A 144,179-nucleotide genomic window follows, 5' to 3' on the forward strand; every position below is an offset into this window, starting at 1 on the left:
AAACTTCAAGTGAAATTGATACATTACCTTGTGCATCTTCATCGGTTAAAGATACCACCCCTATATGGAGGAAAAATACTTCCAGAAAAGATGTAACAGCTACGTATGAGACAGATAAGGCAAGTGAAAATGATACCACACTTCGGTACTTAGAAGTTTCGTGATTACTCAATGGCTTGGATCTTGCAAGTCCCCAACCAAGGAGCTTCCCTCGCTCGGGAACTTAGAGGAGCACTGTTTGTACCATACTTGACCAATCCCGAAACTACTGAGCACCGGTCAACGTTATACCGTCAAGGACCCAGAAGAGTTTCCCTCCAACCAGGAGGCCAATCACAGCGCGACACATGTCGATATCAGAAGCCAATCATAGCGCGACACGTGTCAACATCAGAAGCCAATTACAACACGACATGTGTCAACGTCAGAATGAAACTAGAAACTCTCTTCTATAAATAGAGATCATTCTCTCACAATATTTCTTAATGTCATTTGTACTAAATCATTCACTAGTACTCACTAAATGAGAGCTTGAACCTATGTACTTGTGTAAATCCTTCACAATTAATGAGAACTCCTATACTCCGTAGACGTAGCCAATCTGGGTGAACCACGTACATCTTGTGTTTGCTTCCCTATCCCTATCCATTTACTTATCCACACTAGTGACCGGAACAATCTAGCTAAGGTCACAAACTTAACACTTTCTGTTATACCAAAGTCCTTGCTGATTTTGTGCATCAACACACATATATATATATATTTACCAAGACTTCCAAAATAAATGAAAACTCATAATTGGCAATAAGCCACAAAATTCTTTAAAATTCTACCACCTAGTACCAATTAGACTCCAAACATCACCGCCTCCGCTCAATTTCCTCTACTTCTTGGCGTCCTTGTCCAACCCTAAATCTTAATCTTTAGTTGAAATTGGTCCACTGTTGTAAAAAACTCAATCACCTTTCTCGCGCGCAGCATCTCCACTAGCTTCGCCGCCACTGTCGTCTTCATCAAGTTGGCATTTGTTATGTTCCTTGTAATCATGATTGCTTTAATCACAAGTGTTAGGATGAAATTGTAAAAGAATGGTTAATTGTAAGGGATTTTTGGGGTTTTATTATAATAGTAGCAAGTATAAGGAGTCATTTGAATAGGTTTTGTCCTTTAGTGCTGAGTTGGAGCTCACACACTCAATGTGCTAGCAAGAAGGTTGTTAAATTCCCCACGTTTGTGGTGGCAACGGTCATATTGAATTTAATCAGAAAAATATTATTCTATTGGATTCCTTATTCTCTTTCCTCCATTCTTGCCATTCTTCTTTTAGCACAAGTCAAGGTTGACCCAGATTACTGAGATACTAACATTGGTGTCACCCACTGATCCTGGACTCCCTTCCTCATGTATGCCTCGTCACCGCACCACTTCCATGGATGATCGAGTTTCCGCTCTAGAAACCACCATCGCGAACCTTCCCACCATGATTACCGAGGCAGTTACCTCATCCGTTCACTCTACAATTGCTGAGGCTTTCATAGCTCAACTTTCATCAGCTCTCGAAACTCGCTTTCTGGTGTATTTTGAGAAATTTCATCGTGAACTGGTTGTGACAACTAATCGAAACTACTCTTTAGCCCTGGGTTTTACCAATCGTCCTCCGGGTTCTGATTTAAACTAGATCTCACCACCGCATCACCTCATTGACCCTGGTGCTGGTAAACAATATCGCCCGCCTTGGACGCCACGGGTTGATTTTCCTCATTTCTCTAACGACGACGACCCCCTTGCCTGGATTTATAAGGCCGATCAGTTTTTTGCGTTTTACAACACTCCTAATGCACATAAGGTACTCACTGCCTCATTCCACATTGATGGTGAGCCCTTGCAGTGGTTTAAATGGATGGATTGCACTCATTCTTTCTCTAGCTGGGAGGATTTCACCAGATCCTTTTGTCTTGAATTTGGGCCATCAGAGTTTAATGATAGTGCTGAATCTCTATTCAAACTCCGCCAAACAAGTACCCTTCGTGAGTATATCTCTGAATTCTGGTGTTTGGCCAATCGCACTTCTAATTTGGGTCCTATTTTACAGTTGCTTCTTGGGTGGTCTCAAACATGAATTGAAATATGATGTGAAACTCCATAAACCTACCAATTTCCATGAGGCGATCGTCATTGTTGTTCAAGTAGATACTAAACTTGCTGAGTTAAAATTGCATGTTCCTCGAGCCATTCCTACTGCTAAACCTATCTCCCCAGCTTCTACTTTCTAAATTGTAGCTTGCTCTGTTAACTTATCGGTTAAGAAACTTACCCTAGCTGAATTTCAACAGATGAGAGAAAGTGGGGAGTGTTGGTTTTTCACTGACAAATGGGTTAACGGACACAAATGCGGCCTTTAGCAATTGCTCATGCTGGATTTGGGGGATACATATCCTTTTACAGATGTGAGGGAAACCATCAACCCTGCATTGCTTACCATGGAGATGAGTGAATGCGTTTTTTATAGCACTAATGATAAAACACACTTTTACTACTATGAAAGTTGAGGGCACTATTAATGGTTGATGCGAAAATTAACTTAACACACAAATTTAACCCTCTTTTGACAACTGTAGTATAAGTATAAGTAGGGATCGTTCTGGACCGGAGATTAGGAGGGCTTGCTAATAACCTCTAAACTGACTCAAAAACATAAAACTAAACTTAAAAATACTTAACAAGGCACACAAGACTCAAAGCAAACTTAAAATACTCAAAACGGCTTAAAACAACTACATAAACTTAAACTAGACACTAGGAATGACTTTGGACGAAAATTGACTTTTACTTGAATCAAAACATTTAAAAACACAAATTAAAACAAATTCTAACTAATTAGACACTCTAAAGTAAAGGGGGATTGGGTTTTGGACGAAGTTGAAACAAACAAGCAAGTATGAAAACTAGACAGATTGTAAAACAAATTTGAGAAATAAGATGATGGATGGGATAGCTAAAGGCTTTTTCTCCACACATGACATCTATGCAAATAACTTGATTTCCAGTTACTACATCATTGAATTATGAACGACAATGCTCCAAATTAACCATGATATCACTAGTTAACTCTCAGATTTTCCTTGTTTTATTGGATTAGATGACATCATTCGACAACCCAAAACATTATTCTAAAGTTCCCTACATGACATCATAAGAGAGATACAATCAAAGATCATTACGTTTAATGAAAATCATAAGCATTGACAAAGCACTTGCAACTATGACATCATGTCACTAATGCTAGGAATTGAACTTAACGCGATTGTTTACAAGCGACCTTCACTACATGTGAATATAAGTTTGTAACGATTATGTGCAACTTCCTTATATTCTGGAAACGGATTTATGCATGCCAATTAAGTGTCGACCCTTAATTAACAAATACAAATAAGTTATCAATCAAATAGTTAAGCCAATTGCATTCACGATTCAAGAGTTCATAACTGGAATTTATCAAATTATATTGCACACATAATCATGGCTTTGAAATCATCCCTAGCCAAGAGGGATTTAGCCACTCATATTTACAACAAAACGAAAGGAAATGAATTTAAACATTAGAAACAAAAGAAACAAAACACCTAAATGCTTCAACAATCCAAGTTGGACAGCAAGTATGTCCAAGCACTTTCCTTCCCTTCCTTTGCTACGGCACAAGGTGTTGGTGAGTGTTTGAAGGTTTGTTTGTATGGAAGAATGGATGTGAAGATGAATGGATGTGTTTGGATGAAGGTTGTGTTGAAATGGGAGTGAATGATCTAACCAAGTATGAACTCAATTTATGTTACATACACTTCCTTTTATAGAGGAAGTGTATGGTAATGGAGGGGAACATGGAATGGTGTAGCAATTGAGTGCAACGATGTATGAAATCTGAAATGATGGAGGGAACAAGGAATGGTGTAGCAATTGAGTGCAATGATTCAATGTAATGATGCATGAAATCTGAAATAATGAAGGGGACGAGGGTGATGATGCATGGCATGGGTGGAAAGGTGAGTAAGTGGTGAATCAATGAGTGCAATGAGGTGAAAAGATATTGTGCACATGGTAGACAAAGGAAAAGAAGTGGAATGATGCAACAAATGAGTCAATGGAGGGAACATAGATGATGATGCATGGCATACGAATTCAAAGAAAGTGCAATGGTGGTGCACGGCAATGATGGAAAGGTGAATGGTGGAGTGACACCCCTTTGTGGCTGAGCTCTTTATCCTTTTTACACTTATTCTTCTTTCTATTTAACACATTCCTAGCCTCTTTAGTCTTCAATTTCATCCATCCACCTTGCTCCATGCATGTGTTATCCATTCCAAGCCCAAAACTGCTCCAAAATGCACCAAAATGGATCTTATTGCTTGTTGGAAATGTGCCCTAAAACCAATCATGTGATGATACTTTACGGACATTTCACATGTTAAACTAATCTAGTTTAATATAAAGGGCAAAGATTATTGTTTGAGCCGTCTCATATAAATGTTATATGCTTAAACGATAAAGTCCAAGGAATATGTGATTGGAAGAATGTAATCTAATGAAGTTAGATTCATGAAACCATTCTTTCGTAGACACATCCTAAATGTTCCTGATCATAGGATTGCCAATTGGGCATTGACAGTCCGTCAAGATCGGTATGTGCTATGTCTTCTCTCAGGGAGAGTGACTAGTCTCGAGTCATTGGTGTGTGTGACATCAAGATAAGTACGTAGGTGCTCAGTAGAGAATGAGTTCACTGAACGTGATCAACGAAGAGTTCTCATACTCATGTCACATGAGAACTCATGTTTGGGATAATGCAAATTAGTCCTTTGACCTGAGGCATCACAGTTGTCTTGTGGTTAAGTCCTTGATCTTTGATTATGTCAAAGTCACCCCATCGGGGTGTCCACGGCATCGTTGGGGTTAAGCCACTTAGTCATGGAGGCAAGTGAATGCGCAACAAGGGATCTCTAACCTTCAAACCGTTTGAGGGAGAATACTCTATGATATGATTTAGAATCTCTGGCCAGAGTATGAATGAGATTTAGAAAAGTCGTTCTAAATCACATTCAATGAAATCATATAAGCACACGAATCACATTGGATAGTAGACATGAATAAATAAACTATCAAACCAAACAATGTGGTCAGGAGTATTAGATTAGAGAAAGACCGTATTGCATTTGTAATCCCAAACTGAATAGGTTTTCTCTACCTCTTCTGATTAGCTTGGGTAACCATGATATGCTGCAAGGTGTCACTCATGGTTTGTGGAAGCCCTAAACGTGTGTAATCACTAAAGGGAGAATTGAAAGTAAGTTTCAATTCACAATCGATTTGAAATGGTTTTAATCGCCCACTGCCTCGCTAAAAGGAACCTAATGGATCGCACACCATAAGAGGTGGAGATTGGAGATTAAACGGAGATGAGTAAGAATGATTAAATGGTTTAATCATTTATTTATGGCAAGGATTAATTAATATGTTAATTAATCAAACGAATAAGTTCGTTAAAGACCTCGGGATAGGTTTTGGACCTTAAGGCCCAATGGGCTTCGAACGTCAAGCCCATTGACTTAAGTTGTATGACAACTTAATGAATAATGATTCACTAAGACCCAAAAGCCCAAACAACACCCCATGGCCGGCCATTTAGAGGAAGGGTAGTGAACTTGCTTTAATTACAAGTTTGCCACTCAAATGAATAAAGGTATAAATATGACTTTATAGCCTTTTATTCATTAGGGTTTCTTTTAGAGAAAATTGGTGAGAACTTGTCTCTCCATTTTCTCTCTAGGAGGCCGGCCCCTTGGGGGGTGCATCTTGCAATCCCACTACTCCAAGGTCACTCATTTCTTCTCCAATCTCTCCTTGGTGAAGAGACTTAGAGGTTCCCTACTTTGGGAACTTGGAGAAACCTATTCTTCCATCCAAAAATATAGATTTAAGATGCAAGGAATGAAGGCCCTCTCTTTGGGTGATTAGCCTTTGCTTATGCAAAGAGGAATCTACAAAGGTATAAATCTCAACTCACTTTGTTTTGAGTTGATTAATGGTTCACCAATCTACTAGGCTTTGAATTTCTTGGTTAATGTTTTGTTTTTAAGTGCATGCTAGCATGATTCTGCCTTTAATTGTTAATTGCATGCTTATTGATGTTGCTTAAATGAACTTGTTTTCACAAAATTTTCCTTCATTGCTTTATAAGGCCTATGGACCTACAAACACACGAAAATAGCTTAAAATACATAATTAACTAAGAAATAACAACATAAATGCATGAGAACAAGCTAACTCAGTCGCATAAATATGCTTCTATCAAATTCCCCCAGACTTAGCTTTTCCTAGTCCTCGAGCAAAACAAAAGAAACAAAACGAAACAAAACAAATAAAACAAACAAAACACAACCTAGACCTACCAACATTTGTGTCAGGGATTTTTAATGAAACATGACATGTTAAAAATCATCATTCCCACAGATTTTGGTCATCTTTACACTTGACCACATACTTAATCACAGTCATCACTTACTAGTTCACAATTAACCAATTAAAACGATGTTTTGAATGTAGTAACATGCCTTAGAGAATTTGCTCAATTTCTTACAAGATACTCTCTATCTTCACATACATTTTTTTACTACACACTCTACACTAGTATATGTGAGAAGATTAATGTAAACACGAAGGACTAGGACTCACATATGTTATAACAAAGAAAGCAATTTTCTGGAGTTATTAAGCATGTTTAGATATGATCTCAGGAATGGAATGCTACTACTTAGATGCGAGAACTAGTGACACCATATGCTCATATCAATTTCGAACTCCACAAATTGAAACACACAACACTCAAGATTGAAGTCAAGGGTTGCAACAGGGCTTGGGGGTAATGGCTAATAAAGAAAGGATAGGAATAACAAACGTTCTTAAAGCGATAGCAAGCAAAGCAATGAAATGGACACTTGGAATTCACTTTAGAATGCAAAATCAACTTTTAAATACAAAGGGAAGATTCATGCAACACTTAGGGCTGAATTCAATGTTTTGGACCTTTTTTTAACGAACTTTTTCCTTTTCACTCTTTTTTTTTTTCTTTTCTACCCGTGCCTTATTAAGGACTTTAGCACCCACAAACACACAAGAATCACTTCCCCCACACTTGCTTTCTGCAATACATTGATAAAAAAGGAGTTCATTTTAAGTCATGCTTTACTATGCTTCAAGAACAAGGGTATGGATGGTCCTAAAACTAGGCTAGGTAAGGATAGTGTGGATTAACAAAGAACATAGGCTTAACAAGGCTCAACGGGGTTAAACTTAAACACATAATGAAATAGGGGCACGGCAATTTGGCTTTGGTGGTCACTACACAACTTCATCTTGAATATGTGTTATGCAAATCAATAGCATACTTTGAATGAAATAGGCATGAGTTCTAGCATTTGGAACTAAATGATGAAACGCCTTTTAAGTAGCAACCAAGCAAAGAATAATGAGATCATGTAACGACTTTAGAAAACAATGATGCACAGATTATTAACTCTCCAAATAAACGTTTAGGCTCAAGTCTCACAAGGTTGTAGCGTTCATTTGAGTTCCTTCCTTCAAGCATCTTACAAAAACCTATTTTTCCTTTATGATTGCATGTGAATTCATAAATTATAACCACAACCAAGCATACACCAAAGAGTAAATCAAATTTTCATCCATGTTTATAACTCTCTTTAACAGTCATGTAATTAAAAACCAAATCCTCATCATTGTGTTGGAAGGTACCCTAAGACACAAATAAACACACAAAAACAACTCTTTTTGGGTTTTCCAAAACAATTTTTCAAATTTTTATGAGATTTTCGGATTTTTATGTCAAAACACACTAAAACACTCCAAAACAGCTTAAAAACACTTAAAAACAGCAAGAAACAACACTAGAAGTAATGGGTGATAAACTCCTACGAATTTCATGCAAAACAACTTGGTTACCCTCCACACTTAAATCAAACATTGTCCTTAATGTTTCAAGCACAAACTCACACAAAAACAAGCAAACAAACAAACAACGAATAAACATGACAAGTATGGCAAAGTAAAAACCAGACAGAGTAGTGTCTAAGAACACAAATCTGGTTTTGGAGATAGATGATCTTGTTGACTTTCCACAGCTTTGATCTCGAACTAGTTTGGAATTCTGAGCGAGGAATATCAGAGTTCCTTGGTTTCAAATCAAACTTCTTCTGCTGGGTTGATTTGATTGTGCAGTCTGCATTTTTCTCTGCTTGTTTCTTCTGCACGGCAGGCAGGCACAAGGTAGAGGTGATGGTCTGTTTCTTTCTTCAATCTTTCAAAGTGCCCACCATTTGCTTTCTTTCTCCTTGTCCCTAGCTGAGGATGAATTAGCACATTGTCTCCACATGCTTCGAGGTATCATTTTCACATCCCTTATCTGTTCCCCAAGCAAATGTGGTAGACGAAGAGGAAGCATAAGATGTTGAAGATGAGTACTCAAGAGCAAGGCTAGGTAAGCAATCAGGAATAGGTTTCAGGCAGTCAGTTCCAGATCGAAAGATTGATACCAAGTGCTGGCTGATTGCTCTCTTTCTCCTTGTCCAATGGATGAAAACAACGACAAGGAGAAGGACAGGGAGAAAGCATGATATGAGATACTCTTGCTTTCAACCTTCATAATATGAAATATTTTTGCTTTGGATGAGTTGTTTGCAGAGTGTTGGAAATGTGCCCTAAAGCCAATCATGTGATGATACTTTACGGACATTTCACATGTTAAACTAATCTAGTTTTACATATAAAGGGCATACATTATTGTTTGAGCCGTCTCATATAAATGTTATATGCTTAAACGATAAAGTCCAAGGAATATGTGATTAGGAGAATGTAATCTAATGAAGTTAGATTCATGAGACCATTCTTTCGTAGACACATCCTAAACGTTCCTGATCATAGGATTGCCAATTGGGCGTTGACAGTCCGTTAAGATCAGTACGTACTATGTCTTCTCTCAGGGAGAGTGATTAGTCTCGAGTCATTGGTGTGTGTGACATCAAGACAAGTACGTAGGTGCTCAATAGAGAATGAGTTCACTGAACGTGATCAACGAAGAGTTCTTATATTCCATGTCACATGAGAACTCATGGTTGGGATAATGCAAAGTAGTCCTTTGACTTGAGGCATCACAGTTGTCTTGTGGTTAAGTCCTTGATCTTTGATTATGTCAAAGTCACCCCCTCGGGGTGTCCACGGCATCGTTGGGGTTAAGCCACTTAGCTATGGAGACAAGTGAATGCGCAACAAGGGATCTCTAACCTTCAAACAGTTGAGGGAGAATACTCTATGATATGATTTGGAATCTCTGGCCAGAGTATGAATGAGATTAGGGAATGCGTTCCAAATCACATTCAAGGAAATCATATAAGCACACGAATCACATTGGATAGTAGACATGAATAAATAAACTATCATACCAAACAATGTGGTCAAGAGTATTAGATTAGAGAAGGACCGTATTGCATTTGTAATCCCAAACTGAATAGGTTCTCTATCCTCTTCTGATTAGCTTGGGTAACCATGATATGCTGCTAGGTGTCACTCATGGTTTGTGGAAGCCTTAAACGTGTGTAATCACTAAAGGGAGAATTGAAAATAGTTTCAATTCACAATCGATGTAAAATGGTTTTAATCGCCCACTACCTCGCTAAAAGGAACCTAATGGATCGCACACCATAAAAGGTGGAGATTGAAGATTAAACGGAAATGAGTAAGAATGATTAAATGGTTTAATCATTTATTTATGGCAAGGATTAATTAATATGTTAATTAATCAAACGAATAAGTTCGTTAAAGACTTCGGGATAGTTTTGGACCTTAAGGCCCAATGGGCTTCGAACGTCAAACCCATTAACTTAAGTTGTATGACAATTTAATGAATGAAGATTCATTAAAGCCCAAAAGCCCAAAATCCCCTAAATGACCGGCCATGATGAAATGAATTAGGGTTTTGGTTGTTTAGGTCACTTAAAGAAGTGACTATATAAATGATTTTATAGCCAAATATTCATTAAGTGAAAAAGGGTTTATTTTGGGGGAAAATTGGTGAGAATTGTCTCTCCATTTTCTCTCTAAAGAGGCCAACACCTTGGAGGGTACATCTAGCAATCCTACTACTCCAAGGTCACTCATTTCTTCTACAATCAAACCTTGGTGAAGAGACTTAGAGGTTCCCTATTTTGGGAACTTGGAGAAACCTATTCTTCCATCCAAATCCATGGATCTAAGAAGCAAGGAATGAAGGCCCTATCTCTTTGGGTGATTAGCCTTTGCTTATGCAAAGAGGAATCTACAAAGGTATTAATTTCAACTCACTTTGTTTTGAGTTGATTAATTGGTTCACCAATCTACTAGGCTTTGAATTTCATGGTCATGTTTTGTTTTTGAGTGCATACAAGCATGATTCCGCCTTTAATTGTTAATTGCATGCTATATGATGTTGCTCAAATGAACATGTTTTACAAAATAATTCCTTCACAGAGGTACCCCAAGGAATAAGGAACACTGAGTGACTCGAAAGGCTTCGTTGGGAAGACATTCTCGGAGATGAAGAAAGGTTATGTATGTCTGCCTTGCAATAGAGGGTGAACGTTAACATTTTTAGGAATTAATAACCGGTACCATTATTTCACTCTTGTCGGCAACCATTGGATGATTTAACAGTAAACTTCATGTGCCTTCTACTTCACAAGAAATCTTCGACATATTGCCTGTAATTTTCGCAAGGCTGAGTGTGCATGTGACAGGCGCTGACATGCTTGGAAAAGCAGATGCCTCTTCAATATCTAGAATTAGCGCTTCGACAAACTGCCTGTGATTTCCGCAAAGCTGAGTGTGCATGTGACAGGTGCTGCACGTCTGGAAAAGCAAGTGCCTTTTCGATATCTGGAATTAGCGTTTCGACAAACTGCCCGTGATTTTCGCAAAGCTGAGTGTGCATGTGACAGATGCTGACACGTCTGGAAAAACAGATGCCTCTCTGATTTTTTAGCTTGCCTCTTCGAGTTCTGAGCTCACCTCTTCGAGTTCTGAGCTCCGTCAAGTGCTGAGGTTGCATGTGACAAGTGCGGATAAATCTGGAAAAGAAGATTGGCCCGTGGTTTCTGAGCAAGTCCAGCTTTTGAGAAAGCTAGCGCCTCTTCGATTTTTGAATTGGCCTCTTCGATTTCTGAGCTCGCCTCTTCGATCTCTGAAATCCCGTCGAGTGCTGGTTTTTATAGAGGCGCGCAGTACGTTTCAAAGCACACTTGAATTTCTGCCTGTAGAAACTCCCTTCTTGCACTTCTACGATCTTGATTTGTCCGACCTCTTCTTTCATCAACACCTTTGACAATTTCTGGCCCCTCCGACTGTCATTTTGACTTGAACCTTGGTGAAGAGGCAGCCATGCCTTCTCCAGACAACATATGGCGCCCATCCTTCGTATCCCCTACTGGTCCTCTTACCATTGGGGATTCGATGATGAAGAATGATATAACCGCTGCGGTGGTAGCCCGAAACCTTGTCACTCCCAAAGATAACAGACTGCTTTCCAAACGGTCTGATGAGTTAGCTGTTAAGGATTCTCTGGCTCTTAGTGTGCAGTGTGCAGGTTTTATGTCTAATATGGCCTAACGTCTATTTGCTCGAACCCGTCAAGTTGAATCATTGGCGGCTAAAGTGATGAGTCACAAACAGGAGATTAGAGGGCTCAAGCATGAGAATAAACAGTTGCACAGGCTTGCACACAACTATGCTACAAACATGAAGATGAAGATTGACCAAATGCAGGAATCTGATGGTCAGATTTTACTTGATCATCAGAGATTTGTAGGTTTGTTCCAACAGCATTTGCCTTCGTCTTCTAGGGCTGTACCGCATAGTGAAGCTCCAAATGATCAACCTCTGATACCTCCTCTTTCTGTGGCTCCACCAACTGCTGAGGCTCCGCCGACTACTGAAACTTCTCCTAAGCAGCCTTTGTGAAGACTTCCTCTTGTATTTTCTACTTAATGTTCCTTTTTTTCATGAAAATAAATGTAAAAATACTTTGCATAACTATCAATGTCTCAAAAATAAACCCACACCCAAAAATAATTAAATAAGCAACAAATAAAAATGACAATCATGGCGAAATAAAATGCAGAAAAAGGAAGGTTTTTAGAAACACAAAACTGATTGTGGAGCGATTCAAAAATCTTCCTCATTTGAATACATGGGTTGCCTCCCAAGAAGCGCTTGCTTTAACGTCTTGCAGCCGGACGAAACTTCCTTCTAAGCTTGGATAGGGCCCATAACATGGAATTGATCCTTGAATGGAAGGTGATACTTGACGTCATCAAGCAATGGTTTAAATTCTAGTGTAGGTGCCTGAATCATCAAAATCAACAAGTTAGTATAAAATAAAATCAAAGTTGGAAAAGATGGCTTACTTGCTTGCTCCGACACAAACTTAATTACGAACACCATATCTTTGAAGGTTGCAGGGATATGGGACTTGGCCAGATTTGGTGTTTTGAGAGTTATGACTTGTCCTGTGTCATAAAATCCAACTTCTTTGGGAATTTTCGTCTCAAGTGTATCTTCTTTGATGAATTCTAGACATTCCCCATCCACTTCTTGCTCTTGATTCTTTGGAAAGGTTTCGAATATGCCTCTCTCACCCTCTTCTTCCTTGGATTGCATGATCCTGCAAGGAATAAGGACATTTGGTGAAACTGGGTCAAGACGAATTGAATTTAGGCTTACCTTGGTTGTAGTGGACGGCATAAAGGGCATATGGGGTTGCGGCAAGGGTGGTTCTTCCCTTGTCGTGGCCTTGTTATTCTCCTCTTCTTTGAGCAACAGATGTTCATCCATGTTTTGGCTTGGTTTGGACGTTTTGAGTTCACCTCCAACCTCCATAGCACTTCCTAAAGTGATAGCATCATGGATTTCAAAATCTTCCTTCAAATTTTCAATAGTTGAGTTGGATAGTTCACTTTGCTCTTGAATTTGTGCCGTGAACTCCATAATCTCTCCAAGTTAATTTTTCAATTCACTCATCTCCTTAGCTTGATTAAGCATTGTTTCATTTTGATTTTGCTGCCCCTGCACCAAAAAGGTTAGTAATTGAAAATTTTGATCATTATCCGATGGCATACTTGAATTTGATTGGAATTGTTGTAGGGGGAGCTGTGGTGGCTGCATAGGTGTTAAATAAAACTCCTGCTAATATCCATCTTGATGAGCCTCCTTGGCTTGATTTTGTGAGCCATGCACCAAAGAATTTATTTCATCAAAAATTCGATCATAATCTATTGACAAACCTGAGTTTGATTGAGCATATTGTATATGAGGTTGTGATGGTTGCATAGGTCTTGAATAGAACTCCTTTTCTTGCTGCCAATATCCATCTTGTTGGAATTGTTGAGGTTCTATGTAATCTGAGTAATCTCTCCAATCCGAATTATAAGCGTTGGAAAATATGTTGTCCCATGATTGGTTATGGCCTTGATAACCCCAAGCATCTTCATTCGCAGCGAATTGAGAATATTGCTAAGTTGGATATCCTTGCCTATAGGACACACCACATGTAGGGACACTTTGCATTGTGGTCCTTTCGGCATATTGTGACAATTGAGAAGTAAGTTCCACCAATTAAGCTTGAATGGTAGCAAAATCCATGTCTTACTTCTCTAGTACCTGAAATCAAGGAAACAAAACTAAATCAAATATCAAAAGTAAAACAAAAAAAAACACAAACAGAAACAAAGTCAGTAACTAAAAACAAAAGACACGAAAATAAACAAAAAGAAATAACAAGGGATTAGCAATTGCTAATCCCCGGCAACAGCGCCAAAAACTTGATGCGAAAATTAACTCAACACACAAATTTAACCTTCTTTTGACAACAGTAGTATAAGTATAAGTATGGATCGTTCTGGACCAGGGATTAGGAGGGCTTGCTAATAACCTCTAAACTGACTCAAAAACATAAAACTAAACTCACTTAACAAGACTCACAAGACTCAAAGCAAACTTAAAATACTCAAAACAGCTTAAAACAACTAAATAAACTTAAACTAGACACTAGGAATGACTTTGGACGAAAATTGACTTTTACTTGAATCAAAACATTTAAAAACACAAATTAAAACAGATTCTAACTAATTAGACACTCTAAAGTAAAGGGGGATTGAGTTTTGGACGAAGTTGAAACAAACAAACAAGTATGAAAACTAGACAGATTGTAAAACAAATTTGAGAAATAAGATGATGGATGGGATAGCTAGAGGCTTTTTCTCCACACATGACATCTATGCAAATAACTTGATTTCCAATTACTACTTCATTGAATTATGACAATGCTCCAAATTAACTGTGACATCACTAGTTAACTCTCAGATTTTCCTTGTTTTATTGGATTGGATGACATCATTCGACAACCCAAAACATTCTTCTAAAGTTCCCTACATGATATCATAATAGAGATACAATCAAAGATCATTACGTTTAATGAAAATCATAAGCATTGACAAAGCACTTGCAACTATAACATCATGTCACTTATGCTAGGAATTGTTCTTAACGCGATCGTTTATAAGCGACCTTCACTACATGTGAATATAAGTTTGTAACGATTATGTGAAACTTCCTTATATTCTAGCAACGGATTTATGCATGCCAATTAAGTGTCGACCCTTAATTAACAAATACAAATAAGTTATCAATCAAATAGTTAAGCCAATTGCATTCACGATTCAAGAGTTCATAACTGGAATTTATCAAATTATATTGCACACATAATCATGGCTTTGAAATCATCCCTAGCCAAGAAGGGTTTAGCCACTCATATTTATAAGAAAACGAAAGGAAATGAATTTAAACATTAGAAACAAAAGAAAACACTTAAATGCTCCAACGATCCAAGTTGGACAGCAAGCACGTCGAAGCACTTTCCTTCCCTTCCTTTGCTACGGCACAAGGTGTTGGTGAGTGTTTGAAGGTTTGTTTGTATGGAGGAATGGATGTGAAGATGAATGGATGTGTTTGGATAAAGGTTGTGTTGAAATGGGAGTGAATGATCTAACCAAGTATGAACTCAATTTATGTTACACACACTTCCTTTTATAGAGGAAGTGCATGGAAATGGAGGGGAACATGGAGTGGTGTAGCAATTGAGTGCAATGATGCATGAAATCTGAAATGATGGAGGGAACAAGGAATGGTGTAGCAATTAAGTGCAATGATTCAATGTAATGATGCATGAAATCTGAAATGATGGAAGGAACAAGGAATGGTGTAGCAATTGAGTGCAATGATTCAATGTAATGATGCATGAAATCTGAAATAATGAAGGGGACAAGGGTGATGATGCATGGCATGGGTGGAAAGGTGAGTAAGTAGTGAATCAATGAGTGCAATGAGGTGAAAAGATATTTTGCACATGGTAGACAAAGGAAAAGAAGTGGAATGATGCAACAAATGAGTCAATGGAGGGAACATGGATGATGATGCATGGCATACGAATTCAAAGGAAGTGCAATGGTGGTGCACGGCAATGATGGAAAGGTGAATGGTAGAGTGACACCTCTTTGTGGCTGAGCTCTTTATCCTTTTTACACTAATTCTTCTTTCTCTTTAACACATTCCTAGCCTCTTTAGTCTTCAATTTCGTCCATCCACCTTGCTCCATGCATGTGATATCCATTCCAAGCCCAAAATTGTTCCAAAATGCACCAAAATGCATCTTATTGCTTTATAATGCCTATGGACATACAAACACACGAAAATACTTAAAATACATAATTAACTAAGAAATAACAACATAAATGCATGAGAACAAGCTAACTCAGTCGCATAAATATGCTCCTATCAATGGCCACTCTATCAAAATCTTACTTGACTCGGGAAGCACACATAATTTCATTGACTCCAAATTGCTTAAACATTGGGGACATCTAGTACAGTCCACCAAGTTTTTTTGGGTCATGATTGCTGATGGTGCCAAGGTTAAAAGCTCAGGTTGCTGCAAAGCTTCTACTCTCTCATTTGGGGGTTATAATTGCGTGGTAGATTTGTATTGTCTCCCTCTTGGTGGCTGTGATGTGGTCTTAGGGGTTCGTTGGCTATCTACGGTTAGTCCGGTCTTGTGGGATTTCCATCTCCTCACCATGGAGATCACTCGCAACAATCATACATAAAAGCTATTACACATGCCTCTCACTGCCCCCCTTAATTTGAAAGGCTTCCCTTCAACAATTAGAGAATGAACTTCACAACTCAAATTTGGGATTGTTCCTGTATTCCATAGAGGGCAAGAAGAATAAGGCCTCTAACCTTTCCACATTTCAACAACAAGATCTTTAACATCTCCTCGAAGCTTTTGCAGGCATCTTTGAGGTCCCTTCAAAGCTGCCTCATTCCTGAGTTTATGATCATCCCATTCCCTTAGTACCTGGAGCACAACCCCCTAACATTTGACCTTATCATTATGGTCCACTCCAGAAAACAGAAATTGAAAAGGCTGTGGAGGAATTATTTGCTGCAAGGTTCATTCGACCTAGTTGCAGCTCTTCTCTTTCCCTATCCTCTTGGTGAAGAAGAAGGAATGCACTTGGAAGATGTGTATTGACTACCAGGAACTTAATGCTCTTACTATTAAGGATAAGTACCATATTCCCTTAATCGATGATCTCCTAGATGAGCTTTTTGGTGATGTCTACTTCTTTAAGTTAGACCTCCAATCTGGATATCATCAGATTCTAATGCACCCTGGAGACTTTGAAAATAATGTTTTTAAAACTCATGAAGGACATTATGAGTTCTTGGTGATGCCATTCGGGCTTACTAATGCCCCGGTCACCTTTCAAAACTTAATGAATGACCTGTTCAAACCACACCTTAGGAAATTTGTATTGGTTTTCTTTGATGACCTCTTAATTCATAGCAAAAATTGGTCTGAGCACTTGGCACATTTGAAGATTATTTTTGAGGTACTACAACAGCACCAGTTGTATCTTAAAATGTCTAAATTGAAGGATTATTTTGTGAAAACAGGTTCATTTAAGCAACAACTATAAGCATGCAATTAACAATTAAAGGCGGAATCATGCTTGCATGCACTTAAAAACAAAACATTACCCATGAAATTCAAAGCCTAGTAGATTGGTGAACCAAAACTCAACTCAAAACAAAGTGAGTTGAAATTGTACCTTTGTAGATTCCTCTTTGCATAAGCAAAGGCTAATCACCCAAAGAGAGAGCCTTCATTCCTTGCATATTAAATCTATGGATTTGGATGGAAAAATAGGTTTCTCCAAGTTCCCAAAATTGAGAACCTCTAAGTCTCTTCACCAAGGTTAGATTGGAGAAGAAATGAGTGACCTTGGAGTAGTGGGATTGCTAGATGCACCCTCCAAGGGGCCGGCCTCTTTAGAGAGAAATGGAAAGACATGTTCTCTCCAATTTTCTCCAAAACAAACCCTAATGAACAAAAGGCTATAAAGTCATATTTATACCTTTGTTCATTTGAGTGGCAAACTTGTAATTAAAGAAAGTTCACTACCCTTCCTCTAAATGGCCGGCCATGGGGTGTTGTTTGGGCTTTTGGGTCTTAGTGAATTAAGTTGTCATACAACTTAAGTCAATGGACTTGACGTTCGAAGCCCATTGGGCCTTAAGGTCCAAAACTATCCCGAGGTCTTTAACGAACTTATTCGTTTGATTAATTAACATATTAATTAATCCTTGCCATAAATAAATAATTAAACCATTTAATCATTCTTACTCATCTCCATTGTTTCTTCAATCTCCACCTTACACGGTGTGCGATCCATTAGGTTCATTTTAGCGAGGCAGTGGGCGATTAAAACCATTTTACATCGATTGTGAATTGAAACTTACTTTCAATTCTCCCTTTAGTGATTACACACGTTTAGGGCTTCCACAAACCATGAGTGACACCTAGCAGCATATCATGGTTACCCAAGCTAATCAGAAGAGGTGGAGAACCTATTCAGTTTAGGATTACAAATGCAATACGGTCTTTCTCTAATACAATACTCTTGACCACATTGTTTGGTTTGATAGTTTATTTATTCATGTCTACTATCCAATGTGATTCGTGTGCTTATATGATTACCTTGAATGTGATTTGGAACGCATTCCTAAATCTCATTCATACTCTGGCCAGAGATTCTAAATCATATCATAGAGTATTCTCCCTCAAACAGTTTGAAGGTTAGAGATCCCTTGTTGCGCATTCACTTGCCTCCATGGCTAAGTGGCTTAACCCCAACGATGTCGTGGACACTCCAATGGAATGACGTTTGACATAATCAAAGATCAAGGACTTAACCACAAGACAACGACGATGCCTCAGGTCAAAGGACTACTTTGCATTATCCCAACCATGAGTTCTCATGTGACATGAATATGAGAACTCTTCGTTGATCGTGTTCAGTGAACTCATTCTCTATTGAGCACCTACGTACTTGTCTTGATGTCACACACACCAATGACTCGAGACTAGTCACTCTCTCTGAGAAAAGACACAGTACGTACTGATCTTAACGGACTGTCAATGCCCAATTGGCAATCCTATGATCAGGAACATTTAGGATGTGTCTACGAAAGAATGGTCTCATGAATCTAACTTCATTAGATCGCATTCTCCCAATCACATATTCCTTGGACTTTATCGCTTAAGCATATAACATTTATATGAGACGGCTCAAACAATAATCTTTGCCTTTTATAGTTAAACTAGATTAGTTTAACATGTGAAATGTCCGTAAAGTATCATCATATGATTGGCTTTAGGGCACATTTCCAACATAAATGTTCCCTAGATCAGCAGAGGGTGGAATATTTGGGGCATATTGTATCCAAAGATGGGGTTGAGGCTAACCCATCCAAGTTGCAGACAATCCGAGACTAGCCTACCCCAACCACTGTTAAACAGTTGAGAGTCTTTCTTGGTTTAACAAGTTGTTATAGGAAATTCATTCCAAGTTATGGGGGAATCTGTCAACCCTTGTATGAATTAACCAAAAAAGATGCCTTCCAGTGGTCTGAGGGTGTTGCACTTGCATTTGCTAAGTTGAAGGAAGTAATGTTATCCCCACAGGTCCTTGCCCTTCCTGATTTTTCTATGCCTTTTGAAATTGAGTGTGATGCTTCAGGGTTGAGAATTGGTGCAATTCTACAACAAGGTCGAAGACCAATTGCCTTTGCTAGCCAATCACTTGAGCTAAGGAACCAATCTCTGTCCACCTATGAGAAGGAACTCATTGCTATAGTTTATGCAGTAAGGAAATGGAAAAACTACCTTCAAGGGAGGCATTTTATTATCAAGATCGACCACATAGTTTGAAGTACTTTTTTAATCAAAGGGCTAATACGGCCTTCCAACATAAATGGGTCTCTAAACTATTGGTGTTTGATTACGAGATCCAGTATAAAGTAGGGCAAGCCTATGTGGTTGCATATGCATTATCAAGGGTTCAAGGTGTTTCCACACCCCCAAGACCTTAATGCCACCGAGTCTACTAAATGTGCTCACATTTCCTATTCTTATAGTGGCTGGTTGGATGACTAAAGGAAGTTTAATGGGGGTGATGAATGGATCTTGCAAAAGGTAAAGAAAGTTAGGGATAGTGCCCATACTGGTGTAGATAGTTCTGCCTATGGTAAATTTTTCGTTGAGAATGGTTTCTTGTGCTATAAGAAACAGATTGTGCTAAGCTCTGATTCAAAATGGATATGCAAACTCATTAAGGAGTATCATTCTACCCCAGCTGTTGGACACCAAGGAGTGGTTAAAACCTATCACAAATTGAAAAAAAAATAGTTTTATTAGCAAGGTATGAAGAAACACATTAGGCAGTTCATTGTTGCCTGTCACACTTGTCAACAAAACAAATATAAGATGATTTCTCCTCCAGGATTGCTGCAACCCTTGCCTATACCAACTAAGGTATAGACCAATATCAGTATAGATTTCATAGTTGGCCTTCCACTATGCAAGGGAAAATTTGTGATAATGGTGGTGGTAGATAGGCTATCTAAATATTCCCACTTCATAGTCTTATCTCACCCCTACACTGCCTCCACTGTTGCCCAAATGTTCATTGATCATGTCTTTAAATTGCATGGGATGCCTAACTCCATCGTTAGTGATTGAGACCCCATCTTTATCAGTGCATTTTAGAAGGAATTTTTTAAGTTCCAGATGTTTAAACTCTGTATGAGTTCGGGTTATTATCCTCAAAGTGATGGACAAACTGAGGTTATGAATCGATGCCTCGAAACTTATCTCATATGCTTTGTGGGGGAACAACCTTGGAATTGGGTCAAATGGCTTGCTTAGGCCGAATGGTGGTTTAATACATCTTACCACACCTCTTCTCGGTTTAATCCCTTTGAACTTGTGTATGGTTATCCACCACCACATATCACTGTCAATGAACCAGGTACAACCAATGTGGATGCAATTGAACAAGGCATTTTAGAGAGAGATAAGGTGTTATCTATGCTTCATTCCAACTTGGTAAAGGCTTAAAACAGAATGAGGGTGCAAGCATATAAGAAGATGAGTGAGAGGCAATTTTTTGTGGGAGATTCAGTATATTTGAAACTGATACCATATCAGCTACAATCACTGGCACCACATAGTTATCACAAGTTACAGCCGAGATATTATGGGCCATATGAGGTGATAGAGAAGATTGGCTTAGTTGCATACCGATTAAGACTCCCTGTGGAAAGCAAAATACATCCAGTATTTCATGTGAGCAATCTTAAGAGGTAGATAGGTTCCAATACTGTTGTACAATCCACACTCTCTTAGGTTTGAGAGGATGGACTATCTCAACCATCTCCAAAGAAGATTCTAGCTCGAATGATGTATAAGAAGGCCAACTCAGTGGGTGTTTGATTGATGGTTCACTGGATTGATCAAGAAGAAGCTGATGCTACTTGGGAAGATTTTGATGATTTCCAAGCCAAGTTTCCAGAATTTTCTTTGTAAACCTTATGGACAAAGTTCTTGAAGGGAGAAGTATTGTTATGTTCCTTGTAATTCTGATGGCTTTTATCACAAGTGTCAGGATGAAATTGTAAGGGATCTCTGGGGTTTTATTATAATAGTAGTTAGTATAAGGGGTCATTTGAATAGGTTTTGTCTTTTAGTGATGAGTTGGAGCTCACACACTCAGTGAGCTAGCATGAAGGTTATTAAATTCCCCACATTTGTGGTGGCAACGGTCATATTGAATTTAATCAGAAAAATACTATTCTATTGGATTCATCTTTCTCCTTCTTCCATTCTCACCATTCTTCCTTTAGCACAGGTCAAGGTTGACCCAAATTACTAGGATACTAACAGCATTCTCAAGCATGGACTCCAATGCTAACTAGAAACTCGATCGCCACGCCATCCTCCACGATCTCCTCGTTCTTGACCCTCTCGTATTGCTGCTCCCTAATTACCAACCAATATTAGGCTTCAACCTCCACCTCATGATCGCGAAGCTAAACCTAGACCACCTGAACAAGGTTTTCAGGACTGTCGGGTTTTCGAAGCGGGACTCGGACAAGATCTGAACGGCGTTGGAGCACACAGACTCACTGCTGTGGTTGGAGTACAAGATGACAAAAAGGTAGGTGTCATTTGCGAAGGCGACGAGACGACATGTTCAACGCGATTGTATGGGTGTCAAAAGAAAATTGTATTTATAAAAAAGTAAAACAAAGTATTCTTGGAAGTTTAATAAATTATCTTGGGTGTCAGAAAAAAATGTGCCAAGTAAATTAGGTGTTCAGAGAATCAAGGACATCTAGAGACACAATTTGGGGGTACAAAAAACATATATTTTTTCACTTAGTACTGCGATTTAGTAATATTGTTTTTCATTTGAAGTGAGAGGCTTTTTAAGTTCAGATCTTGTGAACAACATTTTTAGTACCAATTTATTTCTCCACTCTCAAATGTAAATATATCGGTTTTTTTTAGTACATCAATATATTTTTACATTAAGGGGAGAAGAACGGCTAAGCCATACAATGGGCAACCAAATATAAATATATCGTTTGTATCGCTAAAAAAGAAAAAAGAAAAAAACACCCATAATATATTATAATTTCAACAGGATCCTCTCCGAATCCTATTTGTGAGGATCCTGGAGATCCGTGAATTGTGTTCGTTCATTGTACATCGTGTGGTCAGTTTTTGTCAGATACTATTTGTGTTTAATTTTAAATAAAAATTTAAAATAATTTCTGACTGCATGATGTACGATGAACATATACGATTGACGGATTCTCGAATCGTCACAAAGAGGACCCAACAAGTATCTGGACTCATTATAATTCATTCCAAAACTCATCAAAGCCGCAAGTTTCACGTCATAAAAACCAAAGGTTGAGATTTACTAAAGTTGACCCATATCATATGTAGAGGAGAATAAACTTGCACTATGTTTGGATAAAGGAAATAAACTTGGAATTAACAAAAATCAGAATTTATAAATTAACATGTATCAATTCTCTTGTTTAGATTTATAAACATAGAAATTTAGAATTTTCGCATGAAAATAAAAAAGCCTAGAATTGGAGACTTTCGATTGTCAAGTTTAAATTCCATGTAAATAAATGTGTGTCAATTCCAAATTTTTATAAGCGAGAGTTTAAAAATAACAAATTTTGTATTCAAATTTCATTTTTCATTTAAGTCAACCAAACAAAAAAATTCGTAAATTTTAAAAAATAAACTTTCATCATTTTGATTTTCATCATTTTAAAAAGAGAACTTTAACGAAAAACTCCATGTACTGTTCATTTTAACGAAAAATCATATTTTCACACAAAAAAGTCAATCATGGTACTATTCACTTTACCCTCTATTTTATTCTTATCGTTAAAATTCAAAGTTTTCAAGTTATTTTGATTAATTTTCTTTTTTTATAAACTCTTTTAATACTTTAATACTTTCTCGAAAAAAAAAAAAAACTCTTTTAATAATCTTAAATTTCGTCCGACTTTCCTTCCATAAAATTTGTTGTTTGTTTACTTCATTCGATCGCAGTTTATATCTTGTGTTGTCCAGATTAACAAAGCAGGCGCTGACTCCGAAACTGGAAGAGTCTCATCATTTGGCCTCTGAACCCTAATTAGAAAAGAATTGGGAATTTCAATTAATTATCTGGTACTGCACTTCATCCTCCAGATAAAACGACGAGTGCAGCGCAATGGCAGGCAGAGAAGTTCGAGAGTACACCAATCTCACCGACCCAAAAGGTATTTCTTCTTTTTCCCGCAATTAATTGCTTCTTTCTTTTTGTCTTTCGTTGTTGTTCGGTTTTGATGAATCTTGAATTGATGAATTGATGATTGTTTGTGGCCATCATTGGCAGATAAGAAGTGGGGGAAAGGGAAGGATAAGATCGACGACGAAGACATCACATTCCAACGCATGGTCGCCAAGGTTAGGGCTTTCTTTTACCTCCATTTCTTTTTCTTCCTTTTTTTTTTCTTTTACTATTTTCACTTGGGTCCATCGTCGGTTGGATGGATTTAAAGACACTGAAACTTTCCAGTATTTCGATAATCTACATGATTACTGCAAACTCTGTTTCGTCTCTAATTTTATTTTCAAGTATCATATTTGTATTTTCAGATTCTACTCTGCACAACTGTTAACATCAAATTTCTATTACCAGTCTCCAAAAGACTATTTGTGATAAATTTATAATGTTGATGTTTCTCAGTTATAACCATGTCAATTTGAAACGATCAGAAATAAAAGGGCATACAAGTACAGCTTAGTTATACAATTAAAATGTAAAACATTATCAGTTTTGAATTTGTTTCTCTCTGGTTTGTATGGGATAAAGGATTGCAGTGGTTAGATCTCATATATGAGAGCTATTAGCATGTTTGTGTTCTCTCATGCCTTTTATTGGTAAAGTTAACTAGAATTAGTTCATTATTGATGATTGATTTTTATTCTGGAATTATGGGTGATTTAGGAGTATTCTACGTAAATTTATGGTACGCTGTAGTTTCTACCTCACTTGCATCTATGAATATGCACTTTCTTCAAACTTTGAGAAGAGTTTTCTGATAACATGCCCTGGCAGGGATCTTGGCTTTTTCTATTGGGTGGTTAATGCAAGCAGATGCAAGAGGTTGCAGGAGAACGCGGAGGATACCTTCATGGCCGAGGCGGTACTCTCTCTCCCCCCCCTCTCTCCCCCTCTCATGTGCATTCAGGGCACACACAACAACTACATTAAGCATCTCTGTTTCTATGTCTCTACATGTGTGCTTGAAGCCTTGAACCCACAAGTGGATTCAGGCACACGACAGCCCATTTTGAATCTCTGTATATGTTTAGCTCTTTACTTTATTGCAATCTGTTGTAAGTTTGCATATACAGCCTTGGACAGTGATGACCTGCTATATCTCAAGGAGCAGATGGAAGCTGAGGAGGATGCAGAACGCCTCCTTCGTCGAACCGAGAAACGAGCATTTGCTGCATTTAAGATATCCTTTTATTAAATTGCTTCTAGTGTCTTCACATGCACAATTTGCACATAAGTGTTCTGGGTACAAGCATTTTACTGCACGTAGCAATGTGAATTTTATCGTTTTTGTTATACTCTATTTTCTTGCCCATGTGAGTAGTTGGTGGGCCAGACTATAATGCTATATGTTTGAGTTTTCTTCTGTCCCTAGAAAATGTTATCGTTTGGTTTCTGGCAACCCGATTCTGTTATTATTACAGATTGTGATGGTTGACTCCTAGAGGAATAGATGATTTGTTGCCTATGTAACTCCCTATTCTGTCCACATTTTCATTCCAAACTCCAAAAAATATTTTTTCTATATTATTACACTCATTTTTATCTTGTTTTTCGATTTACTGTTTACTTATCTTTATTTGTATTCTGTAGTATTTGTAAACCCCTGTTTATGTTTATGTGTTAAATTCCTAAATTTCTTACCACATTGATGCATGTTCTTCAGAAGTCGTTTCATGTTGGAGCACTTGGGTCTTGTTTGGTAGTGCTTCCACAGAATAACATATATTCATAAGTGCTTTTGTAAGACTTCAAAGCACTTGGAAGTGTTTCCTAAGTGAGTGCTTCCCTAGAATGCACTATAAAAGTTCCCTACAAAAATAGTTGTCCGAAGGACTTCTAGCCCTTCTAAAAGAACTTCCAAAGAAGGCCTTAGTTGTATGTTTATAATCACTTCAGACATAATTTATTCAAACATTTACGAGACTCTAAAATATTCTCATATCCTTGGTGCTGTCCTCCCCCTGTTTCTCTCATGTTTTACTTGACCAATGTACACAAAGCTGCAAGTCTTGCAGACTCCTCCCCGGCATCGGTTCCCTTGTCGCTCCGTGTCGAGCCCAAACAAAGAAGTGGGATCAGGTAGACATATTTCTTGAAACCAAAACATAAATTTAGCATCCTACCATTTCGTTCTCAATCACATATATGTATTTTATTTATGGAAATGTAGACAACAGGATTTACTGAAGAAGGTGGTTGAGATCAAACCCAAGCGGCAGAAAGTTTCAAGTTCATCTAACTGTAATCAGTCGCACGCAAATTTGAGTGGTAGTTCTTCAATAATTCTTAAGCCTGAAAATGAGTCGGGGAAGGACAAAGTGGATGCCCTGTCATCATCAAACATAACAGAAGGCGAGCCTAGGGTGGAAACTAGAGCCAAAAGCTTGCTAGGCTTAGCTTATGAGAGTTCTGACAATGAAGAAGATTGAAGAAGAAAATGGCTTGCTCTGGACAGCAAATTTTTGGTTAACTTTCTTAATTACTTTTTAGTAATATCGTATGCATGTTTTCTATTACAAGCACATTTTTGCAACGCCACTCTTTTAGGAATGCAATGTTTGTGGAAGTAAAAATAGTAGGTACTTTTGTTACAGAGTGTGGAAAGAGAGTGTAATATGTATCTTGAGTACTTTGAGTATGAGGTGGTTGCTGCCATGGATCATCTTCATAATCCTTAAAACTTAGCATCTGGATGTTTTTGTGCATTTTAGTGCACCCGATGACCTTGTCAATGACCGGACGGCTTTGGCATGAGCCACCAGGAAACTTTGTATCCTTTTATATTGTGGCATTACTCCAGCCACAGGCAGGCTTGTTTGGAGGAAAGAAGCCTCATTTTCAAAAATATCTCCTACAGAACGAAATTTCCACGAGCTTTTGCTTCCAATGCTGTTACTGACCTTCCTCCAAGTGACCTGTGGTGTGGGAACAAATAGTGCACAGAATTAGCATTTATTTATTTTGCGTCATTTTTTATAGGATTAGGATATCACTACATACCTCCTTGTTTCCTCGTTTTGGAGCAATGAAGAGGTTGGCTTCACTCTTAACGCTAGGATTCATGCTTCCTCCGATTGCATACTGTGACCATTTTCTGTACAAATTGTTCACCACATGTGCATATCCGTATCGAATCCTGTGACCGTATCACGTTTATTAGAAATTTTTGACTTCCCTGGAGTGTGGCTGTCATAGGCTCATAGTAAATAAAGGTTGGGTTGTTAGTTTATTACCTTGGCATTCTTTGGTTGCAGTTGGGTCCAAAATGATTGTACACGAGTGTGACTCTCATGTTCTTGTCCCGAACGTACCCATCATCGTGGCCAAGGAGCATAACCTTGTCCTGGTCTCTGAACCAATTGTTGGAGATGGTGATATCGGTCGATCCACGAGTAACGTCAAGAAGACCGTCCTCGCACTCATAAAAAGTATTGTGGTCTATCCAAACCTTGGATGCAGTAATTAACCTGACTGCATCTCCATCAACTTGGCCTACTGGAAATGGCTTTCCAGCAGGACCCATAACCGAGCTTGGTGGTTGGGATCGACAGTGGTGGATTCGAAGGCCGTGGATGATTATGTTGCTTGCCTTAAAGACCGTCAAGCATGCATTCCCGGCAATGTGAATATTAGCGCCTCTTCCATCAATGGCAGTGAAGCTACTAATGAGCAGTGGTTTGTCAAGTTTAATTCGCATGTCCCTCTGGAAAGTGATCCATTTTTTCCCCTTGATCATGGTAGCTCCATATCTCAAAGTTCCTGGATTTGGGTGTAATGCATTGTCACTCGGATCGGTGACTTGATAGAATGTGACATGGCTTCCTACGTTGTTGGTCATTTTCCCAGCAAATCCGACAGAGCACAACGCAAGTTCCTGCCGGTTACTTGCCCAATTTGAGTTCCATCTCCAGCAACTGTCGATCATGTTGGCGGCGGATTTTGAGGATTTCTCTGCAAAACTTGGGTGTGGAGTAGTACTCAAGAGGGTGACAATAGCTAACGAAACAAAGCACCAGGAATTGGCATAATTAGGGTAGCGTTTGGAGTCATGATAAAGAAAAACCATTGTAAGTTTGTGGCCAAGTTTGATCAATGATGGATCATGCACAGAAACAAGAGAGGAAATTTTGAACTAGCTAGAATTAATGAATGGAGGCCGAGAGAGAGATGTTTATAGGCGGCCTGAGTGACTGATCGATCGTTGTTGATGGAAAAGTTAGTTGGTTTGGTTTTAATGTACGGTACCTGTGGTGTGCTCGGTTGGGCGCCAAGGAAAGGAAAGCCTTGAGCCTATCAACGGAAAAGAGAAGCTTCTGCAGCGTTAGATTAGACTCTCCAACTCAAGTTTTGCAGTTATTTTTGTGTGTTTGGGGGTGTACTACCTAGCTTCTGAAAACAAGGATAACTAGTTGTGCACGTTCATTGGTGAGTGATGGAAGTCCTGTATCATATGAAAATGTACCTACAAAACAATCAAATACCTTTGATCAAAAACCAAAAACCTCACGCACCAGCGATGAATTCCCCATTCATCGTTGGTGCGCGTAGTTTCTCTGAAAAGAGTGAGTATTTAAGGTTTTATGTGTATAGAAAAGCTTACCCATTTCTTGTGGAGAAATGGGGTATTTATAAGGAGAGTGGCTGGCCTTTAGGGTAGAATTTGGTGAGAGTATTTCCACGATATTGCGTAAATGATATCTTGGAATAATTGTGAAGAATTCTAGAATAAATATGATTGGGATTACTTACTTGAAAGAGTTTGTCTTTAATTGGAAATGTATTAAAGATAGGATTTGGTATTTAATCTCTATCTTTAATACCCTTGAATTTTCCATGCCACGAGCAGGAAAGCTTTGAGCAGTAATTGTCAACTACTTGAACTTCCAAGGATGTTGAGCTGTGTGTATGGACGCTTGAGAGTCTTGCCCATTTAATGAAGGTAATCTTGTCTTTCTTGACTAAAAGTTCATGTGTCACTTCCAGGATTTTTGAAATTATTTTTTATTCCACAACATTTATCTCCCTAATTTATAGCCTTATTGTTGGAAAGTTGCTTATGATAGTATTTTTTTTTTTTTAATTTTGAACGACTTATTTCTAGTTAATCAACAAGATTATTCACATTACAAGAAAAATGGGCTTTGGGTACAAAATTAAGGACTCATATGAGAATTTTTATTTTTTTTTAACAAACGATAGTTTCTATAGTAATGGATGGGAGAGTGGGCTAAACCTTACAATGGGTCTGCCATAATAATGTGGTTTGACTTCGCCTTTGGCGAGAATAGAACCTAAGACCTCTCACTTACAAATGAAGAGAATTATCACTAAATCATAGTACAAAATGGCCACAAATGAGGATTTTGTGTCTCTTAAGTGTGAAACAGTGTGCATTCCACACAGGGCACCACATATTTTGCCCAATGTAAAAAAAAGGGTAAAAGACTGTTTACTACCCTCATGTTTCGTGGTTTTCAACATTTAGTACATCAAGTTTTTTTCGTCTCAGTGTCATACCTAAAGTGTTAATTTTGGGACAGTCTCATACATCCGTTAGTCAAACTGTTAAGTCTGCTGTTAACTAATGACGTGGCGCCCATGTGGACAATGACTGGGCGCCACGTGTCATTAAAAATTTAAAAAATTAATTAAATAAAAGTACTTAAAAAAAACAAAACAAAATTAAAAAAAAAACAAAACAAAACCCATTTTTCACTTCCCCCCTTCGTCTTCCTCACTGGAAAAAGGGCTGGATTCCTTCCCCCTTCGTCTTCCCCACTGGTGCGACAGCAAGCCCCTTGTCTCCCTCGCCCGCGCTAGCTTCCATCTCCACCGCTCGCTCCCCTCTCTCCTCTCTTTTCTCTCCTCTCCTCTTTCCTTTTTCCTCTCTCTCTCTCTCTCTCTCAGGTTTCTCTCTCCTCTCTCTCTCGCCAGAAGAGCAAAACCCTAAAGAACCGTTTACACCCACCTGAGTAAGTTTTCTCTCTCCTTTCTCCTATCTTCTCTCTTCTCTCTCACAATCTCTCTTTCTCTATCTAAAATTTGAATATATGGGTTCTTGTACTATTAACCTGCCATTTACATTCTTGTGCATATTTGTATATTTAAAAGCTTCAAACTTTATTATGAATTTGTTATTTTTCTCCTTGTTATACCCAAATCTCAGATCCTAATTTCTCATATTACGAAACCCTAATTTGTTGTATTTGATTTTGGATGGAAATTCAGATCTTGGTGTTGTTTGTTTACTTGGTTGGGAGATAGGGACTGGGAACTTGTAGAGCTTGACAGAGTGGTTAACGGAGCCGGAGGTGAGGCAGGTGGAGTTGGGGCTTGAACGATTTATTTTGAAAAACATGTTCATTTGAGCAACATCATATGGCATGCAATTAACAATTAAAGGCAGAATCATGCTTGCATGTACTCAAAAACAAAACATTACCATGAAATTCAAAGCCTAGTAGATTGGTGAACCATTAATCAACTCAAAACAAAGTGAGTTGAAATTATTACCTTTGTAGATTCCTCTTTGCATAAGCAAAGGCTAATCACCCAAAGAGATAGGGCCTTCATTCCTTGCTTCTTAGATCCATGGATTTGGATGGAAAATTAGGTTTCTCCAAGTTCCCAAAATAGGGAACCTCTAAGTCTCTTCACCAAGGTTTGATTGTAGAAGAAATGAGTGACCTTGGAGTAGTAGGATTGCTAGATGTACCCTCCAAGGTGTTGGCCTCTTTAGAGAGAAAATGGAGAGACAATTCTCACCAATTTTTCCCCCAAAATAAACCCTTAATCACTTAATGAATATTTGGCTATAAAATCATTTATATAGTCACTTCTTTAAGTGACCTAAACAACCAAAACCCTAATTCATTTCATCATGGCCGGCCATTTAGGGGATTTTGGGCTTTTGGGCTTTAATGAATCTTCATTCATTAAATTGTCATACAACTTAAGTTAATGGGCTTGACGTTCGAAGCCCATTGGGCCTTAAGGTCCAAAACTATCCCGAAGTCTTTAACGAACTTATTCGTTTGATTAATTAACATATTAATTAATCCTTGCCATAAATAAATGATTAAACCATTTAATCATTCTTACTCATTTCCGTTTAATCTCCAATCTCTACCTTTTACGGTGTGCGATCCATTAGGTTCCTTTTAGCGAGGTAGTGGGCGATTAAAACCATTTTACATCGATTGTGAATTGAAACTATTTTCAATTCTCCCTTTAGTGATTGCACACGTTTAGGGCTTCCACAAACCATGAGTGACACCTAGCAGCATATCATGGTTACCCAAGCTAATCAGAAGAGGTGGAGAACCTATTCAGTTCGGGATTACAAATGCAATATGGTCCTTCTCTAATCTAATACTCTTGACCACATTGTTTGGTATGATAGTTTATTTATTCATGTCTACTATCCAATGTGATTCATGTGCTTATATGATTTCCTTGAATGTGATTTGGAACGCATTCCCTAATCTCATTCATACTCTGGCCAGAGATTCCAAATCATATCATAGAGTATTCTCCCTCAACTGTTTGAAGGTTAGAGATCCCTTGTTGCGCATTCACTTGTCTCCATAGCTAAGTGGCTTAACCCCAACGATGCCGTGGACACCCCGAGGGGGTGACTTTGACATAATCAAAGATCAAGGACTTAACCACAAGACAATTGTGATGCCTCAGGTCAAAGGACTACTTTGCATTATCCCAACCATGAGTTCTCATGTGACATGGAATATAAGAACTCTTCGTTGATCACGTTCAGTGAACTCATTCTCTATTGAGCACCTACGTACTTGTCTTGATGTCACACACACCAATGACTCGAGACTAATCACTCTCCCTGAGAGAAGACATAGTACGTACTGATCTTAACGGACTGTCAACGCCCAATTGACAATCCTATGATCAGGAACGTTTAGGATGTGTCTACGAAAGAATGGTCTCATGAATCTAACTTCATTAGATTACATTCTCCCAATCACATATTCCTTGGACTTTATCGTTTAAGCATATAACATTTATATGAGACGGCTCAAACAATAATGTATGCCCTTTATATGTAAAACTAGATTAGTTTAACATGTGAAATGTCCGTAAAGTATCATCACATGATTGGCTTTAGGGCACATTTCCAACAATCTCCCACTTGCACTAGAGCCAATCAGCTAGGTCATCTTGATGATACCTCTTCTGTAGTCATTTCATAAATGGCTGAATAGTAGGCCTAGACAGTGGATATCTATATGTGTTATCCACAGAAGCAACCTTGAGAATAACGACGTCACCATTATACATGATTCTCAATCATGTGGTTCAGTCTCTCATTTGTGTTCGGATCTTGATGAGACCTTGATTCCCAGGCTTGAGCTATCGCCCCATTAGTGTCATACACTTTCTGGTTGGAATCGAATAGAGAGTTCATAAATGAACTTTCCCATCCAAACAACATTGTTGTAAACTTCTATATGGCAATATATCTTGCATTCATAATGGAACACACTAAAGTCATTACTTTAATGTTTCCATCCAAATATCTCTTTAGTCATAATAAAGAGATATTTGTTTATCTCTTCATTCATAATGAAGAAACATCCAATGATGGATCAGATTCATAATCTAATACATTTACGCTTCCATTACGTTACTCTAATTCTTCCTCATTCTTTGAGGAATCTATCCTTAAGTATTTCTTAAATACTTAAGGACTCACTTGACAGTTGCCACGGTTCTGATCCTGGGCTTGCACTGATATCGTCTTGTACCGTTCTAGGTACAACTCATATCAATGTTTTTCATACAATATGAAATACATAAATCACCTTTCTGCTTATGCATAAAGGATTCAATTTACGCATTATTTCTATGGGAGTCAAAGGGTACGTTCCCTTTGAGAAGGGCAACTTGCTAGTCTCACTAGAATCGTCCTTCTTATTGAAGTTTATCATCATATGAGAAACTTCCTAGCATCCATTGTCTATTATTAGGGATTGATATAATCCAATTATATCATGAAATATATCATTATAGATTTCCATCCCATGTATATAGACTATATCTCCCATATACATTCTATCTTCATATAATGTATTAAAGTCATAACTTTAACGAAGAAGTATTCTTTTCATTTCCAAAATTAATATATCATATATACTTAAATTTTAGGAACATGATTAACTCCCACTAATCTTTTGTAAAACTCGTAAACAAAAGATTCATTTACATCTTGATGAGAAATCAAACGATTTGATCCTTTTTCCTCATAAAATGCAAATAGCTCCCACTAACTTGCTAAGATCCATGATGGATGGATCTCTACAACTTACATGTCTTGTGATTTATAGTTTTGGACATATATTATCAAGACTATCTTAATAATGGTTTCGGAAACCCATATTATGTCAAAACATTGAATCACCATTTTAGTTGTAGCTAGCAATCTTCGAATTAATTGAAACCAAGCCTACCTCAAAGATGGTTTCTTCAAAGTCAACCATTCTCTTTGATTGTAGTTACCTTAAGCTACCAATTAGCTATGAAGGTTTCATTATTTCGAGTCAAATGGTACTTTACCATTTCCTTGAGTATATATCGTATATGCACTCAATGTAGTCATAAGGATTTTCATTCTTATCGACTACCTTGGAGCTTGTGGTATAGGAACTAGGTTGTTATATTTGTTGATTACTATCTTGTCTCTCAAAGAACCCATTCTTTGAGTTCTATCTCTCGTTTATTTGCTTTTAGGCAAATCACATTGTAAAATTACAATGAACTACCCAACAAAACAACATTTGTTAGTTGGTTTATAGAAGCGATATCCAAAAGTTATTTTAAGGATATCCTACAAGATTGTTATCAAACAAATATTGCTTATTAGCACACAACCCCAAATCTTTAACATGCTTAAGATTTGTCTTTCTTTTCCAACTACATCTTATGGAGTCATGAAAATATTGGAAGATCTTCTCATCGACAATCATATTGTTTTAGAAGTATATATCCTATATATGGGTAACAGATAACATTTAACGAACTAAATCTTATTCAAGTTCGTTCTTCTCCTAATGGAGAAATACATTATCTTATGATGCTATTTTCCTTGATATCTTTCAAGGAAACTCATCTAAAGTGTTACCTTTCCTTGGATCAAATCTAAGGAGGTAAATACTTTAGATATCTTACTCATCTATTTACATTTCTTGAATTCTTTGAAACCTTTTGCAAAGTATTCGGACTTGTGTTTATTCAAAATAAACTATAGTCCAACCGAGAGTGATCTTCGGTGAATGTCATATAACATGAGTAGTATTATGTTGTGGACAAGTGCCACTAACATCTAAGTGAATTAACCTCAACAACTTTGTGATTCTTTCTTCTTTCCAAAAGAATAAAGATTCGAACATTTCGCCTCTATACAATTTTAACAAGAAGGTATTGGATCCGGATCTATCGATCCAAAACATCCTTGTTTCACCAACTCGTAACTTATGTTTTAGAGGTATCACAATTTAGTTGGGATTAGTCACTACCTTGCAACCTTTTGGGTTTTAAGCATCATTATATTCTAAACAGTTAACACTACCATATCATCTCTACTATAGAGACAATCAATTAGATTACTATAATCCAATTTCTTTGGTAGTTCATATGAGGAAGTAAGTACTATCTGCTTTCGCAGAGATCTATATCTTATTCACGTTCCGTATGTGAAGCACCTTTTCTTCTCTCATATATCTTCTACTTCTTATTAGTCACACTTTTACAACGATTTGTAAAATATAGTTACTAATACGGAATCATACATTCAAGTAGAAGAACCAACTGTTTTGAACTTTTCAAGAACATTTTACAACACCTTCGAAAGGTGTGTTCTTGACACTTGCAAGACATTTCTTGCAAATACCCCTTCCAATGTCCATCCTTTCATAAAGAAAGTTTGTTCCCTTGGAGTTATTTATCTTCTTTATTTGACTTTCACCTTTGACTACATTAGTCATGGTCCCTAAACTCCCACTATCTCTCTTGAAACCTTTTTCAATTGTGTTATACACATCAAACAATTTGGAGAGTATGTGGTTATTGTTCACTACATAGTTTACCATAAACTTAGTGAACCATTAGGATAGGGGAAACAAAGGTGAAGTCCTTGCCTAGTTTCCGTCTCGTTAAGTGGTTTAACACTTCAACACTCAATGATTCAAAATCATCATAAGTCCATGTTAATGGACTATTTTTGTCAACCAACCATTATGTTCTAAACATAATTACAAACTTTCAAGAGTTGTACAAGGCAACTCTCATTTCTTCATACAACAATTTGTAAGTGAAGAATCATGGCACATAAAGTGTCCATGCCCTTGTGCTTACTTCTCAAGTTCTTTGTTCAATTAACAAAGAAATAAGCACTAAGTGTTTGTATTGACTAAGGGTTGTTCAAAGCAACTCCTATTTCTTCATACAACAATTTGTAATTGAAGAATTATGACATTAAAAGTGTTGTCCTCTCTATGATAGACCTTTTCTAACATATTCTTCTAATGATACATTATCAATAGGAAGATTGTGAAGATGAGACTACTTAGGTACATTTACAAGCCATTAAAGACAATCTATGGTTTTGTAGTACCAAGTCCGTAAACTAAACGTTCGGCTTTTATTTGTCAAGTGTTGGATAGCGTTTGCAAATATATTGGTAAACAAATACATAACGTATATAAATTGATTGATTTTAAGCCATTTGATTCGGGTCTTTAAATCAAATAGCATCACCTACTATTTTTGGCAAATTCCATATCCCTCATTGGAATTCGAGAGTTTTGGATGAAACTCTTAGTAGGTTATGGGAGGCTCACTATTACCAAGCCCACCTCAGAAGAACTCCATATTGGCTAGCAACAATAATAATGAGAGAGTACACTTACTCATTTGCAACTAATGCAAGTACCCATCTTGTTTGGCCTCTAGAGAATGATGCCTCAGAAGAACTCCATATTGGCACCATTGCACTTAGTTAAGTCATTCCCACCATGCTAGTTCAAGTAGGGGTTCAAGAATGGCCTCAGAAGAACTCCATATTGGCCACACTTGTTGCCTACCTTTCACTTCATCATATGTTTATGGGCTTCTCCTGAATGTAAGCACATACTTTGCAACCCCAGAACTGGACAAATACATTGTACGAGTCACAAACTATTGAAGCCCACCACAGTGGAAGGCCACGAAAGAGCGTTCTAAGCACTCTCACGCTTATCAACTTAATAATGGTTTGGTTGAGGGTTTTAGGTCTCATCTCATATCAATATACATTTTAATCTCTATTAAAACAATTTTGGTCCTATTACAACTATTGGTCCATATGATTGTTTTAGTTGTACATAATACTCCCACTATGCTTTTAAAACGGTTTTTAAAGCAAGAGTATATGTTACTACTAACATAAGGTTTGCATTCATTTGATGGACTATATAGTTGCCTTAGGGCCTTAGGATGACTATGAACCTTTGTTTAGATTCAACACGAGCCTTGTGTTGAATCTCGGTCTAGGGATGGAGATTGATTTTAGTTACGCATTTAATCACATTAAGGCGTGTTGTCATAGGGGCGTTGGACCCAATTACTTCATTTTCATGCATATCATATAAAGCAAGAAAGAAATACTTCAAAGTAAAGGATGAGCTTATGCTCATTACAACATTTGCATAAAACAAATTACCTTAAAGTAAAGAAGGACTTATGCCCTTTTACAACATTTGATCAAATCAAATTACAACCAAAATCTAATCTACACATTCTCATGGTTCAAACAAATTTGAAACGCCTTTCACATAGCTCAATTATATTAGGCTTAGGTTCATAATCTTCCTTTAATTAATTAACGCTTTAACTAATTAATTGAATGCAACATTTTCATTTGGTTTTTGTATCCATAAAATTGATTTAAGTGGAGCTAAACAAAATGAAAATCCAATTCTCATTTAAAGAGACAAAACAATTTTGTTCTCATCCTATTTGGGCCATCATGCAATAACCACAACTTTTTGGGCCATATTGCGAAAACATAAACTTTTGGGGTCACTTTGTAAAAACACAAAAGTCACTACTTCATGTAAATACAACTAGAACCCAAAATTTAAATAAATTCAAAACTTCATTAAAGGAGCAAAACAATTTGTCCTTTAGCGTTTTTAGGCCTTAACGTCAAAACGTAAACTTTCGGGTCAAAGTACAAATACACAAAAGTATCAAAACTTTATGTAATTGCATAAAAGCCCCAAAAATACCCTATTTTATTAGGGTGGCCGGTTTTTAGGGATAAAAAGGAGTGGTGGGTGTTTTGATTTATTAGTTTTGTCAAAAAACAATCAAGTAGTGCTTTCACCTTTCATAAAAATAATATATGTTTTGATGATTGATATTTCTTTCATCATTTATACAAATATTTAACACTTTAAATACTTTCATAAAAAATAATATATGTTTTGATGATTGATGTTTCCATCATCATTTATACAAATATTTAACACTTTAAATACATGATAAATCATTTGAAAAACATATATCATAAACTTTATGAAATAAATCAAAACTTTGAATCAAAACACAAACCTTTGTGTTCTTGGCAAGAACATCAAGAACATATGAAGAACATCCATGAAAACCCATAAGAGCTCCATGAATGTTTTCATGCAATAAAACTCAAATTTTTATCATTCAAAATGAGGCTAACATCCTAGGGTACTTAGGGGTTCCAAAAGTCACCTTAAAACATTTTTAACAAGACAAACATGAACCCAAAAAATCACCCTTTGGATTTGGCCGAAAATCCCTAAAATCATGGCACCAAATTTTAGCTCCAATATTCATCCTCATATGAACTACATCTACAACATTTGAGATGGCAAATTTTCAAACAAAATTTACATTCAAAGAAGCAAGAATAAAGCTTGTAACAATTACAACTTTTAAATCATAAACTTATGAACTACAAAACCCAAAAGGATTCACCAACTACTAGACCTAGGCTCTGATACCACTTGAAGGATTTATTTTGAAAAACATGTTCATTTGAGCAACATCATATGGCATGCAATTAACAATTAAAGGCGGAATCATGCTTGCATGTACTCAAAAACAAAACATTACCATGAAATTCAAAGCCTAGTAGATTGGTGAACCATTAATCAACTCAAAACAAAGTGAGTTGAAATTATTACCTTTGTAGATTCCTCTTTGCATAAGCAAAGGCTAATCACCCAAAGAGATAGGGCCTTCATTCCTTGCTTCTTAGATCCATGGATTTGGATGGAAAATTAGGTTTCTCCAAGTTCCCAAAATAGGGAACCTCTAAGTCTCTTCACCAAGGTTTGATTGTAGAAGAAATGAGTGACCTTGGAGTAGTAGGATTGCTAGATGTACCCTCCAAGGTGTTGGCCTCTTTAGAGAGAAAATGGAGAGACAATTCTCACCAATTTTTCCCCCAAAATAAACCCTTAATCACTTAATGAATATTTGGCTATAAAATCATTTATATAGTCACTTCTTTAAGTGACCTAAACAACCAAAACCCTAATTCATTTCATCATGGCCGGCCATTTAGGGGATTTTGGGCTTTTGGGCTTTAATGAATCTTCATTCATTAAATTGTCATACAACTTAAGTTAATGGGCTTGACGTTCGAAGCCCATTGGGCCTTAAGGTCCAAAACTATCCCGAAGTCTTTAACGAACTTATTCGTTTGATTAATTAACATATTAATTAATCCTTGCCATAAATAAATGATTAAACCATTTAATCATTCTTACTCATTTCCGTTTAATCTCCAATCTCTACCTTTTACGGTGTGCGATCCATTAGGTTCCTTTTAGCGAGGTAGTGGGCGATTAAAACCATTTTACATCGATTGTGAATTGAAACTATTTTCAATTCTCCCTTTAGTGATTGCACACGTTTAGGGCTTCCACAAACCATGAGTGACACCTAGCAGCATATCATGGTTACCCAAGCTAATCAGAAGAGGTGGAGAACCTATTCAGTTCGGGATTACAAATGCAATATGGTCTTTCTCTAATCTAATACTCTTGACCACATTGTTTGGTATGATAGTTTATTTATTCATGTCTACTATCCAATGTGATTCATGTGCTTATATGATTTCCTTGAATGTGATTTGGAACGCATTCCCTAATCTCATTCATACTCTGGCCAGAGATTCCAAATCATATCATAGAGTATTCTCCCTCAACTGTTTGAAGGTTAGAGATCCCTTGTTGCGCATTCACTTGTCTCCATAGCTAAGTGGCTTAACCTCAACGATGCCGTGGACACCCCGAGGGGGTGACTTTGACATAATCAAAGATCAAGGACTTAACCATAAGACAACTGTGATGCCTCAGGTCAAAGGACTACTTTGCATTATCCCAACCATGAGTTCTCATGTGACATGGAATATAAGAACTCTTCGTTGATCACGTTCAGTGAACTCATTCTCTATTGAGCACCTACGTACTTGTCTTGATGTCACACACACCAATGACTCGAGACTAATCACTCTCCCTGAGAGAAGACATAGTACGTACTGATCTTAACGGACTGTCAACGCCCAATTGACAATCCTATGATCAGGAACGTTTAGGATGTGTCTACGAAAGAATGGTCTCATGAATCTAACTTCATTAGATTACATTCTCCCAATCACATATTCCTTGGACTTTATCGTTTAAGCATATAACATTTATATGAGACGGCTCAAACAATAATGTATGCCCTTTATATGTAAAACTAGATTAGTTTAACATGTGAAATGTCCGTAAAGTATCATCACATGATTGGCTTTAGGGCACATTTCCAACAGGGCTGAGAGCGAGAGCAGTGACGCTGTCGCGGTGGTGGCGGACGAGCTTGGGAGGGCTGGACAAGATAAGAGAGTCGTGGATGGCGATTGTGGGGTCGGAGGAGGAGGCCGTCACTACGTGGTAGGCCTGCTGGTTCTACGGCACCGAGCAGTACGACGGCCCCCCGCTGCTGCTCGTGGGCTTGTGGGCCTCTCGGAGCTTCAAAGTTCTGATCTTCATGGCTCTGCGTGCGAATCGACGAAAACTTGGATTTGGATTTTTATTGTATTTTCCAGATTTCTTTGTTGTTTGATTTTTTTTCTCATGGTTTATAGGGTATTTGGGGCTGAGATTTGATTTGGGTTTTGAAAGTTTTAGCTCGATTTTTGTAGGGTTGTTGATTTTTCTGGATTTTGGAGATGAAGATTGAGATGGGTTCAGGATGAAGGGTTTGGGATGATGAAGATAAAGTCATGGTTGCTGTAGTTTTAGGAACCACTTTTTTTTTTTTTTGAACCCCTTCACAAAAAAAAAAAAAAAATATTCCACGTGGACCTTTTAACGACATGTGGTGCCTAGTCATTGTCCACATGGGCGCCATGTCATCAGTTAACGGTAGATTTAACAGTTTGACTAACAGATGTATGAGACTGTCCCAAAATTAACACTTTAGGTATGACTCTGGGACGAAAAAAACTTGATGTACTAAATGTTGAAAACCACAAAACTTCAGGGTAGTAAACAGAGTTTAACCCTAAAAAAAAAGAACACAAAACACTAATGGACACAAGAACCGTGAGAAGTGGGATTGACTAGACAACTTTTTGACTAAACATAGACACGAAAAACTTTTTCTGTCTATAAAGTGGATTTATAAGCACAACTATATGTGTCTTTTTCGTTTTTCTTTACATCTAGCACACAAAAAAATTAAATTACAAATTAAATCTACAAAGTTGTGGTAAATAATGGTAAGAAACTGTTTATTTACAGTTCACTATTTTAGATTTACGATGGATCATTTCCATCTTCCATGAAAGTTTTTTAGATAGATTCTTAGCCTTTTTCAATTGCTTTTAGATTCTTATCCTCCTGCAGGCTGGTTTTTTATACTTGGTTATATATGATTTTTTTTTCTTTATTGTAAGAGTGTATTTTTTTTTTCTACTGTATTAAAAGTCCTTCACGCAGTGATACGTAACAAAAACATTTGTCCATAAGATCCTTTGTCTAATCAACTGTACAAAGGTGTGGTGTGACTTAAGATAGGCAAATAACATAATTTGGAAAGAAGTCCCCATTAAATACTAACTCTTTATAAAGGGTAAATTACACTTTACCACCTCAGGTTTGAGGTCTATTGCAACCTCATACAACATCTTCAAAAAAAGTCACTTTCATACCTCACATACTATTTTATTTCAATATAATACATCTATTACATTTTCCATCCATTAGTCTGTTAAAAGCTGACGTGGTTGCCAAACTTGTGCCATGTGGCAAAAAAATAATTTTTTTATGCATTAAAAATATTATAATAATTTACACTATTAAAAAAATAAAAAAATAAAAAGACCCGAAACCTGGAAACCCATTCTCCCCCAACCCACCTCCCTCTCCTCCACAGTCTTTACCTCCCCTCCCATCCATCAACCCACCCCATCCTACCACACCCCCACCTCCCTAGAGACCTAACCCTAGACTGCTTGCTCCCCGAATCCCTCGAATTCGACCACGTCGGCGACCTCACGTCCCTCGACCCCTTCCCTCTTCCTCTCTACTCGAACTCCTTCCCGAACCTCTGCCACGACAACATTCCGCTCCCACTGCCTTCGCGCTTGGACCTATCCCGCTATGATCAAAACCTTTTCGAAAACTCTGTCGGTGACCTCCTCGACGCGGATAAGCTCTCGGACCGGTGCATCAAATTACGATCGTACCCTCTGCCATCTTTGTTGTATCGATCGGTCCCCTTCCTCCTATCGAAACCATCGAACTTGTGCTTTATCCTCTTCCGGATAGTTCCGGACCCGCCGCCGGAGCCGATTGGTTCCCAAATGTCGTAGAAACGAGCCGGCCCTTTAGAAGAAGCCGAGGTAAGGGTGGGGTGGGGGGGTTGCGGGGGAGGTGCGGGTGGGGTGCGATGGGGTGGGTTTTTTGGATGGGATGGGAGGTGAAGAGATTGGAGGAGAGGGAAAAGGTGGGTCAGTTGGGAAGATGGGTCTAAGTTTTTTTTTTTCAAATAGGGTAAATTATGATAATATTTTTAATGCATAAATTTTTTTTTGCCACGTGGCACAAATTTGGCAGTCACGTGGCACAAATGTGGTAGCCACGTCAACTCTTAACGGACCAATGGATGGAAAATGTAACTGATGTATTATATTGAAATAAAATAGTACGTGAGGTATGAAAATGAATTTTCTTTAAAGATGTTGTATGAGGTTGCAACAAACTTCAAACCAGAGGTGGTAAAATGTAATTTACCCATTATAAATTTCATTTTTTGGCACTAATATTAAAATAATAAATTATTCCACTTCCCAAGACAGCAAAATAATATGTAGGCACAATTACATATTTGTGCCTTTATTTTATTATAAAACGTCAACACTCTTTAACTAATTTTTCTATAGAAGATTTCAAACAAGGTTGCTCCATACACTTGAGTTTCTTTTTAATTTGATCAAGTTCTACATAATTGAGAACAAGGGCTAGTGACGTCGTGAGTGGGCTGAAGAGGTAATAATAGAGGTTCGCAACAGAATTTACACAAAAGTGTCCAGAAAAGGGAAACCAAGTGCTTGGGGTTGCTTTGCGGATGAACCAGGAATTATTACTGAGCAGCGAAGCATTCTTCGAAAAGTAAAGCTCTCCAGGAAGCTTATGAAGCTTAAAAACAAGTTATTACTACTACAGAATAAAAAATGACTTGTATGATGCATGAGGCAAATGAGAAAGCAGAAAAGTTGAAAAAAAAAATAGCAAGGAGAAAGCATAGAATGACACACCCCGACCTAGAATGTCCACCTAGACACCCGAATCGCGATATGTTGGCCGACACTTGGAAAGTGACGAAGCCATAAGGTGTAGTGTTGTGAAAAATGTGAATAAATTTAAACCTAAAAGTGACTAAATATAAAAGTGTGCTATGAGTGGGAATGAACCCATTTCACATGTGATATCAGAGCATAGATAAATTGCAGTAAATAGGAGTGAGAACATTTATACCGAAAGGAGAAGTCTCCTTCATAATAGCTTTTGCCACTATCCTCGTCGCCACGAACACTCTGCCATTAAAATCCTAGAGGGGCAATAAAAAACAAGGGTGAGTGGGCCAAAAAATAAAGTTTTATAAGAAACGTTTTTGAAAACATTATAACCTCTCGCCGTAAAACAAGTATAGTTTCCAAAATATACTTACTACGTATAGTATAAAAATACTTACCATAGCCTGCAAAATCTCAAGAATTCATTACGGCACAATATCTCGTAACTAAGGGCAGGACATCCAAAATCACAAAATCTTAACAATAATATAAGTAAAATCAGGTGCTCATCAATATTTACTAGCACACGAGTTAGAGTCGCCTAATGCGACATGTACAACAAGACTGGGTGTAATCATAATATACGCTCTAGTACTACAATCATGTGAAGACTAGCACTATTCGTAATCACCTACGAGTCGGAGTTGCCTAATGAAACATGTACGACAGGACCGGCACCTACTTGGATCCAAGGCTAGCATGTGGTGTAGAGGTGAACATATACATGAAAGACTGGCCTTGGGCCTGGGCGAGTGATGAGTAGATTTTATATTATATATTTTACCCTAATCTTAGTATATTTTGGTCAATATTTTGGAAGAATTTTGATACTTTGAATTGCATTTCTAATATAGGACTTTCGACTTCTTCTGGAGCAAAACATGACCAAATGGACAAATTTTGGAGTAATTCCAATTGGAGGACGTTCGTGAGTCACTTAGCTTGATCGTATCAAAATCTGGGATTTTTCTACCAGCGAGCACTAACACCGGTGTGCAGCAATGATGAGCAAACTACATAAATATAAGCATGCCACAGTGATTCGATAGTTCTAATCAACATACTAACATTCATAGTCGTAGGTGTAATCATAGCATCAAAGATTAGAAGCATACATGTGCATCCCGTAGGATGTAGCATATTTCATAAATTTCGTCATTTCGCTAATTCTTATAAACCTTAGTCTAATCCAGGCGTACGTAAGAAATTATTTTTTTAATGCATAAATGGAAACTATCAATCACACACACACACACACACACACACACACACACACTATAAAAAGGAAAAGACCCACTCACCTGAAGTTTGCACTATAACTCCCTAGTACGAATATCGAGGCATCATGAACGATCGTCGCCTAAAACAAATATCAAATCACATCTTATAATTTTTATCAATAGAACACATAACTTACATAAAACACATCTCCAAGGACGTTCTAGAATGATTTGAAACCCATTGACCAAAAGTCAATCGTCGGTCGAAGGTCGACGGTAAGGTCCACAACCCTATGTAACTCGATCCAGAAGATCCGCACCTCGGATTTCCAATCCGTGACTTTCCAAGAGTTTCAATGAGCTTCTAGAACAACATCTTAAAATTTCGGAACGATCCAACAGTCGGATCTCAGCCAATCGCTAAAATTAAGTAGAGGTCGACGTTTAGATTTACAAACTTAGAAAACCCATCCGGGAAGATCCATCAGTTAGATTCCCAATCCATTAGTTCATTATATCCTTAAATATTATGTACTATTACGTATTAAAGTTTGGTGACGATCCAATAATCAGATCGTCGATTGTTATAATTTCAAGTAGCGGACCTTAATGAAATTATACCCAAACAATGGAATTCCATCAATCTGATGTCTAATATGAAATTGGGGCACCCATTTTAGTCTAGGGAGGTCAAATGGTGTCTTTGCCCACGCGCCGCCGTAGGTGGCGGTTGGCCGGCCTGACTTGTCAGAAAATTTAACTATTTCCAAAAATTACCAAATTTCACAAAAATGAAGATCTCAATGTGGGGAGCAATTTTCATACCTATGGCCAAGTCCAATTTGATCGAGAAAAGCTCCAATTCCACTCAAACCCGTCGGAAACCCTAAGGTGGGTGTTTTTCGATTCAACTTCCTCGGTGTTCCAATGCCCTTACAACTAGTTAGGTCTTGTTCTTGGGTCCAAGGGGAGTTGATTAGGGGTGGTAGTGGGTTGTGAAACTTGCCAAAACAGTGGAATCGCCATCAAGAACCATCGAGTTCTTCTGTGAGGTTCTACACGATTTTGGACCTAAAACCCTTCGAATTTGGGTGGAGATGGTAGATGGGAAGTTGTGGAAGATGTTGTAGGTGTTGGATGGTAGTGAATCGATGGAAAAATGGCAGAATCCGTCAAAATTTGGTTGGGTTGGTGTGTGGGTGTACGGTCGAAGGGAAGGCTGAGAGCTTCCTCTCTCCTCCCCTAATTGGCTGCTCCTTTTATTTTTGATTAGGCAACCCCCAATCCCTCATTTCTCTCATCTTCTTTCCACCTCAGCCACACACATGGCACAAGATGATGCTCCAATAAAAATCAACTTATTTGCCTTAAGGGCATATTCGTAATTTCACTTATTTAAAAAAAATTAATAGAATCATAAAATTAGGGACGGGTTGTCACATAGAAAGACTTAAGGCCAAACAATAGGAGAATTTGAGGTTGGCAAAGGTGCAAATGACTGAGCAATTTAAGGCCATGTCGGCACGTGTGGGCATCAACATTGATGCATTTGGTTGGGTGCTTCTCAATGTACTTCAACTCAGCAACAAGGGTGTGGAAGCTCACATGCTCAGAAGCGTTTGGATTAAGGATGTCAATGGGGCGGATCGGTTTCAGATGTGCCATCCCAAAACCCGAACTCGTTTATTTTCTCCAAACACAAAACCGAAGAATCCCCAAACAGATTTTTCCTATAACCGAACCCATCAGATAACAAATTTATCATTGGGTAACGGTTTTCCCTATTATCTGAAGTATGTATAATCATCCATCACCTACTAAATTTACTTACCCTTCTAGTTGTGGACAACACATTAACCCTAGCGAGTGAGGGGCTTTGTGTTTCAAATAAATGCCACTCCATTTAGTTGTGAATATTGAATGCTAATGCACTTTCCATGATGCATGCATATTATTAAGGAATTGGATCCCATCCAGATCCATTTTGTGGGGATCCTAGGGATCCTCACATCTTAGCTATTCATCGTGTATCGTGCGGTTAGAAATTATTTGACTTTTTTATTTAAAATTAAACACAAATAGTATCTGACAAAAACTGACTGCACAATATACGATGAACGGCTAGAATGTGGGGATCCCTAAGATCCACACAAAGTGAATCCGGAGAGGATCCTCTTCCATTACTTAATTCTAGATATTAACTATAAACTATTGAATGCTAATGCACTTTCCATGGATTCAGATCCTCTCTGGATCCCTTCACTAGGGATCCTGGGGATCAATGCATAGTAACCGTTAATCAAAGATTGTGCGACCACAATTTTTATTTTTTTTTCAATTTTTTTCACCTAAAACGAGACTGCTTACTTTTAAAAATATAAAAAGCATTCAATTATGACTACACGATTTTTTATGAATGATTACTATGCATTGATCTCTAGGGGATCCAAAGAGGATCTAAATCCACTTTCCATGATGCATGCATGCTGCTGTGTACTTAATTCTAGATATTAACTATTAACTATTTATACTCTTAATCATATAATGCCTATAATTACTAGCACATATTTTCATGTATAATAATGTTTAATTATTGGTAACATATTTAATAATGCATGATTAATGATAAGTTTGGTAAATTGTTTCTCTATATAATAAATATTTGTATTTTTTGTTACAAAATTAAATCGGTTCAGTTCTGGGTATAGGTTTGGGGTGGATACACCAATAATCATAACCGAATCTAAAATTGAAAGATATACCCTACGGTTACCCATAATTGTAAAATACCCAAAAATTAATCCCAAAACCGAACCATTCAGATCGGTTACCTATGGTGATCCGGTTTGACAGGTGAAATTGCCATCTCTAGTTTGGATGGGGCAAATGACAGATATGTGCAATATGGACCTCCAAGTGCTATGACATATGAGGACTGTCAAAGTAAGAATACTGGTTAGTTGTCATCAAACAACCCTTCCACATGTGTCTTTTGTCTAATATATTGTTGGTTTAACCATTAGTAGTTTGAACTGGAGATGCAAACTTGAATGTGTTATATGTTGTTGTATATTAAGAGAATCTCATGGTAAGTCCAGCATGGGATAACATGTATTTTTTTGTTCAACATTTAGAGGGGTTGTAACCGTTGTATCGTTAGGTTGCATGCATCGTACTTAGCCAAGAACATGGATTATGTAATACATTAACTACACTATCTTAGTGCTAATGTTAATGAAGCTAATGTTGATTTAATAGATTATTTGAAAATTAATTTTCAGGAATTAGATCGAAATTAGTTGTATTATAGTATGTGAGCTTGTGAGCCAGCTGTGATCGAAAATGACTTCTATATTTAAAAATAAAGGTGGCCGCATTTTTGCAATTGAGTTTAAGCTTGATTCAATTTATTTATACTAAAATATAATTGACAGCGCCACAATTTTTAAAGTTGTGTTGACCTTGCTTTTACACCCATAAAGCAATTTGTAAGGAATCAGCCATCAAAATGTCAATTGTGCTCATCTTTCACTGTATACATGCCAACAGTCAACCGTCTTTGTCGGAAGTGATACACAAAAAAGGGTTGTATTTGTACTTACCTTTTTAAGCACAAAACACCCTATTATGCGCTATCAGCAAAAAAAAACATGTCCATAGAGAGCACACATGGAATTATGGTTGCTGCACTGTTTAGGGTTTAGGGTTTAGGGTGTAGGGTTATATGAGCACATATGTTGGTGCTCTTTGGTCTCATAGGGCACAAATAATTTATGGTGCACAGTGACCATATTTATTGTAGTGCCAATTTTAATTCTTTAAAAAAAAAATGAGAGTATCCTCATCTTTAAACGCTACTCAAATATGCTCTGGGGTTTAGGTCAATCAAATCTGCACAAAACTAAAGATGTAAGTAACTTCTTACAAGATATTAGGTAAAGTAGCTGCTTGGTATTGGACTAGCTAATAAGTAACTCAGCTGATAAACATGATTCCCAAACAGGTAACAAGGTACCAGATATTCGCTCAGCCAGGGGCGATGTGGAAAACAGCTACGACATTAACAAACCGGAAGTATGACAAATACGACTTCATTTGCAGACTTGAATGGAAGAAATCCAAATCTTGGCATCTCATATTCCATTAATTTAAGGGAAACCACAACTTCCCGTGCTGTAGGATAGTCACGATGCTCACAGTCCACAACCATATTCCCTGAAGCAGCATTAACACAAGGAAAAATTTTACAATATTCCATAAGCTATAACACACCAAAAGTTCAAAAACTTTGGTTTATTAGAGAGCCAAACAAGGATGCAACGGAAACAGAATTTTTGGTTTATTAATTGCCTCACTCCCGTTCTCCTTCAAGTTAAAAGCTAGCGTTGATGAAATCTTAAGAAAATGCCTATGCATGATCTTATCTTGTCTACGAGTACGCTCCCTCTGGTTCTCTCGCCGACTGTAATCATCATATAATATGTCCTTGTCATGGAAGCAGAGGGTTCAGATTGCCCACAATGTGGCGGATGCTGTCAACTATCTCCACAACTTCTCCCAGCCTCCCTGCATCCACAACAACTTGAAGACCAGCAACATCCTCTTGGATGCCAACTTGAGGGCCAAGGTTTCCAATTTTACCTCGGCAAGAGCTGTCGACTTGGACAACCACCGCATTGATCAAGACTCGCAGCAAGAACAAGGACTCCAGCTCACCGGACATGTGGTGGGCACTCATGGCTATATGGCCCCAGAGTCCATCCAGAACGGAGTCAATACTCCCAAACTAGATGCCTTTGCTGTCGGGGTTGTCTTGTTGGACCTATTATCTGGAAGAAGCCGCGGCCGCTGCTGCTGCCGATGACATTGAGAAGAACAATGAAGAGGTATTGCTATCTGTATCCATAAATGAGGTGTTGGAAGGAGACCATGTGAGAGAGAGACTTCAAGGCTTCATGCATCCTTCCCTCTAGAGTGAGTACCCCTTGGACCTCGCATTTTCCATGGCCCAGTTGGCTCAATGCTGCGTTGCTCCTCATATCAACTCTCCCCCAACCATGGCTGAAGCCACCTCACTCTCTCCAAGATTCTTTTGTCTATGCTCGACTGGGATCCATCTGATTATGATCAACTCCAACTCCACCAGCATCTAAGTTTCGTGGCAACAAAAAAAAAAAACACTAAAATTCCGAGCACCTACTGATTTTTGTTATTGTATTGCACTCCGCATAGTAGTGTTCATGCAAACGGCATTGCTCTATTATCTATGTCATTGTCAACACAACAGAGGGGTCCCAACTCTCATGAGCTGCTTAACCTTGAGGTATTGACCCGCTTATATTTTTAGAACAAATATAGAATCTATTAGCCAGAACCAAAAGTAGGATTTCAACATGTTTGCTTATTAGATTGGAACACGAAGAAATCAATAAGCGAGCAATTGCAACGCCAATCAAAGTTTTCAGAAATTGCATATCGTACAAGGAAAATAAACTATAAAGATGCAGAAACAACAAACACAAACGGAATTCCATAAAATTAAAAGAGCCAGATTATGATCTAAGGTCCGTACAATTCTATATCTAATTAGATGTTATGAAACAGTATTATATTCCTGTATGACTGAATCAATCTAAATTTGTAGCGACAAGCTACCAAAAATTTCCATAATTTACATATAAGCATGGTGGCATAATCTACCTAGTTAGAAAACCAGAGAGCTCTCAGGATGCAGGTGGCTCTCGATATGGTACGCAACCGAGAATAGAGTAGCTGACTAAAATTTTATATCAATGTTACACTGCATTAGGAGGCGTACTATATATGGTCCGGGATACGAAAAGCATATCTTGTCTCGGCCCTTTGCAACTCATTCCACAAACTTCTGCAAAACCTTCCAATATCTCATACAAGAAGGGTTTGTATGAATTGCTCGAAGAACCCATCTTTGCGGACTCTGACAAAACTCCACACTGGAAGATTGTGGACTAGCTTTTGACTGTTTTGCAAGCAAATGCATCTGGAAGAACAGCTCAGCAGGCCTCATTTCTGTACAAGATTTAAAAACATCGACACATCATGGAGTATACATCAAATAATACATATCACAAACAAAGGCAGGCAGCCAATCAGAGGGAAACAGGTACGCCATTAAGAAAATCTTAGGCCATCTCCAATGGAGAGGGATAAAGGTCCAAAAGCCAGAAAATGACATGATTAGCCCAAAAACTCATCTCCAACCCATGCCTAGGCTATAATTTTATGGAGCCCACCAAACAATTATTTGGCCAAAAGGCATCAGGCTGGCCAAATGTAGCCCCCTCTTAGCCCTCCAGCTCTTCAGTTGCAATAATTAATTCAAATTCAACGACTATATTTGAAAACATTCAACAGTAGTTTAACTAAATTAACCAATAAATTTAAAGTATAAACTTAAAACTAATAAATTATTGAGGGGGCTACATTTAGCCCCTTCGGTTGGAGATGGTATATGAATACAGCCTCACACTACAACAACAACAACAACAAAGCCTTTTCCCACTAAGTGGGGTCGGCTATATGAATCCTAGAACGCCATTGCGCTCGGTTTTGTGTCATGTCCTCCGTTAGATCCAAGTACTCTAAGTCTTTTCTTAGAGTCTCTTCCAAAGTTTTCCTAGGTATTCCTCTACCCCTTCTGCCCTGAACCTCTGTCCCGTAGTCACATCTTCGAACCGGAGCGTCAGTCGGCCTTCTTTGCACATGTCCAAATCACCGGAGCCGATTTTCTCTCATCTTTCCTACAATTTCGGCTATTCCTACTTTACCTCGGATATCCTCATTCCCAATCTTATCCTTTCTCGTGTGCCCACACATCCCACGAAGCATCCTCATCTCCGCTACACCCATTTTGTGTACGTGTTGATGCTTCACCGCCCAACATTCTGTGCCATACAACATTGCTGGCCTTATTGCCGTCCTATAAAATTTTCCCTTGAGCTTCAGTAGCCTACGACGGTCACACAACACGCCGGATGCACTCTTACACTTCATCCATCCAGCTCGTATTCCATGGTTGAGATCTCCATCTAATTCTCCGTTCTCTTGCAAGATAGATCCTAGGTAGCGAAAACGGTCGCTTTTTGTGATCTTCGCTAGATTGCTCCGATCATTAGTGTGGATAAGTATATAAATGGATAGAGATAGGAAAGCAAACACAAGATGTACGTGGTTCACCCAGATTGGCTACGTCCACGGAATAGAAGAGTTCTCATTAATTGTGAAGGGTTTACACAAGTACATAGGTTCAAGCTCTCCTTTAGTGAGTACAAGTGAATGATTTAGTACAAATGACATTAGGAAATATTATGGGAGAATGATCTCGTAATCACGAAACTTCTAAGTATCGGAGTGTGGTGTCGTCTTGACTTGCCTTATCTGTCTCATAGGTAGATGTGGCATCTTCTCTGGAAGTACTCTTCCTCCATCCAGGGGTGGTATCTTCAACTGGTGGAGATGCACAAGGTAATGTATCAATTTCACTTGAAGCTTACTTGTAGTTTCAGGCTTGGTCAAGCGCGATACAAACCATGTAGTAGGAGTCCCCCAAGTCGCCGAGCTAGGGGGTCTGCTGAAAGAGGTGACAGACAAGGTAAGCAATCAGAGCTCCGACTGATTGTTCACCTTCTCCCCATCTTGCAGCAGCATGAAGGATAAAGAGAAGAAAAATGAGAAGAGATGATATGGGATACTTTTGCTTTTGAAGAAGTAACTTTCCACAGGCTTATTCTTGAACTGAGCTGGAGGGTTTTCTGGTTTCCTCCAGAGTATAAGGCCGACTGAAGAATTTGAGGGTCAAAACAAGTCCATCAAATCTAGAGTACGTTCCACCCTGCTGATATGGGATACTTTTGCTTTTGACAGAGTAATGGATGTATCGGCACGTGTGCTGTTACGCTTGTCTCCACATGCTTCCTTGTATCTTTCGCACTTGCCCTATCTGTTCCTCAAGCAGATGCGGAATCTTCCCTGGAAACATAAGATGTTGAAGATGAGTACTCGAGAGCAATGCCAGGTAAGTAATCAGGTAAGGGGTTCCAGGCAGTCAGTTCCTGGCTGGAAGCTTGATTCCAAGTGCTGACTGATTGCTCTCTTTCTCCTTGTCTTGCAGGTAAAAACAAGGCCAAAGGAAAAGACAGGGAAAAAGCATGATATGGGATACTCTTGCTTTTAACCCTGATGATATGAGATATTCTTGCTCTAGTATAGCTTGTTTGCAGAGGTATTATCGGGGGGAAAGAAAGCTGAATATTTCGAAAGGCTTCGTTGGGAGTGCCCTCTCAGATATGATGAAGGGTTGAGCATTTTTGCAAGTCTGCCTGTCCGTTGGGGATGGAGGTCGACATATATAGGAGTCTCCCTAACAACAAGTAGTAATGCTATTCCTTTACCCTGCTTGGTCATAGCACGGTAGTGGGAGCTGCCAGTTTCACATGTTTTAACTCTGTCAGAGCACTTTGAAAAAGTGGTCTGTGGTATCTGGCTCTCGAGATTCGAAGAACGATGCCTCTTCGATTTTTGAGAAAGCAATCATGCTGGGGGTCTGGCTCTCGAGATTCGGAGAGCAGTGTCTCTTCGATTTTTGAGGAAGTAATCATGTTGGGAGTCTGGCTCTCGAGATTCGGAGGGCGGTGCCTCTTCGATTTTGGAGCAAGCAATCCTGTTGGGAGTGTTGTCTCGAATGTGAGTAAAGGTTAGGCATGTTTGCTAGTCTACCTTGCCACGAAGCACAAAGGTTGACACACAGGGACTTTCCAATTATCCAGCAATGGTACTGTTCCTTTACCCTCTCTTCGCTTTTGAGAAAGTAGTCATGTTGGGAGTCTGGCTCTCGAGATTCGGAGGACGGTGCCTCTTCGATTTTGGAGCAAGCAATCTTGTTGGGAGTGTTTTCTCGAATGTGAGTAAAGGTTGGGCATGTTTGCTAGTCTACCTTGCCACGAAGCACAGAGGTTGACACACAGGAACTTTCCAATTATCCAGCAGTGGTACTGTTCCTTTACCCTTGTGGGTAATAATATGGTAGCTAGACCTTCAAAATTTATGTGTCTAAACTTTGTTAGTGCTGTTTCTTTGCTATTCTTTTACCTTTCTTGGTCAGAGCGATGTAGTGGGAGCTGCAAGCTTCACGTGCTCAACTTTGGCAGAGAACTTTGGCAAAGTTATCTGTGGTACCCATGAGCTATTGTTGCGTGTGGGAAGTGGGTGATTGAACAGTAAGATTCATGTGCTTTCTACTTCACCAGAAGTCTTCGACAGAATGCCCATAATTTCTGCAAAGCTGAGTGTGCGTGTGACAGGTGCTGACAAGGCTAGAAAAGTAGGTGGCTCTTCGATTTCTGAGATCGGCCCTCGTGGTCTCTGAGCAGCCCAGCTTTTGAGAAAGCGAGCGCCTCTTCGATTGATTCGGAGAACGATGCCTCATCGATTTTTGAGAAAGCAATCATGCTGGGGGTCTGGCTCTCGAAGATTCGGGGAGTAGTGTCTCTTCGATTTTTGAGAAAGTAATCATGTTGGGAGTCTGGCTCTCGAGATTCGGAGGGCGGTGCCTCTTCGATTTTGGAGCAAGCAATCTTGTTGGGAGTGTTTTCTCGAATGTGAGTAAAGGTTGGGCATGTTTGCTAGTCTACCTTGCCACGAAGCACAGAGGTTGACACACAGGGACTTTCCAATTATCCAGCAATGGTACTGTTCCTTTACCCTCTCTTCGATTTTTAAGAAAGTAGTCATGTTGGAAGTCTGGCTCTCGAGATTCGGAGGACGGTGCCTCTTCGATTTTGGAGCAAGCAATCTTATTGGGAGTGTTTTCTCGAATGTGAGTAAAGGTTGGGCATGTTTGCTAGTCTACCTTGCCACGAAGCACAGAGGTTGACACACAGGGACTTTCCAATTATCCAGCAGTGGTACTGTTCCTTTACCCTTGTGGGTAATAATATGGTAGCTAGACCTTCAAAATTTATGGGTCTAAACTTTGTTAGTGCTGTTTCTTTGCTATTCTTTTACCCTTCTTGGTCAGAGCGATGTAGTGGGAGCTGCAAGCTTCACGTGCTCAACTTTGGCAGAGAACTTTGGCAAAATTATCTGTGGTACCCATGAGCTATTGTTGCGTGTGGGAAATGGGTGATTGAACAGTAAGATTCATGTGTTTTCTACTTCCCCAGAAGTCTTCGACAGAATGCCCATAATTTCCGCAAAGCTGAGTGTGCGTGTGACAGGTGCTGACAAGGCTGGAAAAGTAGGTGCCTCTTCGATTTCTGAGATCGGCCCTCGTGGTCTCTGGGGAGCCCAGCTTTTGAGAAAGCGAGCGTCTCTTTGATTTCTGAGATCGGCCTTCGTGGTCTTTGAGCAGCCCAACTTTTGAGAAAGCAAACGCCTCTTCGATTTCTGAGATCAACCCTCGTGATCTCTAAGCAGCCCAGCTTTTGAGAAAGCAAACGCCTCTTCGATTTCTGAGCAGGCGCCTCTTCGATTTCTGAAGCTCCGTCGAGTGCAGATTTTTATAGGGGCTGGCATTAAGTTCCAAAGCACACTTGAATCTCCACCAGTAGAAGCTTCATTCTTGCACTTCTAAGATCTTGATTTGTCCGACCTCTTCTCTCTTCAACACCTTTGAAAATGTCTGGCCCCTCCGACCGTCGTTTTGACTTGAACCTTGTTGAAGAGGCAGCCCCGCCTTCTCCAGACAACATATGGCGCCCATCCTTCGTCTCCCCTACTGGTCCTCTTACCGTTGGGGATTCCGTGATGAAGAATGATATGACCGCTGCGGTGGTGGCCAGGAACCTTCTCACTCCCAAAGATAACAGACTACTTTCCAAACGGTCTGATGAGTTAGCTGTTAAGGATTCGCTGGCTCTCAGTGTTCAGTGTGCAGGTTCTGTGTCTAATATGGCCCAACGCCTATTTGCTCGAACCCGCCAAGTTGAATCATTGGCGGCTGAAGTGATGAGTCTCAAACAGGAGATTAGAGGGCTCAAGCATGAGAATAAACAGTTGCACCGGCTCGCACATGACTATGCTACAAACATGAAGAGGAAGCTGGACCAAATGAAGGAAACTGATGGTCAGGTTTTACTTGATCATCAGAGATTTGTGGGTTTGTTCCAAAGGCATTTATTGCCTTCGTCTTCTGGGGCTGTACCGCGTAATGAAGCTCTGAATGATCAACCTCCGATGCCTCCTCCTTCTAGGGTTTTGTCCAGTACTGAGGCTCCAAATGATCCCCCTCCGGTGCCTTCTCTTTCTGGGGCTCTACCGACTGCTGAGACTTCTCCTAAGCAACCTTTGTGAAGGCTCCCTCTTGTGTGTTTATTTTGACTCATGTATATGTACATATTTGTAGCTTATCGGGGATATCAATAAATAAGCTTTCCTTCATTTCAACGTATTGTGTTAAATACACCAAAGCCTTCTTCGCTAAGTTCTTTGAATTTTCTTTTGTTGAAGCTTGTATGTTGAAGCTTTCTGAGTGGAGCATGTAGGTTGGGGTAGTGTTCCCTTAATTTCCCGAGTGAGGAAAACTTCTCGGTTGGAGACTTGGAAAATCCAAGTCACTGAGTGGGATCGGCTATATGAATCTTAGAACGCCATTGTGCTCGATCCTGTGTCATGTCCTTCGTTAGATCCAAGTACTCTAAGTCTTTTCTTAGAGTCTCTTCCAAAGTTTTCCTAGGTCTTCCTCTACCCCTTCGGCCCTGAACCTCTGTCCCATAGTCGCATCTTCTAATCGGAGCGTCAGTAGGCCTTCTTTGCACATGTCCAAACCACCGTAACCGATTTTCTCTCATCTTTCCTTCAATTTCGGCTACTCCTACTTTACCCCGGATATCCTCATTCCTAATCTTATCCTTTCTCGTGTGCCCACACATCCAACGAAGCATCCTCATCTCCGCTACACCCATTTTGTGTACGTGTTGATGTTTCACCGCCCAACATTCTGTGCCATACAGCATCGCCGGCCTTATTGCCGTCCTATAAAATTTTCCCTTGAGCTTCAGTGGCATACGGCGGTCACACAACACGCCGGATGCACTCTTCCACTTCATCCATCCAGCTTGTATTCTATGGTTGAGATCTCCATCTAATTCTCCGTTCTTTTGCAAGATAGATCCTAGGTAACGAAAACGGTCGCTCTTTGGTATTTCTTGATCTCCGATCCTCACCCCTAACTCGTTTTGGCCTCCATTTGCACTGAACTTGCACTCCATATATTCTGTCTTTGATCGGCTTAGGCGAAGACCTTTAGATTCCAACACTTCTCTCCAAAGGTTAAGCTTTGCATTTATCCCTTCCTGAGTTTCATCTATCAACACTATATCGTCTGCGAAAAGCATACACCAAGGAATATCATCTTGAATATGTCCTGTTAACTCATCCATTACCAACGCAAAAAGGTAAGGACTTAAGGATGAGCCTTGATGTAATCCTACAGTTATGGGAAAGCTTTCGGTTTGTCCTTCATGAGTTCTTACGGCAGTCTTTGCTCCTTCATACATATCCTTTATAGCTTGGATATATGCTACTCGTACTCCTTTCTTCTCTAAAATCCTCCAAAGAATGTCTCTTGGGACCCTATCATACGCTTTTTCCAAATCTATAAAGACCATGTGTAAATCCTTTTTCCCATCTCTATATCTTTCCATCAATCTTCGTAAGAGATAGATTGCCTCCATGGTTGAGCGCCCTGGCATGAACCCGAATTGGTTGTCCGAAACCCGTGTCTCTTGCCTCAATCTATGCTCAATGACTCTCTCCCAGAGCTTCATTGTATGACTCATTAGCTTAATACCCCTATAGTTCATGCAATTTTGTACGTCGCCCTTATTCTTGTAGATAGGCACCAAAGTGCTCGTTCGCCACTCATTTGGCATCTTCTTCGTTTTCAAAATCCTATTGAAAAGGTCAGTGAGCCATGTTATACCTGTCTCTCCCAAAAGTTTCCACACTTCGATTGGTATATTGTCTGGGCCTATTGCTTTTTTATGCTTCATCTTCTTCAAAGCTACAACCACTTCTTCCTTCCGGATTCGACGATAAAAAGAGTAGTTTCTACACTCTTCTGAGCTACTCAACTCCCCTAAAGAAGCACTCATTTCATGTCCTTCATTGAAAAGATTATGAAAATAACCTCTCCATCTGTCTTTAACCGCGTTCTCTGTAGCAAGAACCTTTCCATCCTCATCCTTGATGCACCTCACTTGGTTTAGGTCCCTTGTCTTCTTTTCCCTTGCTCTAGATAGTTTATAGATATCCAACTCTCCTTCTTTGGTATCTAGTCGTTTATACATATCGTCGTAAGCCGCTAACTTAGCTTCTCTGACAGCTTTCTTCGCCTCTTGCTTCGCTTTTCTATACCTTTCACCATTTTCATCGGTCCTCTCCTTGTATAAGGCTTTACAACATTCCTTCTTAGCCTTCACCTTTGTTTGTACCTCCTCATTCCACCACCAAGATTCCTTTTGGTGTGGGGCAAAGCCCTTGGACTCTCCTAATACCTCTTTTGCTACTTTTCGGATACAACTAGCCATGGAATCCCACATTTGGCTAGCTTCCCCCTCTCTATCCCACACACATTGGGTGATTACCTTCTCTTTGAAAATGACTTGTTTTTCTTCTTTTAGATTCCACCATCTAGTCCTTGGGCACTTCCAAGTCTTGTTCTTTTGTCTTACTCTTTTGATATGTACATCCATCACCAACAAGCGATGTTGATTAGCCACGCTCTCTCCTGGTATAACTTTGCAATCCTTACAAGTTATACGATCCCCTTTCCTCATTAGAAGAAAATCTATTTGTGTTTTTGATGACCCACTCTTGTAGGTGATCACATGTTCTTCTCTCTTCTTAAAGAAGGTGTTGGCTAAGAAGAGATCATATGCCATTGCAAAATCCAAGATAGCTTCCCCATCCTCGTTTCTCTCCCCAAAACCATGGCCACCATGAAAACCTCCATAGTTGCCTGTCTCCCTGCCCACGTGTCCATTTAAATCTCCTCCTATAAATAACTTCTCCGTCTGAGCAATTCCTTGCACCAAGTCTCCAAGATCTTCCCAAAATTTCTCCTTCGAACTCGTATCCAACCCTACTTGAGGTGCGTACGCACTAATCACATTGATAAGTTCTTGTCCTATTACAATCTTGATTGCCATGATTCTATCTCCTACCCTCTTGACATCTACAACATCTTGTACCAAGGTCTTGTCCACGATGATGCCAACACCGTTTCTCGTTCTATTTGTGCCCGAATACCAAAGTTTAAACCCTGAGTTTTCTAGATCCTTTGCCTTACTACCAACCCACTTAGTTTCTTGTAGGCACATAATATTTATCCTTCTCCTCACCATAACTTCCACTACTTCCATAGATTTTCCCGTTAAGGTTCCTATATTCCACGTTCCTAAACGCATTTTGCTCTCTTGAACTCTACCCTTCTGTCCTAGCTTTTTCACCCTCCCCCGTCTAATAGGATCAAAGTACTTCTTTTGTGTGTCCCGGGTAAAGTTGATAGGAGCATATGCTCCCAAACAACTTTGAGTGGAGTCGTTCGAAAAGAAGTTTCTATGGCCCCCTTGCTCATTTAACACTGCATCCGGGTGCCGATGGAGATACAGCGACCCTTGCTCACTTATCACTGTGCTTGGGCCACACAGCGCGCCACTTACGGGTGACGCCCTAGTTTTAGCGCGATTTTGTTCTGGATTCATTTTCATAAGGATTCGACGTGATCATGGAGTGCCGGCTGTCGACTACCTGACGCCCTCCCCCTCCTCCTTTATCCGGGCTTGGGACCGGCCATGTAAGACATAGGCGGAGTTGAATACAGCCTCACACTATTCATTTAAAAATAATTTTTTGCAACGCTATAATTCTGGACAGAGTTATGTTTAGCCCCTTCGGTTAGAGATGGCCTTAGTGGTTTCTCATAATCGTACCACCTAGACATTTAAAGAAAAATAAAAACAAAGCCGAATTACACTCAACATGACAACTGATTTGCAAGTGTGGAAGTTGCTAAATTGGTCGTCTATTTCTAGATGGATTGAAAAAAACAAAACAATAATTCCTCAGGACACATGAACATCGATATGTCACACATAATTTCATACCTGGCGGCCAAGTGGGCCATTCAAGACGGAGGTTCTTCTCCCACTTCTCTTTTGAGCCAAGACTCGCTACTGCTTGCGCTAATAATGCTGAGACAATTGGTAGGGGAATGAGAGAAGCTTCTTGAGCTTTAACAAGACTCCTTATCGCAAGTGATAAGAACTGTGAAGCACACCCCCGGTGGGAAAGCTCCATACAGGTGGCACCTGGACCCATCGAAGATTTAATTGTTGAATGAAAATACACACACACAAAACATTTATCAATCTTGCTATTGAAAAAAATCAGGCATACATAGAGAATGATCAGGAATCAAGTCCGCATAGCACCTGCTTAGAGAATATGTGTGATATGAAGTACAAACCCTCACAAATTTATTAGTTAATGGAAAACAAGTCTATTCAATTTTACGTCATCTAATTCAGTGGGAGCATGTCATGTCAAGTTTAAACTAAAGCTTGAAATCTTACATTTAATGATCAGTAGGACCTACAAGAGGAAAAAGAAAAGAAAGAACTCCAAAAATCCCATCTACTAATGGACACATACCATGACAAAGCAGGAGGCTGCACTCAGCACCCGCCAATGAACAAGCTTGTGCAAGAAACTCTTCTGCAGAAAAAATGTCCTGGTTCCATATACAAATCAAGCCTTTCACCAGACTGAATATAGCCCCCCACAGATTCCGTGAATTCATTAACTCTGTTGGGCATTCTCTGAAGCTCAGTTCTAACATATCCAAGTCAGTTTGCACTTCAGAACGAGACTCCATGAGTTTTAGACATATCCAACCAATATGAAGATCTGTCTTGAGCTGCAAGCATCTTATATACTCTTTTTGAAGGTTTACTATATTACCTTCTGAGGCATAGGCACGGAGTAGTAGCAAGTGTGCAAAGAAAAGATAGCCATCAGGGAGCATGATCGATGAAGCATTTTTGGCATGGTTGATACAGCCAGTCAGATTACCACCTTGCAAACAGATCTCAGAAGCACAAAGTAGAAACTGGAATTTCTTATATTCATAAGATGAGTCATCATTATGATAAAGTTCATCAGAAAGAGCTACAGTTATTAGCCGCTCAAGTATAATACAAAGATGGCAAGGAAATCTCTCTTCACGTGCCTTCTGCAGTAAATTGAGAACAAGCAAATACCTTATGTTCTGGTTCCATGGTTCTCGGCGTAAACATCTGCAGATTTAAAACATGTATAAGCTGTAAGCCCTATGTATAGAGTTCAGAACAAGCAATTCCATATTTTCCATCAAAAAATGAAACAAAACTCTTTTGAAGGAAAACCAAATTGTCTAGTTTATCATCTTCTTATGCAGCCAATAGTAACAAGCACAAAGGAAACTATGAAAGGATAAACCAACAAAAACACTTAAATGGGATAAAGAATAATTATAATTCTTTTCTCTTTTTAGTTGGAGGAGAAACTGATCTTTAAAATCCAAAAAGCACATGGGTTTTACTTGGAAGTTAAATAAACCATGACAGTTTTAGGTTGGGCTAATGAGTTCAAATTCAGAGAGAGGCATCAGTTACAATACTTCTGTAGTTGCTGGATGGTTCCAGGTTCATTCAGGCACTGGTATGTGCATGTTGGGTAAGAGAACTTCGGATTGCAAGTGCCAACAGCATAGCAAGCGACTGCTCCAGCACCAAGAATTTCATATGCTGATTTTAAACCAGCTTCAATTGGATTGGTAGTATCGACGTTGCAACACCTAGTTGCAATGTGGGTATCATTCCATTCTTCAGTGGACAACAAAAGATAACCAAGAAAATTCCTGTTCCAAAAAAGTGCATCAGAAGAATGTTTTAAGGCTAAAAATCACTAGCACCAATGCACTACGAAGCATAAGTTAAAACCAAAACATTCTAGAAACTAAATGGCAGGTCTGTGATAACCATAACAAGAGATTTCATGGGTCAAAATACAGAAGGTTTTATTTTGACCAATGAAATCTCTTCGTCAGTCCATCAAGTTGCAGTTTCACTGTCATTCTAATTCTATTGGTTAATCCCTTTCAGCTGTTCCTACTGGCACCATCAGAAGTTATCCACAAATCAGGTTTTGTCCATGAGGCCTTGATCATTGGAGTTACCTTAATAAGCTACTGTTAGGATACATATGAAGAGCTTTCCTAAGGTGATTAACTCCGCTTTGATATCCAAGACGGCATTCTGACCCATGTTTTACCTGCATACCCAAACCACAACAATATCATTTTTCATGAACCCCATAAATAAACAAACCCCAATCAAACATGAAAGGTTACTGGACTAGTAAACTTACTAGTTTACCAAGTGCTATCAAAAAGTGCATTCCAGTTATCTCTTCATGAGACTTAAGATAGTCACGGGTGCTTGACACAATAGACTGAAGACGATTATTTTGATCTAGAGCATGAATAGCAGATAATATGAAACTGATCTTTGAACTCCGAAATAGTTGCTTTGGCATCTTCAGAATGCTATTGATGGCTGAATCCAGTCCAGAAATATAATAAAGGAGTCTACAGATAAAAACAACAGTGGCAGCTGCAGATTTTTGTTCCATTGTACAAACGCTCACAGCCAGACTTCTTACCACAGAAAGAGCCAGGTTAGTCTCACCAAGTTGCCACAAGGAGAAAGCATATATTTGCAAACCTTCCGCATCGAGCAACCCTTAAATATGAAAGATGTCAAGGAAAAAATCAGCAAAGTGAAGAATATATCAAAGGTTCCAGTATATAATCGCAAACACCCCCCCCCCCCTCTCTTCTTTTAAGGCAGCTTGTACAAATTCTAAATTGTTGAGCGGTTAATTATAGATATCTTTGGAGAAAAGGAACAAGTAATGGAAAGAAAATGTTAAGCATCTCCTATTGTAAGAAAATGTTTGTTTGATATAAAAGCAAGCTACTAATACATTATATTCACACAAACCTTCGTTCTTCAAATCTTCACATTCGTGCAAAGCATCTAGAGCATTCCCTGCCTGCATCACAGACGAGCATTTTTTAGATAAGATATATATATACACACACGTACACACACACATATGTATTCAAAAAGAAAAAAGTCATCCTGCATGCCTCCAATGCAATTTTGTCCCTATGTTTTAAACTTTTTATAAAGGGGTGCACATTACTTTTTAGTAGTGCCAATAACAGCTCCCTACATGTATATTGTATAGTGTATACACATTAAATGTAAGATTATACCCTTACAGATCAGAAACAGGTCTTAAAAAGACATCATATATGTTACCTTACTTAGGGATCGGGCCAAATTGACAGATATATCCGTCATATGAGACTTTCTGTCACTGCCTGACAAATTGGTGATTGCACATCGTGCTAGTCTATAAGAAACGGCAGCAGACTGATAATTGCATTGTGCCTCAGAAACTAGCCCGTTCAAATTATGGCATTCAGGATAGTGAGGTGCACGCTGCATGGCCTGCCTGATGGCTCCAAAGACCTGTGGCAGTGATAAGCAGCACTACCATGAGAAAACTTAAATGACACTTCAATGTCTCTTCCTTGCCCTTTTACAGAAGAGACGAAAGAAAACATGTAATACTAATCTCTGATTGCTCAACCATCACATAGGCATGACCAAACCTGTGAAGATGAGAGATTCCCTGAAGCAAGAGCAAGCTTTGCAAGACCAAGTTGGAATTCGGCAAGCTGCATAGAAAGTTAGATACATTAAATTAAAAATAGAGAATAATAGATAAAGTCTTTATGAAATTAAGAGCACAGGCTCCAAAGTTAAAAACAAGAAAGCAAAGATCAATACAACAACAACAACAACAAAACCTTTTCCCACTAAGTGGGGTCGGCTATATGAATCCTAGAACGCCATTGCGCTCGGTTTTGTGTCATGTCCTCCGTTAGATCCAAGTACTCTAAGTCTTTTCTTAGAGTCTCTTCCAAAGTTTTCCTAGGTCTTCCTCTACCCCTTCGGCCCTGAACCTCTGTCCCGTAGTCACATCTTCGAACCGGAGCGTCAGTCGGCCTTCTTTGCACATGTCCAAATCACCGGAGCTGATTTTCTCTCATCTTTCCTACAATTTCGGCTACTCCTACTTTACCTCGGATATCCTCATTCCCAATCTTATCCTTTCTCGTGTGCCCACACATCCCACGAAGCATCCTCATCTCCGCTACACCCATTTTGTGTACGTGTTGATGCTTCACCACCCAACATTCTGTGCCATACAACATCGCTGGCCTTATTGCCGTCCTATAAAATTTTCCCTTGAGCTTCAGTGGCCTACGACGGTCACACAACACGCCGGATGCACTCTTACACTTCATCCATCCAGCTCGTATTCTATGGTTGAGATCTCCATCTAATTCTCCGTTCTCTTGCAAGATAGATCCTAGGTAGCGAAAACGGTCGCTTTTTGTGATCTTCGCTAGATTGCTCCGGTCATTAGTGTGGATAAGTATATAAATGGATAGAGATAGGAAAGCAAACACAAGATGTACGTGGTTCACCCAGATTGGCTACGTCCACGGAATAGAAGAGTTCTCATTAATTGTAAAGGGTTTACACAAGTACATAGGTTCAAGCTCTCCTTTAGTGAGTACAAGTGAATGATTTAGTACAAATGACATTAGGAAATATTGTGGGAGAATGATCTCGTAATCACGAAACTTCTAAATATCGGAGTGTGGTGTCGTCTTGACTTGCCTTATCTGTCTCATAGGTAGATGTGGCATCTTCTCTGGAAGTACTCTTCCTCCATCCAGGGGTGGTATCTTTAACTGGTGGAGATGCACAAGGTAATGTATCAATTTCACTTGAAGCTTACTTGTAGTTTCAGGCTTGGTCAAGCGCGATACAAACCATGTAGTAGGAGTCCCCCAAGTCGCCGAGCTAGGGGGTCTGCTGAAATAGGTGACAGACAAGGTAAGCAATCAGAGCTCCGACTGATTGTTCACCTTCTCCCCATCTTGCAGCAGCATGAAGGATAAAGAGAAGAAAAATGAGAAGAAATGATATGAGATACTTTTGCTTTTGAAGAAGTAACTTTCCACAGGCTTATTCTTGAACTGAGCTGGAGGGTTTTCTGGTTTCCTCCAGAGTATAAGGCCGACTAAAGAATTTGAGGGTCAAAACAAGTCCATCAAATCTAGAGTACGTTCCACCCTGCTGATATGGGATACTTTTGCTTTTGACAGAGTAATGGATGTATCGGCACGTGTGCTGTTACGCTTGTGTCCACATGCTTCCTTGTATCCTTCGCACTTGCCCTATCTGTTCCTCAAGCAGATGCGGAATCTTCCCTGGAAACATAAGATGTTGAAGATGAGTACTCGAGAACAATGCCAGGTAAGTAATCAGGTAAGGGGTTCCAGGCAGTCAGTTCCTGGCTGGAAGCTTGATTCCAAGTGCTGACTGATTGCTCTCTTTCTCCTTGTCTTGCAGGTAAAAACAAGACCAAAGGAAAAGACAGGGAAAAAGCATGATATGGGATACTCTTGCTTTTAACCCTGATGATATGAGATATTCTTGCTCTAGTATAGCTTGTTTGCAGAGGTATTATCGGGGGGAAAGAAAGCTGAATATTTCGAAAGGCTTCGTTGGGAGTGCCCTCTCAGATATGATGAAGGGTTGAGCATTTTTGCAGGTCTGCCTGTCCGTTGGGGATGGAGGTCGACATATATAGGAGTCTCCCTAACAAGTAGTAATGCTATTCCTTTACCCTGCTTGGTCATAGCACGGTAGTGGGAGCTGCCAGTTTCACATGTTTTAACTCTATCAGAGCACTTTGAAAAAGTGGTCTGTGGTATCTGGCTCTCGAGATTCGGAGAACGATGCCTCTTCGATTTTTGAGAAAGCAATCATGCTGGGGGTCTGGCTCTCGAGATTCGGAGAGCAGTGTCTCTTCGATTTTTGAGGAAGTAATCATGTTGGGAGTCTGGCTCTCGAGATTCGGAGGGCGGTGCCTCTTCGTTTTTGGAGCAAGCAATCCTGTTGGGAGTGTTGTCTAGAATGTGAGTAAAGGTTGGGCATGTTTGCTAGTCTACCTTGCCACGAAGCACAAAGGTTGACACATAGGGCCTTTCCAATTATCCAGCAATGGTACTGTTCCTTTACCCTCTCTTCGCTTTTGAGAAAGTAGTCATGTTGGGAGTCTGGCTCTCGAGATTCGGAGGACGGTGCCTCTTCGATTTTGGAGCAAGCAATCTTGTTGGGAGTGTTTTCTCGAATGTGAGTAAAGGTTGGGCATGTTTGCTAGTCTACCTTGCCACGAAGCACAGAGGTTGACACACAGGGACTTTCCAATTATCCAGCAGTGGTACTGTTCCTTTACCCTTGTGGGTAATAATATGGTACCTAGACCTTCCAAATTTATGTGTCTAAACTTTGCTAGTGCTGTTTCTTTGCTATTCTTTTACCTTTCTTGGTCAGAGCGATGTAGTGGGAGCTGCAAGCTTCACGTGCTCAACTTTGGCAGAGAACTTTGGCAAAGTTATCTGTGGTACCCATGAGCTATTGTTGCGTGTGGGAAGTGGGTGATTGAACAGTAAGATTCATGTGCTTTCGACTTCACCAGAAGTCTTCGACAGAATGCCCATAATTTCTGCAAAGCTGAGTGTGCGTGTGACAGGTGCTGACAAGGCTAGAAAAGTAGGTGCCTCTTCGATTTCTGAGATCGGCCCTCGTGGTCTCTGAGCAGCCCAGCTTTTGAGAAAGCGAGCGCCTCTTCGATTGATTCGGAGAACGATGCCTCATCGATTTTTGAGAAAGCAATCATGCTGGGGGTCTGGCTCTCGAAGATTCGGGGAGCAGTGTCTCTTCGATTTTTGAGAAAGTAATCATGTTGGGAGTCTGGCTCTCGAGATTCGGAGGGCGGTGCCTCTTCGATTTTGGAGCAAGCAATCTTGTTGGGAGTGTTTTCTCGAATGTGAGTAAAGGTTGGGCATGTTTGCTAGTCTACCTTGCCACGAAGCACAGAGGTTGACACACAGGGACTTTCCAATTATCCAGCAATGGTACTGTTCCTTTACCCTCTCTTCGATTTTTAAGAAAGTAGTCATGTTGGGAGTCTGGCTCTCGAGATTCGGAGGACGGTGCCTCTTCGATTTTGGAGCAAGCAATCTTATTGGGAGTGTTTTCTCGAATGTGAGTAAAGGTTGGGCATGTTTGCTAGTCTACCTTGCCACGAAGCACAGAGGTTGACACACAGGGACTTTCCAATTATCCAGCAGTGGTACTGTTCCTTTACCCTTGTGGGTAATAATATGGTAGCTAGACCTTCAAAATTTATGGGTCTAAACTTTGTTAGTGCTGTTTCTTTGCTATTCTTTTACCCTTCTTGGTCAGAGCGATGTAGTGGGAGCTGCAAGCTTCACATGCTCAACTTTGGCAGAGAACTTTGGCAAAGTTATCTGTGGTACCCATGAGCTATTGTTGCGTGTGGGAAGTGGGTGATTGAACAGTAAGATTCATGTGTTTTCTACTTCCCCAGAAGTCTTCGACAGAATGCCCATAATTTTCGCAAAGCTGAGTGTGCGTGTGACAGGTGCTGACAAGGCTGGAAAAGTAGGTGCCTCTTCGATTTCTGAGATCGGCCCTCGTGGTCTCTGGGGAGCCCAGCTTTTGAGAAAGCGAGCGCCTCTTCGATTTCTGAGATCGGCCTTCGTGGTCTTTGAGCAGCCCAACTTTTGAGAAAGCAAACGCCTCTTCGATTTCTGAGATCAACCCTCGTGATCTCTAAGCAGCCCAGCTTTTGAGAAAGCAAACGCCTCTTCGATTTCTGAGCAGGCGCCTCTTCAATTTCTGAAGCTCCGTCGAGTGCAGATTTTTATAGGGGCTGGCATTAAGTTCCAAAGCACACTTGAATCTCCACCAGTAGAAGCTTCATTCTTGCACTTCTAAAATCTTGATTTGTCCGACCTCTTCTCTCTTCAACAACAACAACAACAACAACAAAGCCTTTTCCCACTAAGTGGGGTCGGCTATATGAATCCTAGAACGCCATTGCGCTCGGTTTTGTGTCATGTCCTCCGTTAGATCCAAGTACTCTAAGTCTTTTCTTAGAGTCTCTTCCAAAGTTTTCCTAGGTCTTCCTCTACCCCTTCGGCCCTGAACCTCTGTCCCGTAGTCACATCTTCAAACCGGAGCGTCATTCGGCCTTCTTTGCACATGTCCAAATCACCGGAGCCGATTTTCTCTCATCTTTCCTACAATTTCGGCTACTCCTACTTTACCTCGGATATCATCATTCCCAATCTTATCATTTCTCGTGTGCCCACACATCCCACGAAGCATCCTCATCTCCGTTACACCCATTTTGTGTACGTGTTGATGCTTCACCGCCCAACATTCTGTGCCATACAACATCGCTGGCCTTATTGCCGTCCTATAAAAATTTCCCTTGAGCTTCAGTGGCCTACGACGGTCACACAACACGCCGGATGCATTCTTACACTTCATCCATCCAGCTCGTATTCTATGGTTGAGATCTCCATCTAATTCTCCGTTCTCTTGCAAGATAGATCCTAGGTAGCGAAAACGGTCGCTTTTTGTGATCTTCGCTAGATTGCTCCGGTCATTAGTGTGGATAAGTATATAAATGGATAGAGATAGGAAAACAAACACAAGATGTACGTGGTTCACCCATATTGGCTACGTCCACGGAATAGAAGAGTTCTCATTAATTGTGAAGGGTTTACACAAGTACATAGGTTCAAGCTCTCCTTTAGTGAGTACAAGTGAATGATTTAGTACAAATGACATTAGGAAATATTGTGAGAGAATAATCTCGTAATCACGAAACTTCTAAGTATCGGAGTGTGGAGTCGTCTTGACTTGCCTTATCTGTCTCATAGGTAGATGTGGCATCTTCTCTGGAAGTACTCTTCCTCCATCCAGGGGTGGTATCTTTAACTAGTGGAGATGCACAAGGTAATGTATCAATTTCACTTGAAGCTTACTTGTAGTTTCAGGCTTGGTCAAGCGCGATACAAACCATGTAGTAGGAGTCCCCCAAGTCGCCGAGCTAGGGGGTCTGCTGAAAGAGGTGACAGACAAGGTAAGCAATCAGAGTTCCGACTGATTGTTCACCTTCTCCCCATCTTGCAGCAGCATGAAGGATAAAGAGAAGAAAAATGAGAAGAGATGATATGAGATACTTTTGCTTTTGAAGAAGTAACTTTCCACAGGCTTATTCTTGAACTGAGCTGGAGGGTTTTCTGGTTTCCTCCAGAGTATAAGGCCGACTGAAGAATTTGAGGGTCAAAACAAGTCCATCAAATCTAGAGTACGTTCCACTCTTCTCTCTTCAACACCTTTGAAAATGTCTGGCCCCTCCGACCGTCGTTTTGACTTGAACCTTGTTGAAGAGGCAGCCCCGCCTTCTCCAGACAACATATGGCGCCCATCCTTCGTCTCCCCTACTGGTCCTCTTACCGTTGGGGATTCCGTGATGAAGAATGATATGACCGCTGCGTTGGTGGCCAGGAACCTTCTCACTCCCAAAGATAACAGACTACTTTCCAAACGGTCTGATGAGTTAGCTGTTAAGGATTCGCTGGCTCTCAGTGTTCAGTGTGCAGGTTCTGTGTCTAATATGGCCCAACGCCTATTTGCTCGAACCCGCCAGGTTGAATCATTGGCGGCTGAAGTGATGAGTCTCAAACAGGAGATTAGAGGGCTCAAGCATGAGAATAAACAGTTGTACCGGCTCGCACATGACTATGCTACAAACATGAAGAGGAAGCTTGACCAGATGAAGGAAACTGATGGTCAGGTTTTACTTGATCATCAGAGATTTGTGGGTTTGTTCCAAAGGCATTTATTACCTTCGTCTTCTGGGGCTGTACCGCGTAATGAAGCTCCGAATGATCAACCTCTGATGCCTCCTCCTTCTAGGGTTCTGTCCAGTACTGAGGCTCCAAATGATCCCCCTCCGGTGCCTTCTCTTTCTGGGGCTCTACCGACTGCTGAGACTTCTCCTAAGCAACCTTTGTGAAGGCTCCCTCTTGTGTGTTTATTTTGACTCATGTATATGTACATATTTGTAGCTTATCGGGGATATCAATAAATAAGCTTTCCTTCATTTCAACGTATTGTGTTAAATACACCAAAGCCTTCTTCGCTAAGTTCTTTGAATTTTCTTTTGTTGAAGCTTGTATGTTGAAGCTTTCTGAGTGGAGCATGTAGGTTGGGGTAGTGTTCCCTTAATTTCCCGAGTGAGGAAAACTTCTCGGTTTGAGACTTGGAAAATCCAAGTCACTGAGTGGGATCGGCTATATGAATCTTAGAACGCCATTGTGCTCGATCCTGTGTCATGTCCTTCGCTAGATCCAAGTACTCTAAGTCTTTTCTTAGAGTCTCTTCCAAAGTTTTCCTAGGTCTTCCTCTACCCCTTCGGCCCTGAACCTCTGTCCCATAGTCGCATCTTCTAATCGGAGCGTCAGTAGGCCTTCTTTGCACATGTCCAAACCACCGTAACCGATTTTCTCTCATCTTTCCTTCAATTTCGGCTACTCCTACTTTACCCCGGATATCCTCATTCCTAATCTTATCCTTTCTCGTGTGCCCACACATCCAACGAAGCATCCTCATCTCCGCTACACCCATTTTGTGTACGTGTTGATGTTTCACCGCCCAACATTCTGTGCCATACAGCATCGCCGGCCTTATTGCCGTCCTATAAAATTTTCCCTTGAGCTTCAGTGGCATACGACGGTCACACAACACGCCGGATGCACTCTTCCACTTCATCCATCCAGCTTGTATTCTATGGTTGAGATCTCCATCTAATTCTCCGTTCTTTTGCAAGATAGATCCTAGGTAACGAAAACGGTCGCTCTTTGGTATTTCTTGATCTCCGATCCTCACCCCTAACTCGTTTTGGCCTCCATTTGCACTGAACTTGCACTCCATATATTCTGTCTTTGATCGGCTTAGGCGAAGACCTTTAGATTTCAACACTTCTCTCCAAAGGTTAAGCTTTGCATTTACCCCTTCCTGAGTTTCATCTATCAACACTATATCGTCTGCGAAAAGCATACACCAAGGAATATCATCTTGAATATGTCCTGTTAACTCATCCATTACCAACGCAAAAAGGTAAGGACTTAAGGATGAGCCTTGATGTAATCCTACAGTTATGGGAAAGCTTTCGGTTTGTCCTTCATGAGTTCTTACGGCAGTCTTTGCTCCTTCATACATATCCTTTATAGCTTGGATATATGCTACTCGTACTCCTTTCTTCTCTAAAATCCTCCAAAGAATGTCTCTTGGGACCCTATCATACGCTTTTTCCAAATCTATAAAGACCATGTGTAAATCCTTTTTCCCATCTCTATATCTTTCCATCAATCTTCGTAAGAGATAGATTGCCTCCATGGTTGAGCGCCCTGGCATGAACCCGAATTGGTTGTCCGAGACCCGTGTCTCTTGCCTAAATCTATGCTCAATGACTCTCTCCCAGAGCTTCATTGTATGAGATCTTGTTCTAAAGGAGGTCATAAAATCTAACAATATTAAATTAGAACAGACCATAAGTTGGAATGGAAAGTAAAAATAAATGCATTAAACATTTTTTCCCATATAAACCACAATGAAATAATATAAGGGGAAAGAGATAGAAAATTACAGGCAATATCTGCGCAGCTCGTAAGCAGCTCTCGTAAGCTTCTCCAACTGCAGACTCTCTGTAAAAGTACAACTCACTGTTAATAATGCTGACAGATGACTTCACGTACATCCCATATTTTATGGGCAAGGTCCAAAGTTACAAATCCCAAAAAAAAAATTTACCCAGCATGAAAATCAGCTGACATGCCTGCCCATGGTAAAGCAAGTGAAGGATCTATACTTCTGGCACAATCAAATGATTGTCTAGCAAATTGTTTCTCACCTTGTTTTCTATAAAGCTGCAAAAAGAACAAAAACTCAGACACCACAGGCAAATTCTGCAAGCTATAATTTTCCAACAAGCATCGTTATTACCTCCTGGATGTTTCAAATTATATAATGGATCAAGCCAGTGGCATGATAATGAACTTCATAAATACAACGTCGATAGGTAAGGATTAGTCTAATTCAAGTAACTCAGACAGCAAAGATACCAAATGCAACCACATTAAAGATCCAGAATTCCCCATGAGTGAGCATGGAAAACTCTCAGTATTCTTATGTTTTCTAATTTCCCCTTAAGAAATTAATATTAAAAGAGAAACCATACAAAAAGTCCAAGAAAATACAAATAGGACAAGGAAAAAAAATTGAGTAATACAAATGGACAGTACCTTCCCTAGGTATGCCCAAGCAATAGCTAAAGATACATTCAATTGCAATCCCCTGATTAGAGCATGTTGTTTCAGTGCTTTATGATCAGATAAACATCCCAAGGCTACCCAAAACTCAGAATTGTCACCCTCAAGTAACAAGGCTCCCAAAGCCATCTTCTCTGATTGCTGCCTGGTAAAAAAAGAAGGTAAACTAAGAGAGCCATAAACAGCTAAATAAGATGATTAAAAGATTATACTACATCATACCAAGCACTTAAGTCATGTCCAGAACTGTTGTCTAAAGAGTCTATGAGATCTGAAGTTACTGCAATGTCAGTATACATATTAGCTTGCCATGGGGCCAAGTGCAAAGCTCGTTGATAAGAGCACCTGGCAGTTTTCGCAGCCAAACAGCAGGTACGTTTCCATGAAAGGATGGAATTATCAAAAGATTCCATATCAAATTCTAAACCGTTTCCCTCCTCCATCCATGGATAACACTTTGCATAAGTAAGCTAGAAAAGATGAAAAGCATATCTCAAATTAGTTTTGGTTTGGGTCAAATTATGGTGTTTTAAACAGAAAGGTGGACATGCAATGAATTAGAAACAAGATTTCCAAGCACTAGAAACTTAAGTAGAAGTTGAGGTAACATGAAAGATTGACAATAAGTCAATCTGCTATGAGACTTTTTTCAGGGACCGTGATCATACCTGTATGTCACCATGCAGTTTCCAAATAGATGACATATTTCCAGCTAATTGAGTGCTCATCCAGGCAACTTTAGATGCCTCCTGAAATCAAATCATACAGTTCATCTTTTAACGTTTCAATAAATAGTAATATTTATAAACTTCAAGACAGTTTACCTCTAGCACTGTAGCTCCCCATCTATATGCTCCCAAATTATTACATTCCTTGGCCAAACCAAGCATCCCAGCAGCAAGCCCATAGTGTGCAGAGACACTTTTGGGGGAGATCTCTAAAGCTTGCTGAAATGTCTCAACTCCCTTTGAAGAGAAACACCACCAAATGGAAATTATTTTCATCTCCGTAGAAATAGCACTTTGAACGTAAAGGGTGGAACCCAGTATAATATTATTTGATGCAAATAATATGTTGGAATTGCATAACTACACTTGCAAGTCTAACTAATTTCTCCTGGACAACTCTACTAAAAACTTAATCCATTATATATAAAACTACCGAGAGGAGAAGTCGACCCAAAAAAAGTAACAGCTCTTGATAGAAAGAAAAAAAATAGGATGTAAGAGCTCAAAAACAACTATACCTGTATTAAATAACTAACTTAAATGCAAAGATGTAGGTTACACCATTGTCATTGATGAAATTATAAACGAATGAGGAAAAATTGGTTGGAGAATCAACGCAGTGACATAGACATAACAGAACCTGACCTTTTTATAGGAACCAAGCATCAAAAAGGTGTTTCCACTTTCAAGCAATGCAAATATTCTTGTACCCTCCAATTCGATGGCTCTTCCATAGGACTGTTAGATGGTCATGATATCAATCATAAATATTATATTCAAAAGAGAAGTATTGCTTGAAAAGTTTCAATTTGAAATTTAGAAGACAGCATCATATAATGTTTTGCCCAAGAAGAATGTCAAAAGGTTCTTTGTTCTTGTGAATATAGATATAATGAAAGAAGAGCTGCAAATGTAGATGTCTATTCAAACATCAGTTAACACAACAAGAATAAGTCCTAACTCATAAGAAGAGAACATCACCAGAAAGACATCCGTGATCCCAAGTCCTAAGAAGTCAAAGAAAAGGGAAAGATAGAGGGAAAAGCACCTTTAGAGCAGCAGTGAACCTGCCTAGTCGCTGGTAGGCAAGGCCAAGTGCCTACAAATAAAATTCGGGAAGGGTGAGATAACTGAGTATTGAGTATATTAGAAGCAGAAGCAAAAGAAATATAAACAATGACAACAAAATGTGCATGAATAAGTACCTCCCAGAGATGCGCGGAGGTAGGATAGCCACGAATGGCATGTTGAAGACTGTGGACAGCTTCAGAGCATTTGTTTTGATGGAGCTGCAAGTAACCCAGTCTCTGAAAAGCCCAAAAGGCCCTGGGTGAGTTTTGGGAAGCCTCCCGGCACACAGCCACCTCCAAGCTCTCCTTTCCTTGTTGGTCCAACAAATCACACAAGGCTTCCCCAGAAAGGGAGTCATCAGGATTGAGAGAGATAGCTTTTTGAAAACACTTGAGAGCTCTCTGGGTGTGGGACTCGGAGTCAAGACCCGCGTAATAAAGCCCTAGATATGTGAATGCCCCTCCCTTTTCAATCTCAGGCTTCAATTTCGCGGCGACTAGGAACTGCTCTGCCGCTTTTTCCTTGTCATCCCACTCTTTCCACAACAACACTCCCTAACATGTTTCCATTATTCATTATTCAAGTATCAATCGAAAACGCCAAATTCATATCTAGTGATTTACATTTTAGAATTAAATAATAAATAGAAGAGGAGAGAAATCTCATCAGCCAATTTTCGAAAATAAAGAGGAAATTAATTAGTGAATTGGAGGGATGATTACGAACCAGTTGGAAGCGAAGGGAGGGGTCATCTGGATGGGCCTCTACGCTCTCCTGCAACCGTCGGAGCTTCCCTTCCTTTTCTGGGTCCTGGACAACAACCAATTTCCCTCAATTTTCCTTTTCCTTTTTCAGTAAATAAATTTAAATTTGCAAACAAAGAGAGAGAGAGAGACCGTGTGTTGCATTGCATTTAGATTTAGGAAAATCTTGGAAGGAATTTCGTCCGTCGATGATCTTTTAACCCTACACAGTCAGTCACTCGCGTCGGCTCCGGCGACGGGACTAAAAGTGAAACTGGAACTGGACAGAATCAGTCCGAACGAACTAGTCACGACTCACTACTGTGGATTCTTTTACTTGAGACTTCGCTTCCTTCTACTACTGTGCTGATTTTCGGTTCAAGTACTTTGTTTTTCTCTCTCAATTGCACCTACAGAGTCGTACCCACCCGGTCGCTGGTGTCTTCTCAAACCCTTTCTTTTGGATTCTTTAACTAAGGGCATGTTAATACTTGAGATTTATTTTTATTTTTGTTGTATTTACTGAATATGATGAGTAAGCTTTTAATTTTCTCACGTGTTAATTACATATAAACAAATTGGAGAATTGCAAAATTTTATTAAAACGCATATAAAATTAAGGAATCAGACTCTTTTATTTTTTATACAATAGAAATAAATTTGTTACAAATTTATTATTCTCGAAGTTCAAACATAAATGAAAAAGAATGTATTAAATAACATCTTATTCTTTTCTTTAATGTGAATTAAACATGTTCTAAGAGCTTTTTCACTCCATCCAATTGAAAGGGAAATTTTGGTGATTCTGTCCACCAAAACCAACAAAATGAGCTCTAGCCTGAATGCTCCGGATCCTCTTTGTGAGAATTCCAGGAATACTCCAATCACATCCGTTCATCGTATATTGTGCGGTTAGTTTTCATCAAATATTATTTACATTTAATTTTAAATAAAAAAATTTGCAATAATTTATGACCGTGCGATATATGATGAACGAATATGATTGGAGGATTTCAGGAATTCTTACAGAGGATTCGAAGAGGATCCTCATTCCTCTAGCCATACATATTAGTCGAGCTATCATGTGGTGGGGCCAACAACCACGGACTGAGCGCTCTCGCCCGCCTCAGTGCCTTGGTGAATTTGACATCAGACTAACGTAACACGTTAAATATTTTTTTCACACCGAATTTCTCCTTTTCCAACAACCTTCCTTCCAACTGAAGACGACCAAAGTTCTGGAAACTCAAATACGACAACAGATTCATCCCCTTCCAACGACCCATCAGATGAGTCGCTATTCTTTCCAACTGAAGACGACGATGTAACATCCCACATCGCCCAGATGAGTGGATCTTGTAAGCCTTATATGTATATTCCCATCTTTACCTAGCACAAGGCCTTTTGGGAGCTCACTGGCTTCGGGTTCCATCAGAACTCCGAAGTTAAGCGAGTTCGCGCAAGAGTAATCCCATGATGGGTGACCCATTAGGAAGTTCTTGTGTGAGTTCCCAGAAACAAAACCGTGAGGGCGTGGTCAGGGCCCAAAGCGAACAATATCGTGCTACGGCGAAGTCAAGCCCGAGATGTGGTAGAGGCTAAGGCCGGGATGTGACAATTTGGTATCAGAGCCAATCCCTGGCCGGATGTGTGCCGACGAGGACGTCGGGCCCCTAAGAGGGGTGGATTGTAACATCCCACATTGCCTAGGGGAGTGGATCATGTAAGCCTTATATGTATATTCTCATCTCTACCTGGCACGAGGCCTTTTGAGAGCTCAATGGCTTCAGGTTCTATCGAAACTCCGTAGTTAAGCGAGTTTGGCCGAAAGCATTCACAAGATGGGTGACCCACTAGGAAGTTCTCGTGTGAGTTCCTAGAAACAAAATCGTGAGGACGTGGTCGGGGCCCAAACCAGACAATATCGTGCTACAGTGGAGTCTAGCCAGAGATGTGATGCTAGACCGGAACGGGATGTGACGATTTGGTATCAAAGCCAATCCCTGGTCAAATGTGTGCCGACGAGGACGTCAGGCCCCTAAGGGGGGTGGATTGTGACATCCACGCCGACGAGGACGTCAGGCCCCTAAGGGGGGTGGATTGTGACATCCCACATCGCCTAGGTGAGTGGATCATGTAAACCTTATATGTATATTCTCATCTCTACCTAGCACGAGGCCTTTTGGGAGCTCACTGGCTTTGGGTTCCATTAGAACTCCGAAGTTAAACGACTGAGAGCAATCCCAGGATGGGTGACCCACTAGGAAGTTCTCATGTGAGTTCCCAGAAACAAAACCGTGAGGGCGTGGTTAGGAGGTGACCCACTGCGAAGTTCTCGTGTGAGTTCCCAAAAACAAAACTGTGAGGCGTGGTTAAGGCCTAAAGTGGACAATATCGTGCTATGGTGGAGTCAAGCTTAAGATGTGACAATTTGATATCAAAGCCAATCCATGGCTGGAAGTGTGCCGATGAGGATGTTGAGCCCCTAAGGGGGTGGATTGTAACATCCTACATCGCCCAAGGGAGTGGATCATGTAAGTTTTATATGTATTCCCATCTCTACTTAGCACGAGGCCTTTTGGGAACTCATTGGCTTCGGGTTTCATCGGAACTCCGAATTAAGCGAGTTTACGCAAAAGCAATCCCAGGATGGGTGACCCACTGGGAAGTTCTTGTGTGAGTTCCCATAAACAAAATTGTAAGGGCGTGGTCGAGGCCCAAAGTGGACAATATCGTGCTACGGCGGAGTCGAGCATGGGATGTGGTAGAGGCCCGGGGCGGGATGTGACAATTAGAGATTGGCTCTGATACCAAATTGTCATATCTCAGCCCGTATAGTAAGATATTGTCCGCTTTAGGCCATGCCCTCATGGATTTGTTCTTGGGCTCACACTCAAAATGCGTCTTACAATAGGCAGAAGGGCATGTACATATAAGGCTCATCACCTCCTCTCCCCCGAGCGATGTGGGATCTTACAGACAAGCTGTTACACGATTCCTCGTGCTCAAAAATATGATCTTGAGCAAACTCTTTATTCTTCGACAAGTCGTAGATGGGGATGCAAGACGTCCCGTGGATGAATTGGGTGATTAAAATTTTTGTGGTTGGTTTGGTGTGGGAAAACAGAGGTGGGGGAGAAAATGATGGGCGAAGATGATGATGAGATAGAAATGGGAAGAGAGTGGGAAATGAGAGGTTTCTAGAAAGGGGATTACTTTAAAAAAAAAAGATTATATAATAATATTATAATTATTGTAGTCCTGTTGGATTAGGAATGTGATTGTGTAAATCCTTGTGTATCTAGGAGTACCTTGTATATTCACTTTAGTAGTTTAATTTAGAGTTGTAATCCTAATAAGGTAAGGATTTAACCTTCCCTAATACTATAAATAAAGGCACAATGAGGTGATACAACACACATCTCAGAATTACATCTCTTTCTTCTCCCTTTGTTGCTGCCGGCCATTCTCCCTCTTTGTCCTTTATACAGTTCAATCAAAAAGGCCTACAACATGTTATCAACACACTCTTGCTAAAAGCTAAGGAACTGAAGAATCATGGATGAGGCTTTCTTCTACAAAATCAAAGGCCTTCAATTATTTTCTACCAATCAGGTTCTTCTAAAATAAATTAAGATATTTGAAAAAACCTTAAAGCATGAAAACATTCCCTATGATGCAAGAACCCCCTATATTTATATTTTTCTTTCAAATATTATATATATATATATATATATATATATTCATATATTTTGTCAATATATATACTTGTTCATGCAATACGCAATTATGCTATGTGGAAGTTGTGAGTCAAAGCATCGAAATTAATTTAGAAGCAATTAGGGTTTTTAACCCATCGATGAAGCTCAGAAAGCTACTGTTATGATCTTCATCCGCAAACACATCCATGATGCACTGCAAACCAAGTATCTCACAGAGGAAGATCCACGTACCCTCTGGTTCACTCTGGTCGATCACTTCGATCACCAGAAAGACATTTACTTGCCTGAAGCAAGACACAACTGGCAACATTTACCCTTCCAAGACTTTAAATCTGTGAATGAATACAACTCTGAAGTTTGTAGAATCCGATCACTACTTGAGTTCTGTAATGAGGACTTAACCGAACAGGATCTCCTAGAGAACACCTATTTGACCTTCAATGCCACCAATATTTTCTTGCAATAACAATATAGGGCACAAAAGTTCACCAAATTTTTGGATTTGATATCTATTTTACTCGTCGCTGAAAAGTAGAACCAGCTTTTGATGAGAAATCATCAAGCTCAACCCACTGGCTCGAACACCGCACCTGAAGCAAAAGTGACCAATTCTAGCAGTTAAAACCAACAGAAACCCCATCATGGTCATGGCAAAGGGCGGCAAGCCCCACCACGGGCCCAAGGTCAACAAAACAGAGACCCACCTAAGGGAGGAAATTTGACCCATAAATGCCAACCCCTTGCCCCTAAGGACCCAATCTTCAAGAACAAGGGAAAATCTATAGTTCAATCGGCTTCCACTGAACTAGACATGTGCTATCGTTGTGGATCAAATGATCATTGGTCATGCATATGCCAAGCTACCCTCGAGGCTATTACCAAGTATCATTCCCATCGTGAGTCTAACTTTGAGCTTGTAGAACTTCCCGAAGTTACTACTACAACTCTGGAGGTTTTAGATTTTCAGGAGGCATCCGCTCCCAAGGAAGAATAAAGTTTTATTTTTCTAAAGACATGTTAGGGTGTTTTTACACCCCTAGTGGCCGAACCCTTCCCTAAATTTTTGGGTTTATGGTTTAATTTTTGTACAATTTTTCTAAGACTTTGGAATTAATTGTTTGATTTTGGTTTGTTTTGAATTATGGATAATTATTTTATGGATATTATTTCTCGAATTAATTAATTGAATGAATGGAATTATATTTATGCATGTGACCGATTCAATTAATTTATTTTTAGGTATGAGTAGTGGGGAAGTTAGTTTTCTGGCTAATAGTGCCACCCCGCACATCATATTGCGTGAGAAACACTATTTTACTAACTTCGTACCTAAAAATGCACTTCTGATAGCCATTTCAGGCTCATCCAACCTAATAGAAGGATATAGAAAGGCCCTATTATGTTGTCCAATGGAACTGAATTAACCATTAAAAAGACATTCTATTCTCCACGTTCCAGAAGAACGTTATTGATTTTTAGAGATATTCGAGATAATCAATATCATGTTGAAACCACTGAAGAGAATGGTTTTGAATTTCTTTGTATCACTTCAGACGAATATGGCTAGAAGCATATTCACAAGAAGCTAGAACGTCTCCCAAGTGGATTGTACATAACAACCATTCGATCCGTGGATACCCATCACATGGCCAGCCCTATGGCCGAGTTCCAAACCACTTTGCTATTTTGGCATGATTGAATAGGACACCTCGTACGAGATATGATGCGCCGTATCCTCAAAGCATCACATGGGCATCACTTAAAATCTTATCCCGACCATTTGCTTTGCAAAGCATGCCCCCTAGGGAAGTTGAACATTCAACCCTCACTTACAAAAATTATTCAAGAACCCCATAAGTTTCTTTAAAAGATTCAAAGGGATATTTGTGGACCTATCCAACCAATATACGGACCATTTAGATATTTCATGTCATTGGTTGATGCATCGATGCGATGGTCACATGTCTGCTTATTGTCCACACGCAATGCTGCATTTGCGAAACTCCTAGCATAAATTATTAAGCTTAGGGCTCACCACCCTGATTATCCAATCAAGTCGATTTGACTAGATAATGCTAGAGAGTTTACTTCACAGACTTTTGACGATTATTGCATGTCTATTAGGATTGAAGTTGAACATCATGTACCCTATGTTCACACCCAAAACGGCTTGGCATAAACTTTCATAAAGCGTCTTTAAACGATAGCTCAGACTTTGGTTATGTGAACCAATTTGCTAGTATCTGCCTGGGGCCATGCAATATTGCACGCAGCTATGTTGGTCTGCCTAAGGCCCACCGCTACCCAACCTCATTCATCATTATAGTTGGTTATTGGATACGAGCCTGACGTCTCACATTTACATGTGTTTAGGTGCGCATTCTATGTATCAATAACGCCACCATTGCGTACCAAAATGGGTCCTCAGAGAAAAATGAGAATCTATGTCGATTATGATTCGCCATCAATTATTCACTATTTAGATCCCTTGACAGGAGATTTCTTTACCACACATTTTGCGGATTGTCACTTTTATGAGACAATCTTTCCATCATTATGGGAAGATAAGATCATTAATGTTCATGTAGAACGCCACGAATTATTGTGGATTACTCCCACTATGTCTCATTTAGATCCCCGCACCCCTCAATCTGAAACTGAAGTGCGACGTATTCTAGATCTTCAGAGCATTGCTCAAAGCATGTCGAATGTTTTTCTTGATCAAGCAAAGGTGACAAGATCACATATACCCGCTGCAAACGCACCTGCAAGGATGAACGTACTTAACGTATGCCGTAACACCGCCTTGGAAGGTTGGACCATCCCTAAGGGTGAGGCGGTAGCACCTCTCACATAGCAGGTACACTGGCGGCTAGCCAATCACCTACTCCTATCCTGAAGCGTGGCAGACCCCTTGGTTCAAAGGTTTCACAACCCGATAGAGGAAAACGACACAAACTAGTGAGCCATATCTTAGCTATAGAAATAAATTCTACAACCAAGCTATGGTGGAAAAATTAAAATAAAATTACTCAAATTTATTGAATATGCAGTGGAATAACTATAGTGCACAAATTAATTCACAATAAAAAGTACCAACAAAATAATAATTAAATTGTAACAATTCTTTCGAATGCATGAAATATATGCAAATGAGATGGATGAATGTACTCACTCCCTTCTAATCTTGCTAACACATACCTAAGGCACCCAAGCCTGCACATCCCATACCATGCTTATAACACATGGCACCGAATACCTTAGAATGAGTTAACTCCCGTTCATCACTTAAACCCAATTTTTTGTAATTAAATTCTCAGTTTCCACTTTATTTTGCATGCATTTCTCCTGACACCCAATTGTATATTCAAGCCCTTCCCACGACACCTAATATTTACAAGATTTCATTATTTTATAACCAACCAACTGTATACTCAAGCCCTTCCCCCGACGCCTGATGTATACAAGGTTCATTATTTTATATTCAATGCAAACTTCAGCCCTTGATTATCCTCACAACTCAAACACGACTGAACTCTTTTTCTTACTTTGCAATGCAATGCATATGTATGTGTCATGTTCACATAGATATCAATAATCACATTTTCTTTAACAAGCTTGTAAGTTTCAACATAAATCAAATTAGTTATTAACAATAGTAATATAATCATAATATTAACAACAAAGTAATAATCTTTAAATCAACATAAATGATAAACAATACATTACCATTTCCTCATCTTTTTATTGTTTCAATTTCATTTCCTCCCTCTTGTTCTCTTTCTTCCTTCGCCACTTCTCATTTCTTTTTTTTAATATAGTTGAAATTCTACATATGTAATAGGAGTCGGATTGCTGAAAAACTTCCATGAAGGTGAGCGAAAGAAACTAGAGAAGTTGACCATGCAAAGTGGTTGGCAAAGAAGGCTAGCTCAACCGAACATCAGCTGTTTGAATTGGGGTACAAGTCAGCACATGGATGGGATTATCATGATATGTTATATAGGAGATGATAAAGAACAACTTTTTTGAAGGAAGTGTTTCAATTTGAGCTATGAAATATGGGGTTTTGGTACTCATAACATAGTTGTCTAGTTTTCTGCAGGATTAGAGACTGAGTTGCTATTTCAAATATATTGGACGATCGCACCGTTGGATTTTCTTGAAATTTGGACATATCATGGTAGAGAGATAGACGAACAACTCTCATGAAGAAAGTACTATGATATAATCTATGGATTTCGGTGTTTTGGTCTGTTAAATAGGTGGGACGAATTTCTAGTTTTTGGATATCTTTCTTTTGATAGATAAAAATGACGGTGAGTTTGGGGGAGAGATTTGTTAGGTAAGGTCTCATGTATTTTTCTGAGATTTGTCTCACACTTTTTGTACATCATTCTCAAGGGAAATAAATGGAGATTTTCGATGGTTTGGTGGAAGTGCTTCTCATGGCAATGATCTCCAAATGTAAATGCATAAACAACACAAGATTTAAATGGTTCGCCAAATTGACTACATCCACTGGGGTTTACTTTCATTGTATTTCACTATATATGAGGGACTTACAAATACAACGAAAGATAGCCTAAAGCCCTAAGAACATGAAAAAGAAATGTAAGAAGGTAATATGAAAGGGAGAATGGCTTTCTTTTTGGAGTGGTTCTTTCTTCTTCTTTTTTTCATCTTCTTCCTCTCTCTTTTTTCCATGTCTTCCGTTGGTTCTTGCTCCTTCCTTTATAAAGATTGCATGACATCTTCATTCCCATCTAGTTTGAGGAGAAAGCTTCCAAGTGTACCAATAGAAAGAAACCAAGTATTGTGCTAATCATTACCATGAAATGTGTTCCAATAACAAGGCAACAGTGTTGTCCTAATCATTAAGAATGATGTATTCCAATGGAAAAACAAGTGTTAGATTAATCATGAACTAATGAATATCATGCAAGATATTCCTTGCATCAAAGGCCACGTCCAAAGTCTAAGGGATATGGAATCCCACCTCTCCAAATTTGGGGGATGAATCATCACCAATTATTAACCATGATATGTGTTCCAATTGAAACACACCAAATGTGAAGTTAATCATTGACAATAGGATGTGTTCATATGACAAGGCAACATGTTTTAAGTTAGTCATAAACAAAAATTATCATGCAAAGTGGACAAATACCCAAAGGCCACATCCATACTCTATAAGATATAGAATCCACCTCAACCTATCTAGAGTAGTGACTAACCCCTCCTCTTTATTTTCTAATGGTTGGCAAACGCTACTTAGCCTTTGTGAGAAAAATAAAGCCAAACTCATCATAATCCCTTTCTCCAATTCAAACTAAAAATATCTCTAATTACATATGAACATGAAATAATACTAGTTAGTTATTGAAGTAATCTTGTAGCAAAAAGGATTTTATGTTGAGACAACTTTCCATATTGAAAGTAGGTTCTTGCATAAAAGAAATCTAATAAAATCATTACGTAAAAATAATTACCCACATACATGCATATATATAACCTTTTTTTTTAAATACGGGGTATTACACATGCTGACTCTAGATTTTGAAAATTTTCATCCAATTACCATCCATTTTGAAAATGCGGACAACGCATGACAAATGTATGGGGGCAAAAAGAATGGAAAATTAGATGGATGAAAATTGGATGACAAATTTAAAAATCTAACGTTAGGGGGAAATTGGCTATTTATAAAATTTTAGGGTGTAATAGGCTAAATTTAAAGTTCAGAGGGAAATTGGCTAATTATAAAAGTTTATGAGGATAATTGGCTAAAATTAAAGTTCAAGAGGGAAATTGGCAGCTCTATACAAGTTTGGGGGGGGGGGGCAAACTAACAAATACTTCTTCCTAGATATATATTTTCCATCACTTACACATCCCCTACGCTCAAGGTTCTAAAAAACGCTAGGCGCTAGTCGGGCGGCGGACTGGTGCCTAGCGCCTAGGCGGCTAGACGGGGTCTAGGCGGGCACCTAGGCGGTCTAGGCGGATTGAGGTAAATTTTTTATATATCTTGTAAATAAGTGTATATTGACAAATTCTAACAAGATTAAGTGCTGTTTTCTGCAGCCCAAAAAGAGAAGTATGTAATGACAAAGCTTGTCAGGAAGAAAATGCATTCAAGCTCAAGAAAGTGAACCAGTCACAGAACGTGTAATTTGTGCTTCAACTTCTCTTTTTGCATTCAAGCTCAAGATAGTAAAAGAATAATAAAATGTGTATCTAACAAGTTCAAAAATTCAATAGCACTTAGATGCTATGAATTGATAGGCTGACAAGCTATGCTTTTTTAAATGAGAAAAAAATTATTAATAGCACTTGATGATGGATGAACTGACAGCCATTTTACTTTAAGAAAAGTAGGATGCTAGCTGTCCAAACTTGAATGGATAGAAAAAAAAAATTAAATAGTTAAAAAGTAATCACGTGGGTGTGGAAAGAAGAGAGAGAAACTAATTTTCTCTCATCTTCTTCCTCTTTTCGCAAGAACACAGACAAGAAGTTGAAGTCCAGAAACTGATAAACCAGAACACAGACCAGAAGCATTCATCCTTTCTCAAGTTCGAACACAGAAAAAATTGAAATTCCCAGACCGCCTAGGTCACACAGTCGCCCGCCTAGGCCGCCCAAGGGCCGCTCAGGCCGCCTCAGCGCCCGCCTAATCCCTGTCCCGATTTTGCTCCCGATTTTCCATTAATCCCGGCGGTTGGCCACCGCCCAGCGCCTAGGCGTCGCCTAGCCGGCCGCCTAGGCCGATTTTTAGAACACTGCCTACGCTTCACACATCGCACGAATCTTTGGTTTTTATTTGAATTCAGACACTTCAATACAGTGTCTGTTTCTTGGTTCTGCTCTTTACTTATGGATTTAGACTCTGTGTTGTAATGCCCATTTTCTGGTTCATTTTTCCATCCCTCACACGCCTCATACGCTTCACACCTCGCACGACTTTTTTTTTTTTTTTTTAACATTTGGATTCAGACACTGCAACGCAGTGCCCTTTTCCTTATTTAGTTTTTACATTTGGACCCATATACTACAATGAAATTTTCATTTCTTGGTTCTGTTTTTACATTTGGATTCAGACATTGCGTTGCATTGTTCGTTCCATGGTTTTTTCCATCATTCACACACCTCCTACGCTTCACACCTTGCATGACTCTTGTTTTTATCATTTGGATTTAGACACAGTGTTCGTTTCTTAATTCTCTGGAAGCTTATGTACACTTACAACCACACCTTCCTAAACCCCATCTCTACCATCCGCTTTATAATCTCGTGGAGTTCATTGATGGTTCTGGAAGGAATCGTGTCAACCATGATGTCATAGTTGTTGTTCAGCTAAGCCGTTGGCGAGGTATGAGCCACCTAGGACCTTTTGTTGTCTCTATATATGTATATTGAATTAGCTGATTAACTGGGAAGGAGCTAGGCTAAGAGAACAAAATTTTGAATATGTCCGACCATAACTGAACCTTGCTAACTGAAAAAAAAGACGTGCAATGAGGAATGCAAAATTACAGATATCAAAAATATGTTTGCTTGGATATTGTATCTGCTAAACCGTTTAAATCTACATACATAAAGGTTCATTAAGTTTGAAGCAATGGCATTGGAATCCTAGAAGCAACAATTCCCACGACTTCAAGATTTGCAGATGAAACAGAGAAAATAACAACTACTAGTGATGTTGCTAATTGCCTAATTAAATCTATGAAGATTTAGTTTGCATGAAGAGAGTGAATAATATGTTGGAGGTAGAATTAGAGAGAAATATGGAAAGAAGAGAAAGGAGAAGGACGGGAGAGAGTGGAGAGAGAGAGTGGAGGAAAAGCCAAGTTAGAATAGGGGGTGTGAAATTCACACACCTTTTTTTTACTTCTCACACACCTTTTTTATTTTCGACCATCGGATCAAATAAATTGAAGAAGATTAAGGGACATAAATCAACAAGAAATGTGTGAAAAGTAAAAGGGGATGTATGGATAGCACACCCCTTGAATGGACTAGATAAGGATGAGAAAGGTGATGAGTTAAAGAAAGGAATAAAGTAAAAAGAGAATAGTATAATAATTATTTTGTAACTACCTTAAACCTATGAAACGTGCTTCACTGACCTATTCATAATTATTTTAAATATTTCATTGATTATTGTCGATGCAAATTTCCACCATCTTCAGCCTTGACGAAAATACACCTGTAAAATAATCAACACCTTTGATAAAAAACCTAAGCCTCACGCGCCCATAAGGTGGGGGGGGGTTAGGCCAATGGATCTCTAATGCCTAAGTTAGTTTCTCTGAGAGAGTAAAGTGTTTAGGACTTTTTAGGGGTAGCAAAAGCTCTGAGAATTTGGTAGAATATGGGGTATTTATAGGGATAAGGTCAGCCAAAATGTTAAGGCTTTACCCTACACGTGGCGGCATCATATTGGACAAGGTGTTTATGGAGAAATATTCTCAAAATATTCTCAAGATATTAAATAGGAAATAATATCTTGAGATAATGATGTAATTATCCCTAATTTATTTAAATTGGGATTACTTACTTGATTAGAGTCAATCTTCAATTGGGAATGTATTAAAGATAGGATTTGGGTAATTAATCCTTATCTTTAATGCTTTGACTTTTCCTTTCAAAAGGTAGGTGAGCTGTGGGCAGTCGTACTCAGCTGCTTGGACCTTCAAGGATGTGAGCTGTGCGTGGGAATATCTGAGAAGCCTAACCATTTATTGAGGGCAATCTTGTATTTCTTGAATAAAAATCCACATGTCGCCTCTAGAATTTTTGGGATTATTTTAGGCTCCACAAATGCCCCCACACCTATTGAGCTGCACGCAAGAAATGATAGTAGGTGTAGAAATCTCAAGTTGTCTGGGCTTCTAGAGTTATTTCCCAATTTGAATTTGATCTCCTTTCTTGTTTTGAAGGTAGACTTCTTCTAGGAAAAGAAAACCAATTGCCCCCAATACCTATTTAATTTTGCCTTAAGCAGGGGATTAAATAAATTTGAAGAGCAATCATTATTACAACAAAGAAGATAAGCCAGAGGAAATTTTTCTTCCTCCTCCCCTAGCTTTCTTTTTCTCTTGCCCTTGCAATGAGTCGTTTCTCTTTGTTGTTCTTCTTCTCTGTGCCGCACAAAGGTAAGAAAATTTTGAATTTTCCCCTTCTTGAATTTTTTGGGAGTCTTAGGACTTGAAAAATTGGCTTGGCGAGGCCGAGGAAGTGAAAAACACGTGGCAAGGATGCCACGATGCTGTCGATAGTATGGCACGGACCAGGCAGACGACCCTACTTAGGCCGAGGTGACTGGGTGCTAGGGCTCAAAGAGGTTGGCTTGGGTTGGACCTTCAAGGTTGCTGAGCAGAGGCCCGTGCAGGTGAATAGCGAATGAGAGAGAAATTTGGCTAGTGGGATATACCAAAAACCTTCGAGCCTTCTGTGATGCGCACTGGGCCAAAGGAAAAGGGGAGAGGAAGCGTGGGCCTAGCTGCTTGCAAGAGAGAAAGAAAGTCGGGTCCTGGGTCGTGGGGCCTGGCTTGCCATTGGGCCCTAACGGCAGGGGCCTGGGTCAAGAAAAGAAGTGAGGACCGTGGGGCCTAGCGTTGGGGAGCTGGGCTCGTGGTCCTTATACATATATATTTTTCACGAGCTGCCTTCTAAACATTTTTTCTCGCATTTTTTGCAAAGATTTTGAGATGTTTTCATTCGATCGCAAAAGTGACGAATATACTCTACCCTTATACCGTTAAGGTGGTTCTTCCGACAAGGTGTGCTATTTCAAGGTTCCGCATGTCAAGATCAATTCCGAAGAGCTATTTCGAGATTTTCTTAAGGCATACAAGCAAGCAATTCCGTCAGGGGTTCGCGTGAAGTAAGTGAAAGAAGACCACGACCATGAACCATGCGGCAAGGGCGCCACTGCTAGGAATAGGGCCATTAAATTCCACCTGTATTACTTTGTGTTGGGATTTACTTTTCCCATGTCGTGTCTTTTCAAGGAGGTGATCTGCTCTATGAAATATGCGTCTGCTCAATGCTCCCCAAATGCAGTTTGTGCAATGGTGGGATTCTTGAACTTGAGCATGTTCTTTAATCTTGGCTTGATCATAAATGAGTTCTCATACTTTTTCGAGACTCGCCATAAGGAAGGTGTGGGGCAGCTGAGATCTCACCATAGGCTGCTTGATACTTCTTACAAAAGTGATCATGAATGTGCAAGAGACACTTTGGAGGTGAGTGGGGAGTGGGAGTCTGAATCTTCTCTTAAGCTACGTGTCCCGAGTACCTTTATTAGTGGTAAGTAAATTGTTTTATTCTTGTCCTACTTGAATTTTTGTTGAGCTACTCCAAGACTTCAATTTATTGATTGTTCTTTTCACTTTGTGTAGATTCGGAGAATGGCTCAACTCTAAGGACTTCGGCAGATATGAAGAAAGTGCACATTACCTTGGTCATTCATGCTAAGTACCACAAGTCACACTGGTTGCTTAGTCCTCTTCATCATGAGAAAGGCGGGCTGCCTACGAATGAAGAGATAAAGCAGATAAAGGATTAGGCACTTGTTCGTTTAATTGTTGTTGTAGGGCCTGCTACCAATGAGGGTGGCAAGAAGAGATCTTCCTCACCTGCTTACGAGCATTTCTGTTGAGAAGAAGTCAATGACTTCTTCTACTGCTCGTAAGGGCTCGTCTGCTGTTGAGAAGCTCGTTATTGACTTAACTTCTCCAAAATGGATGAAAAAGTTCATCAAGCTTGAGCCTGTAAAACCTACTACTCCGAAAGTGACCATATCCATTGCTGAAAGACTTACCCAGAGGAAGGGTTCTATGGCGCCTCTAGTGTTCAGTTTGTATCGAAACGTTTATCGAGAGATAATTTTGGTTCGGCTTCTGAAAAGCTAAGGTGGATTATGCTGCTAAGGTGGCGTATGGGCCTATTCCTCCTTCTGCCGAGCCTGACTCGTTTTCTGAGAAAGGGAAATCTACTCGCAAGGGCAGTTGTGAGAGATCCACCGAGTCTGAGGCTGGAGAGTTTCCCGAAGTTTATGCACTGTTGAAAGCTGACCTGCTTAAGGACGTCAATGCATATGCCAAGTTTATTGACAATGTTGGGAAAGTTATCATCCGCTCAGACTCCTTTACAAAGCGTCATTCCTATTCGATGAGGTCTTCCCTAATTGCCACTATTCATAAAACTTTGATCCTAGCAGCTGAGTCTATGCACATTGATCATAATGTTGTCAAGTGTGTTAAAGAGGCTAAAATGGTGTTAGTGGCTCCGCTTCGTTCAGCTGCTGAAAAGAATGAGAAGCTCGAATCTGAACTTGTCGTTTTGAAGGGGTCTGATATCTCTGCTCACACTTCTTTGCAGCAAGAGATCGATCATCAGGAGGTCGCCCATTTGAATGCTAGGCTTAATGCGACTCAGGCGATGTTGGAAACTGCAGAGAAGGAAGTCAATCATGTTTCTCCGGTGGTCGAGAACCTTGAGTGTGTCAATTCAGAGCTATGATCTACTTGTTTTGTCAAGGACAATGAGCTTATCTTTATGCATGTTGAAGTGTCATGCTCCAGAAGGTTACCAATAAGCTTGAGTCTAAGGAAGTGGATCTGCAAGGTGCGCTGTCTGCTAGCGATAACTTGAAAAATGAACTGGATGAGCTACAGGGTGCTCATACTGGGCTTGTTGAAGAAAATTGGCAGCTGAAGAATGAGAAAGCTAGTCACGAAGTGGCGCTTGCTTCTTGTCAGGTCGATTTCTAGACCATATTCAAGGCATGTCATCGGATTATGAGTTTCCCGAGAATGACTTCAAGACTTTCTCTATTTCCCCAGTTTATCTGCTTGATTTCTCATTTAAGGTTGTCTTTGGTAGAGCAGCTAAGGGTCCGGCAATCCAGGTAGGGGCAGCAGAGGGTGAGCTAATGGAAGTTTTGGCTGCTAAGAGTGGTACAATTGATGAAGGTCTTTTTACTTAGACTTAGGAATTTTCTTCTTTTCCTTTCTGTTCTGCTTTATTTGAACTTTGTTAACCTTCAAGCCGATTTACCACTTTGCTAGAAATTTAATAAACATTTATCCTTGTTTTGCTTCATCCTTCTGTTTCGCCATGTTTTTTGCAAAACTCTATCCTAGGACGGTTTGCTAGGTGAACTGCCTCAATGAAGTAGCTGATCCCACGTCGTCACTTAGGTTTTAGCTTTATCTTCAAGGCTTCTAAAGCTTTACATGTAAGAGGAAAAGTGCGAGATTTCTAACTTATAGAGCCGGCGGCCGAACTCGTTACCTCCGAAAGAAGCAGGCGAGTTCACATAGCTACTATAGTTATGAATCTCGGCTTTGGATGGCTTCATAAGCCTTAGCCCTTCCAGGGCGTATTGTGAAATTTTTAACCTATAAGGCCAACAGCCGAACACATTCTTCTCGTAGAAAGCTAATGAGTTTGTGTAGCCACTATGGTTGTATTTCGGCTTTAAGTGGCTTCTTGAGATACGGTGGCTTTTTGAGCTATGGTGGCTTCTTGAGCTATAGCCATCCCGGGGCGTGTTGCGAGGTTTTTAACTTATAAAGTGATCGGCCGGACTCATGCTTCTTATAGAAAACAGAAGAGGTCGGCATAGCTGCTATAGTCGTACCTCATCTTTGTCCCAACAAAACTTAAACCACAGGCCATCGACTGAAAATGCTGTTTTTAAGTAAGTAGACGAGTCTGCGTAGTCATATCAGGTGTAAGTTTCAGCTTACGGTTTACCTTGGGCTACCAACCGTCAGGTGGTCAGTCGAGCCTCTTGTTTATAGAAGCAGACGACCCGTATGACCACTTCAAGTGTCGTCCCTAGCTCTCGGATGCGTGTTTGGCGTAAGGTGTAGGCAGAATAACACCTCAGAAGCCTCATCCTTCTGAGTTGTAACTTGATTCCACAGGCCACTTAACTACTATTGCAACACTTTAAAACCAAGCTATGTTCATAAAGACTTACACATGAAGGATGGACCATCTTGTCACGCGAACTCTTTCATGGACAGGTGTCCTACACATAGCGTTTCTTCTAGTTAAAGACCCGGGATCTTGTGAAATTGAATCCTTAAGTCAACTATGTCTATTCCAGGAGAAGGATTATCTTGGCCAATTCTATGAGTCGTTTAGCTCAGGTAGTCACTGCATTCGAGGGGACCTGAGTAGTTGTGCAACCCATCCACGTCTGGATATTCCAGATTAGTTTACCCTTTCCTTATTAGGGAGCACACGCCATGTTTATAGGGCAGATGGCATATTCTGCTTGTCATAGGGATAGTCAGTTAGTTTATGCATTCGGCCCAGGCTTATGAATAACTCATTCAATCTTCATTGAGAATCGAGAGATTTATTAACTTTCCTCGTAGGTAGTAATGGCATAACAACTGATAATCTTCGGCATGCGAGGTCTTGTTCGTCGAGCTGCTTGATTCTTCAAACTTTTTTATCTTGAACGGGGTCCAAGGGATGGTAGGAGATCACACGTAGTACTTTCTCAGGTTGTAGGCATTCCACTACTTGTTGATTTCTTTGTCGCTCATAGTGGTGAGGGTGTAGTTGCCCATTTCGCCTACTCGGCTGATTTTGTATGAACCTTCCGAGACGAGAGCATTTTTTTTTAGCCTTCCTGTTGAGCGGTGATGAAGGCCTTTCTAAGGACTAAATCTCCTAGCTGGAATTGCCATATTTTCGCCCATTTGTTGTAGCTAGAGATAAGCTGTTATTGATAGGCTGCAATGCGAATAATAACCTTATCGTGCTCTTCCTCTGCCAGGTCTAAGTTTGTGGCCATCTTTTTTTTGTCCTGCTCGAAATTCGGCATTATAATGCTGATGTTTGGCACCACGATGTTAGGAGGAATGATTGCCTTAGAACCATACACCAGAGAGAATGGAGTTTCATCAGTTGCTCGACTTTTGGTGGTGTTGTATGCCCATAAAACATCGAGAAGCTTATCTAGCCACTTGCCCTTCTTGTCTGAGAAGGTCTTCTCCAAGCAATCGATGATGGTCTTGTTGGACGCCTCGGCCTGCCTATTGCCCTGCGGATACCAGGGAGTGGACATGTGCTGCTTGATGCCATATTTTTCAAAACTTCACTAAATTTTTGCCCACGAACTGTGTGTTAAAAGTATGCCCACAAAGCCATTCATTTGATGTAATAGCTTTTGGAATACTTATTGTGTTAAACTATTATATGTTTAATGAAGGGCAAAGTTTATTATTAATCATTATTTATTGTATTATGTGTTTAAGCAATAAGGGAATCCAAGAAATGAAGGAAATTTTGTGAAAAGCATGCAATTAACATTTAAAGGCGGAATCATGCTTGTATGCACTCAAAACAAAACATTACCCATGAAATTCAAAGCCTAGTAGAAAGGTGAACCAAGACTCAACTCAAAACAAAGTAAGTTGAGAAACTTTATACCTTTGAAGATTCCTCTTTGCATAAGCAAAGGCTAATCACCCAAGGAGAGGGCCTTCATTCCTTGCTTCTTAGTTCCATCGATTTCTTGGAGATGGATGGTAGATAGGAATCTCCAAGTTCTCAAAATAGAGAACCTCTAATTTTCCACACCAAGGAGGGACTTAAAGAAGAGATGAGTGACCTTGGAGGATGAGAGATTGCTAGCTAATCTCCTCCAAGGGGGCCGGCCTCTTAGAGAGAAAATGAGAGCATTGTGTTCTCATCCTTTCCTAAAAGAAAACCCTAAAGATGAAATGACTATAAAGTTGCCTTTATACCACCTCACAATAGAGTGGCAAACTTGCAATTAAAGCAAGTTCACTACCCTCCTCTATTTGGCCAGCCTTAAGGGTTTATTGGGCTTTCAAGCCCTTTGTTTATTCAAGTTGTCATACAACTTGAGTTAATGGGCTTGACATTCAAATCCCATTGGGCCTTGCAGCCCAAAACTAACCCGAGGTCTTTAACGAACTTTATTCGTTTGATTAATTAACATATTAATTAATCCTTGCCATAAATAATTAAACCATTTAATTATCCTTACTCATCTCCGTTATTTCTTCAATCTCTACCTTACACGGTGTACGATCCATTAGGTTCCTTTTAGCGAGGCAGTGGGCGATTAGAACTCTTTCAAATCGATTGTGAATTGAAACTTACTTTCAATTCTCCCTTTAATGATTATACACGTTTAGGGCTTCCACAAACCATGAGTGACACCTAACAGTATGTCATGGTTACCCAAGCTAATTAGAAGAGGTGGAGAACCTATTCAGTTTAGGATTACAATGCAATACGGTCTTTCTCTAATACAATACTCTTGACCACATTGTTTGGTTTGATAGTTTATTCATGTCTTCTATCCAATGTGATTCTCTTACTTATATGATTACCTTGAATGTGATTTGGAACGACTTCCTAAATCTCATTCATACTCTGGCCAGAGATTCTTAATCATATCATAGAGTATTCTCCCTCAAACGGTTTGAAGGTTAGAGATCCCTTGTTGCGCATTTACTTGCCTCTATGACTAAGTGGCTTAACCCCAACTATGCCGTGGACACCCTCTGATGGAGTGGCTTTGACATAGTCAAAGATCAAGGACCTAACCACAAGACAATTATGATGCCTCAGGTCAAAGGACTACTTTGCATTATCTCAACCATGAGTTCTCATGTGACATGAGTATGAGAACTCATCGTTGATCGTGTTCAGTGGACTCATTCTCTATTGAGCACCTATATGCTTGTCTTGGTGTCAATCACACCAATGACTCGAGACTAGTCACTCTCCTTAAGAGAAGACATAGCACGTACTGATCTTAACGGACTGTCAATGCCCAATTGACAATCCTATGATCAGGAACGTTTAGGATATGTATACGAAAGAGAATGGTCTCATGAATTTAACTTCTTTAAATTACATTCTCCTAATTACATATTCCTTGGACTTATCGTTTAAGCATATAACATTTATATGAGACGGCTTAAAACAATAATATTTGCCCTTGATATTAAACTAGATTAGTTTAACATGTGAAATGTCCGTAAAGTATCATCATATGATTGGTTTTAGGGCACATTTCCAACAAGAAATGTATTTAATATAAGAGATAAGTGATATAAGTAAGTTAGATTAACGAGACCTCTCTTATGCTCATTCCTAAAACATTCCTAGCCATATGATTGCCAATTGGGTATTGATAATCCGCTAAGGTTGGTATGTGTTATGTTAAATCAAGCATGAGTATGACTAGTCTCAAGTCATTTAGTGTTGGACACTGAGACAAACACATAGGTACTTAAAAGGTAATCAAGAACACTGAACTACGATCAAAAGAGAGTTTAAACATACATGTCATATAAGAACTCGTAAGTTGTAATATGCAAAGTAGTCATTTGACTTAAGGCATCATAGATGTCTAATAGTTAGGTTCTTGATCTTTGATCATGTCAAAGGAATTCCATTAAGAGTGTCCACAACATTGTTGCTCGTCTGTACCGCAGTTGCAATGCACGTGGTTCATTCTATGCTGATCGTCGTCGCTCTTAGCGGGGGCTGCCAGTGGAACTTGAGTTGGACTGCTCTCGTGTTTTCCTTTATCCGTCATGCGGCTGCCTACTCCGGTGCCTTACAGAAGGATCTCCTTGTGGGCCTAGCCTCGTGTGGAACTTTTCCTGGAATGTCCTGAGTGCTCATCAGAGTGTGGACCTAGCCTCGAATGCACACTAACTTGTGAGTTGAGTCGGGAATGAACGCTTCTTTGTGTATCTAGGGGAGAGAAAACGTTTTCCCGATGGCCCAAACAAGAATGCATACTACCTAAATGCACGGTTTGTAGCAAGCTGAATGGCTCTTCGTTGGGAAGTCGCTAGAATGAGTCACATTCTTTCACCCTTGTTTAGCTTCGGGACACCTCGTTTGGGGCACGTTGTATCTCGATGTGCTCGAGGAGTTGGTTCACCAAGATGGTCTGCTGTGCGAAGGTGCTCGTCAAATTAGCCACCTACTGGGCAGGTGATGCTCGCCATTTAGATTGGAAAAGTCTGGGAAATTGGCATCTCCATGTGTGATGCAAGTGTAATGGACTCTAGGTACAAAACTTGAGCCTGGAGCAGGCATTCTTGCAGAAAAGTGAGGTGAAAATAACCCTAAATCGATCACGGTACCAGTGGTCAGAATCTGGATCGCCAAAGGTGGCATTAGATTGGATTAGGCTGCGGCCTAGATTGCCGGAGTGGGTCGCAGGGCACGTTGGGCCGATGCCTATTTTCCTTGGGCTCGTATGGTCGTTAGGCTGCCACATCGTGGTCTACTGGCTGGGTAGCTTAGGCTCGTTGAGCTGTCTAGCTAGTAGCAGCTGCTGCGTTCTAGGCTAGGGTCTGGGCTTGCTGTTGCAGTGGGCTAGGCCTCTTGCCTCGAGCCTACTCTGGCAGTTGCCAGGTTTTGGGCCTCCTGCCCATGGGCTTGGAAGTGGACGTGGGCTTCCTGCCTAGGGTTTGGTTAGGTGTGGCGCTGCATGAGTAGCAGTGGTAGAATTGGTATTGTGGCCTGGCTGCCTTGACAAGGCTGCTGGGTCGCAGCAGTGATGGTGCAGCTTCTCTTACCGCCACGTTGAGCCTTGAAGATCGCCGTCGTGGGGCTACATCCTCATCTCCACTCTCCGATCCAAATCATTGCATGTACGAGGTTCCGTTCGTTGTAGGTTTTAAATTTCCTACCGATGTATCCTTTCTCCAGGGATTGATCAAGAAACTTTTCTAAGAAAAATTAATTGATACGACATGTGAGAAATTCAACGTAACATAAAATTCAAGAAACAAATGCAAGATGCTTCTTTGAGTTTTTGAATCAGCTCTCAATGAAAGCACCAATTTGTAGATGCAAATTTCTGACGTCTTCAGTCTTGACGAAAATGCACCTGCAAAACAATCAACATCTTTGATAAAAAAAAAAACCTAAGCATCACACGCCCATGAGGTAGGGAGGTTTGGCCAATGGATCTCCGATGCCTAAGTCAGTTTCCCTAAGAGAGTAAAGTGTTTAGGGCTTTTTAGGGGTAGCAAAAGCTCTGAGAATTTGGTAGAATATGTGGTATTTATAGGGATAGGGTCGGCCACAATGTTAGGGCTTTACCCTACACATGGCGGCATCATATTGGCCAAGGTGTTTATGGAGAAATATTCTCAAAATATTTTTAAAATATTAAATATGAAATAATATCTTGAGATAATGGTGTAATTATCCCTAATTTATTTAAATTGGGATTATTTGCTTGGGTAGAGTCAATCTTCAATTGGGAATATATTAAAGATAGGATTTGGGTAATTAATCTTTATCTTTAATGCTTGACTTTTCCTTGTCAATGGCAGGTGAGCTGTGGGCAGTCGTACTTAGCTGCTTGACCTTCAGGGATGTGAGCTGTGCATGGGAGTATCTGAGAAGTCTGTCCATTTATTGAGGACAATCTTGTATTTCTTGAATAAAAATTCATGTGTCGCCTCTATAATTTTTGAGATTATTTTAGGCTCCATAATTATGTCCTAAAAACGTTTGACCATTGATATATGGCTAATTAATAAAGGTTCTCTTGACTTTAGCTAAAAAAACCTATTTATTTTTAAAACTGGAGATGCCATCGGGTGATTAATGTTCACCAAGGTACTAATTTCCAATTGCCCAATTGCCTGGACAATTATCTCCCTAAAGAGTGGAGCTAAGAAAAAAAATTTGGATAAATTTGCGGTGCTGGTTTATTAGTGAATTGAATTAAGATTGATTATGAAATGGAACAAAAAAATTTGGTCAGCCGAGATAAATCAAACATTCACTTAGTACTACAGTTTAGTAATATTTCTCTTTATTTGTAAGAAAAATATCTTAGGTTCGATTTTTGTCAAATGCGAAGTTTGAACCATATTATTACAAGCTCATTTTGAGATTAAGCTCACCCCTTCTCCTTAATATAAACAATATAGGCTGTTACAAAAATAAAATAATAAATAAATAAAAATCAAGTAGAGCAACACCATTCATTCTTTTTTACTTTATACGACTGAAATAATTGAAACACGGGAATCAAGTTTTTGAATGTGAGAATAAGTATCGGAGTATGTAGGTTGGCTAGTTTTAAATTATAATTCGTATGATGTTTAAAATCGTTTTTATTTGATAAGGTTGTTGGGGAAATTGTAATATAATCCTTCATGGTGTTGCTTATGAATTTTTTTTTTTTTAAGATTTTTATTTAAGCAATTGGTTGAGGGATGATCATGTTATTTATTATGTTTGATGAATAAGATGATTGGAACTGAGTATTGTTAGTTAATAATGAGTGTTTTGGATGAGTGAGAGCAAACAATTTTGGTTTTGTTTTGCCAATTGGTTTATGTCTCTGGTGAGGTTTTTTTATTTTTACAACGAGGCATAAGCCCAAAAGAAAAAGAAGATCACATAAGAATACCATGAGGCTACGAGACTTCGACTATATCTGCAACTAGCAATGAATGACAAGAAAGACGAGCTTGCTAAAAAAAAACTGGACCCAAACTGCATGACAAACCAAAATGAGCTAAATCATCAATAACAAAATTCTTTTCATGATAGATATGACAAATTTAACAAGACCACCTTTAATGCACAAGGGCACGACAATTCAGTACTAAACTTCCCATATGGTGATTATTCACTTTTTGTATTTGAAACCAATTGAAATGCAAGAGCAAAATCTAATTTTACCATAATTCATTTTGATGCTTAAGAATCAAATTGGGATTCGATTAAGCAATTGTTTGAATTATTAATTTATTACTCATTATGTTAGAGTAATGTGTAAGTTAGCAGAATTTGTTATTAACTGAAGTTTAACGTTTAAGTTTACAATGCTAAATATTTTGGTTGGAATTATTACAATCAATTGCCGCATCTTTAGGGCCATACCAAGTTGGGGCATTTTATTGTGGGATTTATCATAAATTTTGAATGCTTCAATATAAACATTGCATATAGTTGAACTTCAAATACAAATGCTCTCGATCGTGGAAGATATAAAGAAACATTTGGATATGTCAAACATTTTTGATTTGGCAAAGGAATATTATGTAAGGTAAGAGTACTTCTAAATATCCAATTAATGTATAATATATATATTGGAAATTGTTGTTGCTGCTTCGAAAATCTAATTGTGCATTCTTTATAAGATTTTTTTTTTTTTAAATATAGAAAGTTTGAAAAGCACAATTAAATTCTTAAAGTGTCAATATTAGTTCCATTTTGACCATTTCATATGAATCCCTCCTACATGCGAACTTGTGCGATCAAAGTGCCTATGGAACTGGCCTCCTCTTTAGCAGCCTCCACAAATCGATCCTGTTATGAAATTCAAATCCTCATTAGAGATATTCTAATCCATAATGCAAGCTAGTAATAGTATATAGACACTCAAATTTGATAACATTACTAACACACACCTCTCTTATTGTATTATACATGGGATTCAAATTTCAATTGTATTAGAGAGTCTCTGCAATTTTGTAATATGTCTATGAGTATAATAAATAAAGTAGGATTCTCTTCACTTTTATTCCTATCATCTTCCCTCTCTTTCTCTTACATTTTGTTTTTTTTTTTTTGTCTTATTGTCTATATAAAAAAATCAATATAAAATATTGACGTGACTTAATCGTAACTGTTCAACTAAAATAAAATAAAAGAGGAGAGAGATTAGAATGGAAGAAAACCTCCTCCATAATAAATAGCATACATGTGTAGCTATCATGCGTCCGACTGTTCTCTTGCTCGACTCTTGAAGCTCCCCTGCAAGTAGAAGCTCATCCAATATAAAGTAGGCCTGCAAATATACATGCCACATAACTTCCATTAAAATTTTAAAAATACATAAATATTAAAAGGAATATACTAGTTACTAGTTACTAGTTACTATCGTACAATGGAGAAGAATATAATACACAGAAAATAATGATACCTTGTGGAAGTTAAAAATCAAGTCCAATTCACAAACCTATTTACACAAGAAAGCAGATCTTATATAACAACTGCAAGAGGGATTAAAATTGAAGAATTAATGAAAGCTCACTACTTACGCTGCCGAAATAGCGATCGAGTATCTCAACGTAATGGTGAATTATTTCAAGAATTTCCAATTCGTTGTCATCCTCATCAACACACATGCAGAAATAGAGGCTCGCATATCTGACCACAATAATAAACCACTAATTAAACATCAATTGTTTTGCATCTTCAACGTATGAACAGTGAGTATCCAGTTTTTGCGCCTTTACCTTTTGTAAACAACTTTGAATCCCCTCCACTCCACAAAGTTGCACAACTTGGGACCCCGATTCAGTATTATGCCACTCAGTTCCCGCATTACCTTTTTTTTTAATGGGACAAAAAATTAATTACAAATTTATCATGCAATCACAAAATGAACAAATTATGATCTTTCTTGTCGATTTATTGCATTCTGGGTTCAAATTCTTCCTCATTTTATTAATGTAGATTAGTATAAAATATCATTTATAATCGAAAGTGGAGGATTGAAAACTTATTACCTTAGATCGTTCCTTCTGGGGATAGGTTGAAAACCATTTGGTCAGCCTCACTTTTCCTTGTCGGCTAACAAGAATCACGAAATGAATCTGCATATGCATGGATGCCATCATGAGCCAAGAAACAATATTAATTTCATTGCAATTATTAATACCCAAAGCTCTTACATCTGATCATGCGTAGCGTACCAATGAATTTTTTTAAGATGTTGATTCAATTAACATAAATGAAGATAGAAATTACCATTATTGCTGATGAAATTGAGCAATTGATGCTTTTGGATGATTGAATATCTTCTTAATTATTACAATTTTAAATTCTTGAGTAAAATATGCGAGAGAGATGTCATTTCATTTTTAGACTTACTCGGGATAACGCAACAAAAGGAGTGGGCGTTGTGCTACAAATTTGGGTTCAAAGACAACCCATTCAACAGAACACTGTTACACTACCACTTGGCACTTGTCTTTCTACCAAAGGAAAAGGATGAGAGGTTTTTTGGTTTATTTTTTAAATACTGGATTAGAGGTATTGTATTTGAACCCTGCGAATGATTTACACTAGTTAATCATAATTTCCAAATGGAAGGACTCATGGGTTTTCAAATTCGCAGTGGCAATCGCCTATTGAGCTCGATATGCGTTTTGTAGTGCATTTCTTACTATTGTAGCCTAAACCGCTTGACTCCTAAAAATCCCTCCTGTAAATACAGTGTAAGGAAAACAAATTTTTAGCGTCACGTATTACAAAATTGGTGTTTAGTTTTTCTTATTTTCTTTTTGTGTTCAATTAAATCCTTGATGTTTTTGTTTTAACAGAGAGACAGCATAATTCACCATTCCAATTAACTTCTTTTAAGTCAACCGGAGGAACCACAACTCCCTCCCTCCTCCCCAGTTCACAGCCATCTGAGGAAGGCGACATTCTTTCGAGCGTTGGAGATGGTACATTCCTGGTTTTTGCACAAAATCCACAAAGCTAGCTATCCATGACATAACAACCATTCCTGGTTAACTTACATTTGGAACAAAGCAATTCAGTTGAATATTTTCTACTTTAATCTCATCAGTCCAACTTTGCCTGTACAGATGATTAACACTTGCCCTTTATTTGGCTCCTATGACGAAACAAACACAACTTCGAGTTGAATAATTACAAAGTAATTTATACATTGGTTACATCCTCATGGATCACATACCGAAAGGTTGAACTCTGAGGTAGCCAATGTATGTAATTGTCAAGCTTTCCTTGCATGCAGCTTCTGATAGCTTTCTTTTGAATATCCGAAAGACAATCATTTATTTCCTCCAAGAGGCCTACCGTACCCAGCGACATGTCTTTTGCATAGTAGTCAAGTATTTTAGGGAGGAAAACTTTTGTCTCCTTGCACGAGACACCAGCTTGAATGAAATCTGTTTGAGCAAGTTTCAGATCCTGAAATACGCTCTTTGCCGTGTATGCTCGAACCTACATCCAGTAAAGTGGCACCGTTTCAGACAAAGCTAGAAACAGGTAAACTAAAAATAGTTACAGAAAGAAGAAATTGTTACCGCTGGGTCAGTGTATGCCCCTGAACATAGAGCAAAATGGACTAGAGGCTCAGGGTATTCTAATGCGTACACATGTCTAATGCTCCCCGTCTTCAACTTCTTTCCTGAATGAAACAATGTTTGTCGCCACTGCATTCACATAGTATGAAGAAAGGCATTACAATGAGCACAAAATATAATACTACTATAAAAGGCATGCAATGAACATTGTGAACGCTGGATATGCATCAAATTAGCTTCAAATGATGGTTGCTCAGCATACTATGAGCCATTTTTCACATACTCTGAGGTTTAGATTAACACTATGATGGTTAGTCCACATATTCTGAGTTTCTAGGCATCAAATTAGAGTCAAATGATGCAGAATATGCAGCACAGCTGAGTTTCTTGGGCCGTTGTTCACAATGGCATTGCAGAAGAACGCCTGATATTCCTATAGGTCATACGCCTAATCTTGTCACAAAATTACATGGTTGGCTTGCAGGATATGTAGAGAGTCCTAAAACACTCAGACCATACAAGGTTTAGTAAGGTATCAGAGAAAAGTACAAATACCGGTGCTGAGCGGTGTGCTTGGATTCCTAAGATGGAGGTCTGAATGATATACGCATTTATGCTATGTCCACCTATATTATACGCTGCCTGAAAATAGGATTGTAAAGGACATAAGTGTCCATATGGGTGAGTCCCAAATAACATTTAAACAATAGTCTATAGGATGCACTTTTACGTACATTTAAAATTGAACTACTTTTCGCACGATTATGAGTTCCATATGCCAGGTATGCCTGCAAAGATTATGTCATAAACCCCATTAGACATGCATTTACTCCTGTGGCAAATATCTTCTGGCAATATTCATCCGTTTGCAATTTCTCTGAATGAGTTAAGAAAATACAAATGATTTTCTTAACGTATTATATACATCAATGTCTTAGAATAGTAATCATACTGTTACTGGAACATCCCATTTTTCCATAATCATAAGCATATAGAACAAGTAACTTTCAGAGTGAAGTTTTGACTATGAACCTAAAGTTTTACTGTGAAGAGAAAGAAAGATCGTAAAGGATTAAAAATTATGGTTTAGAAGCCATACATGCATCACCAAGGCATTGTGAATGTTAATCCAGAACACAAGCTTCTGCTCACGTTTCATCTTCAGGAAGTCAACCTTCTCTAGACTTTGGACCAATGACCTATATAGAGCATTCAAGCATGTCAAACTCAAAAAAATCTCACATATCTACGGAATTTTTGAAATATCAACCAGAAAAAGGGTAAGACACATGATATAATCATGTAGTTAACAGATCTAGTTTTACCAGAGGGGAAAATAAAATCTAAACTTATATTTATCAGATTGAGATTCAATGTGCATAACCTGAAATTTTGCAGCATCATAACCGCACAGTTGAAGCTGTCTTCATCTAAACATATCTTTGAAACTTCGGTCATTGTAGCACAAGGTCCACTTTTTTCTTTCAACCCTTGTGGATGCATTGTAGCTTCCTTATTGCAATGTGGACTCCAACTATCACAAGGATTCTTAGAAGAAAATATACTTGAGGAGGATAAGGATGAAGTAGGAGAAGCTGACAGGCGTGCATAGTTTTGGGGATTGGCGAGTTTGCAGTATATAGAAGAGATGCATCTCACGATATCTTCAGAAAGTCTATCCGGAGTATTAAGGGTACTATCATTGAGAGAATCACCAAGATGATCCGCTAGGCTGCGATGACAAGAATTAGCAATTTTGCGGTCCTACAAATGCATAAACTGTAGTTATAGACAAATCATAGCGCGAATTACTTTCTCTAGAAACTGAGCAGAAAATAGAAGTCGGCACAGTATTGTAAAAACCCCTTTAGCCCTGCAAAGAGATATTTTAATTTTAATAAACAAGTTCATTTAGCTATTCACCTTTTCAGATGGTACTTTTATGCCAGTCGCACTACTTCGATTATCTGAGCTAGCCTGGAGATACGCGGGGGAAGTTTGATCATGATAGGTCAATTCATCTCTGTGCATTTGCAGCTCCAATTTGGAACGTCCTGTTTTAAATTGTAAATGGCTTTCTGGAGTACCTGGCAAAGAGCATCCTTGAAAAGCTGTTCGATACAGTGAAAGAAGATGACGCTCTAAATGCATAATTTCAAGCTCAAGTGTGTCAATCTCCTCCTTCAGCTCTGTACAAGACTGTTATAGAGCCCAAATGCCAAATTAAAAATTGAAACAAACTAAGCAATGTTTTTTTCAATAATTAAAAAAAAAAGTGAAGTATTACCGAATGTAAGAAAATCTAAAAGGTGTGTGGAAGAGTTTTTGGGAATGGGGGGATGGTAAGAATAACTACAGTGAAACTACTAAAGTGAATAGTAGAATACAAGAAACAAACCTTTGGTGTTGGAGTGGCAAGGGAAGCAAAAGAGTTGACGGAACTAGAACCCAGCGCCTTGTCAGAATCCCAGCAAAGGGAAGCCCGATCAAGGGAAATCCTATCCAACTGTGCAGTCTGTGTCAAAGGATAGATACAGAGCATGTGTGAATATTGGTCTAGACTAGAGGACGAGATCAACCATGAATACCTAGTTAGCTAGTGTGTATATTGAGCGATATATACAATCTTCAAGTCTCTTCAATATCCTCAACATGTTATGCTGAATCCATAGAATTCAACGATGAAATCGAGAGAGAAAGCTTCAACTCATGAAATAAAGTGGTAAATTCAAAATTTATTGTCCGAAATTGAAACAAATTTAGAATGAACGAACAAATGAATGAATAATGGATGGTGAATCAGGAGCAATGCTGATGCATCAGGTGAAATAAAATGAGACAGAAAAACTATTGGGAATTAACAAATTAAGATTTGTAATGTAAGACTTACAACAGGGTTAAACAAGGAGAGGAGTCCATCAATCTCGTCAGAAGTAGCGCTGCAATTTAACCAGACCAACATTCATCATTCATTAATATCAGAAAAGAAAAGAACGAGTTGCTCATTAATCTCAATCCAATCTTGCAAAATTAAATTAATTTAAATTTAATTAAATTTACCTCTTCATATCATATGGGAGGGGAGGAACAAGTTCTCTGTCTCCCTCTCTTACGCAGATACACTATCACACTCCTCTCCTCCTCCTCCTACTACCACCACAGTAACAATATCAGAGGGTTAATTAGCATTTGAGAAACAAACAAAAAAACAACAAATTAAGGAGCGAGACAATTAATTAATTAATTAAATGTAGAATGGTTCATTTACCAAGTATAGTATAGTCTAGTCGGCTTTTGTCTGTCTGCCAAGTGCTGGACACTTCAAACTCAAGAAAGTAAGCAAGCACCTGTATTTCCAGAAATATATGTATTCATATGTGTGTGTGTACATATATATATATATATATAGAGAGAGAGAGAGAGAGAGAGAGAGAGAGAGAGAGAGAGAGAGAGAGAGAGAGAAGAAGAAGAAGAAGAAGAAGAAACGAAAAAGGGGGTCAATAAGGAGAGATGAAGAAGAAGAAGAAGAAGAAACGAAAAAAGGGGTCAATAAGCTGACATTGCACGAGAGATGAATCATGAGATGCGTAGAGAGGAGCGGAGAAGAGTAGACAACTAAACCTTCAACTCCTCCACGGGGTGAGAATAAAATTGATTATAAAATAATGAGTCAATTAACTTATTAATTAATTAATTAGAAATAGATGATGCAATGAAATGAAAGCAGATGATCCACCACAAGAGATGGCGGGGGTTGGGATCTAACTCATAAGGCAGTCAAGTAAACAAATCCATTAATAACTAATTAATTAATATGAAATGAGACGTGGGACCCTGGACAGCCCACGCAGGCAGGCATTTGAGAGAGACCGGAGGAGGAGGGCATTCCAAAACAGCAGACAATAATGAATCATGATTCCTTTTCTTGGTCTCACATACCAATATCATGATTCACGATCAACTCTCTAAAAAGATAATGATTAACACTAATTAATTATGCTATTAACAAAACAAAACAGAAAATAAAGGTGAAAATAAGACCGACACAATTAATTACTAGTTATGATGATTGATTTAGGTGAAGCATCAGTTCATCTTCGTATGTTGTTCTTATTAAACTCTCGCAGTTCGCATGATCATTTCTCATCACATTACTTCACCAATTGTTCCAATCCTATTTCTATCAAATGCATTCTAATTTCGAGTCAAACCACCTTAATTATTATATAAATCAGATGACATCCTTCTTACCATTTCTTAAAGGAACATTATTCATCTTAGCAACTGTGATCATATAGAATTGTCGCCCTATTGGAGAAGAAAAAAAAATGACTTTTTTGGCCAATTAAAGATTTTTTTTCATAACAAAATTAAAAATGATCTTGTACAAAATCTCTCACATACTCAAAAAAAAAAAACAACGACCTCATAAAATGAAGGAGAATACAAAAATGTATACAACCTCATATATGAGGAAAAATGTAAATGATTGTCTATGAGGAAGTATAACAAAAGTGATAGTTAGCTTTTCTTAAAATTTTGTTGATGCCTTTTAAAGTAAAGCCACAATTCTAGATAGGTCTATTAAGCCTAATTCTTTATGTCACGAATTCAAAATCAAAGCCTACCATTTTAGGTCTCAATATGATTACTTCGAATTGCAAGACCTCATGAGAGTTGATTGCCATCTTCAATTGAATAGAGAGATTGAGATATTGAAGGACAGTAATGGAAAATGCTCAAAGTTTGGAGTATGCGATGCGACCTAGAGTAGAGTTTACGGGCTAAAGCTGTATGGGCCTGGTTTTAACTTGGGCTACTCTCAGACCAAGTCAAAGTGGAGGCTAATTTTAAGTTGATATTTCAGAGACGGCCCAATATATTTTTGTAATTGCACTTATTCAATGAATGAAAATTGGGTAAATTACATTTTATCCCTTCAGATTTGAACTCGATTTCAATTCTTTACAACATCTTTAAATATTTTACTTTCATACCTCAACTACTATTTTATTTCAATTTTATACATTCGTTAGAAAATCTGTTAAGTAAACTGTTAAGTGATGACGTGACTGACACATTTGTGCCTAGTAACTAAACACTTAATAAAAAATTAAAAACTAAAAATTAATTAATTAAAAAAAAAGAAAAAAACCCCCCGTTCGTCTTCCCCACCCCTTCTCCCCACCCGAGCACACCCCCAACCAGAATCCCCCTCACGCTCACACTCCTCACCACCCTCACTGAAGCGCACAACATCACACGCTGGCCCTCCTGAAGGAAAAAATTTGTCCTAGCTAAGAACAAGTAAGAACATTTGAATACATATGCAAACTATTAACACATTAAAGTAGGCATGCATTAAAAAACAATTCATAAAACCCATGACTTTCAAAGCCTAGTGAATGGTGAACCAAAAGACTCTTTAACAACATTAAAGAGAATGAAGAATTTAAAGATTCTTTACCCTTGAAGCTCATCCTTGTTTACACAAGGGATTCACCCAAGTGGAGGGCCTTCAAGTCACCTCCAAGCTCCTTGGATCTTGCTTGTGATTTCCTTCTCCTTTTGTGCTCCTTTGGTCCTTGAGGATGTGAGGAAAGGATCTCCAAAACACCAAAGGTTTGGTGTCTCTAAGTCTCCACACCAAGGGTGAGGTGTGAAGATGAAATGGATGACTTAGAGAAGAAAAGATTGCTAGATAAATCTCCTCTAAATGGCTGGCCTCCTTGTTTAAAAAGAGAGAATAGGTTTCACCTCTTTTCTACAAGAAAAACCCTAATGAGAAAAATAGCTATAAAGTTGCTTTTATAACATTTTTCTTAGGTGAGTGGCAAACTTGCAATTAAGCAAACCTTCACCCTCTCCTCACCATGGCCGGCCTATTTGTTGTGATTGGGCTTATTGCCCATTTTGTTTTAGTTGTCATACAACTTAAACATAATGGGCCTTGTGGACCAAAACACTTTTGGGCCCCGAAACCCAAAACCAACTTAAAAGCCCAATACGAACCTTTCGTAAAATTAATTAACTAATTAATTAATCTTGACCATTCTTCAATTAAACCATTTAATTGCATATTTATTTCATTTAATTTCTTCACTTTCATCCTTACTCGGTGTACGATCCATTAGGTTCCATTTAGCGAGGTAGTGGGCGATTGTTACTCTTAACGATCGATTGTGAATTGAAACCACATTTCAATTCTCCCTTAAAATTAGTGTTTGCTAATCATCAGGGCTTCCACAAACCATGAGTGACACCTAGCAGCATGTCATGGTTACCCAAGCTAAGTAGAATTGGTTGGAGAACCTATCCAATTACAACTACAACGCAATATGGTCATTCTCTAATACAATACTCTTAATCACATTGTTTAAGTGATAGTTTGTTTCATGTCTACTATCCAATGTGATACATATCCATATGATTCTTTTGAATAAGATTTGGAACAAACTTCCTAAGTCATATTCATATGCTTTGGCCAAAGACTCTGGAATCACATCTTAAAGTATTCTCCTTCCACCATGGAAGGTTAGAGATCCCTTGTTGTGCATTCATATGCCTACATGACTAGATAGCTTGACCCCAACAATGCCGTGGACACTCCGACGGAATGCCTTTGACATGATCAAAGGTCAATGACCTAACCATTAGACATCTATGATGCCTCAGGTCAAAGGACTACTTTGCATATTGCAACTATCGAGTTCTTACATGACATGTATGTTCGAACTCTCTTTTGATCGTGATTCAGTGTACTCGATTACTCTTTCGAGCACATATGTGTTTGTCTTAGTGTCCAACACCAAATGACTTGAGACTAGTCATACTCACGCTTGAGTCGACATAACACATACTAACCTTAGCGGATTGTCAATGCCCAATTGGCAATCCTATGGCTAGGAACGTTTTAGGAATGAACATAAGAGAAAGGTCTCGATAATCTAACTTACTTAAATCACTTGTCTCTTAGATCAAATACATCCCTTGGATTCCCTTATTGCTTAAGCACATGATACAATAAATAGTGATTAACAATAAGCTTTGCCTTTCATTAAACATATAAAAGTTTAATACAATAAGTATTCCAAAAGCTATTACATCAAATGAGTGGCTTTGTGGGCATACTTCCAACAATCTCCCACTTGCACTCAAAGACATCCTCCCATGTATCTAATACCCATCTTTTCCATATGGCGGTCAAGTTGGATTTGAGACATTGGCTTCGTTAGTGGATCTGCTACGTTATCGGCTGAGGCAACTTTGAGGATGTTGACTTTCCCCTCGGCCGCATATCTTCTAATGATATTAAAGCGCCTGTCAAAATGTTTGTTCTTTTGATGTGCCCTGGGTTCCTTGGCTTGAGCTATCGCCCCACTATTATCACAGTATAAAGTTACTGGTGATGTAATGGTTGGAACCACTCCAAGTTCAGTAATGAACTTCTTCATCCAGAACGCTTCTTTGCCAGCTTCAGCTGCAGCGACATATTCAGCCTCTGTCGTGGAATCAGCAATTACACTTTGTTTCTTGCTTTTCCAACTGACAGCCCCACCATTTAGAGTGAATACATATCCGAAGTTGGAACTTCTATCATCGACGTCAGATTGGAAATCTGCGTCTGTATAGGCTTCCATTCGTAACTCTGTCGCTCCTCCATAAACGAGGAACATGTCCTTAGTTCTTCTTAAGTACTTAAGGACCGTCTTGATAGCTGTCCAGTGTTCTGATCCTGGGTTAGATTGATATCGACTAGTAATGCTCACAGCATATGCGATATCAGGCCTTGTGCATATCATGGCATACATGAGACTTCCTATAGCGGAAGCATAAGGAATAGCACTCATTTGCCGTATCTCTTCAGGAGTTTTAGGTTCCATGGACTTAGAAAGGTGAATTCCATGTCTTACAAGAAGAAAACCTTTCTTAGATTGTTCCATCTGGAACCTACTTAGCACCTTATCTATGTACATAGATTGGGATAATCCGATTAATTTTCTGGATCCATCACGATAGAGCTTTATCCCAAGTACATAAGATGCATCTCCCAAATCTTTCATGTGGAAGGTTTTGGACAACCACACTTTTACAGAAGAAAGTACTGCAGTGTCATTCCCGAATAGTAATATGTCATCTACATATAACACTAGGAATATTACTGCATCCCCAACGACCTTTTGACAAACACAATTGTCGTCTTCGTTTTGAGTAAAACCAAACGTTTTGATTTCAGTGTCGAAACGAATGTTCCAGCTCCTGGAGGCTTGCTTAAGTCCATAAATGGACCTTTGAAGCTTGCATACCTTAGTCTTTTCAGACTTGGACACGAAACCTTCGGGTTGAGTCATATAAAGCTCTTCCTCTAGGTAGCCGTTCAGAAAGGACGTCTTCACGTCCATTTGCCATATCTCATGATCATGGTACGCAGCTATAGCAAGCAAAATCCGAATGGACTTAATCATGGCTACAAGAGAGAAGGTTTCTTCATAGTCAATCCCTTCTCGTTGCCTGTAACCCTTGGCTACGAGTCTAGCCTTATAAGTCTTCACGTTCCCATCAACGCCTATCTTCCTTTTGAAGACCCATTTGTTTCCAACATGTACTATACCTTCTGGAGGGTCTACAAGAGTCCAGACCTGATTTTGATACATGGAATCCATCTCGGAATTCATGGCCTCTTGCCATCTCTTTGAATCAATGTCGGACATTGCTTCAGTGTAGTCCCTAGGGTCCTCCTTTGTGTCATTGCCACCTAGAAGGTGCAATTCCGCAAAGTCATTATTTAAGCCATACCTCTTAGGTGGCTTACTAACCCGTTCAGATCTACGTGGAGCTAGGGGTTCAGGAACAGGGTTGTCAACTTGTCGAGTGCTTGTTTGTGGTTCATCATTAATCTCATTAATTTCCATCTCTTTGCTTATAGTTCCTTTGAGAACAAATTCGTCATCTAGAAACTTAGCAGTTCTGGCGACAAAGACTTTCTAGTCGTCAGGATGGTAGAACTCATATCCCATAGTTTCTCTAAGATATCCCACAAAATAGCATCTTACTGATCTCACTTCAAGCTTAGTAGCTTCAAGCTTTTTGACATATGCTTCACAACCCCAAATCTTAATGTGATTAAGACTTGGCTTTCTTCCATGCCATATCTCATAGGGCGTTTGTGAAACTGACTTGGAAGGTACTCTATTAAGCAAGTAAGCTGATGTATATAGAGCGTATCCCCAGAATGTTATTGGTAGATCAGTGGAACTCATCATAGAACGAACCATGTTCATCAAGGTTCAATTTCTCCTTTCAGAAACTCCATTAAGTTGTGGAGTTCCCGGTGGAGTCCACTGTGATATTATTCCACACTCTTTGAGATAATCTAGGAACTCATTACTCATATATTCACCCCATCGATCCGATCTTAGGATCTTTATCTGTTTCCCAGTTTGCTTCTCAACTTCATTCTTGAATTCTTTGAACCTTTCAAAGGATTCTGACTTGTACTTCATAAGATACACATAGCCAAACCGAGAGTGATCGTCGGTGAATGTGATATAGTAGGAGAAGCCTCCTCTCGACGTAGTAGACATAGGTCCACATACGTCAGTGTGGATTAACCCTAGAATTTCAGTGGCACGCTCTCCTTTTCCAGTAAATGGAGATTTGGTCATCTTCCCTTTCAAGCAACATTCATAAGTACCCATCTGGTCATTACCTAATGGGCAGAAATATCCGTCTTTCGACATCTTGTGAATCTTATCAAGGTTCACATGTCCAAGTTTAAGATGCCACATCTTTTCTTGGTTAACTTCTTCTCTAGCCCTTTTGGGTTTTGAGGTATTCCCGCTTTCAATAAAGTGCATCCCACTATTCGTCTCTAGGTGAAAAAGTCCCTCTATCATATTACCATGAGAGATAATACGACCGTTTAAGTATAAAGTGCAACTCATTTTGTCAAACAATACTGAGTGCCCATCTCGTAAAAGCTTAGAGATGGAAATCAAATTCTTTATACATGAAGGAAAATATAAACAATTTTTAAGTTCCAGGACTTCCCCAGAGGGTAGTTTAAGCATGTAGGTGCCTATTGCTTTTGCAGAGATTTTAGTGCCGTTCCCAACTCGCACAACCATCTTCTCATTGCGCAGTGACTTGCTCCCCGCTAGTCCCTGCATCGTATTACAGATATGTTGACTAACGCCTGAATCAAATATCCAGAAACTAGAGCTCACTGTAAAAGAACTCTCTATGACAGAAATAGTCTCTTCAAAAGTTCGTGTCATAAGGCTCGCAATGCGCACCCTGTATTTCTTCTTCCAACGTTCATCCTTTCCACAATGAAAGCATGTTCCTTTGGATTTCTTTGCCTTCTTCTTATGCAACCTTTTCCTTGTGTTTGCATTCTCACTCCCACTGTCCTTTTTGAAACCTTTTTCAAATTTACAGCACATGTCAATCATGTCGTTTAAAGAATGATCGAATCTATTCGCTTTAAAGTTTACAATAAACTTGGTGAAATCATCCGAGAGAGATTCAAGGAAAAAGTCTTGGGCCATTTTCCCATCGATGGAAGTTCCTAAACTTTGAAGATCTTGAAAGATCCTTTCCATCTTTTGTCCATGTTTATAGACCGATGTCCCCTTTGCCATTTTGGCATTCATTAGATTACAAACATTTGAGAATCGTACATTACTAGTCTCATTGTCATGCATCTTATGCAAACTTTCAACCATGGCACAAGAAGTGTCCATGTGCTTATGTAGCTTCATAAGCTCCTCACTAAGTGAAGTGAGGATTAAGCATTTGGCTTGTAAGTCATCCTCATAGTGTCTAACATAATTTTGACACTCCTCCTTTGAAGCTAGTTTTGTATGAGGTACATGAGGAGGGAATTGCTTAAGCACATACAATATGTCTTTCACCTTTGAGACATTCTCAATGTAGCGATACCAAGCAAGGAAACGTTGGCCCCTAAGGCCCCTTTTGTCAAGTATAATGGTGGGTATTATTTTAGGCATGTCGTTAACTACATAACATAACAGAAATCGTATTAGATTGTTTGTTTCAAAACTACTTGATTGGGTCTTAAATCAAATAGTACCACCCACTATTTTTGGCAAATTCCACATCCCTCAATGGAATTCGAGAGTTATATTGAACTCTTAGCGGGGTATGGGAGACTCACCATTACCAAGCCCACCTCACGATGATACGATGTTGGTTAGCAAAAATAATGATGAGAAAATAACGCTTTATTTATTTACAACTTTTGTAATTACCCATCTAGTTTGGCCTCTAGAGAATGTTGCCTCACGATGATACGATGTCGGCACCATTGCACTTAGTCAAGTTATTCCCACCATGCTTGGTTCGTGAAGGGGTTCAAGAATAGCCTCACGATGATACGATGTCGGCCATCCTCGTTGCCTACACTCACTTCATCATATGTTTATGGACTCCTCTTGGATGTAAGCACATACTTTGAACTTCCCCATGATAGGGTGAAGCTGGTGCATGAGTCACAAACGATTGGAGCCCACCACGGTGGAAGGCCTACGAAGAGATGTTCAAAACATCTCTCGCTTATCAACTTAATATTCGTTTTGTTGAGGGAGTAGTGTTGGGCTACATCAAAAACATTTTAATCTTATTAAAAGAACTTTGGGCCTATCACAACCATTGGTCCAAGTTAATATGAATTAGTAGTTTATAATACTCCCACTATTTCGAAGAAATAAGCGAGACTATATGGAACTACTAACGAATGCATTGCATCCTCATATGGACTATATAGTCATATTAGGTTTTAGGATGATTATGAACCGTTTGATTTGATCCAACACGAGCCTTGTGTTGGACCTTGGGTTTAAGGTAGATAGTTGTTGATTTTAGTTACGCGTTTAATCCAATTAAACCGTTATTTCCTATTGGGTGTTGGACCCAACTATTCCAATTTGCATACATATAAACAAAAAGGAATACATGAAATAATAAGAAGGGCTTATGCCCTTTTACAACACAAATGATGGACTTATGTCCATTTACAACAAATTAGAACTAATCAAATTACATTCAATTCTACACTACTAAACCCAAACATTCATAATGTAAAGCGGCCAATCACATAACTCAATTATCGAGGCATTTGGTTCATAATCACCCTTTTCTTAATCAATCACATTAACTAAGAAAACAACTTTAAACAAGTGGTTTTCGGATCCATAGAATTGATTTAAATGGAACTAAATGAAATGAAAATCCAATTCTCATTAAAGAGACAAAACCATTTTGTTCTCATTTTATTTGGGCCAAAATAAAACAATGACCACAACAATTGGGCCACAATGCAAATACATAAACTTTTGGGGTCACTTTGTAAAAACACAAAAGTCCACAACTTCATGTAATTACAACTAGAGCCCAAAATTTTAATAATGTAAAAACATCATTAAAGGAGCAAAACAATTTGTCCTTTAGAGTTTTTGGGCCTTAACGTAAAAACGTAAACTTTTGGGCCAAAGTGCAAATACACAAAATTATCAAAACTTTATGTAATTGCATAAAATGCCCCAAAAGTACCCCCACTAGGGGGTGGCCGGTTTTTGAGTGTAAAAGAGTGTGAAAGGGTTTTGGTGAAACAATCAAATGTTTAATAAAGTTTTATGCAAGTAGAACATGCAAGTGGATTAGTTAGGTGAAGATAAAGGTGATGGGTTTATGTGTAAGAAAATGTTTTGTAAAACTTTAATGACATTTATCAACCCTCACCAATAATCCATCACCCATCCAAATAAACCAAAACTTTATGAAAAACACCAAACACTTTGAATCAAAATTCCAAACCTTTTTGTTCTTGGTAAGAAACTCAAGAACATTGAAGAACACTCATGAAAACTCATAATAGCTCCATGAATGTTTTCACACAATAAAACTCAAATTTTCACTACTCAAAAGAGGGCTAATATCCTAGGGTACTTAGGGGTTCCAAAAATCACTTTAAAACCATTTTAACAAGACAAACATGAACCCAAAAAATCACCCTTTGGATTTGGCCGAATTTCCCAACATACATGGCACCAAATTTTAGTTCCAATATTCATGCTTCAATGAACTACATCTACAACATTTGAGATGCAAAATTTTCAAACAAAACTTATTCAATAAGCAAGAACAAAACTTGTAACATTTACAATACTTAAATCATAAATCATGAAATACACAAAACCCAAAAGGATTCACCATAAACTAGGCCTAGGCTGTGATACCACTTGAAGGAAAAAATTTGTCCGAGCTAAGAACAAGTAAGAACATTTGAATACATATGCAAACTATTAACACATTAAAGTAGGCATGCATTAAAAAACAATTCATAAAACCCATGACTTTCAAAGCCTAGTGAATGGTGAACCAAAAGACTCTTTAACAACATTAAAGAGAATGAAGAATTTAAAGATTCTTTACCCTTGAAGCTCATCCTTGTTTACACAAGGGATTCACCCAAGTGAAGGGCCTTCAAGTCACCTCCAAGCTCCTTGGATCTTGCTTGTGATTTCCTTCTCCTTTTGTGCTCCTTTGGTCCTTGAGGATGTGAGGAAAGGATCTCCAAAACACCAAAGGTTTGATGTCTCTAAGTCTCCACACCAAGGGTGAGGTGTGAAGATGAAATGGATGACTTAGAGAAGAAAAGATTGCTAGATAAATCTCCTCTAAGTGGCCGGCCTCCTTGTTTAAAAAGAGAGAATAGGTTTCACCTCTTTTCTACAAGAAAAACCCTAATGAGAAAAATAGCTATAAAGTTGCTTTTATAACACTTTTCTTAGGTGAGTGGCAAACTTGCAATTAAGCAAACCTTCACCCTCTCCTCACCATGGCCGGCCTATTTGTTGTGATTGGGCTTATTGCCCATTTTGTTTTAGTTGTCATACAACTTAAACATAATGGGCCTTGTGGACCAAAACACTTTTGGGCCCCGAAACCCAAAACCAACTTAAAAGCCCAATACGAACCTTTCGTAAAATTAATTAACTAATTAATTAATCTTGACCATTCTTCAATTAAACCATTTAATTGCATATCCATTTCATTTAATTTCTTCACTTCCATCCTTACTCGGTGTACGATCCATTAGGTTCCATTTAGCGAGGTAGTGGGCGATTGTTACTCTTAACGATCGATTGTGAATTGAAACCACATTTCAATTCTCCCTTAAAATTAGTGTTTGCTAATCATCAGGGCTTCCACAAACCATGAGTGACACCTAGCAGCATGTCATGGTTACCCAAGCTAAGTAGAATTGGTTGGAGAACCTATCCAGTTACAACTACAATGCAATATGGTCATTCTCTAATACAATACTCTTAATCACATTGTTTAAGTGATAGTTTGTTTCATGTCTACTATCCAATGTGATACATCTCCATATGATTCTTTTGAATAATATTTGGAACAAACTTCCTAAGTCATATTCATATGTTTTGGCCAAAGACTCTCGAATCACATCTTAGAGTATTCTCCTTCCACCATGGAAGGTTAAATATCCCTTGTTATGCATTCATATGCCTACATGACTAGATAGCTTGACCCCAACAATGCCGTGGACACTCCAACGGAATGCCTTTGACATGATCAAAAGTTAAGGACCTAACCATTAGACATCTATGATGCCTCAGGTCAAAGGACTACTTTGCATATTGCAACTATCGAGTTCTTACATGACATGTATGTTCGAACTCTCTTTTGATCGTGATTCAGTGTACTCGATTACTCTTTCGAGCACCTATGTGTTTGTCTTAGTGTCCAACACCAAATGACTTGAGACTAGTCATACTCACGCTTGAGTCGACATAACACATACTAACCTTAGCGGATTGTCAATGCCCAATTGGCAATCCTATGGCTAGGAACGTTTTAGGAATGAACATAAGAGAAAGGTCTCGATAATTTAACTTACTTAAATCACTTGTCTCTTAGATCAAATACATCCCTTGGATTCCCTTATTGCTTAAGCACATGATACAATAAATAGTGATTAACAATAAGCTTTGCCTTTCATTAAACATATAAAAGTTTAATACAATAAGTATTCCAAAAGCTATTACATCAAATGAGTGGCTTTGTAGGCATACTTCCAACACCTCCTCCACTCTCCTCACTCTCTCTCTCGACCCAAAATCCCCATATCCAAAACCCAAAATTCCCAGATCCAAAATCCCCAGTTCTCGACCTTCAACCACTACCTCACCCTCACCCACTTTGCCGCCGACATCATGACCGTCTTTCTGTCAGCATAGCCTCATCTACGATCAGCATGGGCAAAGTTCACAAATCGCTCGCACATGTCTTCATCCCTTCACGCAAGGACCTGCAAACATATCTTGACCCGCTATTGAAACCCAAACCATAAATCTGATTGAAGCCCACACCACCACCGCACAACAAATATGTTCTGAACCACCACCACGATATTAGGCCCTATGAACCATAAAGACCTAACATTTGATCGCCGCGATGACCTCTCTGCAATCTGTTTGAACCACCGCACCCAGACCCCCTGCATTCACGGAAGCGACCTGCTTGCCTCGAGCAAATGTAACCAAAAGCCTGTTACCTTTACCTATATGTGCACTGCATCCCGCACCAGATTACCACCGTGTAGCGCTTGCTTGAAGCCAACTCCTCATTTTATTTCTATTTCCGTACTGAAAAGGGGCTTCAAGCCCAGATCCTATTTCATCAATGTTAAATAGAGTTGAAATGAAATTTTCAAAATCTTTTCAATTTTTTTTTAAAGTTGCAAATCAAAGCAATTCATAAAAAGAACACAATTTCATAAATTTGGAGCTTTTGAAGTTGTTAATGGATGAAGAGGAGGAGAGGGTGAGTTTGGAGAAAGAAAGACGGTAGATTACTCGAGAAAATGCAGGTGGGCCCTTATCTCCAAGCACCACTTAAAAAGCACTGATGGATTTTTTTTTTGTTGCAGGTTTCATACAAATAATCTGGGTTTTTTGGGGTTTTTATTTTGGGGGGGGGGGGGTGGTGGGGTGGGGTGGGGTGGGATGCGTGATTTGGGTTGCAAGGAAGGGGTGGGTTTTTTGGATGGGAGGGGAGGTGAAGAGAGTGGTTGAGAGGGAGAATGGATCGGGGAAGATGGTTTCAGTTTTTTTTTTTTATATATAAGGTAAATTATTATAATATTTTAAATCCATTAAAAAATATTTTTTTTGCCACGTGGCATAAATTTGGCAACCACATCAGCTTTTAACAGACTAATAGATAGAAAATGTAACGGATGTATGAAATTGAAATACAATAGTACTTGAGGCATGAATGAAATGTTTTAAAGATGTTGTAAGGAATTGAAATTGACCTCAAACCTGAGGAAGTAAAATGTAATTTCCCAATGAAAAATCTACATTTTCAAACAATCAATTTTGGGTAAATTACATTTTACCCCCTCAGGTTTGGAGTCAATTTCAATTCCTTCCAACATCTTTAAAACATTTCAATTTCATACATTCGTTAGAAAATTTATTAAGTGATGACGTGGCAAATATGGTATCTACATTTGTGCTGACGTGGCTGCCAAATTTATGCCACGTGGCAAAATAATAATTTTTAATGCATTTAAAAATAATTAATTAAAAAAACCCTTCTTCTTCGTAAACCTCCACCGCTTCCTTCCCTTCTCCGAATCAACTACTAGAATCGACCATACATCCAGCGCTCCCATTTCTGTACGAACCAACCCTGCAAATTCAACTACTCCACTCACTCCTCTTTGATTCAATTATACATCCTCCATTTGTGATAAAAAAAAAAAAAAGCCCTCTCTTCGCACTCCTCTCGCATCGAATCGCTCAACAAACCCGATCTGGTTTCTCTTCGACGACTTTGCCGCCAGCTCCCTTATCTTCTCTCATCCGCCATCGAAACCTTAACCCCTTCTTCACTAGCTTTCAGTTATCCTGCCTCATGGGATGAGGTGTCGCCTTTCATGTCTGACGAGGTGGGGTTTTGGGATGTTGATTATTATGTTCGTTGCTTCTGATTTTAGTAATTTTTTTTTTTGTATAATTTTGAAATTGATTGTTGTGTTTGGAATGGTGAAAAGCTATGGTTGCACCTCCAGGAAAATCCAAAGACTATTAAGCAGTACCTGTTATTTGCAAATAAATTGCAGATCTGAAGTTAGAGAAGGAAATGAGGCAGTGGTGGTCCATAGAGAAAAAGGGCCCTTTTTTTCGATTCCCACCCTGACCCATCTTACCCCTCTGAGCATTCTCGATTCTAACCCCCTTAGCACCACCGCGGTCCGATTAAAGCCTTGCATGCTGCCCTCCACGTCCTCAGGTAGGTTGACGCGGAAAAGATGATGGTTTTGAATTTTGGGAAATAAAATTTCAAAATCCAAGAAATTTCTGGGATTTTTCTTTTTGGATTGAGAGTGAAAATAGAGATATTTTTGTAAAGGCTCATATTTTAAATTATATTATATTTGGGATAAGGGAAAAGATTTTGATTTTTATATACTCATGTGCTTCATTTTGTTTAATTCGGTCTTCCATAAGGTTAGATATTTAGGCACTATTAAATATACATAGGAAGTGGATGGAAGCCACGGTCTTTCTAAGTTTGAGTTGGATAGGCTTGTGAGTATGAGGTTATAATTTGGAATTGGGTAAACACGGGTTGTGATTAATGAAGTGATTAGGAAAAGTAATAAGTAGGATGGGAGCATCCTTATATTGTTGACAGCACCTCCTCTACGTGTACGCACATATCCGTAACAGGTTAATGTTTTATCTCTTGCCGCTGGACCATCCAATCAGAGTAGAACTATTGCTGCCTTTTAGCTTCCTATAAATAAGGGTTGAGCCAGGGGTGCAAAGATCAGTTTCTTACAAGAAAAAAAAAGGGAATTGCAGAGAATGAGAGAGAGAGAGAGAGAAGGGACAGAGAGACGGCCGGCAAAAAGGAGGAAGTGATTAAGACACTAATCCACTACACCCCTGTTAACGTTATGGCACCCAAATTATAGGTAAGGATTTCTTATTCTTTATTCTTTCTTTACAACTAAAATGAGGAATATAAGGGATTGATCTAAACAGAAGCAATCAACTCTTATTAATTTCGTGAAGTTAACTCATCTGTCATGGTCCATGGGTGGTGTTATTCAAGCTAGTTTAATACTCTTATAGAAATCTAGGGTTTAAGTATTTATACAAGCTAATATATATGCATATATGCAAAGGGTTGTGCGATTATGAAGGAAGAGAATGAAGAGTTTTCATATAGGTTGAACTGTAAAATAAGAGGGAATGCATAAATGTATATATGGCTACACGTGTAGATTAAGGAATTAGGAAGAAAGAAAAGGAAAATAAGGAGAGCAGGGACTTTAATATGAGAATTATAGGCTATTGAGATTTGTTTGGCACAAAGTGATCTTACCCTTGTTAATTAAGGGTTATGGTTTTGTTCTTAGGTTACTGAATGCAGAAATGAATGTGGAAAATAAAAGGAGAACATCGGATTTCACAAGGTGTGATCAATGTGATTGCTTTGTGATTGCTTGCTTTGGAATCCAGGTAGGGAAATACGACAGACCTTTACGGAGATTGGCTTTATTAAATTTCGTGAAGTGTGATATTATCATTATCAATCTTATTGGTTGATTAATGTTATCTGATGCTCATTGAATAAGTGTTTATCTTGGGTGTTTACTTGTTATTGGTTATGGAATTATTGGTCAAATGTTATTGGTTGAGAATATATTGTGGTATATGTGAATGATAAATAAAAGTATTTGTGAATCATTCATATTGGTCGTGTTGTTGGAGTCTCAGTGTTGAGAAGGAATTCTGAAATGAGGGTAGTTGGAAATATCTTTTGTGTAGTTGAGCCAAACTCTTAGCAGGTACCAGGTCTTAGGCGAGCCCATAATGCACAGATTCTTTAAGGGTAATTCGGGACTGGCGACAAAGGGTTTTGGCAAGATGACTAACAAAAGGGGAAATTGGGATGATTGAGTTACAGGGGGTTAATTTGTATAATAGAACATTCGAACCACCACTGCAGAGGTAAAATGCACAGTATGGGACGTGCAGGTTCGCGTGTTTTATTATATGAATTAACGGGTAGAGATGAAGAGTATTGTATTGCACTCATGCATTGTTGATGATAATGATTTGGTACTTGATTACATGATTTTATTACACTTAATTTAATATTGTCAATTTACTGTGATAAGGTTATGTCCCTACTGAGCTGTTGAAGCTCACTTCTCTATTGTTATGCAGGTTTACTAACTAAACTGTCAAAAGGGTAGAGGGGATGAGACGAAATAGATGTGAGGCTAGAATTTGTATTTATTTATTTAGCCTTGTAAAGAATTATGGATTTCTTTTTATAAGAGGAAATTTATTTTTCACTTCGTTATTTCAGTTTTATTTTATTTATTTAGCTTTTAACTCACGTTTCGGATTTGGGTTCAAGTTTTTATTACCGACATCGGGTCCGGGGCGTGACAATTTTTTACAAAGATTTGGGGAAGAAGAAGAATCAAAAGAATTTGGAGAATTAGGGTTTAAGGATTGGGAAGGGTGGTGCTCTGGTGGTTATAGAGATTGGAAGAGATGGAGGCCCTGTGGTCGAGTGGAAGGAATGGATTGACGTGTAATGGGGTCCATTACTGCCACGTCAGCTCTTAACAGACTAATAGAAGAAAAATGTAATTGATATATTATATTGAAATAAAATAGTAGGTGAGGTATGAAAATGAATTTTTTTGAAAATGTTGTAAGAGGTTGTAATAAACCTCAAGCATGAGGTGGTAAAGTGTAATTTACCCATCAATTTTTGTAGCCACTCAGTACTACGGTCTGGTGATATTCTTTTTTTTATATAAGTGAAAGGTCTTAAGTTCGAATCTTATGGACGGCGAAATCAAATTAGGTTGCCCAATATGTAATTTAACAGAACTCCTTATTTCTCTTAGTGTAAAATATATCGTTGTACTAAAAAAAAAAATCAATTTCAGTATGTTGTTAAAAAAGTCTACATTCTACATTAAAATATAAAAAAATCAATTTCTGTAGAGTTGTTAAAAAGTCTACACTCGACATTCTTCAACAAAAGGCTTTATGAAATTTTTTGGGGGGGGGGGGGGGGGTGGGAATGGAAGGGCACAAAAGTAAATAAATAAATATAGGAAGAGCTGCATGAGCCCCCAAACAATTACGAGTATTAGGTCACGTACTGTCAAATGTCAATTCCAGAATGTGTTGTGTTCTGTGTAGAATTTAGACTGTAGAGGTATGCAGCACGAAAATTCTTCTGCCCAGCATTTTTCTCAATTGCTTCTCGACACGTTTTCTTCTCTCAAAATAGAGAATACGATAACCACTTATTATTACGATCGAGTGGTATTCTCTTCATTTATAAATAAGAGTGTTCGATTCTTATAAAAAGTAAAATTAAACTACATTATTGATCGCTCATTGTAAGATTTAGTCTTGTTTCCTAAAAAAAATGAGATACTATTTAGGGAGCCTTACTTATAAAGACACAAATATATATCATATTTCAGAAAACTCCATACCTTTAAAAACATTATGAGGAGGGACAAAAAACCAAGCCCAACCCAAAAAGAAAATAACCAACTAAATTACTGCCCATACCCCTTGACTATAACCATTAATAAACGGATACGTTAACCACTATATGACAAAAAATCATAAAAACTAACCGGTTTCCCTTTTCCCTTATTCAATACCCACGGTTTCATCATCCCCAAACCTATCATTTCAAATTCCTATCACAGAAAATATACTTCCCAAAAAAAAAACCCCTAAAATCTCCATAGTTTCCGACACTTTCGAGCCGGCTTTGCAGTTAGTGATTCACAAAGTTCAGCTGGATTTCCAGAATGATTAGTGTTTCAATGGTTTTCCTACTACTCAAAATCGTCATTTTGCATGATTGTATTTCAAACTCTGTAAAAAAAACGATTGCATTATCAAAGTTTTGGATGCATTATCAAGTGTCTTTGCAAAAGACACTTTTCAAAACTGTCAAAAACGCATGCATTATCAAGTGTTTTTTGCACTTGATTTTACAAAAAAAAAAAAAAAAAAAAAAAAAAATCAGTGTTCCAGTTTGAGAAAAAACTATTTTAGTGTTTTAGATGTTTCAGTTTCGCTTTTTTAGTTTATATGTATATTGATTCTTCAACAACATTTGAAAAAGAAAATGAATATGCGTCTAAATTTTGTGAGTAAAAAACATTAACCGTCTAGCTTTGATGCTACACTTTGAACTGACGTTGCACTTTGCACTAATGTTGCACTTTGTAAATTAATTATGGTTCTTCTTTCTATTTGTAAATTGGTTTTGCACATAAATATGTTGTAGAAAAAGAAAAAATGAATCTACATCAAGCTTGTGTTAAAACAATTATGCATCTACATTGTGCACTAACAACCAATTATGCATCTACCTTGTTTGCTAATTGAAGCTACATCTACTTGTGCGATAAGTGATGCTGCATCCACTTGTGTGCTAAGTGATGTTGCATCTAGCTTGTGTGCCTACCATCTGCTCTTTTTCATCTAGTTTGTCATTTATGACTTCATATTATTTGATTAAAAATTATATTAATTATCGTTTCATTTTTTTTTATGAAGATGATGCCAAAAGTAAAACATTTTATAACCAAAAAGAAATTAGCTCCAAAATCTTCTGCTATAAAGTGTCGGGCAACAAATGACAAGTATGTTCAAATAAGACTGAATCTCTTGGCCTTTGTAGAACTAATACAAGAGCTCAAGCCAAAATTGGATGAAAAACCAGAAGTCTTGGCATTAATATATAAGTCATATTTTGGCATACTAGTGAAAGCTTACATAAAAGGTGAATTACAAATGAACAAATCAGTGTGGGATGCCATACATATAATGAACTGGTATGACACGGAAAAACAAATGTTCAAATTCAAAAATGGATATTGCAAATGACACACCCCAACACGGAATGTCCACTTGAACTCTGCATCGAGTTGTGATGGCCGACACCTGGAGGGTGACGAAACCATAAAGTGTAGTGTAGTGGGGAAAAGGATGTGAATAAATTTAAATCTAAAAGTGTCTAATCAAAAGAGTGTGCGGGTGAGCGGGATTAAACCCATTTCACACTTGATGTTAGAGCATAAGACAATATAGTAAATAGGATGAGGGTTATACCACTGAAGATAATTTTCTAGAATCCTCGTTTACACGCAAGCACAACTACTAAACCTGGAAGGGCGAAAAACAAAGTTGAGTGGGTCAGAAAATAGCGTTTTGTAAGAACATTTTCAAAAACATTATAACCCATCACCGTAAAACCAAGTATAGTTTCCAAAAATATACGAGATACGTATGATAAGAAAATACTTACCATTGCCTGCAAGTCTAAAAAAAATCAATAAAGTACAGCTATCAAGGTAAGCACAAGGTGATCACAATCACATAATCTCAAAATAGTAAACAAATCATAACGATGCTCATCAACCTATGCTGACACACGAGTTCGTACAGATAATTTCTGAAACGAACAGGACTAAGTGTAATCAATGTGCTCTAGTACTACGATCACATGAAGGCTAGTGCCGAAGCACGGTCACATACTAGTCGGAATTACCTAATGCAATTTGTACGACAGGACTGACACCTAACTTGGATCCAAGGTGAGCGAATGGTGCGGATGTGAACATACATGTGAATGACTGGCCCTAGCCCTGGGGCAAGTACTAACAACGGGGTGCAACAATGATGAGCATATAACATAAATATAATCATGCCATAACAATTCAATAATTCTAGTCAACAAAGTAACTGACTTGCGCATCCCGTAGGATTATTTTAGCATTTCACAACAGCACAGCAGTTCTTATAACATTAATTAATCATAGCTATAAAATATAATCATGGTATCTCACGCATACCTGTGAACCTATAGGGTTCAGAATAATTTCCCAAATTCCATCATTTCGCTACTTCATATAATGCAAGGCATACAAAGTAAATTCTTTTCAAAGTATAACCGGAAACTAGCAAATATGTGTATACTTATAAAAAGAAATAACTCACTTACAGTTACGCAATCGAAACAAAGTTTCCGAGCCTTGCTTGACCCTATACGTCATCGAGATATGCTTCCCCTATACATGAAATTACTAATTTAATTAGTTTAATAACACATATACGAAAACTTAAATAAACCTCTGTAGATTACTCAAACATAGGGTTTGAATATACGAAATCGATCCACTCGACGTCACAAACCCACACGTGTCGACCACACGTCGGTCAGATATGCCGTCACGTGCAGCCATAAATGGCTGCACTGGCAGCCACGCGCTAATGACCCATGTGAGACCACTCACACCCACGCACCGCGAGTACAACCGTACTTGCCTTCCTCACGAAAACCTGCAATTTTTGCAGGTTTTTTGCCCAACTTCTAGAGCTTCTAACGAGCTCAATTCTCAACCAAAACCAATTCTACAAATGCCAATTTGAAGCTAGGAAAGTCATGAATCGATCTATATTCACTGAAATTTCAAAGGTGGTTCGCGTTGTCCGATTTGAAAGTGGCCAAATGGCCACGGTCAAACTTCTCTAGAAATTTGGGAATTTCTTCCCAACTTTCAAAGTTGATTTCTAACTCGATAGTTAACTAAACCTAGCGATTCAAAAGCCAACTTGAAGTTAGGAATATAGAGAACATGTCTATACCTATTATGAGTCCAATCGTAGTCGAGGTTGGCCCAAAAAATGAGCTGAAAATGACCAAATGGTCACGGCTCCAGGCTTGAAAATTTCTGGGGAAAGATTTCCGAGGTGTAACTGCACCAAAACACTACCACGACACAGTCTTAAGGTTTTGAGCAGAACCAAAACATCACTAAGGTCCAAAGGAAGGAAGACAAAACTTACCCAAGTTGGAAAACTGAGAAATCTTGTCAGAGTTCCATGAAAGAGATGATGAACAGTGGCAAGGTTTCTGTGTAGTGTCAAGCTCCACGTTTGGGTCGATGCTCACAGTCTAAGCTTACATAAATAGGGAAGGACAGAGCACGATGGTGGTTCGACGCTCTAACTCGTCGAAGAAGTCGAGTGATGGTGGTTCGGTGTGTATATGTGTATGTTACAGAGAATGAAAGAGACGAGGGAGCTAAGAGAGAAACAATGGGCTTGCTCAGTTCTGATTGGTGCCAAAATGAGGGAATAACTTTGATTGATGGTGAGGAAATCCGGGAAAAAGAAATAGAGGGGAGGAAAATAAGGGTTTTGATTGGTGGATGGTTGTGAAAGAAGGGGACCGAATCTACTAATTAGGGAAAGGGTGGATTTTGCACAATTTTTAAATGTACAAAATCTGTCCTCTTAGTAGTGTTCCGACACTGTAAATTTGTACATACGTGTACAAAAATACTTGTAATTAACGTACTTTAACGAAGCGTAACTTTTTTATTACAAATCTGATTCGAGTCTAACTCGCATCTACGTGTTCATGACGACGAGTACTAATTAAGTACAAAACTAGGAAAATGAACTGAAAGATGAAAACCACATCCACTTCAGATTCCACTTTTGTCCAAAAAGGGTAAAATCGTTAACTCACCCCAACGGAAAAGAAATCACAATGAAAAGTAGGGACGAGTCGTCATAGTGAAGTAAATGCTGATGATGTTTAACGCACATTTGGGATCCCAAACCGAGGAAGAGAATCCCCTTAGTCAACAAGAGACTCAAGAATCCCAAAGCTGAAGAAAACATATTTGTTGATAAATACTTCGCAGAAATGACAAGAATCGGTAGAAGAGAAACAGCAAGATACTTGATGGAATCAATCGATAGAACACAAAAGAGAAAAATAGACAAACAACCAATTGTCGGTGACGTTGTTGTACTTTTACAGGTAAGTAAACAAAAAATAATTAAAAAAATCAAATTTTGTCTTATTTTACAAAAATATACAAATCTCTAACTTTTATTTTGTCTACATTATTGGATTTCTGATCACACCACAATCATCAAACCAATAGAAGAAAAGGAGAAACGCTTGCCAACAACAGTGAAGTGGGATTTGGCAGTTCTCCATGAAAAAATCTATAAAGAAGCAAATGAAAATTTGGAGGTAAAGCTAATACTGCATATACTTTTATGTAAAACATGATTCTACATGTACTTTGTGTGAAAAGATATTTTGCATGTATGATTCTGCATGTACATGTTATGTGTTGTTTTCAAACAAAGTATCAAAAAACATAACTCCTTAACCTTTCACATATGGACAATGCAAAACCAATTGAAGAGTCAGTTGAACAGTGCTCAGAAGATGAAGATGACGACTTTGTCGATCATCCACCTACATCAAAAAAGAGGAAAATGGAAAAGCAAGTAGCTAAGAAGGGACTAAAAGCCAAGAAAGCTAAAACATAAAAACAATTAGTGCTTGAACATGAAGATCCTGAAGAAGATGAAACAGTAGTGGGACCTAAGTAAGTAGCCAAGAAGGATGAAACCGTAGTGTCACCGAAGCGTCAAAAAGGTGATGCTAATGATGAGATGATTGACGTTCAATAACAAGAAGATGATGAAGATGAAAGAACTGTTTCAGATGTGCCGGAAAAAGGCAATGATCAAACAGAGGATGAAGATATTCAAATGACACTAATTGCGGGGAAGATAAAAACCCAACAAACAAAATGGTAAATCCAAAAACAAGCTAATTCTACTTAAATTTTGTGTTTACATTTTATATAAAATCATGAGTTTGCCATAAAAATATATATTAAAATGCCATCAACTGAATGATTCTGGTATAACTGATGCTGCATACTAAGTTTGGTATAATTGATGCTACATACTAAGTCTGGTATAATTGATGAAGCATGCTAATTTTTATCATTGATGTTGGATACTAATTCTTGTATAAGTAATAATGCACATTAAAAACTTATATAAGTAATGATGCACACCAAAAAAAATGTAAAAACAATGCTGCATACTAATTCTTGTACAACTAAAATAATGAATAATAAAATTTGATTCATATTCTTGATTCTCCTATAACTGATGTTGCATGATTATTCTGCTATAACTTGAAGCTTTGTGATTAGATTCTATAACCGATGCTGCATAATTATTCTGCTATAAAACTAAAGCCTTGTCATTGTAATCCATAACTAATGTTGCATACTAAATCTATGTAAAAAGTAATAATCCATAACTGAAGCTTTGTCATTATAATACATAACTGATGCTGCATCCTAAATCTTTGTCATTTAATTCTTGATTTTGAATACTATCAGGAGGAAAAAGGTGGAGAACAAAATGAAAATGAAGATTACTTTGACACACTGGTTGATAGTCAGAGTATCTTTGGCACCCAAATTCCAAATGAGCAAGTCTAAGATGACCAAAATGTTGCACATGATTCAACCTATCCAACTATTGAAAATGAAGAAAAAAAAGCTGACATCACAGACATGGACGCAACTGAAATTGATAGGGTGATCAGTAATGTGGTTAATTTCCAAATAGAAGAGGCAGTACAAAAAGAGGCTCCAAGTACATCAATTGAAAAATCAATTCCTTTAGTGCAAGAAGTGGTAGTGCAAAAAGAGCCTCCAAGTACTTCAATCTAAGAACCAGTTCTTGTAGTGCAAGAAAAGGCAATGAAAATAGTGGCTCCAAACACCTTAGTTCTTCAAATCTCAATTCACCCACATGGATAAAAAGCAAATGCAGAATCAGTCCCTCCACTGCCAGTTTAAGCTAAGGAACAAGAAGGAAATGCATCATATATTGCTCAACTGCCAATTCACCCTAAAGAGTCGACAATCAAGATAAGGTAGCAACAAACATTCTATGAATGGCTCCTTGCTCCACTTACGGGTGAAGAATAATGGAAATGTGAAAATTCATAAGAGGAATTAATACAAGAAGAGTTCTCTCTCAAAGCCAAACAGATTATGCAGAGTACTCGAAAAAGAGGGCGAAACTTCAGCTTCAGATGTTGAATAATACTATCAACACATGCCATTTCAAGAATTCTGTTATTTAGAAAATTGTTGAAGATATTGATGCTTTGGAAAACGATAATAGGGACTTGCAAAAAGAAAAGAAGAAGTTGGAAAAAGAGAAGAAAAAATTGTAAAAACAGAAAAGTGAACTCAAGAAGAACATTGCATTGGGGTAACAAAAGAAAAAATGGGAAGAAGAAAAGAATGAGTTGCAAGAAAAGAACAAGGGAATGTTGAAGGAGAAGAATGACCTTGAATGATAGCAAGAAAAGTCTTACAAGAAGCAATGTGAGCTAAATGCAATAAACAAGGAAAAATGGAAAAAAAAAATAAGAGAGAAATTTCAAATTCTAAAAGCTGAGAAGATTTCTTTAGTAGAATTGGTGAAGAATCAACAAAAAGAAATTTCTGAGATAAACAAGACCTTGGGTTTCATCAATGAGGTTGAAACAGAAAAAGACGAGAAAACTGAGAAACCTGTTCATCAAGATTCTGCTACTGATTCTACAACTGAAAGCGAAGCTATTAAAACTGGGGACAAAATCATAATTGTCTCTGATCAAAAGGTAGATATCCAATCAAAACAGGTTCTGCAAACTCTAGAAAAAGTACCAACAAAATCTCAAACACGTATTCAACCTCAAAGTCGAACAATGGTCAGACGCATCAAGCAAAAAGCCAGAAAAAAAAAGAAGAAAAGGGATATGCATTTCTATTACACTACCATGAAGAAAACAAGAGAATCAAATGAGTGGAAATGCCATCCAACATACTTTCTCCTACCCACAATGGACAAAAAAACCATTAACCTTTTCTGGAAAAAAGCACCAGTGTAAGAAAAATTTACAACTAAATCTACAATTTCTCTTATACTTCAAAATACTGATTATGCATTAACATATTTCTAAGTATATTGTATTTCAGGGATATATAAATACGACGGGATATATAAATATGCATCTCCATCCTAGGCTTCCCAAAATCCATATCCTCATCCTTTTTTAACCTCTTAATTCCCTCCCCACAATGAATCTAAATCAACATCATCAAGCAATTCTAAGTACAGTAAAACTTTGTTCTTGCAAAGATCAATTAAAGCAGTAACTGAACTTATTCAGGAAATAGCCAAAGTCTTACATATTTTTCATCCAAGTAAATAGCCAAATAAAGAGGCAAAATCGAACTTGGAGTGGAATTTGGAGAATAGAGATGCAGAGATGTAGAGACGGCCAGAGATGACAAGGATGATTATGTCCACTGCACAAGGGAGGAGAAAAGAGAGACTGAGAGAGGCTACCAGAAGAACGGAATGACACACCCCGACCGAGATCAAGGCATGCTGGCCGTCACATGAGAGTGACCTAGCTATGTGCACAAATATACGAATAATTAAAAACCAAATCACTAGAGTGCACTACTAAACAAAAGTGATAGGAGTTAGTTACAACAGTGAACGCTTCTAATCAAAGCATAAAGTCTAGATGCAATCCAGTAGGACAAGTACTAGTTATACAGTACCAGGAATGTCCTACTATTATTTAGATAAGTCAGAACTGCCGTCGTCCTCAAGCCACCAACAGCAAGCATACTTAAAACCTAAAAGGGCGCAAAACAGAAAACGTGAGTGGACAAAAACAAATGTTTTACAAAATCATTTCATTTATCAATATACTAACCCCTTGTTGTAAAACAAGTATAATTTTTTCCAAAATCAGAATATAAGCATATACATAATATATGAACATATATGAAATCATATCAATTCAATTCATGCTTCGCATAATCATATTCAAATATATGCCATGCTAATATATAACAGAGTAAGTAATTCAGGTAAGAATAAATTCATAGAAACATGATATGTTAGCCGGAACCACTTAGGTGGTCTGTATGGCTGAATTCATAGCTCAAAAGTTAATCTGGCCGGAGTCACTACAATGACCTATACGACAATATACTACATATAAGTCGGAACCACTAAAGAGGGTTTGTATGACAAGATTGGGTGAAATATAATTATGCTCAACTTTATTCTCTCATAATAGCAGGGCGATGAATCGCTAGTCACCTACGAATCAGAACCATGAATAAGGTCTGTAGGACAAGAATGTGCACTTAAGTTGGATCCAATATGAGCATATAGTGCTGGAGGTGACGTAAATAAACAGGCTTGTACCTCATATCTCTGGCTAATTTACAATCACCCTAGGTGCAGCTTTATGAGCTCAACATTACTTAATCACATATCACATATCACATCATTGATGATTCTTACAACCAAACATAACTTACCTAAACTCACCTGTGCCTCCACAGCACCACATTTATATATATATGCAACCATGAAATGTATATTCAGAATATGAAAGCATTTGGCATATTATTTCAAAGCACACTTTCCTTAAAAAAAATGCATTTCTGGGAAATATACTAAGTATATAAATATATACTGAAAATAAAAGCCCATTCACTGGTATGTCGAAGGGTCGTAGCCCCCGAGTCGCCCGTGGAAACGCTCGTCCTCGGGATAAGTCTCACCTATATGCGAATTAACTATAAAAACGTTATTTTAAAGCACACAGACAAAACTAGCTAATAACTTCTCATACATTGCTCAAAATGGGTATATGAATATACCATAGTGACCTACACAACCTCACGAACATCGTGATATTTTTAGAAAAAAATTTCGAGCTCTCACGCGCCAACAAGGGCACGGCAAAACGCACCCCCACGAAAGGCCAAACCTGACGGATTCCCTAACCACCGTTAGGGAATATTCCGTTAAAACCTAATAGATTCCGTTAAAATTGACTAACGGTGTCAGTATATTCCATCCAAACTGACGGAATATGCTGTCATATTCTCCGGCCAGTCGCTGGTTGTCGGGAAACTGGGTAAAACTTCAAACCCACTATTCTCACTCGTTTCTCAACCATTTTTCATGAAATTGATACCAAAATGAAGCTAATAACATGTAGAATCACGTTATACCATTTATAAGCCTTGAATTCTACTAGATTTTACCTGAGGAAGCTCGATAATCTGGCCAACTTTGAAAACCTTCGATCTCGGCCCTCCGACGTCCAAACTCTTCCAACGAACTATCCCGAGCTTCCTTAGGACTTCCTAAAGCTCCCTATGAGCTTGAAATCTTCTGAAACATAAGGTTTTACATCCACATGAATAGTGCATGAGAAATAAGTTTCGGGTTCTTGAGATTTCTAATGAATCCTTACCTGAAATGGGTACCAACCAACTTGAAATGGCACGAAGAATGCAATGGTGCCCTTAGAATCTTCGATCTGCAATTGGAATGCCCACTTCGAGCTTGGTCAGTACGAGGAAGAAGAGAGAGAGAGTGAGTCCGAGAGAGACAAGGGCACGGGAAGGAAGAGAGATGGAGTGAGTGTGGTGTGTGTGTGGTCCACGTGGTCACAATCCTCAAGACCTCACAATAAACTCAAAATCTCAATATGTCAGCATACACACTAAAATTTCTCGTCCAAGGATAAAACTGTCATTTTACATCGTCGAAAATTATATGTTTGGGACGGGCTGTGACATGGAACATATGGCGGGAGAGAAGGGCTAGGAAAACAGACAGCGGGATTGAGAGAGAGGGTTACGAGAGTGGGGATAGAGAAAGGGATTAAGGCTTTTGTTTTGATCAAGTGGTAAAATTGGAAAATATTAGAATAGAGAAGGGGTTTTTTCGTCCAAAAAAGTTATAATAATATAAGTGAAATAGAATCCAATGGTACATATTTACTCTCATTTATCTTACAGCTGTTATTTAAGTAGTCTTTAATAGTTTTTTAATTAATGTAGAAGTGTAAAAAATATAGAAAAATATATATAAACGCTCTTAATGACCATCTTTACAACTTTCATGAAGAGCTTAACTTCAAAATTAGTCACTATAATCATATAAATCATAGATCAAAATTTAACCGTTAATTGTTGTTCACATTTACGCTTCATTGTTCTCATCAAATTTTTTTTTTTTCAAATTTTCTTTTTTGAAAACATGATCTATTAGAGGATGCAGGAAGATGAACGGTTTGGATCGTTGATATTATATTCAAATTTTTACAGTTAGTGAAAATATTGCTTGATGTTTATAAAGTTTCTACAAACTATATGATATCAACTCATATTTTAGTTAACTGTAAATATCGAAAAATGATATCAAAGATCTGAACCGTTCATGTTTTCAAAAGAGGAAATTTTAAAAATGAAATTCTGTAAGAAGAATAAAGCGTAAATAACAATCGACGGTTAAATATAAATTTAAGGTTTATGAATTATAGTGTTGGATTTCAAAGCTATCCCCTTCATGAAAGTTGTAAAGCTGGTCACTACGAGTGATTGTATATATTTATTTTTTATTTTTTTCACATTTTTTACACTTCTACAATAATTATTATTAATTTATTAATTTTGCCCTCAAATAAAAAATGTTATTTTAATTTTGCACAACAACATGTTAAGTAAAATTTATCTTAGTAATGATAATAAGGAACTCTCATAATAAAAATAAATAATGATTATTTTTTTTTTTAACTTATATAGAATAATAATACAAAACTATATATTTAATATAGAGTATATATTAATATGGCTATTGTATTTTATTATAAATCTTTTAGTAAATAAACTTTAAAATTATCAAAATAATTTTTTTCTTAACGGGTTACCCACGTGTTACTTGCGTATATACCCGTTGAGAATCCATTATTTTTGTATCGTGTCAAAAACTGCCGTGTCTGCTAGCTATCCTATGAGCTACAGTTGGCATGCTGGCGAACATGGTCAGCAGAAACTTCAGCGGTCATATGCATAAAGATCTTTGCGTCCTCAATGATTGGCCCGATAGCAGACAAATTAGCAGAGGAAGAATTCAATGCGGAGATGACTTGAAGCGAATCAATTTCAAAAAACGATGTTTTGAACATCCCTTTCTATCACCAACTCGAGACGAACTCTGGCTGTTAACGCTTTGATTTGCACAGGGGATAAGACTTCCTGGAAAACGAATGAAGCAGCTTGTACGAAAACACCATTCGAAGATTTCGTCCAGCGACTGATACAATGGCCGTAATTTAACAGTGAAGGGGGCGCTTTTGATGAACCATGGGTTGCCCTCGAGTAATTTTCTCGCCACTTTCTTGTCACCCACTTCGATGGAATACACATTGACTTTCGCACGAGATACCTTAATGTTGCCCATCTTCCATCACAAGTTTCATAGCACCTCTTTCACAACAATCTGGGATGGCTCCTGATCCGTAACAAAGAGACCCCCCAGATGGACTGATTGGACAAGTCTTTCATCCAAATCAGACTATCCTCAAAGTTAAGGGAAAGAGTCCACAAATTCCTCATGAATGGGCGGTTTAGAGTGTGCCATTTTGACACAAAATAATCACCATCCACAACACACCAAGACACAAGATCTCATAACAAACAACCACAGAGGGAACACAATAATATTAGCATAAGTTGTTAGAACAGCCGACCCACAATCGTTGTAACCTTACAACAACTCTGATGTTAAACAAACATAGGGTTCCAAATTTCAACCCAACAAAACTGCCCGATGAAGAGCATTTTGAGTTAGAGAAAGGTGGAAACACACACTCAACCCCTTGGAGTTCTGATTCTGCCTTCAAATTTACTCTCTAATTGTTCGACAAAATGTCTCAATCCATTTCCACAAGTAGCCTGACTTATATACTCCTCTTACTTTACTTTATTACACCGTGCAGCTCTCTTCTCGGCTAGAGTACTACTCCAACATTTTTCTAAGAGAATAAATCTCCTTCTACACCAACAGAGGGAAGAAAAATGAGAACTAATTAGCAGAGAAAAAATAAAGAAATTGAATGATGAAACTTGTGCGTCCAAAATTTAAAGCAAGAGATATTGATGCCATTGCATCAACCCAACTGCGACACCAACAGATAGGAAGAAAAATAATAACTGATCGAATACTAGGAGAAAAAAACTAACTTTTGCTGTAGCTGAGAAAGAGGAAGAGAAAGACGATAATAATTCAACCAACTGTTCAGTTGACCGGATATATTTTTTACACGCCAACCATACAAAACTGTCACAAAACAATAGATATAATAGGCTTGTATTGACAACTACAAAAGGTCACCGTCAAATAGCAAAGGTACATAAAGTCTTTGCGGAAGCAAGAACATATAAAATCATTGTAGGTAGATGAAACCACATAACATATCGCTCAATGCGAAAAACCATATCCATCCATCGTTGCAGCACGGCCACAACATTCGCTATGCAAGATAACAGAACTAACTTAAGCTAAACCAAACCAAGGTTCTAAAAGACGCTAGGCGCTAGTCGGGCGACACGTTGAGGCCTATCTCCTAAGCGGATTAGACGGATTTAAGTAAATTTATTATATATCATATAAATAAGTATCTACTTATACTTAAAAATACATAATTACATTGAACGATATAAATTGAAAAATAGAATGACATATAAATTATAAAGTATTAGAACATAATAAAAACATAGGGAATAAGCATATAATGTGTATACATAGTACTCAACAAGTCTCTTACAATTTATTAAAAAAATAAATGGAAGCAAAATGAAAGCTATCAATTTTCTGTCAAAATAAAAGTTGCGACCTAAACGAACGCCTAGACTGGTCTGACAGCTAGATGGGCGCTTAGACTACTGTCTAAGCAGACATCTAAGCAAGTCTATGTGCCATTTTTTAATTTTCATAAGAATTAATCGGAAGCGATGGCCATTTACATATTGCAACACAACGTTTGCTCGGCGCAAGTGGCTGTGCAACAGATTTGGGTGCAGAAGGTGGCACCTAGTCGATGAGTGTATCATTACTCTGAATCAGAAAAACGGAAATGGCTCTAACCCACCAACAGACCCAATCCAAACCTAATCCTGAATCAATCCCAAATCAAGAAATGGACCTTAAGAATCTGGATAGGAGACGCGAAGCCATGGGACAGCTATACACAAAATGGTGGGAGAGAAGAACGGGGAAGGAGAAATGAAAACCTATTGAATGCTGACAGATGGGGAAATGGGGCAGCGGAGTGAATAGGAGGAGAACGAAGGCTAAAGGAGGACGGAAAGAGAAGCTAGAGGGAGATAAGGTGGACTGCCACCGACCCCAAGCCATGGCAAGAAGCCGGCGGCTATGGCGATTGCGATTTGGGGTTTTCTGGGGAGGGAAAGGGGCGAAAGGTTTCGTCGTTCTCATAGACGTGAAATAGTGTTCTTATATTTTTGAAGGAATGAATGGTAAGTTTCTTAATTGTTATTCTTTTCATAAGAATTTAAATAAAGGACTTAGATTGTCTGCCCTCTAATTTTGGTGCCCTTCCCATGCTTTCCTGTTTTTGTGGTCATGGTTAAGCCACGTCAACATTTTATATTACTATTTCTTTTTGTTTTATTATTTTTATAAAAAAATAATATAAAATATTGACGTAGCTTAACCGTGACCACACAAAACAGAAGAGCACAAGGAGGGCACCGAAATGGGAGGGCAGACAATCTAAGTCCTTAAATAAATGCATTTAAGTCATGGCCATTGGCCAGTTATATAGACGACGTGACACGTTTTTAAGGGAAAAATAATGATTATCGTGGGTTAGGGGAGTGACCAAAAACAGTCTCATACCACCAGTCCACCATCTAGACCTTGTATATTGTTCCCAAAACTGTATTCTCCTCCCCACCCTCCAGCAACTACTATTTATTTTGGAAAATAATTTTCACACTATTTCTTACCTCATACACACTCTTCTAGTTTCCTGAGCATTATTGGAAAATTAAAGTAATTAATAAAGTGTGCGCAAGATAAAAAAATGATATATTGAAATCACTATCCATTATTTTTCAGAAGATGTATCATGCATATTTTTAAAAGAAAGAGGCCAAGTTTTTAATGCATACCAACTACTAATGAGATAGTAAAATCTTACCTTTGTTTTCTAGGTCAGGAAACAAACTTCATCAAAGATAAAGGGAAAATTACAAATGTTATAGATCGTCCAAATCCATACAAAGCAAAGTGAGAAAAAAGAGTAAAAAGGCCCAAGCAAAAGGAGAGCTGCAACTCAAGATATAACGGAAGGCCCACACAAACTTAATGTCACAGCCCGTCCTGAATTATTTTGTCGTTAGTGTGAAATGTCTATTTTGCCCTTGAACGTTGAGGTGTGTTGTGTGTTACATGATTTTAGAGGTAGACCAATATGTTAAGTTCCTAAGTTTTTGGACCCAATTAGAACTTAAGCTTTTGTTTGTTTTGGTTGGTAGCCCAAACTAGGACCACACACACACACCCAGTTGACTCTATCTCTCTCTTCCCTCTGTTGGACTTCTTTCCATTTCAGTACAATTGTACAGACAAACTTCAAACCTTCACTTCCAGTCACGGATCAAAGCTAGGGAAGTGGTCTTTGTGTTCCTTGCAAGTCTAGGAGCTCATCCATGCCATTTGTTGGACGTGAAACCTCGAAAATCCAAGAACCAGAGAACCCCGATCATGAGCATTGTTCATGCAGTCGTAAATGTGGACCTTTCAGCGAGTTTTAAGGTCATAGGAAGTCTTAAAACATCTTCACGAAGCTCGAGGAGTAACTTTGGAGTGATTTGGACGTCGGGAAGCTTAGGTTTGGCGAGTTGCAGGAGTGATCGGAATATCGAAGGGTTTTCCGACGACTTCCCATGGGTTTTAGGACTCTTAAGTGGTAAGAACTTGTTCCTTTTGTCCCAAGCTTCATTTTGGTTTAAGTTTCATGAATTTTGGTTGAGAAATGAAGAAGATATGAAGTTTAGAATTTTTTTTTCTCAGTTTCCGGCGACGACAACGGAATCCAGTGACTCGCCAGAGAAGAAGACGAATATTCCGTTAACTTTGACGGAATATTCCTAACGGCAATTAACAACGTCAGGTATAATTAACGGTCTATGCTTATATTTAACGGAATATTCCCTAACACCGTTAGGGAATCCATTTGGTGTGCCAGGCAAGTACCTGCACTTGAGCAGCACTTCTGGCCGTGCCTTAACCGGCACGTGAAGGCGCCTGGGTGGTCGGAAATTTTTTCTAAAAATATAGGGATGTTCCTAAGGTTGAGTAGGTCATGGTGGTATATTCAAATACCCCATTTGAGCAATGTATGAGAAGTTATTTCCTAGTTTTGTATATGTGCTTTGAATAACGTTTATTTAGTTATTTCGCATATAGGTGAGACCTATCCTGAGGATGAGCGTCATCAATCGAGGCTCGGGGCCTACGACCCTTTGACATATCAGTGAGTGGGCTTTTGGTTTTCCGTATATACCTATATACTTGAGATTTTTTCCTAGAAAATGAATTTGAATGATTATACGTTTTGAAATGCCATGCAAAGTATCTGTCTATTTTATTTATGCATTAGTAGTTGCATATATTTAAGATTGGTGTTGTGGACGCACAGGTAATCGCCAGGTAAGTTCATAAATTAAATATATGAGATTGCTTTAGTTATGCGAGAGATGATGTGATGCATTGAGAGCTCATAAACCTGCACCCCGATGTTAGTGCTCCCGCCCAAAGTTAGGGAACAATCATTCACATGATGTTCACCTCCCGCACCATATGCTCACCTTGGATCCAATTTAGGTGCACATGCTTGTTGTACAGACCACTTTAGGTGATTCCGACTCATAGGTCACCCCCGATCATTTGCACAGTCTTCACATGATTGTAACACTAAAGCATATTTATTTTACACCTAGTCTTGTCGTATAGACCACTTTATGTGGTTTTGACTCATGTGCAGGAGTTGATATGATTGAGATTGATTATGAGCTATAGACTCAGCCGTGCAGATTAATTTAGGAGGATTTGGCTGGTATGATATCTAGCATTGATATATTTTAACTGGATTACTTATAGCATTTTATTGAGATACTTTGGCATGGTATATTTCTATGGATTTTCATCCTAAGCATGATTTTGGATATAGCATATATTATTATTTTTCTGGGAAATTATATAGGTTTTACGGCGAGGAGTTAAAACTTTTGAAAAATGAAATGATTTTGAAAAGCTTTGTTTTTGCCCACTCACACTTTTTGTTTTGCGCCCCTCCAGGTTTTAGGTAGAAGTGTTGTAGTGGCTCACGGGGATTTCGATGGTGGTTCTGACAGAACATCATAAACGTAGGAACACCCTTGGGGGTTGTATAATTAGTACTTGTCCTGCTTGATTGCACTTAGGCTATTTATGCTCTGGTTGTGTATTTCACACTTAATCTCACACTTGCACCTTATCCTATCTAGTACTCTAGTTGATTTGGTTTTTGTTTATTCGTAATTCCTTATATCTCTATTACTTTCGCACTGTGCACATGACTACGCCATCCTCACGTGACGGCCAGCATGTCTCGATCTTGGTCAGGGTGTGTCACTTAAGCCCGTAGGCAGCAAAGACAAACAACAACAAAAAAACCTAAACTGAAGCCGCAAAAACTAATTCACAGCCTCAGTCGCCTTGTCCCTGAGGGAAGCCATCACCCTAGACAAAAAATTAGATCTGAGAGTGTTCAACAAGATCAATCTACCAAGAACCACATCCACAGCCACCCTACAAAGAAAGTCACCAAACATAACAAAATGAGGGGGAGGGCAAATGGGTGGCATAAACCACCTTTTTTCCAACATGAATCTTTCCCCATTTCGTCCAAAGTTTCCTGCATGCAGGCTCGGCAATGGGCTGTGAGTGTACGCATGGAAAGTACTATTTAAATACAAGCTTTCCACTGGGTTAGTGGACGCAATTTTTTTTTTAGTATGGTGTGCTAAGTTTTTAGAGGATGTTCATTTCAGCATCCACATATGGTCTGTAATTGTTTCAAGTTAGTTAATATAAAGTTTGTTTTCTTACGAAATTTTTTAAAAAATGGACATGCTAATTGCCTTCTCCATTTACCTTCTCCTTTTGCCTTTCCCACTTAACTTTTGACACGTGGACTCTACTTATACTTAAAACCAAAAGTTTAATGTTTTGAAAATAGAAATTATTTTCTTCCCTTGTTACCCTTATAATAATCTAAACTTAACAAAAAGGAAAAAAATGATATAACTGCTCACCAACCTCTCTAGTCTCTACCATTTTCCCCAACCCGTCTCTAAGACTGCCAAAACCTACTAAGTTTTAGGTTTAGGCCTCTTTGCATTGCCACAGCCATAATGGCCATCGCCAGACCCGCGGGTACGACTGAATTCAAGATGAAGATACCCAACCCCTGTAGCACTCATTGCTTCTCGAGAGGCTAAGGCTTATGCACCTCAAAAGCTCTACGAAAGCCCAAAACAAGACCCGCACCAATTTAATTAGGGCAGCCCAGAGGCAAAGCGATGAGGGGTTGGACAAGTTGGAGAATAGGAAGAATGAGTTTTGGGGAGTGGGCTGTGAGTGAGGAAATCATGGCGGAGGTGAGAAAGATAGGGACTGAGGTTCCCACTAAAATCCAGTTCATTGGAATCCTGGTGCTGGCGGTGACAAGTGAGCCATGGCGACTGATGTGATGAGGAAGTGGTAGAGACGGGTTGGGGAAGACGGTAAGACCACTTTAACTCTTGGATTAAAGTCCAAAATTTTTAGAGTAAATTACACAAAATTACCTCAACGTTGGATCTAACCACAATCTCATACCTCATCTTTTAAAGATTACAATGTCATACCTCATTTTTTAAGATTACAATGTCATACCTCATCTTACAAATTTGTTGCAATTTCAGACCTCCATCATTTTTTCTGTTAACTTCTTTGTTAAGTGCTGACGTGGCTTGAGGCAGGGTCCACTCCCTAACCCAACTGAATTAAAAAATAATTAAATATCAAAAAATTAAAAATAAAATCTTTTAAATATTTTTATATAAAACTGTGGGATCCACCCCTTCCCCCCCAAACCTTCCTCACCTATCTCCCCAACCTTCCTTCACCAACCTCTCTCCTCTAGGAATCGTAAAATGATAGAACAAGAAGCCTAATAACCCATATGGATATTTCTCCTCCTACCACCAATTCTTCCCCCAATCCCCCTTTCTCTCTAAAATCCATATTTGCAACCTGCAATATGCCATGTCTTCCCGAAACCCTACTTTCCATCAACGACGACCACTTCGATTACCTCTCCGATTCCCTCATCATCAACGAGATCGATGACGTCAATGACCTATCTGTTGATGACCCAGATTCCTTTGCCGCCGACAACAACATCATCGACCAATCCAACGTCACCCACCACTCACCGAACCAAGTCTTGAAGAATTACAATGAGATTCGATTCCTCTGGATCGAGCTTCCTAGCGACGAGCTAGGCATCGACGACGGAATTATGCTCAATAGAGGGCTGACTTTGGCTCCACCTTATACAACTGTGTCATCTTTGGCGCCACCTCTGTCATCCACCAGGGACCCACCAAAGCATTGCTCTTTCGAAAATTGGGTCCAATGCCTTGTGCGTAACCAACACCGTCGTTGTGGCGAACCACGTTGCACATGAACAGGGACCAGCTTGGTTCTAAAGGATGCTGACGGGTATGGGTGTTGTACATGAATAGGGACTAGCTCTAGGAGCTGTGGGTGAAGCCATCGCCGGCCTCCTTGGCATCGAAGATGATGATTGTCAGGTGAGGGCGTCAATGAGGAAATGGGTTTTGGTTTTGGTGATGAAGGAATGTAAGGGAAGACAGGTGAGGAAGAAGAGTAAAATATTTAAATGGTTTTATTTTTATTTTTAATATATAATTAATTTTTAATTCAATTAGGCTAGGGAGTAGGCCCCGCCTCAAGTTACGTCATCTGTAACAGAGAATTAACAAAAAAACTGACGGATGTCTGACATTGTAATAAATTCGTAAGATGAGGTATGACATTGTAATCTTTAAAAATAAGGTATGAGATTGTGGTTCGACTTATAGTTGAGGTAGTTTTGTGTAATTTACCGAAATTTTTAACTCAGAAACAGTTTTTCCTCCAACCCTTTTTGGGTTAAATTTTTAGTCCATGGTTATTAAAGAATAAATTTAGGATATTTTTTTTTCTTAAAGTAACTTGAAAAAAAATATTATGTAGACTATCCTAATTTAATTTTATGAATATTTTAACCTAAAAATATTTAAATTCCAATAAATATTGAAAAATCACTAAACCGACATCTTAAATGACACACCCCGACCTAGATCGAGGCATGATGGCCGTCATGTGAGGGTGACGTAGCCATGTGCATAGTTCGGAAGCAATATTAATATAAGGAATGCGAATAAACAAAAAACCAAACCAACTAGAGCACTAGATAAGATAAGGTGCACATGCGATATTAAGTGTGATTGCACAACCAGAGCATAAGTAGCATAAGTGCAGTCCAGCATGATGAATACTAATTATACAACACCCAAAGGTGATCCTACATTGGTGATAATCTGTCAGAACCTCCGTCAAATCCTCGCAAGCCACCAACGAACACTCCTACCTAAAACCTGGAGGGGTGCAAAACAGAAAGTGTGAGTCGGCAAAAACAAAGCTTTTCAAAATCATTTCATTTATCAGATGTAGTAACCCCTCACCGTAAAACCTGTATAATTTCTCAGAAAATAGAATATATACATATCTCAAAACCATGCTCAAAATAGTAATATTCAAAAGTATGTCATGCCAAATATCTCAAAATAACTTCCGCGTTCTATCTAGGTTCCGCTCTTACGTACGCCCCCCTCACATAGAAGAAGTGGAACCCCTTCAATAGAGGAACTGTGCGGGTGGGAGGGGATTGAATCATTTATTCATCAGATATGTCTTCTTCCATGATCCATTTCATCTCAACTCGAATTAGTTATCAAACTTCACAAAGTGGCACAAGTGCTCATAGAATGACTTTGCCTGTCTGAGATATCTTTTGATTCACCTACTTCAATCAGATCTGGCAAAAACAGCTACAAGATAGGAGGAGTTAGAAGGTTCGGATTGATCAGAAGATTAAGGAGTAACTCACTTAGTGCTTATGCCAAGGAGTCACTTCTAGTATATATCTCTTCCAAACCTTGATACGTAATAGCCCCTTTTTCTCTAACAAGTCTTTTTCGGGAGAACTGTATGCTCCACGAAGGGCGTAGACAGACCGATCAGTTGAATCAAAGTAATGCTTTCACCTTGCGGTCCCTACGGTTCCACCACGGCATTCTGATTGGTAAGTTAAGTACGGTTCTGATCGGTGCATGTGAATAACCCTTTACTATTGAAAGTGGCATTTATTGAGTGCTTAGAAATAGAAAAAATGCCTATTTCTGATGCCCACTTTCTGGTGACCTGAGCTTGCCTTGAGCCTTTACTTGCTTCTGAAGCAACCTCGATGCTTGATCCGGCCTAGGGACATATAATATAGTTCCACGATGCGCATTGACTTGTTTAGCTCTCTTTTGTAACAACAGGGAATTCCCTCGCTTGCTTCTTGGAAAATAGACGTTTCTGTCTTCCACCGGCCCATTATAAAGTTGGGGGTGAGTGGTTTACTTCTTCCTAGTGAACTGACTAAACCTACTTAATGGCTGGCTACTTCTGCCACTTTAAGGGCTCATTTAGGATACCTCAACTAAAGATATGTATCTCCAAAACAATAAAAGAAAATTCATTCTTAGAGAACACCAAGCCTCCATATCCTCAACGTTGGTTGCGCCTAAGAAAGACACACTTATTATGACTGCCGGGGGAGCCCGATCTTCGTTTCTTTCAGAACCTCTATAGAGCAGGTAAGCTGACACAATTGAGGCCAAAGAGACCGTACAAGGATCTAAGAGACCACAAGGAGTCATTTTGACCGCGGGAAATACCAATTGGATCTTCTACTTTATTGAATCAAAGGAACACGTTTTCTACTTCATACTCCTGTCAACCTCTAGTGAAAAAGACGGGAGAAGAGGGTAACACTGACTCAATAGAGTCTAGAGATCCTATAGGGCCCAATAGACTGAATTAGCCCTTCTACCCCAAAGAAGCTATAGGTGAGCTAGCAAGTAAGCTCCCCGACTCCTAAAGGCAGCTAATTTATTATCGTTCATACGCCCAAGGCTCATTCACTTATTTCCATGCCTTGCCGCTTGTTGTGGCTGTGTCGACTGTCAGTGAAGCCGAAAGAACTTAAGATCCGTTCCACGTATAAACCAGCTCTTTTTCCATTTGTCCGTCTGTTGATAACATCCAAGATTGTGTATTTCAAGTCATTATCGTCGTACAGCTTCTTCATCTTCAGCGCATTTGCAGAGCTTGCATTACAACACAATGCATTTCCTTCAGAACCCCGCTTTCGGGAAGGTACCATTACCGGAAGAAAGAAGAATAGACTAAAGGAAGTATTTCTAACCAACAAAAGCAGCCATTGGAGCAGAAGTTTCCCCCATCCCCCTAATGAGCAAGTAACCTCCCTTCTCCCCAAAGGTCAAGTGAGTCCCTACCTTCAATGCTCATTTGTTGATTAATCTGGGGTGGGTTCTGAATAAGAATAGAAAGATCAAGTTTACCTGGTTGATCTTAGAGTAAGGTTTTCCATGAGGAAAGGGGGTTTGCATACTCGACTGCCAAGAAGAGGCGCCAAAAGTGAGCGCTCCTTTTACTCAAAATGACTAGTACCTCGCGTCATCAACTTCCATCTCCAGACCAAAAGGACCTTCTCCCCAGCCCTAAAAGCTCACGTAATACCTTATCGAGCCGGTCCAAATCATGCGTTTATGATCCCGGCATGCGGAGGGCAAGTACCTCTTGTTGCCCGATCTCAGTACATCTATATTAGGCTTACGGCATGTTTGAAATGAAAACAAGAAAAGTAGGTTCTGAAAGAAAGAAGCTAGGTTGGCTCATTTCTTGGTCACAATCTTCAGTGGACACTTGTGGACTCAGTGAGAACGCCTTAGTTAATGCAATAGAGTTGGTGATGATATCGAACTCCACGAATCCAATAAATGCTATAGGTGACAATAATTACAAGCCAAACCAGACTACTTAACAACGAGAAATCAAACTAGGAGATTAACTTGCTTGCGAATCAACAACGGGTTACATAATGGGTTCTAAAAGAAGCTGCTTCAACCGTTCGCACTAACCTCCCAGGCAGCGTTCACTACACTCGAAGCAATACAAAGCTTATTCTTTCCTGAATCAGACAATGATGCTTGTGCTTTCGCAGGGATTGGCACAGACTACGCAAAGACCCTATATGAACCCCTATTTGTCGCAGCACATGAGGAACCGAGCTGCAATCGTGAATGCCAGAGCATTTCACTAAACTATAAGAAATACGTAGTTATGACTTGCTTAGCCAGTAAAACGTTTTCTATTCACTCAGCTCAGTTACGAGCAAAAAAGAGGAAACGGCTCCCAATAGCTTGCAGCAATACGAAGCTGTATCTTGCTTAACAAAGAAACCTATCATTCCATGCTGCGCATTTCATTCCCAGTGAGCAAGCAAAAACACAAGAAAGAAGGGAGGCCGACAAGAGCAAAGAAAAGAATAGCAAACCCTTCTTAGCTAACAAATATGAACCCCTTTCGAGTACCCCTGGCATAGAAATAGAAAACACAACTAAATTTGATAACAAAATGTCCATTACATAACACAATACTAAAACCCCATAGAGACACTCACTCAGAAAGTGATAAACTAACGAGAACTGCTCCATCACCTTATTTT

At 38.8% G+C, this 144,179-nt stretch overlaps 6 protein-coding genes and 1 long non-coding RNA gene across 16 annotated transcripts; 3 read left to right on the forward strand and 4 right to left on the reverse strand.

Annotated features, from left to right (window-relative positions):
• Positions 1-23,052: 23,052 nt before the first annotated feature.
• LOC126625855 (uncharacterized) lies at positions 23,053-26,098 on the forward strand. Its single transcript, XM_050294965.1, has 6 exons — positions 23,053-23,346; positions 23,463-23,533; positions 24,228-24,276; positions 24,488-24,594; positions 25,411-25,493; positions 25,585-26,098. The coding sequence occupies exons 1-6, from the start codon at positions 23,298-23,300 to the stop codon at positions 25,841-25,843; spliced, it is 618 nt and encodes a 205-aa protein (XP_050150922.1). The 5' UTR covers positions 23,053-23,297; the 3' UTR covers positions 25,844-26,098.
• Positions 26,096-27,922, reverse strand: LOC126626721 (probable pectate lyase 4). The gene is made up of 3 exons (XM_050296117.1): positions 26,648-27,922; positions 26,415-26,550; positions 26,096-26,329 (listed from the first exon to the last, which is right to left on the reverse strand). The coding sequence occupies exons 1-3, from the start codon at positions 27,478-27,480 to the stop codon at positions 26,096-26,098; spliced, it is 1,203 nt and encodes a 400-aa protein (XP_050152074.1). The 5' UTR covers positions 27,481-27,922.
• Positions 27,923-45,020: 17,098 nt separating this feature from the next.
• Positions 45,021-48,390, forward strand: LOC126626722 (probable serine/threonine-protein kinase PBL28). The gene is made up of 4 exons (XM_050296118.1): positions 45,021-45,207; positions 46,380-46,481; positions 47,530-47,600; positions 48,028-48,390. The coding sequence occupies exons 1-4, from the start codon at positions 45,021-45,023 to the stop codon at positions 48,388-48,390; spliced, it is 723 nt and encodes a 240-aa protein (XP_050152075.1).
• A 651-nt stretch (positions 48,391-49,041) lies between these two features.
• Positions 49,042-73,968, reverse strand: LOC126625802 (tetratricopeptide repeat protein SKI3). Of its 2 annotated transcripts, XM_050294886.1 has the most exons (21): positions 73,664-73,968; positions 73,494-73,577; positions 72,902-73,321; positions 72,745-72,795; positions 72,342-72,434; positions 71,793-71,933; positions 71,637-71,717; positions 71,191-71,438; positions 70,942-71,113; positions 70,451-70,566; positions 70,287-70,344; positions 62,287-62,352; positions 61,931-62,143; positions 61,607-61,658; positions 60,972-61,345; positions 60,781-60,875; positions 60,223-60,462; positions 59,526-59,860; positions 59,217-59,396; positions 58,670-58,873; positions 49,042-49,574 (listed from the first exon to the last, which is right to left on the reverse strand). In XM_050294886.1, the coding sequence occupies exons 1-21, from the start codon at positions 73,673-73,675 to the stop codon at positions 49,396-49,398; spliced, it is 3,414 nt and encodes a 1,137-aa protein (XP_050150843.1). In that variant the 5' UTR covers positions 73,676-73,968; the 3' UTR covers positions 49,042-49,395. The 2 variants fall into 2 exon arrangements, with proteins under 2 accessions (XP_050150843.1, XP_050150842.1); XM_050294885.1 differs by having other exon boundaries at positions 59,217-59,860.
• LOC126625804 (uncharacterized) lies at positions 50,028-66,450 on the forward strand. 4 transcript variants are annotated; one of them, XR_007624479.1, is made up of 3 exons: positions 50,028-51,579; positions 51,676-52,474; positions 65,814-66,450. It is a non-coding gene; the product is annotated as an uncharacterized LOC126625804 (long non-coding RNA). The 4 variants fall into 4 exon arrangements; XR_007624481.1 differs by lacking the exon at positions 65,814-66,450 and adding an exon at positions 65,596-65,717; XR_007624482.1 differs by lacking the exon at positions 65,814-66,450 and adding an exon at positions 64,899-65,008.
• Positions 73,969-97,355: 23,387 nt separating the features above from the next.
• On the reverse strand, positions 97,356-99,307 carry LOC126627147 (AP-1 complex subunit sigma-1-like). 2 transcript variants are annotated; one of them, XM_050296573.1, is made up of 7 exons: positions 99,178-99,307; positions 98,814-98,900; positions 98,541-98,632; positions 98,343-98,451; positions 98,225-98,260; positions 98,003-98,089; positions 97,356-97,608 (listed from the first exon to the last, which is right to left on the reverse strand). In XM_050296573.1, exons 3-7 carry the CDS (start codon positions 98,627-98,629, stop codon positions 97,537-97,539), a joined length of 393 nt encoding a protein of 130 aa, XP_050152530.1. In that variant the 5' UTR covers positions 98,630-98,632; positions 98,814-98,900; positions 99,178-99,307; the 3' UTR covers positions 97,356-97,536. The 2 variants fall into 2 exon arrangements, with proteins under 2 accessions (XP_050152530.1, XP_050152529.1); XM_050296572.1 differs by lacking the exon at positions 99,178-99,307 and adding an exon at positions 99,055-99,171.
• A 539-nt stretch (positions 99,308-99,846) lies between these two features.
• Positions 99,847-104,127, reverse strand: LOC126627146 (uncharacterized). 5 transcript variants are annotated; one of them, XM_050296570.1, is made up of 12 exons: positions 103,921-104,123; positions 103,630-103,708; positions 103,422-103,508; positions 103,252-103,300; positions 102,760-102,876; positions 102,285-102,560; positions 101,746-102,125; positions 101,461-101,560; positions 101,096-101,149; positions 100,917-101,003; positions 100,362-100,490; positions 99,847-100,278 (listed from the first exon to the last, which is right to left on the reverse strand). In XM_050296570.1, the coding sequence occupies exons 3-12, from the start codon at positions 103,427-103,429 to the stop codon at positions 99,976-99,978; spliced, it is 1,503 nt and encodes a 500-aa protein (XP_050152527.1). In that variant the 5' UTR covers positions 103,430-103,508; positions 103,630-103,708; positions 103,921-104,123; the 3' UTR covers positions 99,847-99,975. The 5 variants fall into 5 exon arrangements, with proteins under 5 accessions (XP_050152527.1, XP_050152526.1, XP_050152525.1 ...); XM_050296569.1 differs by having other exon boundaries at positions 103,422-103,511; XM_050296568.1 differs by having other exon boundaries at positions 103,630-104,123.
• Between the last annotated feature and the right edge of the window lie 40,052 nt (positions 104,128-144,179).

Source organism: Malus sylvestris, chromosome 6 (genome assembly GCF_916048215.2).
Source record: "Malus sylvestris chromosome 6, drMalSylv7.2, whole genome shotgun sequence".
NCBI classification, from domain to species: domain Eukaryota; kingdom Viridiplantae; phylum Streptophyta; class Magnoliopsida; order Rosales; family Rosaceae; genus Malus; species Malus sylvestris.

Bases quoted from the DNA above. Each gene is read 5' to 3' on its own strand.
- LOC126625855 (XM_050294965.1), top strand. From the start codon at position 23,298: ATGGCAGGCAGAGAAGTTCGAGAGTACACCAATCTCACCGACCCAAAA. The intron at 23,347-23,462 runs GTATTTCTTCTT...CATCATTGGCAG, and splicing joins CAATCTCACCGACCCAAAAG to ATAAGAAGTGGGGGAAAGGG. The intron at 23,534-24,227 runs GTTAGGGCTTTC...TAATGCAAGCAG, and splicing joins TCCAACGCATGGTCGCCAAG to ATGCAAGAGGTTGCAGGAGA.
- LOC126626721 (XM_050296117.1), bottom strand. From the start codon at position 27,480: ATGGTTTTTCTTTATCATGACTCCAAACGCTACCCTAATTATGCCAAT. The intron at 26,551-26,647 runs GTAATAAACTAA...ATACGGTCACAG, and splicing joins TGCAACCAAAGAATGCCAAG to GATTCGATACGGATATGCAC. The intron at 26,330-26,414 runs GTATGTAGTGAT...CCCACACCACAG, and splicing joins CAAAACGAGGAAACAAGGAG to GTCACTTGGAGGAAGGTCAG.
- LOC126626722 (XM_050296118.1), top strand. From the start codon at position 45,021: ATGACTGAGCAATTTAAGGCCATGTCGGCACGTGTGGGCATCAACATT. The intron at 45,208-46,379 runs GTTTATTTTCTC...CCGGTTTGACAG, and splicing joins CCATCCCAAAACCCGAACTC to GTGAAATTGCCATCTCTAGT. The intron at 46,482-47,529 runs GTTAGTTGTCAT...ATTCCCAAACAG, and splicing joins CTGTCAAAGTAAGAATACTG to GTAACAAGGTACCAGATATT.
- LOC126625802 (XM_050294885.1), bottom strand. The intron at 71,934-72,341 runs GTCAGGTTCTGT...TTCTCTTCAAAG, and splicing joins TGCTTGGTTCCTATAAAAAG to GGAGTTGAGACATTTCAGCA. The intron at 71,718-71,792 runs GTAAACTGTCTT...ATTTGATTTCAG, and splicing joins GGGGAGCTACAGTGCTAGAG to GAGGCATCTAAAGTTGCCTG.
- LOC126627147 (XM_050296572.1), bottom strand. The intron at 98,452-98,540 runs GTAAAGGCGCAA...TATTGTGGTCAG, and splicing joins TTCAAAGTTGTTTACAAAAG to ATATGCGAGCCTCTATTTCT. The intron at 98,261-98,342 runs GTAAGTAGTGAG...TTGTGTAAATAG, and splicing joins TCGATCGCTATTTCGGCAGC to GTTTGTGAATTGGACTTGAT.
- LOC126627146 (XM_050296570.1), bottom strand. The intron at 101,004-101,095 runs GTACGTAAAAGT...TCCTATTTTCAG, and splicing joins AAAGTAGTTCAATTTTAAAT to GCAGCGTATAATATAGGTGG. The intron at 100,491-100,916 runs GTATTTGTACTT...ATGTGAATGCAG, and splicing joins AAGCACACCGCTCAGCACCG to TGGCGACAAACATTGTTTCA.